Raw genomic sequence first — 140,399 nt, forward strand, 5'->3', positions numbered from 1 at the left:
ATCTCCATGTTCTCCTCTGGACTTTTCCAGCAGCTCCATGTCCTGCTGATGTTGTTCCCCAGGGCTGAGGCAGCTCTGCAGGTGAGGTCTCACCTGAAGGGGCAGAATTTCCCCTCCCCTGGCCCAGCTCAGCATTACCAACACAGGGAGGTCTCTGTGCCATGGGGGGAAACTGCTCCTCCATGTCCTGCAGCAGCTCTGGGTGAACCCCTGCAGCTCCAACCTGCTCTGGTCCCAGGGGAAAACCCTTCCCTGCTCCCAAACCCTTCCTTTGGTGCAGATTGTGGTGTCCAACCCAAACCCCAGGCTGGAGGAACACAACTGGGAGCAGAAGCTGTGCCCAGGCTCGTAGCTACTCCTTTATTATAATTCATGCCGTTACGTCGCTCCTCCTCAGAGTTAGTATGTTAAACATTGGTCAGTAGATATATAATCGATACAAAAATGGTGAAAACACCCCCTCCCCTCACCCAAAAACGTCAGCATGGCACCAGGAAGGAAGAGAAACGAGGTTTGCTGAGCACCAGAGAAGCTGCTGAGGAGCAGGTGGACACAAGAAGATCGGCTGAGGAGCAGGTGGACACAAAAATACAGCTGGGAGAGGAACACAGGGGGCTGTGCTCGGGGGAAAGGGGGCTGTCCCCTCCCTGCCCCACAGGGATGTCCCCAGGGGAACAAAACACGGCTTTGGACGAAGGTTTCCCATCGCTGTGATGAGGAAAGGCCTGAAAATAATCAAAATAATGATGACAGGAATGCTAACAAAAAGGACACACTTTGGAGATTTGAAGTCAGGTCTCTTCCACAGGCTGCCTGTGGAGAAATTGGCCCAGGTTTGGCCACAGGGTGACCTGGAGGAATGCCAAGCCTGCTCTTTTCCCATCACCAGAGGCCTCCTGTGGGCACAGGAGTGGGTGGCACTGGGATTGGCACCCCGAGGCCACAGCCACAGGTGGCCAGGCTGCCTTGGGAGGCAAAGCACCTTTTGGAGGCAAAGCACCTTTGGAAGTCAAGCACCTTTGGAATGAGGCTGCTGCAGGGGCTGGGGCAGTCTCTGGGCAGTGCCTGGCTGTGCCAGGCCATGGGGACACTGGACAGGACACTCCTTGTCCTGCATCCTCCTCTGCTCTGCTCCCTGAGCCTGGCATGGCCTTGTGAAGTGACCATAACCCCGAGCACGCCTCTGTCCCCACCTCAGCTTGTGCTTCAAGGGGTAAAAACTGGTCCTAAAAGTGACAAGGGCATTAAGGACAAATGGGAACACCCCAATCCGGGTAGGTCACCACGAGAGTTTGGACAGCCAACCTCCTCTCCCAGTTAAACTGGTGTCACCGCTCTGCTCACGGGGTGACTGCTCCCTGTCCCCTGCTGCCAGTGCCGAGGTGACAGGCTCCAAACCAAGGGGACAAAATCCCTGCTCCAACCCCACTCCCCATGGCGGCTCCTCTTCATCCACTGCCCAGGAGCCACAAGCCATGCTGGTCACCCTGAACCCTCCTCCCTGTGTCCCCCGGGATCCCGAGGGAAGGGCAGCAGCCCCGGGAACGCTCCAGCCCCATCGGGAGGATGCCCTGGGGACACGGAGCAGGATGAGGCAGGAGCTGGTGAGCAGTGCCACTTCCCTCGGTGGCTCCTGCGGGACCTGGCTCCACTCCGAATAAATAACAACAGCAGAATTTCAAGTAAAGTCCCTGCTCTGCCCAGCTTCCCCCTCTCCCAGCGCTCATCCTGCAGTGGTTTAACTGGGAACCTGCCGTGGTGAAGCTCGGGGGCCAAGGGGGTTTTTGGGGACGGGGTTGGGTGACGCCGGCTCCTGCTGGAAGCACGGCTGGAGTCTGTGGGAGATTCCCAGGGCGGACAGGGAGGGCACAGCTCGGTGGCCCTCCGGCGTAGCTTTGGCCTTCCAGTTTTGCCACGGGGGTCCTGCTGTGTCCCGCTGTGTCCCGCTGTGTCCTAGTGCCCCTGGCAGGTTTTACAGCACATCTGTCGGAAGTAGGTCCGGCTGCAGAACTTGAACTTGAGGACGAGCGGGCAGTAGGCCACCTTGTTCACATCCTTGCACTCTGGAGGGGACATGGAGGAGGGACAGGGTCACACAGGGGTGAGGAGACCCTGGCAGGGTTTTGCCAGCCACAGCTGTGATGAAGAAGCTGCTGAGGACCTCATTTATGGAAACCTCTTTGCCCAGGTACAGCTCCTGCATTTCTCGGGGACATGGGACATCAGGGTGGCCTGGGGCCAGAGGGACCAGGGTCACAGAATGGCCACATTTTCAAGTCAAAGCACTCTGTGTGGTGACTGGAAGGGACCTGAAAGCTTATCCATGGGCAGGGACACCTCCCACCATCCCAGATTGCTCCAGGCCCATCCAACCCAGCCTTGAACCCTTTCAGGGATGAGGTCTCCCCATCCTAGAGCCCAACTCCTGCTGTGCTGGCTCTGACATCCCTGTCCCCAGAGCTGGCAGTACCCCCTGTGTCCCCTCCCCAGGGACCCCTCACCTTCAGGGTTGTCTGTGGGTCCTGACTCGCACTTGGTCTCGCACTGCTGCATGCCAGGGGGCTGCAGGCTCTCCACACACTCCATGGACGGCTGGCCGGTGTGCGCCAAGCACTGGACGGATCTTCTCTGCTGGCCAAGGCCACACTGGGCAGAGCACTGTGGGGACAGCACAGGGGGAGCTGCCGTGGCCACCCCAGCTTTAGGAACACGGTGGGAAGGCACAGATGGGTGTTAGGGGGGAAAAGGGTGCTGGAGGTGGCTGTCCCTTCCCATCCCTTCCTGGCATGACTGAGTTCTGTGGCCCTGCATCCCAAAAAAGCTTGGTTTGATTCTCCAGGCCTCAGAGAGGTTCCCTCCATCCAGCCCTGAATCCTTTCCCAGGCCTCTTGCACCTCGATGTCACCGTGCAGCTCGAGGGGCGTTAAGAGTCATCCTGCTGGGCTCTGGGGAGGACCAGCAGTGGCCAGTAGGGCCAGCCCAGCTCTGCAGCCACTGGGTGACCCCAGCTTCCCATGGTGACCCTTCAACAATTCCTGGGGAGTCCTGCTAGGCCTGGGAGACCCCTAAGGCCAGCTGTGCCCTTGGGCCACCATCACAAATGAGCCAAAAGGGGGCAAAGAGCTCTGCCACAGGGTCCTGCTGTCCCCTGGATGGTTGTGGTGGCTGTCAGGGTCCTGCTGGCTGATAAATCCCCACAGAAGGGCTGTCCCTACCTCTCCCCACTCGCCGGTGACCCAGCGGGGTGGGGGGCAGCGCCGCAGGTTGCACCTCATGCTGGTGGGGGGCTTGGTGGCCTCGTGGCACTGGGCAGTGGGCAGGGTGACGCTGTGGTCGCCGCTCTTGCACAGGACGATGCGGTGGCGGAAGCCAGGCCCACAGCTCGGGGTGCACTGTGGGGACAGGGAATGGTCAGGGCAAGGAGCAAACCCCTCACTGCTCCCACCTGTCCTGAGCTAGAACATTCCCCACATTCCCTCTCTGTGGTTCATCACTGGGGATTGACACTGTCCTCCCACAGAGCAGTGCCCTCAGAGAGGTGAGGGATGTTTTAATCACAGAATTACAGAATATTTTGAGCTGGAAGTGACCCACAGGGATCATCAGTCAGAGCAAAGTTCTCCAGAGCTGACTGCACCCAGTGCTCTGTGCCTGAACTGGAAACACTGGGCAGTGCAGACTGGGGAAGATGGGATGTCAGGAGTGTTAATACAATCCACAGAATCCAAGAATATCCTGAGCTGGAAGGAATCCACAAGGATCATCAGTCCAAGCCCTGGCCCTGCACAGACACCCCAACAATCCCACCCTGGGCATCCCTGGCAGCATTGTCCAAACACTCCTGGAGCTCTGGCAGCCTTGGGGCAGGGACCATTCCCTGGGGAGCCTGGGCAGTGCCCCAGCAGCCTCTGGGGGAAGAACCTTTCCCTGAGATCATCCCAAGCCTGACCCAGCTCCAGCCATTCCCTGGGCTCCTGTCCCTGTCCCAGAGCAGAGCTCAGCCCCTGCCCCTCCGGCTCCCCTCGGGAGGAGCTGCAGCCCCCGAGGAGTCTCCCCTCAGTCTCCTCTGCTCCAGCTGAACAAGCCAAGTGCCCTCAGCCACTCCTCAGACCCTTCCTCTGTGTCCCTCCTTTGGCACTTGCCTCTGACCAGTCCAGGGCCACCCACTCCGGAGGACACGTTTGGTTGTTGCAGGGCTCGAGCATCTTTGGCCGTGGCTGGGGGCAGGAGGCATCATCCAGGGTCTTCTCCTCGCTGGCTGAGATTTTCCTCTTGCAGAAGACGCTGCGGGTCCTGACGCCTTCATTGCAGCTGCGGCTGCACTCGGACCAGTTCCCAATGACCCAGCTGGGGATGGTCACACAGCACAGCTGGGAGGGGCACGCTGGGCTGGGCTTGTCCCTCTCCTCCTGCAGCCACAGCCTCCCCAGGCAGCTCAGGTGGAACCACAGAGCTCCTCCACACCTTCCCTTCCCCTTCAGGAGAGCAGCCAGGGAGTGGCTGGGACAATTCCTGAGGGACTCACGGAATATATGGGACACAGAGCAGAACCCCCCATTCCCCAGCAGAGCTGCTCCAGCCAGGCAGTGCCACCCCTGGGTGCTGTGGTGGGGGCTGTGGGAATGGCAGCCAGGGGGGAATTTCAGGAATTTCACCCTCTCCCAGCCTGCCTTTCCCCAGGTACTCACGCCGGGGCACAGGGCTCGGTGTTGCAGGGTCTCTGCCGCTCGGGCACTTTGGGCTCAGCGCCGCACAGGTGGTTGGGCACGGTGGAACCATCAGAGAGCTTCCTGCACACCACAGACTGGATCTGGCTGCCTGCCCAGGGCAAAGAGAAAGGGAAAGGGAGCAGGGGTTGAGGCTGGAGCAAAGTCAGGCCCCACAGCTCTGCTCCTGTAGGGTGATGTGACACAGCCGCTTGTCCCTGCATGAGGAGCTGAACCTGTTTGTCCATTCATAACCAAGGGCTCCTCTGGAATCTCCAGAAAGCATGGATGGTGTGGAATGATGATGTCAGTGTCTGGATGTAGCACTCTGGGTGACAAGGTGGGGATTGGGCACAGGTTGGACTCGATGGCTCTATAGGGCTTTTCCAGTCTCAACAACCCTGGGATTCTAAAGCTCTCCAGCCAGGGCAGGACATGCCAGAGGATGGAGGATCAAAGCATTCCAGGGATCTCATGCTCAAATAACCCTGTTCTGACCTTGGCCTTGTGACACTTTCTGTGAGGGTGGGGAGGCCCTGGCACAGGGTGCCCAGAGCAGCTGTGGCTGTCTCTGGATCCCTGGCAGTGTCCAAGGCCAGGCTGGACAGGGCTTGGAGCAGCCTGGGATAGTGGAAGGTGTCCCTGCCATGCACTGGATGGGATTCAAGGTCCTTCAGACACAAACCATTCCACAATTCCGTGATATCTCCCCACCTTCCAACCCCTCTCCCACCCACACCTGTGGCCCAGCTGAGGGTGGCACCAAGGCCCTTTGCCCTGGCACTGCCTGCCATGGCTGAGAGCAGGGTGGGGACATGCAGAGACCCCCGAGCTCCTCAGAGCCACGAGGAGGCCCAGACAGAGCACAGGGGGTGTCCCACGTGTTCCCCCAGAGCAGCCCACATCAAACTCACCCCCAGCACAGAGCACGGAGCACTTGGTCCATGGGGTGTAGTGCCAGGAGTACTGGCTGGAGCCATCCCTGCCCACGGGAGCATTGAACTTGTAGCGAATCCCCTGCTGCTCTGTCCTCACCAGCACCTGCAGGAAAGGTCCCCCGAGGCATCAGTGCCACTGAAGTGACCTCCCAGGTGGCATCCCACAGCCTCTCCAACATCCAGGGCAGCTGGACTTGATGCCTTAGGATTTTAGCTTCTATATTTTTCATGAATCTGTAATTTTAGTGTATCACTCGAGGCTCCATACAGGGGGCTAAAGCTACTGTTCTCAGCATTTTTAGACAAAACAATTCCTCTAAGCTTGGAATACAAGCAGACCTTATTGTCTAAGGCTCCAAGATATGTAAAAAACAGTGAATTGGGGGAGCAAATTTGGAGTAATTGACTTCATTACCTGAAGTTGTAGTTGGAAGATTAAAGCTCAATATGCAAATGGACAAAACTTACAAAAGTGTGAAAAACTCGTCACCTGCTGTCCCTTTTGGGTGTAGCCCCTGGGTGGGCTGTGAGTGCCCAAAAGGCACCTGAAGGCCTTCAATAAATATAACTTTTATGCTTTTTATTCTCTTAACTTTGTCTAGCCTCTGTTTTAGGTTTAGATCCTCCCCTCTTCCCTTTGCAGCTCCTCCCAGGACTGGCAGGGCAGCCAGCAGGGCTGACAGTTGTGCACAATCAGAGGAGGAGCTCCCATGCACTTAAGGGTGGAATCATCCAAAGCCTGGCAGGTTATGGAGGGAGATGTGGAAATTAGGGAGGGAGACCTGAGAGTGCCTTGTGGATTAAGCACTGGACTGCTGAGCCAGGCACTGTGGGTTTGTGTTCCACCTGGGGTGACTCTTTCACAGTCTGAGTGCCATGGTCTGGCTGACAAGGGGCTGTTCAGTCACAGGTTGGACTCGAGGATCTCAAAGGCCTTTCCTAACCTAAATAATTCTCTGATTGTGTGAATTGAGCCCAATTTCCCTGTGGTCTCTGCGTCCCTTTACTCCAGTCAGCCACACCAGGGACCGATCAGCTCCAATCCCCATGCAGCCTGGCAAGATCTCTTTAACCCAGACCAGAAGCAGACCAGCAGGGGTATGAAGTTACCAACCATGACAAAGAGGGTGACATTGGTGGGTCCCAAAGCCTCCAGTGACTCAGGCTCCTCGGGGGACCTCCTGTAGTGGAAGGTGGTGCCGGCGATGTCGAAGCGCCGGGGGGGATCGATGGAGAGCTTCCCGTTGATGAAATATTCCCCACTTTCCCCTCGCAGCGCTGCAGGGACAGGGGAGGGAGGTCAGCACTGGCTGGAAGAGCCTGGCGCAATTTCAGCCAGGTGCTTCCCACCTGCCGGGCTCAGAGCATGGCAAGGACAGAGAGAAAACAGCCTCAGCCTCACGTCACAGGGAGGGGACAGGGGGGAGCTGGCTCAGGGTCACCAGCAGGGTGGCACCGTGGTCTGGCTCAGCACTCCCTGTGGGTGCAGGGGGCTGGGCTGGGCTGGGCACACCTGGACAAGCTGTGGCCATGGAGCTAGGCTCGAACCCAGCTGTGCACACTAGGTGGTGGCTGCTGGGGCTGCTGGTGGCCGGGGCCGGGCTGTGGTTGCCCGCGAGAGTCACTAGAGGGGGATCGGACTGCTCGCTCCTTCCCCACCGCCTCCCCACGCTCTCCACCACCAAAACCCCGGGAGCAGCTCCGGGGCAGGGAGGATTCTCCGTGCTGGGGAGGATGGAGGGTTTTCCCTCCCTCTGGGATGCCAGGAGAGATCCCGAAGTGGCAGAGCCGGGAGGCAGCACCCCCAGAGCACAGGAACCCAGCGTGGAAGGACACAAGGAGTCCCCACACACCGGGCAGGAGGGATGTGGGGATCTCTGACCCCAGCAAAGGGAGCTGCCAGGAATTCCAGATGCAGGGATGCTGCCGGGAGAATCCTGCTGCCATCCCAGCTGGCTCTTGCTGCTGGAGGCACCAGGGTGAGCACCCTGCCCTCCCCTGCACTGCTCGGAGGATGGGGAGGGGAAAAAAGGGGAACGAAAGTCCTCCTTGTGAAACTGGGACTGAGCGAGGCTGGAAAATCAAGGCTGAGGAAAATGGGAGCATTTTGAATCCCCAGCCCAACAGGGGTGTCAGGGAGCCCCAGGGAATGGGGGGATGTGGGGTTTGCTCAGGGTTTGATGCTGCTGCAGGACAGAGGCACAGACAGGGACAGACACATGGACAGCCCACACTGCCCTGGGACACACTGCCCTGCTGCCCTCCCCTGCCCCAAATCCCACCTTGGGACCCCCACCCCATTCCCAGCTGCAGTGGGAAGCTCTCCTTGCCAGGCCTTTCCCAGACCCCATGAAACCCCAGGAAATGGCAGAGCCTGGCTGGGATCTCAGCATTCCCAGCCCCAGCTCACCCAGGTAGTTGATGGAGAGGTTCAGCTCCCGGATGTCGATGTGGACAGAACCCTTGGGAATCTGGATCACCTCCTCGTAGCCTGTGGGACAACCAGGGCTGGTGAGTGAAAGTTCAGCCTCCAACCCCAGAGCTGCCCTGGCCTGGATGGGAGTGTGAACAGCCCCTTACCCATGGGGAAATGATGGAAAAAGCATTTCGGGCACCAAAATGGAGTGGGTTTGTGGGCTCTTGGGATAGGACTGGCTGGACTGGGAATGTGCTGGGATCTCCATGGGCATCTCCCATGGGGAGCAGGGAAGGAGTTTGGAGCTCTGTGCCAGAGATCTGGGTGCCAGTGGAGGCTGGGCTGGTGGACAGGACAGATTGGATTCCTCCCAGCCTGCTCCTATCCCTTGGCATATTTCTCTAGGATCCACCCCTGCCTGTCCCACCCATCCCCGGGGCAGGTGAGCTCCAGGAGGGATTTGGGGGTGGCCAGGCCCTTTGTTCCCTACCTCCCTCGGGCAGGGACTGGTTGAAGACACCCTCGATGGTCTCGCAGGAGCTGCCATCCCCTCCACACACACGGCACTTGTCCTCCTTGGAGTCAGAGCCCAGGACACGGTCACAGCCCACGTGCTGCGGGGAGGAGCAGCAGGAATGAGCCATCCCGGTGCCATCTGTCCCTCCCCACACCCGCCCTGCAGCACCCCAGGTCCCCTTGCTGCCCTGGACACCAGAATTTTCTTGAAAGGAACCACAGTACTCGAGATGTCACAGTCCTGCAAGCACAGCTGCAAGCTGCAACCCAGGAAGCACAGATCTAGTGCTCACTGCTGATTTATTACATCACTTTCTGCCTGGTGACTCCCCAGTTTTGTCTGCCAGCAATATTTGTTCTAATAACAATCGATATTTTTTTGCAGGCTTGTTGAAGCATAAATTATCTCTTGCAGAATAAGCACAATGAAGAACTAAATCCAACTCTAGCAGGGAGTGATTTTTCCACAAAGAGAACACGTGGGCTCTGTCAGAAAACACAGCTCTGTAGAGGTGACATCTGCAGTGTCACCTCTGCCACCCCTCTCCTGGGAGTCTCTCTGCAAGGCCCTGAGGGGTGCAGGCAGCAATCCTGGGATAAAGCAGGGCTTGGGATGGCTGTGTGGAGCTGCTGGAGCTGCAGCAGCCCAAGGACAGCCCTGTCCCTGCAGCTCTGTGTCCCTGGGAAGCTCTGGCTCTGTCCCACTGTCACTAGGGGTGGCACATGGGTCACCAGCAGGGCTTTGCTCCCTCTGGTGCAATCCTGCTTTATTCCACAGGGTATCCAATCCCATGGAGACACAAAGATCCCAGAGACACAGGAAGGGAGACAGACAGACACAGAGATATCTGTCTGTCTGTCTGTCTGCCTGCTGGGGGACATTGGCCACTCCCACAGAGCTTTCCTATAATTGAACTTTTCCAGCCTCCCAGATCCCATTGCAAGGGAAATACCAAAGTGCTGGGAGTGCAGAGCTCCATCCTAAGGCAGGGAATGCCTGGAGAGTGGATGAGCACAACCCAGGGTGGGAATGCTCCTGCTGCCATGGGGGAACTGGGAGAGCAGGCAGAGAATTGTGGAATTACAGACTGGTTGGGTTGGAAAGGACCTTAAAGATGAATTTGTTACCTCTCCCCTTGCCATGGCAGAGACACCTTCCACTGTCCCAGGGTGCTCCAAGCCCTGTCCAGCCTGGCCTTGGACACTGCCAGGGATCCAGGGGCACCACAGCTGCTCTGGGAATTCCATTCCAGGGCCTCCCCACCCTCCCAGGGAACAATTCCTTCCCAATATCCCATCTCTCCCTGCCCTCTGGCAGTGGGAAGCCATTCCCATGTCTTGTCCCTCCAGCCCTTGTCCCAAATCCCTCTCCTGGAGCCCCTTTAGGCCCTGGCAGGGGCTCTGAGCTCTCCCTGGATCCTTCTCCTCCCCAGCTGAACACCCCAAACTCCCTTAACCCTCCCCAGCCCATGTCTGTGTGAGCAGTTGGAGGGCAGCGCTGCCCTGCCTGGGGGCCAGTCCTTGTCCCCCCTTTCCTGAGGGTCTGTCCTTGTCCCCCCTTTCCTGAGGGTCTGTCCTTGTCCCCCCTGCCCTGGGGTCTGTCCCTGCCCCTCCCCAGGCTGTCCCAGCACCTTGCACTCGCCGTTGACGCAGATGTCGTGGGAGTCCTGCCTGCACGGTGTCCCATCCACCACGGCCGCCGCCCGCTCCGTGTAGAAGTTGAAGCCCTCGGCCAGGCAGTTGAGGGAACAGGCCTTGACACCCCCTGGGGAAGGAGCACAGGTTCCAGTGGGGCCACCAAGGGGAGAAAAGAGGTGGAAAACCAGGAGGATGCCCCTGGAGCAGGGATCCATACCCCTGAGCTGGACACTGACCCCCAGAGAGACACTGTCCCTTCTGCACAGCCTGGGGAACGTGGGCTGGATGTGATGGGGAAGGAAATAAAGATTTGCTCTCATCTGGGTCACTGCTGGCACTTCACAAGTTGTCAACACTCTTATGCCCACTTTACCAACAGGGAACTTTACCAACTTTACCAACTCAGGAGGCAGCAGCTCCTGAGTGACTTTTCCAAGGTTTTTTTCAGCTGCCAGAGCAGAACAACCAAGTTTTCCACCTCCTGGCTCAGTTAGCAGGTCAGAGAAACCATTTCTTTCTGTGCAAGGCTGGTGGATACAGAAACCTTCACAGCAAAGATGAGAACAGCAGCATGAGGATGAAAGGGAGCAACACTCCAGTTACACATTGCTGCTCTCCAACACCCTTTGCAAAGCATCACCCCAGGAGCAGAGCCTGGATATCTGCATATAATGGCTGGGAGCAGGAGGTGGGCCTGGCAGAGCAGTTCCCTGGCTCCTCCACTGGATTTTCTCAAATCCTAGTGGGGATTGTGGCATTTGCTGCCTTTCCTGAGCATCCCAGGAAGCCCAGGGCACCCTGGCAGAGGTGTCTGAGCTGAGCAGTTCCCTCCTGCAGGCACCACAGCCCTGCTCCCTGTGCCAGAGCTGGGAAACACCTGGGATGGGAGGAACGGGAATGTGCAGAACCTGCAGCTCCATGGAGCACATCAAAGGGGCAGAGGGAAAGGAGGGGAGGGGAGGGGAGAGAGCCCAGCTGTGCCTGGGAGCATCTGGGAGGAGAGAGAGCAAAGGTGGGAGAGGGAGGAACAGGAGGAGACAGGAGAGGGGAATTCAGCAGCTTGGGGGTATTTTCTGGAGCAGGATGCCTGGGCAGGCCCCTGGAGGAGCTCGGGGAGCTGGGAAGCAGCTGCTGAGCAGGGGGAGCTCTGAGAGCAGGGGCTGTGTTTGGGCTGCAGGCACAGAGCTCAGACCCTGGGGGATGAATCCCTGCTGGTTCTCCTCACTGCTCACTTGGGAAAGGCCTTCACATGGGAATTCTGCCCTTCAAAGTCTCATGGTGATGCCTTAGGATTTTAGCTTCTGTATTTTTCATGTATCTGTAATCCTGTAATTCTTTAATGTATAACTCTAGGCTCCATATAGGTCGCTAAGCTGCTGTTCTCTCATTTTTAGACAAAACAATTCCCCTCTAAGCCTGAAACTCAAGGACACCTTACTGTCTCAGGCCCCAAGATTTGTAAAGAGCAGTGAATTGGGGGAGCAAACTTGGAGTAATTGACTTCATTACCTGAAGCTGTAATTGGAGGATTAAGTCTCAATATGCAAATGCACAGAACTTACAAAGTATGAAAAACTCATGACCTGCTGTCCATTTGGGGTGTAGCCCCTGGGTGGGCTGTGAGTGCCCTGAATGCACCTGAAGGCCTTCAATAAATAGAGCTGCTTTTATTCTCTTAACCTTGTCTAGCCTCTGTTTTAGGTAAGCCCCTCCAGGCATCAGTGGAAGAGGAACAGGGAGAGGGAAAGTGAAGGAGGAAGGAGGGACAGAGGAGTGACCCTTTATTGGTACCCATGTCCTGTGACTCCTCCAGTGAGCTGGTTGGGCCACCTGAGCTCTGGAACAGTCCCCATGCTGTCCCTGGGGACAATTCCCAGGCAGGACTCGCCCTTGGCAGCCAGGTGAGCATCTCAGCCACCAGAGGGAAGGACAATGGGATCACTCCTCAGCATCTGTGGGGAACTGGAGTGTCCTTGGCACTCAGCCGGCCCAGAGGTACCCAAGGGGCCTGGGCATCACCTTGTCCTGGTTCAGGTGGCTCCAGGGACAGCTGTGTCCCCAGGACAGCAGCACTGACCACAGCAAGGGGAGCTCTGGAGCACAGAAAGATCCTCTGAAACAGCACAACATTGTTTTGAAATTCCTGGGGATGGGAGAAGAGCAACTTCCATGGAATGAGTAGAACATCTCAGCCTGCCCAGGGAATGTTGCTAAATACAGTTATGGAATCCCAGAATATCCTGAGTTTAAAAAACCCACAGGGATCATCAGTCCAAGCCCTGGCCCTGCACAGACACCCCAACAATCCCACCCTGGGCATCCCTGGCAGCATTGTCCAAACACTCCTGGAGCTCTGGCAGCCTTGGGGCAGGGACCATTCCCTGGGGAGCCTGGGCAGTGCCCCAGCAGCCTCTGGGGGAAGAACCTTTCCCTGAGATCATCCCAAGCCTGACCCAGCTCCAGCCATTCCCTGGGCTCCTGTCCCTGTCCCAGAGAGATGAAAGCCCCAGCCAGGTGTTACCCTGCACATTTTGACCTCCTCCCTTCCCTTGGTTCCTCCTTTGCACGTTTAACAGAGCTATAAAAATTGAATATTTTCAGCTGGCTGCTGCCTGCGAGGATGTTTTGTTCTCCTGCCTGCCGCCTCCCATGGAGGAATGAAGCCTTATTACAATTTCTGACGAGCAATCTCCTGTTTTTCTCCAGCTTCTGCTCCTCCCATCCCTCTCCCAGCCCTGCTCCCCCCGAACTCCGCATCGGCAAAGAGCGAAACGAAGAGCGGAGCGAACAAAGCAAAGTAAACAAACAATTAAAGCCACAATCCACCAGCTATCCGCGGAGTGCTGAGCTCAGCGCTGCTCTCCAGGGCTCCCTGTTCCCATCCCGGGCTCTGGGATCGCTGGGAATCAGCGCCAGGAAAACAGCCCCACACAGCCTGACCTGTCAGGACTTGCTGTCAGGCTCCTTCCTTTCCCAAATCCCGGCAGCATTGGGGGTTCCCTCCTCCAGGCTAGTGGGAGTCTCCCTGTTTTCAGACTGGGGGTGCTGCCCAGAATATTGCCCGAAGGCATGTGGGGTGAAGCACCTGATGGGCAAAAGGCAGCCCTGAGTTACTGCAGCTTTTTGGGAAGCCCAAGGGTGCTGTGCCACGGGGGCTCAGGGTGGGGAGTGGCTCCCGAAGTGGGAACTCATTCCCAAAACCTAGCTGAGGAGCAGATTTCCTGCCAGCTGCAGGGCAGAATGCCCAGGGATGAGGCTGCCAGCACAGAGGGTTCCTGGGGGGCTGCTGGGGCCAGCAGGAGGGAGGGACTGACACCTTCCAGAACACCTGAGCCCTCTGGGCACTGCTGGAAGAGCTCAGGGGGGAATGGTGGAGATGAGGAGCTCAGGAAGGAATGATGGAGTTGAGCTCAGCATGGAATGGTGGAGATGAGGAGCTCAGGAGGGAATGGTGGAGTTGAGGAGTTCAGGAAGGAATGATGGAGATGAGGAACTCAGCATGGAATGGTGGAGATGAGGAGCTCAGGAAGGAATGATGGAGTTGAGCTCAGCATGGAATGGTGGAGACAAGGAGCTTGGGAGGGAATAGTGGAGATGAGGAGCTCAGAAAGGAATGGTGGAGATGAGGAACTCAGCATGGAATGGTGGAGATGAGGAGATCAGGAAGGAATGGTGGAGATGAGAAGCTCAGGAGGGAATGGTGGAGATGAGGAGTTCAGGAAGGAATGATGGAGTTGAGCTCAGCATGGAATGGTGGAGATGAGGAGCTCAGGAGGGAATGGTGGAGATGAGGAGCTCAGGAAGGAATGGTGGAGATGAGGAGTTCAGGAGGGAATGGTGGAGGTGATGTCCAGCCCTCATTGCCACCCCATGTCTGGTGGCCCAGAGGGACAATGTGGGGCCTGGCAGCAGCACATCGGTGACAAGGGCAGGACAAGAGGGGCTGTTCCCTGGCTTGGATCCATGGCATGGACAAGGTGGAGGTGCAAGGGATGTCCCCACCTCCCCCCAGGATGTGCCTCTGACACCCAAATGCCACCAAGGATCACAAAATCCCACAGGGGTGTCAGGATAAAGGTCCTCATGCTGCTGACATCGAGTCACAGAGGGCTTTGGGTGGAAGGGACCTTAGGGACCAACCAGTGCCACCCCAGCCATGGCAGGGACACCTTCCACTGTCCCAGGCTGCTCCAAGCCCTGTCCAACCTGGCCTGGGACACTTCCAGGGATCCAGGGGCAGCACAGCTGCTCTGGGCACCCTTTGACACTGAATAAACCAAACAAAAATGCTGAACAACTCAGCTCCTCGTGACCTGGGGTGAGCAGAGGGAGCTCCTGGATCCCTTCAAACCCCAGCACTGTCAGCACTGCCAGCCTCCTGTGAGGGATTTCAGCAGTTATTTTATGGCAGAGGAAGCTGAAGCAGAGAGAGAGAGAGAGGAAGGGGCTCTTTTTGAAAGGCAAAAATCCATGTCAGGATCAGATGACACCTCGAGGGTGATGTCCAGCTGGCCAGCCAAGCCCTGGGCCATGCCTGGGGAGGAGAGAGGTGTGAGCCAGGGCAGCTCCAGCCTGCAGGGTTTATCTTCCACCTTGGCATCCACTGGGGTCTTTGGGTGACTTCAGAGCCTCCCAGTTTTATTACATTTTCACTGATCCATGCCCTGCAGGCTCAGCACAGCTGCTCCAGCTGCAGGACCCCGCAGGGAGCTGGGCTGTTGACACAGCTGGGAAGGATTTCCCCAGCCCAGTTCATTAACTGCATGGAGGAGATGAGCTCTTCCTCCTCATTATGAAGAGATTTCTGCCCCAGAGCCTCCTGCTGACCCTTCTCCTCGCCAGACCCTTCTGCAGGACACAGGGCTGACCTCGGGAAGAGGGAAGTGCTGCTCTTCAGAGCATCCACAGGATCCTTCCTTCTCCTGCTCAGGAAGCTTTCCCTGCCCTGTTTCCTCCCCACAGGGCACAAAGCATTCCCTTCTCTTGTCCATCTCCTCTCCTCCCTCAGCAGCTGAGGAACCAGGCTGGAGGAAAGGGGCTGAACAGCTCCAGAGCTGCTGGGATTGGTGCTGCCAGAGCAGTGAGGGTGGCACAGGGGGAGGAGAGCCAGGATGGGTCACAGAGCAGATTCCTGAAGGGCTGCACTGCCCTGTGAGGGGAGGCATGATGACTTAGGATTTTAGCTTCTATATTTTTCATGTATCTGTAATCCTGTAATTCTCTAGTATATAACTCTAAACTCCATTCAGGGTGCTAAGCTGCTGTTCTCTCATTTTTAGACAAAACAATTCCTCTCTAAGCTCCAAACTCAAGGACACCTCACTGTCTCAGGCCCCAAAATATGTAAACAGCAGTGAACTGGGGGAGCAAACTTGGAGTAATTGACTTCATTACCTGAAGCTGTAATTGGAGGATTAACCCCCAATATGCAAATGGACAGAACTTACAAAGTATGAAAAACCTGTGACCTGCTGTCCATTTTGGGTGTAGCCCCTGGGTGGGCTGTGAGTGCCCTGAATGCACCCGAAGGCCATCAATAAATAGAACTGCTTTTTATTCTCTTAACCTTGTCTAGCCCCTGTTTTAGGTAAGCCCCTCTGGGCATCAGGCAGCACATCCCAGGAGCACCGAGAGGGAAACCTGTGGGAGCAGAGCTGTGGAAATCCCCACCAGCAGCCCCCCAGCCCTGCACAGAGCAGCCCCGAGCTGTGCCCGAGGCAGGGCTGCCCTGCCCCGTCCCACACTCACCTCCCCGGTAGGTTTTCCAGGTGTAGTACTTCCCTCGGAAGGGCACATTGTCGAACTCGGAGCACTGCAGCTCTCGGAAGTCCTGCGAGCCTGGCGGGCAGTCCTGGGGACACGGGGACACAGGGCCAGCGGCCAGTGAGGGGCTGGGGGAGCCTGGCTGGGCTGCCAGGGGGTAGGGGCTGCACTGGGCACTGCCACCAGCCCCTCGGGGACAGGGACACCAGCCCCCTGGGGACACAGGGACACCAGCCCTGACAATGGGGCACTGCCACCAGCCCCTCGGGGACAGGGCCACCAGCCCTGACACTGCTCCAGGGTGGCCTGAGCGTCCCTCCTGCAAAGCTGGACACAGTTTGAGGACCAGCAGCACAAGGGACACCCCAGAAGCTCTGTCCGAGGTGTGACCCTCGGGAACAATCCCTCAAAACTGAGTGCAAAGCCTGGGGAAGCACCTAGCCCCATCTCCTGTCCTCACCAGGAGGTTAAAGCTCCAATTCCCCAGGCCCAAAGCCTCGCTCAGCATCCCCTCAGCACAGCTTTTTGTGGGACTCTTTGAGGTTTAGCTCTCAGCCCTGGGCAGCAGAGTCTGCTCTCCCCTGGGCAGCCTGGGAGAGGCATTGCTGTCCTGGCCCAGCTGGAAGCCTCTGCTCTCCCCTCCTTTCCCCTCTTATCCTCTGGATCCCCACAGGTCCCTGCAGCCCTCCCGGCCCTGGAGCCAACTCCCAGAGCTGCCTGGCCCTGCCTGGAATTCCCCACTGTGGGATTGCTGCTGGCACAGCCTGCCCTGCCCCTACCCAGCCTCCTCCTCCTCCTCCTCTTCCTCCCGGGGGTCCCATGGCTGTGCAGAACAGCCTGCACTGGGTGGGGAGGGCTCATCCCACCTGGAGAGAGCTTATCCCCATCCAGGGAGAGCTCATCCCATCTGGAGAGAGCTCATCCCACCTGGAGAGAGCTCATCCCACCTGGAGAGAGCTCATCCCATCCAGGGAGGGCTCATCCCCTCTGGAGAGGGCTCATCCCACCTGGAGAGAGCTTATCCTATCCAGGGAGAGCTCATCCCATCCAGAGAGGGCTCATCCCATCCAGAGAGGGCTCATCCCACCAGGAAAGGGCTGATCCCAAAAGCAGAGGGCTCTTACTACTGCCAGAGGACTCATCCCAACCTGGAGAGGGTTCATCCCACTGACAGAGGACTCATCCCAATAGGAGAGGGCTGATCTCACCCAAAAAGGGCTGATCCCAACCAGAGAAGGCTGATCCCACCCAAAAAAAGGACTGATCCCACCCAAAAAAAGGACTGATCCCACCCAAAAAAAGGCTGATCCCAACCTGGAGAGGTCACATCCCACCTGGACAGGGCTGATCCCAAACTCCAGAGGATTCACCCTACCAAGAGAGTACCCATCCCACCAGGAAAAGGCTGATCCCACCCGGACAGGGCCAATTCCCCCTCCTCCATCCCTCTCCTCCCTCCCAGCCCCGCTGCCCCCAGCCCCACTCACGTCGGTGTTGCAGGAGCGATAACGTTTCCTCTCTCCCAGGCAGTACTTCCCTCCGATGGTGGGCCTGCCAGGGAAGGAAGGAGAGGCTGGAACAGCTCCAGGCAGTGTTTGGGGCAGGGATTTGCCCCAGGGAGCTCGGGGTGGTTGCCCCACATGGCTTTTCCCAACCCTGCTCTGCCACAAGGACTGAGCCTGCCTGGCTGGGCGATGGCCAGAGTGTACAGAGGGCAGAGCTGACCCCAAAACCTCCCCTGGAGTGTACAGAGGGCAGAGCTAACCCCAAAACCTCCCTCAGAGTGCACAGAGGGCAGAGCTGACCCTAAAACCTTCCCCTGGAGTGCACAGAGGGCAGAGCTGACCCTAAAACCTCGCCTGGAGTGTACAGAGGGGCAGAGCTGATCCCAAAACCTCCCTCAGAGTGCACAGAGGGCAGAGCTGACCCCAAAACCTCCCCCAGAGTGCACAGTGGGGTTTGGGGTGTGGTGCAGCCCCAACACCAATGCAGAGCACAGAGCTGGGCATTCAAAACCTACCAAACCTTCCAAAAGTCATTACTGGGATGGAAGCAGGCCCAGGTCAGCTGTCAGTGACACAGCAGGTGACATGGAAGGACACAGACAGGGCTGCTGGGGCACTGGGGAAGGTTTTGGGGTCTTTTCATAAGAAAATGTTCCTGCCCCACTGAGAAGGGCCTGAGGGTGCTTTTCCTCCTCTTCTCTTCCTCACTTTCCTCTCCCCAAAGCCATTCTTGGGCATAGGTGGAAGAGGCAGAAATCATTGGATTAGGGAATTGCCTCCTGTCCCCTCAGGGCACTGCCAGCTTATCCCTTCATCCTCTGCTCCTTCATTCCTTGTTAACCCTCAGGCACTGCCAGGGCACCAGGGAGGGAAGTCAGAGGTGGATAAAGCACCTTGCCTCCAGGAGCTGAGTGTGGAGCTGCACAGGCACCTGGAGTGCTGGGGACACCGCAGGGTGACAGGGCCACAGGGACAGGGCCACCACTGGAGCACTGGGGACACTGCAGGGTGACAAGGCCACAGTGACAGGGCCACCACTGGAGTGCTGGGGACACCACAGAGTGACAGGGCCACAGTGACAGGGCCACAGTGACAGGGCCACCGTGACAGGGCCACCATGACAGGGCCACCACTGGAGTGCTGGGGACACCACAGGGTGACAGGGCCACAGGGACAGGGTCACCACTGGAGCACTGGGGACACCACAGAGTGACAGGGCCACCACACACACCCAACACCACAACACCACACCACACACACCAGGCGACAGGGCCACCACTGGAGCGCTGGGGACACCACAGGGTGACAGAGCCACAGTGACAGGGCCACAGTGACAGGGCCACAGTGACAGGGCCACAGTGACAGGGCCACCACTGGAGCATTGGGGACACCATAGGGTGACAGGGCCACAGTGACAGGGCCACCACTGGAGCATTGGGGACACCATAGGCTGACAGGGCCACAGTGACAGGGCCACCACTGGAGCGCTGGGGACACTGCAGGGTGACAGGGCCACAGTGACAGGGCCACCACTGCAGCACTGGGGACACCGCAGGGTGACAGGGCCACCCCCCCGCGTACCTGGGGCTGTCACAGTGGCGCACAGACGAGGACACGCCGCCGCCGCAGGTCCGGCTGCACTCCCCCCACGATGACCAGGAGCCCCAGGCTCCATCCACGCCCTCCGGCCGCGTCCCGAAGGGAACACACTCCCTCTTGTAGCACCACTGTGGGGACACAGGGGGTGATGCTGCAGGGATTTTTGCCTTTTGCCTTTTCTATATTTGTAACATTCCCTCTCCCCCAGCTAGAAAGACCAAAGCCATGGCAGAGCTCCAAGGCCTGGGGGCTACGAGGCTCCTCTCCTGTCCTGCTTCTTCCTGGGAACCAAGGTGGAGAGCAAAATCTCCAAGAGACACTGTTATCAACAAGACCAACTAGTAACAGGGCTGGGAGGCTCCAGAGAAGAGAGGGGACTTGACCTGAGGGGAATCACATCACCACTTCTGCTCTGAATTGGTGCTTTTGATCAATTCTGCTCATTTCGTCCTAAAACCTGCAGGACTGTATTCTGCCCTCCAGGGCTGGGCTTTTGTGGATGTTCTTCCAGAAGTGCCCCTGGAACTGCAAGAAAGATCCACTTTTCTAGGAGCTCCTTGGCTAAAATGATCTTGAGTTTTATTTCCAGGCTGAAAAAGGCAACAGAGGCTTTGTCCCAGAACTTCCACAGGACACCTGGAGTTCACCTGGAGAAGGATCCAGGGAGAGCTCAGAGCCCCTGCCAGGGCCTAAAGGGGCTCCAGGAGAGCTGGAGAGGGACTGGGGATAAGGGATGGAGGGACAGGACACAGGGAATGGCTTCCCACTGCCAGAGGGCAGGGAGAGATGGGATATTGGGAAGGAATTGTTCCCCATGAGGGTGGGGAGAGGCTGGGATGGAATTCCTTCTGGAGCTGTGGCTGCCCCTGGATCCCTGGCAGTGTCCAAGGCCAGGCTGGACAGAGCTTGGAGCACTCTGGGATAGTGGAAGGTGTCCCTGCCATGGCAGGGGTGGCACTGGATGAGCTTTAAGGTCTTTTCCCACCCAAACCGTTCTGGGATTCCTCTCTAAAGAGGTCCTGGGTCCCACACCTCACATCCTATAAAAGCAGAGAGTTCCAGGTGATTTTGGAACAGCAGCTGCTGCCAGGCAGGGCCAGGATCCCTGTGGGACACAGCCACAGCCACTGCCAGCTGCTCCCTGCAGGGACAGAGTGAGTTTTGTGTGTAGTGGGAGCTCAGATTGTGGTTTATCTGTCCAAAATGTGCTGCTCAGCAAAGGGCTTAAATCAAATTTAAATGGTAATATCAGCATTCCTGTGTGTGATCCTTACAGAATCCGCCTGTCCCCGTCCTACTGGGAGACAGCTGCTGATGGCAATTTGCCTCTGCAGTATTTCCCTGGCTCTGGCAGGTGTCCCACAGCCCCTGGAGTCCCCAGCAGTGGGACAGTGCCAGCGCTGCTCTCTGGGCACAGTGCCGGACACAGAGCCTCGGGGGCTGAGATAATCCCAGGAAGGAAGAAATTCCAGTGCTGTGTGCTCCTTCCAGGGGCTGAGAATCCACTCATGGCCTCTCCCAGCTCCTCCCCAGCCAAGCTCTCCGTGGGCAGCTGGGAAAATCTATGGTGGCTTCTTGGGAATCTCAGCTCCTGATCCCTGGGAGCACCAGCACCTCTCCAAGGGGTGATCCCGTGGGGAGGAGATGCTCTGCAGGCACAGCCTGGATGTTCCAGGATATTCCCACAGCCTGGGAACAGCATCCCATGAATCCTGAGGATTGCAACTCCTTCCCTCAAGGCTTTTGGAGAGCCCTGGTTAAACAGAGGTCACCAAGTGGGGGAAAACTAATGTTTAAAAGTGGGAAAAGATGATAAAAAGACATAGATAGGAGGAAAAAATGCCCCTGTGGGTTCTTGGGGTAAGAGAAGTGAAGCCATAACAATCACAGGAGATCCATTAATGACAAAAAGGAGAATCTGGGATGGGAAATAACCAGAGGTTTGGGATGAGGGCACAGCAGAGCTTGGCTCAGCCTTCCCCCACACTGGGTGGCAGAGCACAGGAATTTTCTTTCTCCTTTAATCTTTCCTACTCTAAATACTCTGATTCTTCCCAGTGGAAAGGGAGAAGCCAGGGAAGACCTTGGAGAGCTGCTCCAGCCAGGGTTGAGGTCTGGGGCTCACCCCACGAGCTCCAGCTAGGGATGGTGCAGAAATTTAATATAAAAGTTTATCTTCTTCCACCCAAGGCCATCAAATCACTTCCAAGGAATGAATGGATCCCAAAGGATGAGCACAGGGAGGTCCCTGGGGGTTCCAGCTGAGCCAGAATTCTCACTGGGAACAGCTCCTGTGAATCCTGAGGGCTGTGACTGCTTCACTTCCCTTCCCTCAAGGCTTTGGAAGAGCCCTGGTTAAAAATCAGTCACAAAATGGGGATAAAGGGATAACAAAGTTGGAAAAGCTGGGAAAAAGGACTAGGAGGGAAAAAATGCCATAGACCCTGTGGGTGTGCAGCAGGAGGGATGTGCAGGGAGCTGCCTGCAAAGAATAATGGATTTTTCAAAGCCATCATTTTCCCTACACATCAGCTTGTCCAGCTTCTTAGGGATTTGAAATGTTTCTCAGGAATTATTTCTCTTCTAGTGGAGTGGGGAATGTCCCAGCCCTGATCCTCCATTGGCCCAGTTTGCAAAGGCTCTTTGTTTTAGGGGTGCATTCACTTTATGCTGGGGCAAATGGGCTGGGAATGGAGCAAGAATGGAGCAAGCCAGGCAAAATTCGTGGTCAGGAAAAATCCTGTCCTCCCCTTCCAGCTGAGTGGGAAAAACCAAGGTTCCATCATAGCCAGTTTTTCCTAAGTTCTTCTGAAAGCAAAAATCTGGGAAAACTGGGGGGAGGAAATCCCTTCTCTCAGGCCAGCCAGGAGAACCCAGGAGATCCCAGGAGATCTCAGCAGAACCCAGGAGCCCTGAGGAGAAGGTGTTGATTCAAGGACAAGGCATTGCTTGAGGTCACCTTGGAGGTGACACCAAGAAGGGCCTTGCTGGAGCAGGGAATTCCCATTCCATATTCCATATATTCCACTATATTCCACATTCCAGATTCCACATTCCATATTCCATGTTCCACATTCCATACACCACATTCCACATTCCATATTCCATATTCCATATTCCATATTCCACATTCCATATTCCACATTCCATATTCCATATACCACATTCCATATTCCATATTCCACATTCCACACTCCATATACCACATTCCATATACCACATTCCATATGCCATATACCACATTCCACATTCCACATTCCACATCCCACATTCCATATACCACATTCCATATTCCAGATTCTATACTGATCCCATATTCCAGCCCTGCACAAGCTGAGCTCCAAGCTGGACTTTGGGGTGATTTCTGGCCTCCTTGGCCCATCCCAGCCTCCCTCCAGGCTCTGGGTGCTCCTAACTCAACTCCACGCCCCCAAGGCCAACACTAATCCTGGTTTTTGCAGGAACAGGGATCCAGCCCCTCCCTGCCAGCTCCTCCCCCCTGCCCAGGGCTGCCTTACCCCCTTGTCGATGGTGTTGGTTTGGCAGATGGTGCCCTCGGCTGCAGGGATGCTGTTGGTGATGCAGCGATTGCTTTTGCTCAGACACCACAGCTCGCTGCAGACCTCCTGCAAACAGGGGGATTTGGGGGAGAGAAGGGCAGGGAGGAGGAGAGACAAAGAGACAAAACCCACATTAGGATTTGCTTGCAGCAGGGGCAGCGTCACACCCGGGAGGCACTGGCTGGGTGGGACTTGGGGACACCATGGGGACACCATGAGGGCACCATGGGGACACCGAGTACCTTCAGCATGGTGGGGGAAAAATAGGATCAAAATAGGATCAAAACCTGCCAGCTGTGGTTGATGCCTTAGGATTTTAGCTTCTATATTTTTCATGTATCTGTAATCCTGTGATTCTCTAGTGTATAACTCTAGGTTCCATACAGGGTGCTAAGCTGCTGTTTTCTCATTTTTATACAAAACAGTTCCTCTCTAAGCTCCTAACCTCAAGGACACCTCACTGTCTGAGGCCCCAAGATATGTAAACAGCAGTGAATTAATTGGGGGAGCAAACTTGGAGTAATTGACTTCATTACCTGAAGCTGTAATTGGAGGATTAAAGCTCAATATGCAAATGGACAGAACTTATAAAGTATGAAAAACTCATGACCTGCTGTCCATTTTGGGTGTAGCCCCTGGGTGGGCTGTGAGTGCCCTGAATGCACCTGAAGGCCTTCAATAAATAGAACTGCTTTTATTCTCTTAACTTTGTCTAGCCTCTGGTTTAGGAAAGCCTCTCCAGGCATCCCAGTCACCCCACAGCCACTGACAGCTCTCCCCCTTCCCTGGCTCAGCCCAAGCCCTCCTGAGGCTCCCTGGCTGTGGAGGTTCCCCAGGCTCAAGTGGCAGAGCCAACTCCCAGCCAGCCCATGGCACAGGGGACACCTCGGTGACACCTGAGCCAATCCCACTGTCCTTGTCCCCACCCCTCTTCCCAGGGCTGAGGGATGCTCCCAGGGATGGATCTGTGCAGTGGGGACTGAACTCCTGCCAGGAGCATCCCAAAGCCAGCTGTGTCCAGAGCTGCCTCTGGGAATCTGGAGCTCCCTGGGAGCATTGACAGCACAGCTGGAGATGTCACTGCTCAGTGTGACAACCTGGCTGCTGGCCATCTCCAGCCAGCCTGAGAATCCCAAAGGGAACACTCCTCTGGAAGATTCAGAGCTGTTTTTGGAATAATCCAAATAAATGCAGATCCTTAAGGAGATCCAGAACTGGGCAGCTCTGCTCTCAGTGCAGTTGTGGCCACTGGGTGACACTGAGGACTCCAGACCTCTTTCCAGAATGATTCCTGAACCACAGATCCTGAGGTCCAACCCATCCTGACCTCTCAGAGCTCACAAATATCTTCCTTTGGCTGTTCCAGGAGCCACCCAAAAGTGAAATCAGAAAGCCCTCTGAAGCTGCTGTGTCACTCAATCCCCCAGGTTGGATTTCAATCCCTGCAAACTGCAAAGCAACCCCTAAAATCTCCTTTCCTGAGTTTCCTGCCTGGTCCCCATCCTGCTCCTATTCCTACTGTGGAAAACGTGCTGCTTTTCAGGGAGCAGCTTGCCATGATTTAGGGAAGTGTTAAACAGGTTTACAAGTCAGTGAAGGAAACTGTTCTGAGCTGGTAGAGCAGAGCCTGAGCTGCCATGGCTGCTGCTGCCACCCTCCAGCACACAGCACTGCCACTGCCATGGAATCATGGAATTCTGGCTGGAAAAGCCTTCCAAGACTGTCAAATCCAACCAGCAATCCCACACTGCCAGGCCCTTTCACCATGTCCCCAAATGCCACCTCCAGAGATTTTTTGAACATTTCCAGGGATGCTGACTCTAACACTGCCAGGGGCAGCCCATTCCAATGCCTGGTAATCCTTTCCATGAAGAAATTTTTCCAAATATCCAATCTAAACCCACCCTGGAGCAGCTTGATGCCATTTCCTCTTGTGCTGCCACTTGTCACCTGGGACAAGACTGAGCCCCCTGGCTGTCCCCTCCTGTCAGGAGCTGTGCAGAGCCACAAGGTCCCCCTGAGCCTCCTTTGCTCCAGGCTGAGCTCCTTTCCCAGCTCCCTCAGCTGCTCCTGGTGCTCCAGACCTTTCCCAGCTCCATTCCTTCTCTGGCCACACTCCAGCCTCTCAGTGTCCTTGTCGTGAGGGGTCCAAAACTGTCCCCAGAATCTGGGGGGAGACAATCCCTGCCCTGTTTGTCCTGCTGGCCACACCACTGCTGCCACAAGCCAGGGTGCTCTGGGCATTCTCAGCCACCTGGGCACTCACTGTGCTCCTGCCTGGCACAGCGACCTCCTCCCTGCCCGGGGGCGAGAGTGACCCAGCTCTTGTCACCTTCCCTCAGCCAGGTGACATCCCGATCAGCCCCCCCGGGATGGATCCAGCCTTCCAGCCCGCATTCCTGATGGATCCAGCATTCCATCCCCGAATTCCTGCCCTGGCTGAGCTGGAGGAGTGGCTGACTCAGCGGCTGGGAATCCTCTGGGCTGGGGGGGAAAGGGATGAGCAGGGATTGCTCTGCTGCCCTGCAGTGCCCCAGGGACAGCTGGCAGAGGGAACCCTGCAGGGCTGTGCCAATCGGGGCTGCAAAGGGAATTTGGCTCCTGCTCCTTCCAAGCCTGCCTGCCGCTGAGTTCAAGCAGGGAAAGGAGAGAGCCTTGCCCATCTCCACCCCTTCGGGATGCTCTGGCAAAGCCAGAGTGACCTCTGGGAAGCAGGAGCCCTTCTCTCTGTCACCAAGGGCTTCCTGGGGACTTCCCAGCTCCAATTCCTGGTTGGAAGGGACCTTAAAGATCACCTCATTCCAACCCAGGACAGCTTCAGGTTGCTCCAAGCCTCCTCCAGCCTGGTCTGGAATCAGTGCCTGCTCTCTCCATCCTCATCCTCATCCTCATCCTCATCCTCATCCTCATCCTCATCCTCATCCTCATCCTCATCCTCATCCTCATCCTCATCCTCATCCTCATCCTCATCCTCATCCTCATCTGTCGCTGTTGAGCTGCTAGCAGAGAAGAGGACCCAGTTCTCAGTGTAGCAAGAAAAGGTGTTTATTACTTTGATTTCTATATATATATAGACTTTTCAGAGGTCTCCCAGATTGGTCAGCCAGAACCCTCCCCCTAGGCCTAATTGGCCAGGCCTGAACTGTCCAAATCTCGAGACACTGTTTGAAAAACATCCAGACTTTATCTTTGTTTATAAAACACAGCAAAATGTTCTGACGAGAAAGACCTGTGCTAGCCACACTCATCCTCATTCTCATCCTCGTCCTCATCCTCATCCTCATCCTCATCCTCATCCTCATCCTCATCCTCATCCTCATCTCTCTCCATCCCCATTCCACCCAGGAATCACTCCTCTCCTGGCTCCATCCCTCTGCAGTTCGTTTCCAGGGGCACAGGATGGGTGGCTGACAGCCTGACCAGGATTTACCCACACATAATCAAAGCCTGGCACCCTCTGGGTTTCTCCCAAACCACACCAGGGCCAGAGGGATCACCCCAGGGACATCTTTTGTCATCCTTGTGTGCACAGGAAGCATCTGCCTGGGCTAAAAACTACCTGGCAAATGTGGGAAGTTCCCATTGCCTGCCTCTGGCTCAGCTGGGCAGAGGGACAGACCCTGCTGGGTGGCACTGATGTGGGACACCACAACCAAGTTCTTTGGATCAGACTGCTCCTGCTGCACCTGCCCCACATCCAGCAGGCCCTGTGTCCCTGGGCCATGGTCAAGACATCCCTGGGCTGTGTTGAAGGCACCAACTGTGCCCTTTTCTCAGCAGGATGAGCTGGTGAGGCCCCAGGAGCTGGGTGAGGTTGGACCAGCCTGGCTCACACCAGGGCACTCCCACAGCTGGGATCTGCGCAGAAACCAAACCCTGAGCTGATGGGTTTGCTCCTTCACAGCTTCCCAGAGCATGGACTGGGGTTGGAAAACAACTCCAGGATCACTGAGTGCCACTGTTGACTGATCCGCAAATTTTCAACCAGCCCAGAGCCCTGAGTGTCACATCCAGGCCTTCCTTGGACACCTGCAGGGATGGTGACTCCAAACCTCCCTGGGCAGCTCCTTCCAGTGCCTGACCACCCTTTCCATGGAGAAATGTGTCCCTGCTGCCTGTGCATCCCTCTGCTGGCTCCTGTTTTCCCTAGAGGAACATTAAGGGCTCAGGCAGCCCTTCCTGCAGAGGTTCCCTCACCACTCTGCACTGATCCTTGGCAATATTTGGGATGTTTGGAACAGCAAAACGCCAGGCTTGGATCCAGGAAGACTCTTTTCTCCTGGAACAACCTTTCACAATTTTCTTGGGTTCAAAGAAACTCTTTCCTTTCACTATTTTCCTGGTTTCAAAGACCAGGGGACAGCAGGGAGGTGGCTCAGGTGGGCAGGAACCTCCAGCCCATCCCTCAGCTCAGCTGGTAGAAACACTTTTTGTCTTTGTATGAGTAGCACAAGGAGTTCTTCAAAGGATTATGGAAAATATGGAATCTTAGACTTCTAAGGATTATGGAAAATACGTCCTTGTGCAAAGAGAGAGGAGCCTGCATGCGGGGACCTTGGGGACCAGCCAAGGCATCAGGCAGAGGCAAGAAGCCTTCCCATGGGATCAATCTGACCCAAACTGAGCTGGAACCAACATTTCTGGACAGGACATCCCTTCCTGTGGGGGAAACACAGCACGGAGCTCACCGGGGACACACCTGAGCCCCTGGCCTGGAGCAGGACAGCCATGGGGACAGCAGGGACATCCCCGTGGCCACTCCCTCCCCCTGTCCCCCCTCCTCCCGCCCTGGGAACCGATAGTAAAGCAGGAAGGCTCTCTACCCCGTATTTACACTGGCGGGATTTGACTCCGTACTGGAAGCGGCATTGCTCGTCAGCGTCGTACGCCTGGCCTGGAGCCACCGTGGGGTAGATGAAGTCCTGCTTGGGAGGAGCGTTGTTGAGGCACAGTCCCATCCCGGAGCTGAAAGCAGAGAGGGGAGCAGAGCTCAGGGAGGCTGTGAGAGGGAGCAGCGAGGTGGGGATTAGCAGCTGCTGGCTCTGCTGGGGCTGCTTGGGGACATGAGTTTGGGTTTGCTCTGGGCAGGAGAAAGGGCTCTGGAATGCTTGCTCCAGGATGGGAAGCACATCCTGGTTCCAGGGTAACACTGGAGGTGTTGATCTGAGAGTTCATAGAATCCTGGAATATCCTGAGCTGGGAGGAACCCACAAGGACCATCCTGTCCACTCCCTGGCCCTGCACAGCACCCAACAATCCCCCCCTGGGCATCCCTGACAGCATTGTCCAAACACTCCTGGAGCTCTGGCAGCCTCAGGGCAGGGACCATTCCCTGGGGAGCCTGGGCAGTGCCCCAGCAGCCTCTGGGGGAAGAACCTTTCCCTGAGATCATCCCAAGCCTGACCCAACTCCAGCCACTCCCTGGGCCATTGCCAGCCCCTGGTTGTCCCCATAGCAGAGTGTAGGCAGCTGTGCCCAGCCAGGTGAGCCCAGCCAGGTGTTTCCAGCACCCTCAGGTGGGCACTGGGTGGGCAGAAGGGCTGTTCCCCCTTCCAGCTGTGCAGCCCCAGTGAGAACAGCTGGAGCCCCTGCACTCCAAGCCTGATCTCTGCTTCCAGAGCTTTGTAGGATCATCCAAATCTGGCAAGAAACACCTCTCCCTCCCCTTTCCTCACTGCTCTCCGAGCTCCCCCTAAATCACAGCCCCTGTCATCACCCCCAGCCCCAAATCCTGCCCACACCAGGTCCCAGTGGAGCTCCTGGAGCCTGGGGTGGCCAGCACAGAGCACGAGGAGCTGGGATGAACTCTCCATCCTCCCTCAGCCCTGCCAGCAGCTCGGGGTCAGCAGAGGACAAGGCGGCCTGGCCGTGCAGGGTCACCAGTGTGGGGGACAGGCCTGGCTGTGGCCAAAGCTCAGCTGCCAGATGTGGGATTTGCTGCTGAGCCACGAGGTTTGGCTGAGCCGGGCAGGGCAGAGGGAGATCCTCGGGGAGGAGCCATGGCTGCTCCTCTCGCTGAGTTCCCAAAGCTGAGCTGCTCTGGTGTTCAGAGTCCCTGGGGTTTCCCCTCACCCTGACCCCACACTGGGGCTGCTCCCAGACAGCCCTCCAGTCCTGCCCAGTTCTTCCATCAGGAGGTGCCAATGTCTGGCAAAAAACCTCACCAAAACTGGTCCTGGCTGATTGTTTTGGGATGGAAACCTGGGGCTGCCAGAGCTCTGCATGAGGGTTTGACTCAGGCACAGTGACAGCCTCGAAACTCTGGGATTTAGGACCTTAAAGCATGGAATCATGGAATGGTGTGGGCTGGGAGGGACCTTAAAAATCGTCTTATTCCACCTCCTGCCATGGGCAGGGACACTTTCCACCATCCCAGGCTGCTCCAAGCTCTGTCCAACCTGGCCTGGGACACTGCCAGGGATCCAGGGACAGCCACAGCTCCTCTGGGAATTCCATTCCAGCCCCTCCCCACCCTCACAACAAAGGAATTCCTCCTAATATCCAACCTAAACTGCTCTCCTTTAGTTTGAAACCATCCCCCCTTGTCCTGTCCCTTCTCCTGAATCCTAAAGGTGCTTTGGGAAAAAAGAGAAACAGAATTTTTCCCCTGCTTTGCTCATTCCCACTGAAAACTCTCCTCACTGCCTGGAGGAAGTTCCTGCACCATGGAGACCAAAATCTGCCTCCAGATCCTCCTTCCCCACCACTCCAACCCTTCTCTGCAATTCCTGGCTGGATGTCAGGACAATCCAAAGGCCTCCAGAAGCTCCTGATCTATTTGTGAAGCTTATGGATGTGGGAAACCCTAATAAACTCAAATAAAACACTCCCAGCTGCAACATAAATGGGCTTAGATGTTCAGCAGGCAGGAAAAACAAGGGAAAGTCAAAAGGAAGGAAAGCACACGGCTCTGGGGCCAGGATGAGGTGCTGGGAGATGAGACAGAAGGTGCTGGGGGATTTGGGGGCTTCGTTTGGCTTTTCCCACTCATCTCAAGAGACTGGGGGAGGCTGGAGGGAGGGTGAGGAGAGGTGGAGAGGAGAGGTGGATTCCTTACTCCAGGAAGCTGGTGATGTAATCCCTGCTGCAGGTGGACCACACGAAGGGGTTGGTCTTCATGGTGATGTGAGCTGCCATCAGCTTGGCTGTCTCCTGGCCCCGAGAGCCACAGCTGTTGCCGACGCCGTCGTGGTTCATGCCGAACCTGGAAACCACCAACGGGACCATCAGCTGGGCTTTGGCCCATCTGCCTCATCCCCAGCAGGGATTTCCAGCTCCTTTTGGCAGGAATGACCCAGCAGGAGCTGCTGGGGGCTGTCCTGGTGATGCCTGATGGTTTTTGCCTTTTTTTCCCAAACCCTTTTGTACATTTTTGTACTTTTTTCCTATTCTCTGTATCCTTTATAGACTCTTTGTACCCTTAGCTTACATGCTTGTGATTTTTGTAGTTTGATATTTTAGCTTAGTTTGGGGTCCTGCAAGGCAGAAAGAACAAACATCCACAGTAGGAAGCCAGAGAGCTCTGTGCTATCAAAAACTGGAGGTTTTAACCTTGGTTGAAACCTCCTCTCTGGAATATATTTTATAAACTGGGCTCTAGCCTCCTTTAGGGGGTGGGATTAGAATAGCAAGGCAATTACTCCATTCATTAAGTTTCTAATTGAGGGATTTTAGGTAGATATGCTAATTTGCAAGGTCCACACAATTGTACACACATTATCCAGGGTGTGCATCTCGGCGTGTTCCACCTTTGCAGAGCTGTGCACCTCGGATCCTATTAAACACTGAAATAAAACCCTTTTACCCCTTTCTAGCCATGTCTGTGTCTATTCCCACCAGCTGGAAGGCAACCCTGGGCTGCACTCACGTGTGGCCAATCTCGTGGGCGATGGTGAAGGCAGTGGCCAGGCCGATGTCCTCGTTGATGCTGCAGCTCCTCTCGCGCTCACACATGCCACCCACGGGGGCCAGGCCTGGGAAGGGGACAGAGCTGTCACACGGGGCCACCACAGGGCGTCTGAGGGGACACAGGGGGTGGGGATGATGCCTTAGGATTTTAGCTTCTGTATTTTTCATGTATCTGTAATCCTGTAATTCTCTGGTGTATAACTCTAGGTTCCATACAGGGTGCTAAGCTGCTGTTCTCTCATTTTTAGACAAATCAATTCCTCTCTAAGCTCAAACCTCAAGGACACCTTAGTGTCTGAGGCCCCAAAATATGTAAACAACAGTGAATTAGCTGGGGGGAGCAAACTTGGAGTAATTGACTTCATTACCTGAAGCTGCAATTGGAGAATTAAACTTTGATATGCAAATGGACAAAACTTATAAAATAAGAAAAACTCACGACCTGCTGTCCATTTTGGGTGTAACCCCTGGGAGGGCTGTGAGTGCCCTGAATGCACCTGATGGCCTTCAATAAATAGAACTGCTTTTATTCTCTTAACCTTGTCTAGCCCCTGGTTTGGGTAAGCCAGGCATGCCTGATGTGTGTCACACACTGACACTGAGCACAAGCAGTTCCCTCCCACCTTGGCACTGGGCTTTGGGATGAACTCATGGCTGCTATGGTTGGTCACTCAGCACTGATGACAAATTAATAGTGACAGGCTCAGAAATGCTCAGGAAGGGTCAAAATGCTCTGAATTTCATATCCTAAGTGTGCAGAGTGAGAAGTCCTTGGCACAACATTGGTGCTGATGGTGGATCAGCATTGGATCAGCTGCAGCAGCTCAGGGACATCCAAACCCAGACAGGCACAGCAGAGCCAGGATCCAACCTTGGTTCTGCCTGGTCACCACCAGGAGCGCAGCCTGGCTCCACTGGGGGGACTGGATGATGCCAAAATTCCCCCTGAACTGGGACAGGAAATGCCCTCAGCCCTCTGCCCACCCCAGCAGGACAGGCTGTGCCAGTGGAATGATTGCAGCCATCCCAGCACCTCCAGCCTCAGCTCCCTCCAGGCTGCTCCTCTGCAGTCCCATCAGGGCAGAGATCCCCCAATTTCCCCTCTGCACCACAGTGATTCAGAGCAGAAATCCTTCCCTGCCTGCTCAGTCCAGACCAGGGCAGGACAAATTGAGAGCTGCAGGCAGGGAGAGCTGCAGGGTCTGGGAAAGGAATGGCACAGCTGGGAAGGGGAATGGGAGAGCTGGGAAGGGGAATGGGAGAGCTGGGAAAGGGGAATGGCACAGCTGGGAAGGGGAATGGGAGAGCTGGGAAAGGGGAATGGCACAGCTGGGAAGGGATGGCACAGCTGGAAAGGGGATGGCACAGGTGGGCAAAGGCAATGGAACAGGTAGAAGGGGGAATAGCACAGGTGGAAATGGATGGCACAGCTGGAAAGGGGAATGGCACAGGTGGGAAGGAATGGCACAGCTGGGAAAGGGGAATGGGAGAGCTGGGAAAGGGGAATGGCACAGCTGGGAAGGGATGGCACAGGTGGGAAGGGATGGCAGAACTGGGAAGGGATGGCAGAATTGGAAAGGGGAATGCACAGCTGGGAAAGGGGAATGGCACAGTGGGAAGGAATGGCACAGGTGGAATGAATGGTACATCTGGAAAAGGGGGATGGCACAGCTGGGAAGGAATGGCACAGCTGGAAAGGGGAATGGCAGAGCTGGGAAAGGGGATGGCACAGTGGGAAGGAATGATACAGCTGGAAAGGGGAATGGCACAGCTAGGAAGGGATAGCACAGTGGGAAGGGATGGCACAGTGGGAAGGGATGGCACAGCTGGGAAGGGATGGCACAGCGGGAAGGGATGGCACAGCGGGAAGGGATGGCACAATCCACCCTCACCACACTGCTGAAGCTCTGTGCTGCAGAGAGCTGCTGTCCCAGCTCCACTCACCCAGGGTGCCGCAGGGCTTGTTCTTGTAGATGCAAATGTCATACCTGCAGGGGAGAGAGGGCAGCATTGGGGACACTGCTGAGTTTGGGAGCTGCAATTTCACTGCTGTGTTCACATCCAAACCCCATCCAACCAGCCCATGGAACATTTCTGGGATGGAAAGGACCAGTGGTGACAAACACCTCTGCTCCTGGTTGGACAGCACTCACTGTCCCCAGGCTGAGACTCACTGGGGGTTTTTAGCAATGGGTTCTGATAGGTTGGCTTCTGGGGAAATGTAGTGGTGGAGAGTGACCAGAGAAGGGAACAGAGCTGGGGAAGGGGCTGGAGCACCAGGAGCAGCTGAGGGAGATGGGAAAGGAGCTCAGCCTGGAGAAAAGGAGGCTCAGGGGTACCTTCTGGCTGTGCACAACTCCTGACAGGAGGGGACAGCTGGGGGAGGGTTGGGCTCTGCTCCCAGGGGACAGGGACAGGAGGAGAGGGAACAGCCTCAGGATGTGCCAGGGAAGGTTTATACTGGATATTGGGAAAATTTCATCATGGAAAGGGCTCATGGAATGATAATCCTTTCCTTCATGGATTATCTGGCACAGGCAGTGGTGGAGTCACCACCCTTGAAAGTCTAAAAACATGGCAGATGTGGTTCAGTAGCCATGGGGGATTCAAAGGTTGGTCTTGGTGACCTTGGAGGCCTTTCCAACCTTAACGAATCCATAAATCAGCAGGGACAAGGCTATTCCAGGCTTGGAGCTCTTTTGGGAAGTCCAGCTCTGCTCCCCAGCACTCCTGGGAGGCATCAGGCACAGGGGGAAGAGAACAGAGCCAACCTCAGGGCTGTAAACTGAGGTCTCTTGCAGGAAATTGCACCAATCAAATATAGAAACACAGAATCAGGATGGTTTGGGTTGGAAAGGACTTTAAAAATCATCCCATCCCACACCTGCCATGGCAGGGACACCTCCCACTATCCCAGGCTGCTCCAAGCCCTGTCCAGCCTGGCCTTGGACACTGCCAGGGATGTGGCATATGAAATTCTGATTAAAAACAAATACAAATAAGGAAAACATTTCAGTTTGAAAACACGTTCCATTTCAAACCCTGCTGTGGTTACATGAAAGCACGCAAGTGATTTTTTTTACAGATTTTTTTTGCAGTTCAGTTCTTCCCTGAGAATTTTCCAAACCAACCCAATGCGGGTTGATTCAAGGTGACTCTTCCCTCTGTTCCTGGCCCTGACTGCCAGCCCTTGCATCAAGGAATCCACTGTCTGCACAAGGAAAAGCTCAAACGAGAAGAGGAAAAACCTCTTCCAGATGGAAACGCAGCAGCCCCGAAATGGGAAGCTGTGGCAGCTCCAGATGAGAGCAGTTTGGGTTAGAGAGGGAATATTCTCATTTCTTGGCAGGGAGAAACATTTGAGGTTTGCAAAACGTGGGCTGAAAGGGGGCAGGTGAGATCTGTGTAGGGTGGAGGCAGCTGGGGAAGCAGGGGCAGCTGGGCTGGAGTGAGTTTGGGGTTGCACTGAGAATTGTGACCCCACTGTGTGTTTGGGGACACCCATGGGGTGAGGACTGAGGACTGTGACCCCAGAGTGGCTTTGGGGACATCCATGGCATGGACAGGTCCAGGGATTGTGACCCCAGAGTGGGTTTGGGGACACCCATGGGGTAAGCAGGACCAGGAATTCTGACCCTAGAGCGGGTCTGGGGACACACACTGGGTAAAGAGGATCAGGGATTGTCACCCCAGTTTGGTTTGGGGACATCCACGGAGTGAGGACTGAGAATTCTGACCCCAGATTGGGTTTGGGGACACACACTGAGTAAACAGGATCAGGGATTGTCACCCCATGTGGCCTTGGCGACATCCACAGGGTGAACAGGACCAAAGACTGTGACCCCAGTTTGGGTTTGGGGACACCGGGCAGGACCCTCCGGCACCACTCGCCCCGGTGACCCCACGAGGTCCAGCACACGAGGGGTTAAGCGGCCATCCCGGGATGGCTCCTGTCCCTCTGTCCCCTGGCGCTCCTCTCAAGTGTCCAAACCTCTCCCCCTCGGCAGGAAACCCGCGAGAGCACAACACTTGTTGCTTTGTTTCGAGCTTTAAACGCCTTTCAAGCCTTCGGAGGCTCTGCTGTGACAGGAGAGAAAAAAGCCCGGAGCTCAGCAAGATCTTATCGGGACACCGGGAATTTGTGGGGCCGGATGAGCTGTCCGAGCCCAGCCAGCGGCTCCGGGCTGCCGCCAACATCTGGAGGGAGCACGGGGAGCTCGGAGCTGGCGTTTGCATCCCACCCGAGGCGAGGGAGGGCAGGAAAAAGCTGCAGCCCCCTCGGGAGGGGGGAAATCTGGGCTTGAGGGGATTTTGTCGCTCCTCTGTGGGGTCTCAGCCATGGAACTGGAGCCAGGAGAAGGAAACAGCTCCCACTTGGAGGCTCCTCTCTCCAGCACTTGCATTTCCTGGCTTTCTTCCACTCCACAAGACGGGGTGGGGGGAAAAGGCACTGAAAAATCATGGGTTTGCCTTTGGCCTCTCCCGGGGTGTTTTGCCACCAAACCAGGGATTTGTGGGTGCTGGAGGGACAGTGCTGGACACAGCCAGGACTGCCCAGAGCTCAGCATTCCCTGTCCCCTTCCAGCAGCATCCTGCAGCCTTCCAGCCACTCTGCCATTCCTTCTGGTGTCCCTGTGACTCTCTCTGTGTCCTCCTTCCTTCTGAAAATTCATCCATCCAATGAGAAATCAATCAAATCCATCCATCCATCCATCCATCCATCCATCCATCCATCCATCCTTCTGTGGCCTTCCAGCCACTCTGCCATTCCTTCTGCTGTCCCTGTGATCCTCTCCTCTCCTCTCCTCTCCTCTCCTCTCCTCTCCTCTCCTCTCCTCTCCTCTCCTCTCCTCTCCTCTCCTCTCCTCTCCTCTCCTCTCCTCTCCTCTCCTCTCCTCTCCAGTGTCCCTGTCACCCTCTCTGTGTCCCCCTTCCTCCCAGCTCTCCCTCCCACCCCTCTGCTGCCCCAGACTCGATCACCCTTCAGTTCTGATGGATTTTTTTGTCCCTCCTGCAGCTCTTGGGCTCTGACCCATCACCCAGGCCCCTCTGCTGACCCTCCCTGCCATGGGATCCCTCTGGAATCCTCTTCCCCTCTCAGAGCAGAGGCTGGCAGGGCTCTCCATCCCAGCACGAAGCTCCAGGATGAGCTCCACACCTGCCCAAGGTGACCTTTTGGGGCAGAAACTCCCCGTGGCTGCAAACTGAGCTCCTTGAGAGCTCATCAAAGACTGAGGGAAGGCTGGAGGGTGATAAAAACCGGAGTGGAGGATGACACCAAACTGAACTGCATGGATGGAGGGCCAGGAAGGCTCGGATGAGCCCTTGGATGAGCCTGGGGACAGCTGCCACCCCCGAGGGGACAGTGCTTACCGGGTGATCAGCACGGCCGTGTCGTGGTTGGCGATGCCGTTCTCGGGGATGGCGTTCCCGTTGCCGTTCCTGTTCACGATGGATTTCTGCCACTTGCAGAAGCTGTCCAGCGATTTCCCGGCGTGGTGGTTGATCTCCAGCGTGGGCTGGAATGGGAGCAAAGGGACAGTGTGTTGCCAGGAGAGCTCTGATGGGAAGGATCTGCCGGTTCTGTGCCAGCAGAGCACTGACACAGCTCCACATGCCCCCAATTCCTCATAGGAAAGCAAGAAAAGTGGGACTTTAGGAGGACTGAAGCTGCTTAAACATCTTTAAAATCGCCTCATCATAGAAAAAAAAATCAGATTCACGGAGGTGTCTTCAACCCAGGTGGAGCAGGCAGGCTGCACTGGGAGGAATTCCTGGGAGTGACATCCACGGGGACACAGAGACTCTCCAGGGAAGGGCAGACACAGGAGCTCAGCAAAGCCCAGCTTACCTGATCCTCGGTGAGCAGGATCAGCCGGGTCACCAGGATATTGACTATATTGCCCAGACTCGAGTCCTGGAAAAGTTTGGCAACCTGACCTCCAAGAAACAAGAAAAGAGGAGTCTTAAAAATGAGCTCTGTGGCTCTCTTTTAAGGGAGGAGGGCTGGGGACTGCAGGGAATCGGGCTGGCGTCTGAACACAACGTTTTTGGGAAGCAGGGGTGGGTTTGGGACTTCACACCACCACCTGGGCTGCAGAATCCCCTAAACCACGTTCAGAGCTCGGAGCAGTGGAGCCAAAATCCCGGAGCCCAGGTGGGGGAAACCTCCACTGCTGGCGTTTTGTGGAGCTCCGGGGATGGAGATTTGCTGAGGGAAGGGCACGGCATTCCCGGGAACTGGGGAGGGCACGGAATCCATCGGGAATCGGGAAGGGCTCAGCATCCCCAGGAATCGGGGAGGGCATGGAATCCATCGGGAATTGAGAAGGGCATGGAATGCACCGGGAATCAGGGAGGGCACAGCATCCATCGGGAATCAGGAATGGCACAGCATTCCCAGGAATCAGGAAGGGCTCAGCATCCCCAGGGAATTGGGAAGGGCACAGCATACCCAGGGACTTGGGAAGGGCACAGCATACCCAGGGAATTGGGGAGAGCACGAAATCCATCGGGAATCGGGGAGGGCATGGAATCCATAGGGAATCGGGAAAGGCACAGCATTCCCAGGAATCGGGGAGGGCACAGCATCCTCAGGAATTGGGGAGGGCATGGAATCCCTAGGGAATCAGGGAGGGCACAGCTTCCATCGGGAATCGGGAATGGCATGGCATTCCCAGGGAATTGGGAAGGGCTCAGCATCCCCAGGGAATTGGGAATGACACAGCATCCCCCGGAATCAGGGAGGGCACAGCATTCCCGGGAATTGGGGAGAGCACGGAATCCATCGGGAATCAGGGAGGGCACAGCTTCCATCGGGAATCAGGAATAGCACGGCATTCCCAGGAATCGTGCAGGGCTCAGCATCCCCAGGAATCAGGAAGGGCTCAGCATCCCCAGGGAATGCGCTCCCTGCCGGGCGCTGGAGCAGATGGAACAGCTCTGCGCCGGGATTGTTTGAAAATCTGCCTTTGGAAATGCAAACCGTGGAAAGCGATCCTGCCGACAAAGAGCCCTCCAGAGGGGCTTCCAGAGGGCTGATGGAGAACTTCCAAGCCCATCTCACCTCGCAGGAGGATGCAATTCGGGCTGTCCGTGTCTCCAGCCCTGCAGTGCCCCAAAGCAGAGCCGCAGCTCGGGGATTCCTGCTGGCTCTGCAGAGCCGCTCAGCCCCAGGCATGAGAGCTCCCCGGCCTTATGCTTTCCCATGTGTTTCCCAGCTTGCCCGGCGGCATTTGCAATGCTAATTTGGGAGGGGAAATGCTGCTCGAAGAAAGGCTTTTGTTCCCCAGCCCGGATCCGGCTGGGCACACAGGAGTTCACCTCTGCCGGCTCTGTGCTCCTGCTGCTCCAGAAACAGGATTTCTGACCCCAAAGCCTTGCTCTGAGCCTGGGGAAAACCCACTGCCAGCCTGGAACAGATCCGATTTCCCCATTCCCACCCCGTTCCTTGCAGGAAAATCTCCTTTTCCCCCCCAGACATTCGGGGTGATGTGCAGGAGTTTTCCCCGAGCCCCGAGGTTCATGGTGTGAGTTGTGGAGCAGAAAGGCTTTGCAAAGTGAGGACCTTGCTGCCCTTGGAAAATCCTTGCTCACTTCTGTGACTTTGGCCAGCTAGAAAAGCATTCTGGGAATGACTCAGCTGAACTAGAGGTGAAAAACAAATTACAGAATTGTAAAACAATTATTAGAACCAATCAGTGTTCACACCGTGGGGCTCATTGTTGGTCACACCTGATGCTGTTCCTATCGTGGTCTGTGGTGTTGGTTAAGCACATTTGTTGTGCCTCACAAATATGTAAATTCATAACAAGCTAACAGTTTAAGAACCCTGTTTTTTTGCCATGAAGTGTCTTCCCCATCCCATGGAGGAGAAGGCGTGTTTAACCTCCAGGGGTGGGTGTAACACTTACAATATTCATGATGGCCAGGATGTACTGCTCGATGTCCCTGCGGCCATGGTAGCCAACCATCATCTTGTCAGCCACCACCAGCGTCTCCACGTAGCGCTCGGTGCTCACCGACCTCTTCAGGGGCAGCTGTCCCCGCTGGCTGTGGTTGCCCGAGGGTTTCAGGGGGGAAGGTTTCAGTGTCCTCAGCCACCAGTGCCTCCCCTTCCAGGGCTTCTCGTCTGAGTGTTGGAAACAACAGCACTTTTAACATTTTATTTTATTTCTCCGGTTAGGCTTGGTTTGGCTTTGCCGTGGGGAAAGGAATTTTTTTTTAAAGTTTTTTAGGAGATGTAGCATCGCTCTGGGGAGATGAGCCTAACATAGGAATGGAGGGGGAGTAGCCCAAAAGATAGCCAGAAAGATAGAAGATCATCAATAGAACATCTGTGGCCATCAACAAACATCTGCCCCAGAGCTCTGGCATGGTTGGAGACATCTAGTCCAGAAAAGACTGACAAGGAAAATCAAAGAATGAAGACCTAATTAACATCAGAGGCGAAGAAATTCAGATCCAATAGGAAACTGAATACTGGGGGCTGCTCAACTCTGGACCAATGAACTTTGAAACAACACATCTCTACGAGTTCTAACTGTATAAAGTTTGAGGGAAAATCCTGTAAAAACATGGAATGATTCTGTCTGCACACCCAGGCTGTGTGTGGATGAGATGATTTCTGTGGCACAGCCTGGCCAGAACAACATCCTGGTCAGAAATGAAGTAATGCCTTGACTCTCTAACATTAAAATCAATGTTGGAGGGTTTTTGTTTTTCCCGCAGTTTCAGTGACAGGAGGAGGGAACAGGATGGTTCTGATGCCCCCAGGAAGGAACTCCCAGCTCACAGGGTGAGGGAAGGAAAGGCCATGGAAGGGCTCTTTGTGCACCAGTGTGGACCCAGAAAATGCCCCCAGTGCAGCCCAGGGCTGTCCCTGCTGGCATCTCACCTGTCCTCCTGTCCCCTCCTGTCCCCTCCTGCCCAGCAGATCTCTGCTCATCCCACCACAGCCCCAAACCTGCACAGCCCTGCCCTCACCTCTGCCCCAGGGTGGGTTTAAGAGGCTACACTGCCATAATCTGAAAATAAAACCCTTGCAGACCCTTTCCTCTCTTCTTTTCCTGCCAGGACCTGGATTTGGGACTTGGCTTTTCCACCACAGGAAGGACTACAGTTTCCACAGCAGCAGCAGCTTTGTAGGACTTTGTAGGACTTTGTTGCCCTGAGCCCAGGGATGTCCCCAGCAGGGCCATCAGCTCCAAACCCCCAGGCTGGAGAGCCCACAGGGCAAGGGAGCTGTCTGGGAGACCCCAGCCCTGCTCCTGCCCTGCCAGCAGAACCAGCTGGATCCTCTTCCCTGCTGGATCATCAAACATCCAGCCAGGCTGGGAAAATGGGCAGAGCTCAGGCAGCCCCACAACCTCCTGGAGCTGCTCCAGGGTAGCTCCTGGGGGTGTTCAGGGATCAGGAATGCTGGGCAGGACAGGCTCAGGCCGAGGGGTGAGGGGACAGGGTGGCTTTGCTGGGGCCATTGCACCGCGGTTGTTCCAAACTCCCTTTGGCTCCCACTGCACAGCTCTGCTTTCCAAGGAGCAATTAGGAGAAGGTTCAATTATTCCTGGAAGCTGGGGAATGTGGCACAGAGTCAGCACGAGGGGAGCCTGCTGGAGCTTCACCCAGTGTGGCTTTGGGCTGGGATGGAGCAGGCCAGGGAAGCACGGGGTGGCTCCAGAGGGGCTGGTGGCTCTGGGGACACTCAGAGAGGGTGACAATGCCCTGATGTCCCCAGAAGGTCCCTCCCTTCCAGCTGTGACCCCTCCTCTGCTCAAGTGTCACCTCTGGGGCTGTGGATGGACATCCTGGAGTGACACAAACCTGCAGGGGCAGCTAGGGCCAGCTCTGCCCTGCAGCCACCAAGTGAGCCATAAAAACCATGAGCCATAAACTGCTGCAGGGGTGACACCTCCCCTTGGCCTCACAGAGCCTCCCCAACCCCAGGGAGTGACCTCACACATTCTGGGGAGATGGAGAAACTCTGCTCACAGGGCCAGGGATTTGGGGCAGACTCTGGGACAGTTGGGTGGGAAGGACAAGGACCACGAGGGCACCAGGACAGACCTTGTGGGTCCTTTTGGAGGGCAAAACCCTGTAGGTGCAGAAATGGGGTTGATGTGCACTCACCCCTCTCCCTAAACACCCCCAGAGCCCCCTGGGACAGAGCAAACCCCACATCCCTCCCTCCAAGGCACTTTTCCACCCAAACTCCAGCTGAGTTATCCTAACACAGCCATGACCTGCAGTGACCAAACCCCAAAGCCAAGACTGTGCTGGGCACACGTGAGCTGTGATTTCCCAACACCCTGTCAATTGGCCAGATCTGGGAGGATTCTTCTGAAGAAAAATAAGAAGGTTTTTTTTCATCTCTTCTATTCCACGTTCTATTTACAAATTGTAAAAAGTGAGGAGGAGAGGATGGGAACTTCCCAAAGCCCAGAAATGGGTAAAAGCAAACAGCAAAAGCCTGAATTCAGGAGATAAATTAGATTCTTTGCCACATGGAGAACAAAAAAATAATCCCCCAGGATCTTCCCAGCCTGTTTAGGGTGGCATTGAGGAGGGAATAGCAGGATCACCTACCCAGCACTCCGCAGGCTGCATCCATGTGAGGGTACTGCAGGGAGGAGCGCTTGTACACGACGTGGGGGCTGCCCTTGCCCTCTCCCCCCATGCTCACATTGGCCCCAGGGCTCAGGGGCTCGATGAAATATTCCTCCTCATCCGCCACGATCACCCCGTGCTGCAGGAGGGAACAGAGGGGAGGATAACAGAGAGCTGGGGAGGGGAAAAGGTTCCTTCTCACCCCGAGGGTTTTGCTGGTTAAACCCCAAATTTCTGGGGGCTGACAAAAGCTCTGGGGGATGTGGAGGAATCCTGCGTGAGCTCTGAACTGAAGGAAGCTGCAGAGCAGGGGAAACCCAGCCAGATGGTGGGGGATGCCTTGGGACATCTGTGCTCACTAAAGGCCTCTGGAAATCAGAGCCTTGCCGTGCTGAGTTATGAATGAGTTGTTTCCTATTCCACCCACTCGGGCTCAGCAGGATCCCTGTGGGATATCAAACACAGCAGCACCACTCAGCTCGGAGCTTGGCCTCCTGTGCTCCTAAACCTCCCCAAAAAAACCTTCCCAAGCAGCCTGGAGCTGCAGAGAGGGGTAAATACTCAGCAGCTTTGAGAACAGCCCAAATGTTTAAAACCTGGAGGCTGAGGAAGCAGAGACACAACCAGCAGAGCCCCAGGAGCCTGAATGGGGCATCCCAGCCCCTTGTGCCCCTCAGATCGGCCACTTCAGGCTGAACATCTGGGGTTTTGCTCCCTTTGTTTCAGTTTTTTTCCTTTGAATGAATCTCAGCTGTGAGCTCTGTACTCTCAGAGCAGACCCAGCTGTGAGGCAGTGACAGCCAGGAGGAGCAGAGCCTGGTGGGATGATCCCCAAACCCACAAGGTCCCTCCTCTCCACCCTCACAGCAGCTTTCCCCCTACCTGAAAGGTCTGAGCAACCCAAAAATTTCTCAGACCCCACCACAAATTGAGTTTCCATCCCTGTAACAACTCCTGGCACCGAATCCCCCCAAGAAATGTGGTGTGAACATCACCTGGCATGGCTCAAACATGATCCTAAAAGTCCAAGAGTCACCAGTCCTGGCTGTCACCCCTCCCTGTGTGACAGCACTGCTCTGGGTGCAGAGACAGCCCTGCCCTGCCACCAGTGCTGTCCCTGGGATGTGACAGCATTTTCCTGAGCTGCCAGGATAAGAGCTCTGCTCTGCCAGGCTGGGGAGCAGGGGATTCCGTCGCTGTAGAACATCCCGAGGCCCTTGCATGCAAGTGATCCCTGATGATTTTTGCCTTTTCTTTTATATATCTTTATATACACTTTTATACCCTTTTCCTATTCTCTGTTCCCTTTATACACTCTTTGTACCCTTAGCCTACATGCTTGTGATTTTTGTAGTTTGATATTCTAGCTTGGTTTTGGGGTCCTGCAAGGCAGAAAGACCAAACATTCACAGTAGGAAGCCAGAGAGCTCAGTACAATCTCAAAACTCAAGGTTGAAACCAAGGTTGAGGCCTTCTGTCTGGAACATATTTTGTAAATTGGGCTCTAGCCTCATTTAGAGGGGGGGATAATTAGAATAGGGGGACAATTGTTTCATTTATTAAGTTTCTGAGTGGCGGATTTTAGGTAGATATGCTAATTTGCAAGGTCCATACAATTGCATACACATTATCCAGGGTGTGCATCTCAGTGTGTTCCACCTTTGAAGAGCTGTGCACCTCCTATTAAAATACCAAAATAAAACCCTTTCACCCCTTTTTAACTGTCTCTGCATCGTATTTCCACCAGCTGAAAGGCAGCAGAAGTACCACCCAGAGCAGCCTCCCTGCCGGGTGTCACTGGCAGAGAAGAGCCTCTCCGGGGTCACTCTGTCCCTGTCCCTGTCCCCTCCCAGCCCGGGGCTCAATCGGGGCAGTGTGTGCAGCCAATCCCAGCCCCACTGCCGGGGGATTTCCTCCTGCTCTGCTGCTCTTGGCTCAGCTCCACCTTTCCCCACACAAGCGAGGTACTGTGAGGTGACCCTGGCTGGGAGAGGCGGCTGGCAGTGCTGCCGGTTAGGGGATGGGGAAGGAGCTCACCCAGCCCAGGCAGAGAAAATCCTGCCCCAAATCCAGCTGGAAAAGGGGAATTCTCACTCCAAGCTCTGCAGAGGAACCCTCCAGCAGCGAGGAGGATGTCACAGGGGCTGGTAATTGTCCCATGGCTGACCCCGAGGCCTGAGCTAGGAGGGACGTGACGCAGGGCTGGTGAAGGGGTGGTGAGAGGTCCTGGGAGAGATGCCTGTGGTTTGTGGGGGAGCTGGACTGGACATCCTGTGGGTGATTCAGCCAGGTCAGCTGCAGAGCTGCACTGTCAGCTCATAATGCACTGGGAAAAGGCACATCCACAGCCTGGGCTTGGCTCTCCTGGCTCCAGAGGGGACAGCAGGGTCACCTGGACATCCCTCCAGCTCTGCTCATGCTGGGCTCAGGGGCTTCCCAGGGGAAAGCTGCCCTGGATCCCTGGCAGTGTCCAAGGCCAGGCTGGACAGGGCTTGGAGCAGCCTGGGACAGTGGAAGGTGTCCCTGCAATGGCAGAGGTGGCTCTGGATGAGCTTTAAGGTCCTTAAAACCATTCTGGGATTCTCTGATGAAGACCTGGCCTTTCAGCTGCTCCTTTGACACAAAGAGGGACAAGAATGGCATTTCTGTCCTCACTGGGTTCTCCTGGCTGTGATTTTTTGATGGTAGCACATGGATCTCTTGGGATGAAACACAGGGATTGCAGCTCCTGGCCAGGCTGAGGCAAAGCTGCCCAGGCTGCTCCCTGGAGGCTTCCAGGGCCCTTCTGACAGCTCAGAACTCAGAATATTCTGGAAAATGGACCCAAGTCACCCTTTGCTGCAGACAAAGGCCACTTGCTGGGATTGGGGCTGTCCTGTGCAGGATCAGGGTGGGTTTTGATATCCTTGCAGGTCCTTTCCAGCTCAGGATATTCTGTGATTTTGGGAACAGGGTGACTTTCCCAGGTGAACCTGAAGCCCAGCAGGGTGTGGGGAATGCATGGGGTGAGCTCTGTTCCCTGCCTGCCCTTGGGCCAGGGGGACAGAGCCTGTGGCTGGGAAGAGGAACCCCTGGGAATGTGTCCTGATATTGGGAAGAGGAGTCCCTGTGAGTGTGTGTGGATTGGCATCCATAGCTGATGTGCTGCAAGGGGACAGTTTGGGTGTTCAAAACCAAAGTGGTTCAAACCCAAACCTTGCAGGCCCAGGAATTCCTGAGGGATGTGGGAGTTTGATGCCTGAGGATTTTGCCTTTTCTTTGTATATACCCTTTATTACATTTTTTATGCCTTTTATATATCCTCTGTATCCTCTATACTTAACCTACATGCTTGTAATTTCTGTAGTCTGATATTCTAGCTTAGTTTTAGAGTTCTGCAGGGCAAAAAGACCAAACATCCACAGGAGGAAGCCAGAGATCTCTATGCTATCAAAAACTTGAGGTTTCAAACTTGGTTGAAAGCTTCTCTCTGAAACATGTTTTGTAAACTGGGCTCTAGCCTCATCTGGAGAAAAATTCTTTAAAATAAGGGGACATTACTTCATTTATTAAGTTTCTTAGTGGGAAATTCTAAACAAATATGCTAATTTGCAAAGTCCATAACAATTGTATACACATTATACAGAATGTGCATCCCAGCATGTTCCACCTTTGAAGAGCTGTGCACCTAAAATCCTATTAAAATACCGAAGTAAAACCCTTTTATCCCTTTAACCTCATAATTCTAAGGCCAGCTGAAAGGCAACAGCATCACCTGGGCAAAGCTGGGTCAGGGCAGTGTCCCCTCAGAGGAACCTTCATTTGGGGACACTCTTCTGTCCCCATCTGTCCCCTCCAAAGTGCAGGGATGGCTCGAGGGGATCAGCTGCTCCTGATCACCCAGAGCTCTGCAAAACACCTCCCATGGCAAGTCCAGCCTCCTCTCTACCAGCTAAAAGCATCCCAGACTCCTCCTACCCAAATTCCTGACCCCAAAGATCTCCTCCCCCATCCCTGCTGTGTCCATCACCCTGCAGGGCACAAGGACAGAGTTCAGGCAGAGGAGAGGCTGCTGGATGACCCTCTGTCCCTCTCTGGGCCTGGCTGCAGTTTCCTCCAGACAGCTCTTGGTGCTTCTCCAGAGCCAAACACAGCCTGGGGATGGAATTCTCCCAGTTCCAAGCACTGCCTGCCCTGTGGATCAGCATCCCAGATTCCTCTGGAGCCAGCAGCACCCAGCTCACCCTTTGTGAGCACCACGGAATTCTCTGGGGCTGCAGCACAGTTCCCATGCCTGAACAAAGGAGTTTGTGCAGTGCTGGCTGTGAGCTGGAAGCTTCAGACTCTGTGATCTAATGAGTCAGATTCTCGTTCCTGTTAATAACCCACAGCACTGTTCTGGCAGGCTCACCCAGCAGTAAATCAAACGGGAATTCATTCCCGTTTGGAAGCTTTTCCACGCTGCCAGAATGCTGCAGAAATATGGAGCAGAAATATGAACCTGGCCTGGAGAGCCTTTGTCCATCTTTCCAAGGGAGCCAGCAGCCCTGGGATTCACTCCTGGGGTCTGTTTGCTCCATCCCTCCATCTGGCAGCTCAGGAAATGTGCTGAGCGAGCCAGAAAGATCAGAAAATCACAAAAAAAATAGGGATGGGAGTCCTCAGTCTATTCCCAGGGCTGGGAGAGCTAATGAATCATACCTGGAGGGGTTTTGAGAGGCTTTGGTCTGGTTTGTTCTTAAAGATCTCCCAAGATCTCCCTCTCTCCAAGCAGAGCTCAGCTGTTCTTATACTCATGTCCACCACTAAGATTCCTTGCTGATATTTAGGACCAGGATGTTCAGTTTGAGCTGTCAGGGCTTGGAAAATCAACCATTCCCACCCTCCTTTCCTCAGCCCTGCTGGTTTTGAGGAAATACCACCACCTTGCCCCCTCTGGATGTTCCCTTTTTCATATTGAAACACTGATTATTTCATCTTTTTTCCCTCAGAAGTGACATTTTTTTAGCTCCTGAAACGTGGACAGAAGGGATGCATCTGCAGTTGGAAGGATCAGGATGCACTTCTGACATTCCAGCAGTGCTGGGGAATCTCTGCCCTCCTGCACTTCTTCCTCACAGGTGCACACAAAACATTTTTTGCTGTTGCTGTTGGAAGAGCTCAGTGAGAGCCAGGTCTGGATTATCCCATTCCAATGAAAATCAACAGGAAAATGCCCAGGAACTGGACTAGAGGTGAAACAGGGATCAGAACCCCCATGGATGGGATGAGGGATGTGTCTGTCTGCACCCTCTGATGATTGTGACCAAATATTCCCACTCACCACCAATCCCAAACTTATCCCACCCCATGGGATAAGAATCTTATCTGCACACAAAACTGCACACACTGGGAAATAATAAATGAGTCTGCAAGAGCTCATTTGGCAGATTCTTTGACCACTGACTGGAACTAATGGGTTCAGTGTTGGAATTACTCAGCAAGGGCTCCCTCCTAAAAGGTTTCAAGGTATAGCCAAGGAGCACTGGCCTTGCCTCAAAATTAATTGTAGAAACGTGAAAGTAAACATATCTCTTACTCAAGGGAACTGGAAAGACACTGGGGTGAGGCCTAAGGACATTGCAGGCAATGCTTTCTAGTTTGCAAAGAAGGCCTCCAAAATTCCTTTGGATTGTGTGTGTGAATGTGGTACTTTTTGAAAGCTGAAATTCTTGGTTTTCTATCCACAAAAATGAGATTTCTAGTTGAACAGGAAGGTGTTCACTTCATCTTACCCCAATCCCAAACTCATCCCACCCGCTGGAGGCTCCGAGAAGCATCTCCAGCTGCCAGCCCCACCCCTGGCCAGCCCAGCCCACACTCACCAGCCCATTGCAGTTGCTGATGGCCACCTTGGAGCTCAGGTACTGATCCTGCAGGTGCCCCGCGTAGTGACAATCCTCGTGGAAGTCGTGCTGCCAGTCCATTCCGTCCCTCTTCCAGTACTCCACCGTGAAGTGCTCGGCCAGCAGGTTGGAGTGCAGCGTCAGGTTGAGCAGGAACTGCGTGTGGTGGGCAGAGACTTTGTAGAAGACCTGCTGCTCCGAGGGCTCGTAGGGCAGCGAGCGCCGCGGGCGAGGCTTCAGCTGCCGGCGCATGTCGAAGGTCAGGAAGTCGCCGTTCTGGTCCACTTGGATGGGGAAGGCGATCTCATAGTGATCCAGGCTGGAGAGGAATTCCTCTGCGGAGGGAAAGGCACATGTGGGAATGACAGTGTTGGAAAATATGGCAGTTTAAAGATTTTGTGTAACTTTAGTCAAAGGGTTGTGTTTGTCTTTATGCTGGGAAAAGGAATTTTGGGTTTCTTTCCAGGGCATTGTTCTACCAGGTGAGGTCTGGTGGACTCAGCATATCAGCAGACTGGGAGGAACCCAAAGATAAAGGCAATCAGCAGAACATCAGCAGACAGCAGTGGCTATCTAAACCCCCAGAGCACCTCCAGCAGGGGTGAAGATATCTGGTCTGGAAAGAACTGATAGGAAAATTGGAGAATGAAAAATCTAATTAACATCAGAGGTGAGGAGATTCAGATCCAATTGGAAACTGAATCCTGGGGGTTTGCTCAACTCTGGACAATGAACACTGACCCAATACTTTCCTATGTATTTTTACTGTATAAAATATCTGAAGACTTGAGTAAAATCATGTATCATGGAATTATTTTCTCTGCACAGCCAGGCTATGTGTGGATGAGATGATTTCTGTGGCACATCCTGGCCAGATAATAAAGTAATGCCTTGACTCTCTAACATTGAAAACCTTGTTAGAGGGTTTTTGTTTTCCTGCAGTTTTGGTGACAACAGCCTGGAAAGAGAGCTGAACACCCAGCAAGGTCAGCCCGAGTGTGGCTGCAGCTGGTGCAGGTCAGGGTCCTGCCACAGTGTTCCAAAAATTTGGATCCCAAGGCTCTGCAGGATCCTTGGGATATTCCCCAGATGCTGCAGAACCTTGGGATATTCTCCAAACCTTGGGTTCCTTGGGATATTCCCCAAACCCTGCAGCTTGCAGAACCTTGGGATAGCAGTTTTTGGAATACAACTTTTTCCTCTGCAGGGGATGGAGAGAAACAGCCTGGCCCAAAGGGAGCCATTCAGGACACCCTGATAGCAGCTCTGGGCCTGGAATATCCCAAATCCCTCCATCCCCAGTGGGCAGAGGGAGTGCAGGTTTTGCAGAGTCCAGCTCTGGGCTTTGAAGGGTTATTTGAACCTGGATCCTTCCAGGAGCAGACCCAGCCATGAGGTCTCTTCAAAAGGAGGCAGAAGGAGCCTCAGGAGAAAAGTGTCCCTGTGGGTTCCTCAGGACATCTCCAGGGACCTGCTGACTTTGAGGACACAAAAGCAGCACCACCCCAACCTCCCCAGCCAGAGCTGCAGGGGCTGCAGGGACACAGAGTCCTTGAAATGCCAATCCTGATGTCAAAATAAGAGAGAGGGTGACCAGAATTCCCCCAGCTGTGCTGAAAACGAGGAAGACAAGAAGTCAGACAGCCCAATTCCCCAGCCAGGGCTCTGTCTGTGACCCCATCCTGCCTTCCCAGCTGCCTGGGCTGGTTTTTAGCAGCTCCTCTGGGGGCCCTGGCGCTGTGAGGCTGTGAGGTGTCACCCTTGTGCTGTGACAAGGTCACTGTCCCCAGCCCCTCTGCCCGCACTCACAGCACTCCTGGCTGTCACACAAATTGGACCCCTGTGGCAGAAATTCCTGCTTTTTAAAGGAAAATGTCCCAGATTGGATCTGAGCAGAGGCCTGGCTGTGTCTGACAGCCTCAGCCCCACGGGCTGCAGCAGAAAATGGGAAATATCCACATGCAGGACAGGACAGCTCCTCCTCACTGAGTGTTCTCCTGAACCCCTGCAGGGTTTGAGCCTCCTGAGCCCTCCTGGGAGAGGATTTTCCCTCTGGAAAAGCCTCCCAGTGCTTTCTGCATCCTATCTGTCATTGTTTCCTGAGCAAACAGGAGGGGCCAGGCTGCTGCAGGGTGGCTGAGATTTGCCTGGCTTCACATCCCCCTCAAAGCCTTCCCAGCCATCAGAAACTTGGATCCAAACTGCACTCTTACCACAGGGCAGCTCTGCAAAGTCTCCTGTTGCTCCAAGTGTGTTTTCCAGAGTGGTTTCCTTGGCAACCAGGACTGGGACAGTCCTTCCACCCTCTGGGATTAGGGATGAGCTCCCACCTTTCCCAGCCATAAGCACTTCTGGCACCTCTGCCTTACCAGAATTAATGATGAGGGTTTTTAACTTCCCATGTTCCAGCTTTGCCTGCATCCCAGCACCTCCCTGTGATGGGCCAGGCAAACAAGGGTGACTTTTTGCACTTAAGGAATGACTTCAGGCTTGGAAAAATTTGCTGTCGGAAGTGTTTTGTTTTCCTTTTCCCTCCTTGCAGTCCATGTGGGCTTGGAAAAGAGTGAATCAGAAGGTGGTTTGTGCTTGCTGTGGCTACAGAAGGCCTGGGATTGCAGGCTGGAGGCTCTGATGCTGACCTGACAGCTCTTCCAGGGGGAAAAAAGTGTCCAGAGCCTGAGAAGCTGGGGGTGGTGTAGGGTTGGACACTGCAGCTCCTCAGGGATGTCACTCTGGAAAGTGAGGGACAAAGAGAGTCCAAGAACAGTGCCCTGCACTGCATGAATGGGCTGGGAAGTGATGCTTTGGAGTGGGAATGCCACAAACGGAAAAAATAATCATAGAATAGAATCCTGGAATGGTTTGGGTTGGAAGGGATCAAAGCTAATTCCATGCCACCCCTTTCATGTTCAGGGACACCTTCTACTGTCCCAGGCTGCTCCAAGCCCTGTCCAGCCTGGTCTTGGACACTGCCAGGGATCCAGGGGCAGCCACAGCTGCTCTGGGAATTCCATCCCAGCTCCTCCCCACCCTTACAGGGAACAATTCCTTCCCAACATCTCATCTCAATCTAACATTCCCAAATCCAGTGTCACACGTGTGACAGTTCTGCTGCCAGCCCTGTGTCCTGTGGACAGCAAAGGGAGACTTTCAGCACAGAACAGAGGTCACTGTCCTCACTCAGTGCCACTGCTGCCTCCTTCCTCTGCCCTCAAAGTGGAAAATATCAGTTCAGGCTCGAAGAGATTCAGCAATCTCATTCCCCAACTCTGTGTAACCTTCCCAACATCACACACACCCCCCAATTCCCTCATTTCCCTGCCTTGCTCCTGCTCCCCAAATCCCAACCCTCCATCCTGTGCCCTCTGCCCCTCAGGCACCTCCCAGTCCATGAATAGCTCCTGCAGATAAGCTCTGGTGTTCCCAGAGCCCTGGCAGGCTGCTGGGGAAGGGAGGCTATAAAAAGCCTTTTCTCCAGGAAAACCTGCTGGTGGCTGGGCAGGACCCTGGGGGAGCACAAGGACAGAGCAAAGGGGGAAAGCTGGGATGGAGGAGGGATGGGGAATGAGGAGAGGCACCTCGATGGTCCCATTTCTGGGGGAAATGGAGCAGGGATGGCACAGGAAGGGAAAGAGCCCAGAGGGGCAGAGCGAAAAGGAGAGAGAGAGAGAGAAGGGGAAATGGAGGAGGGAGGATTCTGTTCCCCTCCTGAGGTGCTTCAAGCATGGACAGGAAGCAGATGTTGGTGGTGTCACCCAAGGGGAGCCCCAGCTGCAGCCCAGCCACGATTCCCAAGGGATGGCTGTGGAAGAGGCTCTGGAATGGCCTGGCTCAGGGTGCCCTAGCCCTGGGGCAGCCCTGCTGCATCCTGCCATTGATTACCTGTGAGCTGGGAACAGGTAATGGTCTGTAAAATGGAAATATCTGCTCTGTCCCCAGAGTCAAACCAAGGTCCTGGCAGGAATTCCCTTTGGATTAAAACCCATCCAGCACTGGGAGCATGTGCTGAATCCTTGGTCAGAATCCCAGAATAGTTTGGGTTAGAAAGGACCCTAAAGCTCATGTTGTTCCCTCCCACTATCCCAGGCTGCTCCAAGCCCCATCCAGCCTGGCCTTGGACACTCCCAGGGATCCAGGGATTAGCCACAGCTGCTCTGGAAAAGTTGTTCCAATGATTCCAGCTGTTCCCTGAGCTGTTCCAAGCTGCACCCCGAGTGTCCAGGTTACAGCTGAACCTCTCTGCTGCCCTGCAGAGCCCTTCAGTGCCAGGCTGCTGCTCCCCACAAGGATAATTAGAGCTCAGGAGTGACACTCTAATCTTTCTCCTGCACAAACCAAACACCCTGATCTGGAGTGGGGTGAGAATTCTGCTCCAGAGCTGACAGGAGGGATTAGGGATCTGTCTCTGGGTGACAACACTTCCCTGCACTCTCCAGCTGCTCCAGGAGATAACAGCACCTCACCCTCTCCAAAGGGTGCTGAGGGGATTAGGAGCTCAGCAGCCTGGGGAAGTGCTGGGGGACAGCAGCAGCCTGTGCCAAAAATTGGGATCTGCCAGCAAGAGGAGCCCCTGGGGCAGCAGGGACTGGGCAGGGACAGGGACTGGAGAGGGGAAAATGCCTCCTTTCCCTGGAGGTGATGGAAAACCCCATCCAGGGGAGCAGGAGGAGCTGAGCAGGAGCAGAGCTGGAGGTGTGTCTGCCTGCTCCCCCTGTACCTCCCCAGGCCAGCATTATGGGTTTCTGCCAGCAGCAGCAGGTGAATCCAGCTCCCCTCCCCACGGGTGGATCCAGCAAGGGTGCATCCAGTTCCTCTCCCCATGGATGGATCCATCCAGCTCCCTTTCCCATGGGTGAATCCATCTGCCCTCCCCACGGCTGGACCCAGCTCCCCATCCCATCCCATCCCATCCCATCCCATCCCATCCCATCCCATCCCATCCCACCCCACCCCATCCCATCGCATCCCATCCCATCCCATCCCATCCCATCCCACCCCACCCCTACCTTGTGACTGGAAGGAGTAGCCCGGGAAGGTGGCCGCGGCCAGGCCGAGGGTGACAGTCCAGGTGAGGAGCCTCCAAGCTGTGGCCATGGTCAGCGCCGCCGGTGCCGGAGCAGGGAGATCTGTGCCAGCTGGGAGGGCGCTGTCCCCACATGTCTCTCCCTCGGCCACCCCTTATGTCCAGAGAGGAGTCCCGGGTCGCTCCGCAGGCATCCTCGGCCGCTCCCTGCTCTCCGCAGGCCGGTGGGCAGCGGGTGGGCAGTGCCAGGCCAGGCCAGCGCAGCGCGGTCAGCACGGGCTCATCCCGAGCTCCGGCATCGCCCCTGCGGGGAGAGGTGGGCATGAGAGAAGGGATGGAGGAGAAGGAGGCGAGGAGAGCAGGGGAATGAGGAAAGCGGGATCCTGGAGAAGGCGGGAGTAGGATGGAGGGAGAGAAAAAGAGGAGGAAAGGATGGGAAGTGATTGAGGACTGATGAACCCCAACAGCTCCTGCGCTCCCCGGGGCTCCCCGGCTGGGGTGGATCCGGTAACTGCGGGAAGGAGCTCAGGATCAGTGGGAATCCTTTGTCCTGTGGCAACACCCTCGAGGAATTGCAACCCCAAGAGTGCCCGGGGTTAGCTGATCCCTTAACGGAGAGCAGGAAATAACAGCGTTAGCAGCGGGGTGGTGAGCAGCAGCCTAGAAATCCTCCCCAGGGTTTCCCTGGATTTCAAACCCGCTCCAAGGACTGTCACTGCACCGAGGGAACAGCACTTGCTCCCAGGGTGTACTGGCTGAACCCAAAAAAGTGATGGAAAACAAAGGACCCATTCAGGGACCTCACTGCTCAGCCCCATCCACAAACTGGATCCTGAGATTCCAATCACATTTCTTCTTTAAAACGCTTTGCTAATTGCTCCGGGGAAAGATTCCTGGCTTGCAGGGAATTTCCACTCAGCCTGAGGCGATTACACCAAATTCACCTCGTGCTGGGGACTTGCAAAAGCCTGTGGGGTTTTGTTCCTATCCAGCCACTCCATGAGGAATGGGATGAGTGCAGCACATCCCTCACCTCCCGGAGAATCCCAAATATCCCAGCAGTGATATCCCAGCAGAGCGAACACAAACCTTCCCGCAGAGGTGGCAGATAAAGATCTGCAGCAGTGGTGCAAATCCCAATTGCGGGAGCAGGGCTGGGAGGGGGCAGGATGAACTCCTGGGAAAGGCAGGATGAGCTCCCTGGAAAGGCAGGATGAGCTCCCTGGGAAAGGCAGGATGTGCTTCCCAGGAAAAGCAGGATCAGCTTCCCGGGAAAGGCAGGATGAGCTCCTTGGAAAGGCAGGATGAGCTCCCTGGAAAGGCAGGATGAGCTTCCCAGGAAAAGCAGGATGAGCTCCCTGGGAAAGCAGGATGAACTCCCAGGAAAGGCAGGATGAGCTCCCAGGAAAAACAAGATGGGCTGCCTGGGAAAGGCAGGATGAACTCCCGGGAATGGCAGGATGAGCTCCTTGGAAAGGCAGGATGAGCTCCCTGGGAAAGGCAGGATGTGCTTCCCAGGAAAAGCAGGATCAGCTTCCCGGGAAAGGCAGGATGAACTCCCTGGAAAGGCAGGATGAAGTCCCTGAAAAAGCAGGATGAGCTCCCAGGAAAAGCAGGATGAGCTCCCTGGAAAGGCAGGATGAAGTCCTTGGAAAGGCAGGATGAGCTCCCGAGCCTGGGCAGAGCTGGGGATGGCAGGAAGGTGCTCTTTGCAAAGGTGTCAGCAGCCAGGCCTGTGTGTGATCCTCATCCCAGTAAGGAAACACTTGGAATAACATCCTTAACCCCTGCCTTGCTCTGCTCGGGGCTGGGCAGAGCTCAGGGAGGGGATTTGGGTCCTCCTGGGATCTGCTGTGCTTCCTTTGTGTCTTTATGGGAATCTGAGTCCCTGAAAGTGAATTTCTGCTCCTGTTTTCCAACTTCACTGTGCCATTGATGGTGTTTGTGCTGCAGTGGATTGAAGTGGCATCCACCCAGGCCAGAGGTGGCTCAGGGGAGGTACAAGGAGAAATCCAGGAGATCATTCCTGCCCCAAAATTATCATGGAAATCACAGAATGGTTTGGATTGGGAGGGACCTTAAAGCTTAGCTCATTCCACAAAGTCAAGGACACCTTCCACCATCCCAGGCTGCTCCAAGCTCTGTCCAACCTGGCCTTGGACACCTCCAGGGATCCAGGGGCAGCCACAGCTGCTCTGGGAATTCCATTCCAGGGCCTCCCCACCCTCACAGGAAAGGATTTCTTCCTAAAATCTCATCAAAATCTCCCCTCCTTCAGCTTAAAGCCATTAATCTAAATTAATGGTTTTTTTTCCCTACTAAGCAGACATGGTGGGAGATGAAACAAACAGCTTTAAATCATGACTTGGCATTTCATACTTTGAATATTAAGATTTTTAACTGCTTATTTACAGTTTAAAATGGCCAAAGATCCCTGATGAGGCCTCAGCCTGGATTCCCCAGTCCCACCTGGGGTGTCTTTCAGGTTTTCCTGTGGAAATCTCAGACATAACACGATGGTGACCCCAGAACTGTGCATCCTGTGAGTGGCCATAAGAATCAACTGCCTGAGGGAGCAAAACTCTCACCTTGGGCTGCTTCTCTTCCCTGGACAAGCTGGGAGCAAAGCCCTGGCCTAAGGCAGCATTTTTCAGCATCTCCTAAAGCTGGAGATTGCAGCTTTTCTCTCCTATCCAGGCTCCAAGATCCATGGAGCTCAGCTCAAGTGTATTTTCTCCTGGGCTTCCCACTCCTGATTTTCCTTGTTTTCCAGCTGGTGAACCCTTTTCCTCCAGGTCCCTGACTCTCCACGATCCTCAGCAGTGTCCCTGTGTCCCCTGTGCCCTCCTCCTGCTGTCCCCTCCCAGTGCTCCCAGTGCTCCCAGTGCTCCCAGTGCTCCCAGGGCTGGAGGATGTCAGTGGCAGGCCTGGCAAGGGATGCACTGCAAGTTATTTCCTCCCACCGGGGCAAGCTGGAAGCAGAAATCTGTGTTTGTATTTATTTCTAAAGAAAAACCAACCAACCAACCAAAAAACCCCCAAACCAAGGAAACAAACAAGAAAAAACAACACCACCCAAAAAATCCCCCAAAATCAAAACAAAAACAAATAAAAAACCCCCAAATAAAAACCAAAACAAAACAAAAATAGCCAAACCAAACCAAACCAAAAACCCCAAAACAACAAAAAAACCGAACAAAAACCTCAAAAAATCAAAACCAACCAAAAAACCCCCAATCAAAATAAAAACAACAAAAAACCAACCAACCAAAAAAAACCACCCAAAAAGACAAAAAGCCAAACCAAACCAAACAAAAAAAATAGGAAAAAGGCCAAAAGGACACCTGAGCTGTCAGTTTGCAGCAGTCGCTGCTCAGCATCCCCCGGAGCAGCGGCAGGGCAGGGCGGCAGCCGCCGGCGCCAGGAGCGCGCAGCCTTGACCTTGGGGAGCGCCGGGAGCAGCGGCAGGCAGGAATTCCAGCTGCAGCCCTGCTGGGGGAAGGGCCCGGCAGCGATTCCTCCTCCCCGCGGGCAGCAGGGAAAACACGGCCTTTGCCCGGCGCTGCTGCATTGCCTGAGCCCGAGCTTCTGCCCGCTTCTGCAGCACCGCACCGCGCGTCTGCTCCGCGGCTGGGGCAGCACGAGCATCCCCAAAATCCCCCAAATCCCCACCATCCTGACCATCCCGAGGATCCCGAGCATCCCGAAAATCCCCACCATCCTGACCATCCCATCCCGAAAATCCCCACCATCCTGACCATCCCGAGCATTCTGACCATCCTGAAAATCCCCAGCATTCTGACCATCCCGAGGATCCCGAGCATCCTGACCATCCTCACCATCCTGACCATCCCGAGCATCCCAAAAATTCCCACCATCCTGACCATCCCATCCCGAAAATCCCCACCATCCCGACCATCCTGACCACCCCGAAAATCCCCAGCATCCTGACCATCCCGAGGATCCCGAAAATCCTGAGCATCCCGAGGATCCTGAAAATCCCCACCATCCTGACCATCCCGCAAATCTCCACCATCCTGACCATCTCCACCATCCCAAGGATCCTGAAAATCCCGAGCATCCTGACCATCTCCACCATCCCGACCATCCTGATTATCCCCACCATCCTGACCATCCCCACCATCCTGACCATCCTGACCATCCCCACCATCCTGACCATCCCGAAAATCCCGACCATCCTGACCATCTCCACCGCCCCAAAGATCCCGAAAATCCCGAGCATCCCGAGGATCCCGAGGATCCCGGACCCCCCCGGGGAGCTCGGGGACACGCGGTGACCTCTCCGGTCCCGTGCCTCCCTCGCTCGGGCCGCTTCCGATCCTCTCCTTGCCGAGGAATTCGCTGTCCTTGGCAGCCTCGGCTGGGCTGCCGCTGCCGCCTCCCCGCGCCAAGGTGGCTTTAAAGGGAACCCGGGCGACACAGGGGACAAAGCCAGCGGGTCACCTCTGCCCGCCCCACAACCACCCGGGGAGGAAGGAGAAGGGGAGGGAGTTGAAACTGCCGCTGGAATGAAGCGAGGAGAGGAGAGCAGAGCAGAGCAGAGCAGAGCGAGCAGGCGGATGACAACTGTTGCTCACTGCAGGCTCGGGCTGCAGACAGAATTCCCTGAAAGTTCGGCTGCTTGGCCGGCCGGCGGCAGGGGCAGCGCTAGGGGAAGGTAATAGGAAGCAGATGGGCGCCGCTCGGGGCCAAGAGGAAGGTTCAAGGTGCCTCCTAGTGCAGGGAAGGAGAATTTGACTGCTTTTAAAGATGCAGGGCCCGGCGGCTTCCAGGTTTCTCATCCAATTTTTGCAAATCATGAGCTCAGGTGTCCTTTTCCCTTTTTTCCCCCTTTTTTCTTTTTTTAATTTTTTTTATTTTTTTGAGAGAGAGAAATAAATACAAACACACATTTCTGCTTCCAGCTTGCCCCGGGGGGAGGAAATACTTGCAGTGCACCCCCTGCCAGGCCTGCCACTGACATCCTCCAGGCATGGGAGCACTGGGAGGGGACAGCAGGACCAGTGGGAGCTCTGGAGAGTAGTGAGAAGCACTGGGAATACTGAGAAACCAGTAGGAAAGCAGTGGGAAAATAGTGGGAAAGCAGTGGGAGCAACATCCCACAGCCACAGCACTCCAACAGCATTTCTGGGCTGGGTTATTCAAAGGAATGAAAGCCTCAAGGTTACTTTTTCTCATGTAAAATGGGGAATTTACATCACCCCTGTAACCACACTGGGGCTCCTGGAGTTATTGGGGTGTCACATCCCACAGCTTGGTCCTCTTTAGCCCCAGGTCACCCTCCCAAGGGGCTGAGCACCACTGCAGCCCCACAGCAGAGCTGTCCTGGGCAGCCCCACAAACCTCACCAGAGGGATTTCTGCTCCTCCAGCTGCTTCAGCCTGGGAGTTGTTCCACCACCTCAAGGTTTATCTTTGGGGTGAAGAGCTGTGGGCAGTGGGTTAACTCCACAGGCCTCATTTTCTGTAGGAACCAAGTTCAATGCAGCAGGAACTGCAGGAACTGGGACTGGTGGCTCAGGGCTGTGCCTGGCAGCAGCAGCAGGTTGCTCAGGTTTCCCACATGAATCCCCTGCTGCCCTCTTCCCTATTGCTGGGCTCCCAGCTGCCCTCCAGGACACACAATGACCCCTCAGTGCCTGCAGCTCCTGGATGCTGATCCCAAAGTGTTCTGACAAAACAGTTTCCTTGTCACCTGCTGTTGCTGCTTCACGGTTTTGGCTGTAAACCCTCAGCTGGAATCTGCCTTCACCCTTTCAGTGCAGAAATTTTTCCTAATAGCCAATCTGAACCTCTCCTGGGGCAGCTTGAGGCTGTGTCCTCTTGTCCCATTCCTTGTTCCCTGGGAGAAGGGATCAGCCCCCACCTGGCTGCCCCTCCTGCCAGGGAGTTATGCAGAGCCAGAACATTCCCCATGACCCTCCTTTTCAGGGCTGAGCCATTTCCCAGCTCCCTCAGCTGCTCCTGGGGCTCCAGAATCAGAGAATCATAGATTTGTGCATAGAACCACAGAATATCCTGAGCTGGAAGGGACCCACAGGGATCATCAGTCCAGCCCCTGGCCCTGCACAGACACCCCAACAGTCCCACCCTGGGCATCCCTGGCAGCATTGTCCAAACACTCCTGGAGCTCTGGCAGCCTTGGGGCAGGGACCATTCCCTGGGGAGCCTGGGCAGTGCCCCAGCAGCCTCTGGGGGAAGAACCTTTCCCTGAGATCATCCCAAGCCTGACCCAGCTCCAGCCATTCCCTGGGCTCCTGTCCCTGTCCCAGAGCAGAGCTCAGCCCCTGTCCCTCCGGCTCCCCTCGGGAGGAGCTGCAGCCCCCGAGGAGTCTCCCCTCAGTCTCCTCTGCTCCAGCTGAACAAGCCAAGTGCCCTCAGCCACTCCTCAGACCCTTCCCCAGCTCTGTGTCCCTCCTTTGGACACTCTCTAACAGCTTTAGATCCTTCTGATCTTGTGGTGCCCAAAGTGCCCCCAGCTCTCCAGGTGAGGCTGCCCCAGTGCAGAGCAGAGCAGGACAATCCCTCCCTGGCCTGGCCAGCAATGTTCAAACCTTTCTCATCCTCTCTCTATCCCTCCTCCTCCTCACCCTCACCCTGCACACCCCAGGCCATGGCAGGGGCAGCTCTCTCCCAGTTTGTGATGCATTTCTCTCCCCGTTTGTGATGCATTTCTGGGTTTGCTGCTGGCTGGGGGGGTCTCACCCACTGCACTCCCCGGGGCAGTGGGTGTTCCATGCATGCTCAGCCACCACCCAGCTCCAGCTCCAGCTCCCAGCAGGTCCCTGCATGTTCCCGAGGATGGAATAAACAGCTCTGCTCCCCCCACCAGGCTGCTCCTCCTGCGCCACAGGCTGAGCACGTGGGGGATGCAAAGCTGTCCCAGAGACCTCCCTGGCTTCCAGCAGAACGTCCTGATATTCCCGACAAAATATTTGGCTGGGCTGCCAAGTGGAAAACATGCTGAGCTGCAGATGGCAGAATCTTCCTGCAGTCATCTTGCCAGCATGACAGGACTTCCACTGGGAGTCATTTCTCAGCTCCAGGCCAGCACTAAGGGGTTAAACCCAAAAAATCAGCATTTTTGCTGCCAGGAGTGTCCACAAACTGTGAGAAAGGGGTTAAAGTCACAGGTCTGCAGAACACAAAACAAGAGCTTGAGCCATAATCTGCTTTGCTGCTCCAAGCTTGGCCTCTCTGGGGCCACGGCGAGCAAGGAATTAGAAACATGGAGTTATCCCTGCTCCCAGAACACTGCAGCCTCCAGCCCTGGGATGGTTCCACAGCCACCCTTTGGATGCCCTGCCACCCCTCTGCTCACTCCTGACACCAATGCCACCTGGAGCAATGCCAAGGGCTCTGCCTGTCCCTTCCTCGCTGCCACCCTCGGGGCTGGCAGGGCCCCAGGACACTCAGGGAAGATTGGACACCCTGGAAGGGAGATTCACCTCACCCCAAGAGCTGTTCTTGCAGACCCTGGAGACTGTGGATCCAATTTAGGGCTTCCCAGGAGGGGAGATGCCGTTTTCACACCGTTAAAATCAGATCCACCCCATCCAAAGGCAACGTGGGAAATGCAGAGTGTGACCCCGAGAGGTGCCAGCCTGGGTGCCAGGGGCACACCCTGCCTGCCTCTGGACCACCAGCTCCCTACTGCAGGCTCTCCCTGCTGTGCTCTGGCCGGGCACACCCTGCATCCCTTTGTACAGCAGCTTCGCAGGGCTTTGGGCTCGCTCCAGCACTGTGTGGGAGGAGGGGATTTTTTTTTCAAAAACACGAGAATTGTTTTACAGTCAAATCTATTCAGTGCGAGCTCAGTGAGGAAAGGGCTGAATTCCCCCCTCGCTCCTCTCCAAAAGCTTCGATTTCGCCAGCAAAGGGGCAAAAGAAGCTCGTGCCAAAGGCAGGGCATGTGAGAGGAGAGCTGGGAGCAGCGACCTCGCTCTGACACCGCCTGCTCGGCTCTCTGGAAATCCTATCCCCGTGTTACATAAGGATCTGGCCCTATCTGGAACGCCGGGGTCACTGCACTTCTCCAAGTGTGGTAAAATGCTCGGAGGTCCTCAGCAGGAAAGCAGGAGGGAAGTGCCAGCTCGGATCCTCCTCGGCACGGGGAGCTGAGGCTGGGCAGGGCTGAGCCCTGCTGCAGCTGCCGGAGCAGAGCCCCAGTTCCAGCCGGACGGAAGGTGGGCACCGAGATTCCCAGCGCTCCCAGGCCTGGATTCCTTCTGCTTTAAGGAGAGGACTCCACCAAGCAGGTCCATCTCAGACGGGACTTATGCAATAGTTTGGAGCTGCTCCATGTGACCCAGACTGGCTGGCGCTCTGCCACTGCTCTCCGCGCTGCCTCCAGCCAGGCACTGAGCGGGGATTAGAGAGACCGGCGGTCATTAACGGGTGTCGGTCATTAACGGGGTGTCGGTCATTAACGGGGTGCCGGTCATTAACTGAGGGTGCCATCACTAACAGAGTGCCAGTCATTAATGAAGTGCCAGTCATTAACGGAGTGCCCGTCATTAACGGGGTGTCAGTCATTAACAGAGTGCCCATCGTTAATGGAGTGCCCATCAACAATGGGGTGCCTGTCATTAACGGAGTGTCCATCATTAACGGGGTGTCAGTCATTAACAGAGTGCCCATCATTAACGGAGTGCCCATCATTAACGGAGTGCCCATCATTAACAGGGTGCCAGTCGTTAACTGAGGGTGCCATCACTACCAGACTGCCCATCATTAACGGAGTGTCCGTCATTAACAGAGTGCCAGTCATTAACAGAGTGCATCCCCCACCACAGAGGGACCTGCCAGTGACACACGTGTTCCATGAGTGAAGCGACACACGTGTCACCCACGTGCACCCAGAGCATGGCCGCAGCCATTTGTGTGTCTGGGGATGGGGATACATGGGGTCTGTATGTGGATTAATGCTGTTTGCTCATGGATACACATGATCTGTACATGGATCCATGATATCTGCACATGGATGGATCCATGTTATCTGTACATGGATACATGCTATTTGCATGTGGATAACATGTTATCTTAATGGGGAGACATGTTATCTCCACATGGACCCAAGTTATCTGCACATGGATAACATGTCATCTGCACATGGATAACATGTTATCTGCACATGGATACACACTATTTGCATGGGGATACACATTATCTGCATGGAGATAGACATTATCTGGACATGGATACAGGTTATCTGCACATGGATAACATGTTATCTGTACATGGATAACACATTATCCATGATAATTATCCATTATCGTGGATAACATATTATCCATCATGCACATGGATACAAGTTATCTGCACATGGATAACATGTTATCTGCACGCAGATACACATTATCATCATGGGAATACAGGGATGGCAGAACAAGATACCTGCACATGGATAACACATTAGCCACATGGGCTACATGCTATCTGAACATGGATACACATTATCTGCACCTGGACACATGCTATCTGCATGTTGATAACACGTTATCTGCATGTGGACACACGCAGTAGCTGTGGGCACATCTGATGCCCACAGCCCCTGAGCTGCCTTTCCATTCCTGTGGATATTCTAGACACAAGTTTTTATACCCAGCATCTCTGTGGCTGCCTCTGCCTCCAGGAAATGCTGCTCTGTGGGGTTCAGCACAGCCAGAAGGGAATCCAGAGCTCCTGGGCCTCTGCACAGGCTGCTCTCCCTGTGCTCCTGCTGCTCCTCCCAGGGTTCTGCTGCCCCTGGGATGCCAGGAAAGTATCCCGGGCTCTGGGAAAGGCTGGAGTGGGCAGGGAAGCAGACACAGACCCAGCCATCTCCATCCCGGCAGGGCTGCCTCCTGTCTGCATCCCAGCAGGGCTGGCTCCATTTCCATCTCCATCTCCATCATCTCCATCTCCATCTCCATCTCCATCTCCATCTCCATCTCCATCTCCATCTCCATCTCATCTCCATCTATCTCCATCTCCATGCTGGCAGGGCTGGATCCCACAGCTGCCCCCCAGCAGTCCCAATGCTCACACAACCCAGCCCTGCATGGTGCTGAGCCCTGTCCTTACCAAAAGACAAACTCCCTCCTGTGCCAACCCCGAGCTCTGCTCACCTGTGTCACCACCCTGGTGCTCTCCAGCTGGAGCTGCTCTGTGCTGGGAGTCCCAGCTGAGGCAGGAGTGTGGTTTGTGCAGTTACAGCTCACAAAGGGCTGTCACAGCTCTCACACACCAAGTGTCACACACAAAATTTGGCTCTTCATCAGCCAGGCTGTAGGGCAGAGCCCAATCACAGAATGGTTTGGGTTGGAAGAGACCTTAAAGCTCATCCAATTCCATCCCCTGCCATGGGCAGTGACACCTTCCACTATCCCAGATTGCTCCAAGCCCTGTCCAGCCTGGCCTTGGACACTGCCAGGGATCCAGGGGCAGCCACAGCTGCTCTGGGCACCCTGTGCCAGGGCCTCCCCACCCTCACATGTCTGGCTGTCAGGCTGGATGTGCTACAGGGGAGGGCACAGCCACACCACAACCCTTGTCCCCACCTGCCATACCTTGCACACCCACAGCCCTGCACAGCCTCGAGCTGCAGCTGCAAAGATGGGAGAACACTGCTGAGCTTCCCAAGGAAAGCCTCAGAGGTGACTGCTGCTCCCCAGCAGGGCTGTGAGGAGCACTGTGGGACCTGCAGGGAGCTCAGGGCTCAGCAGCTCCTTGTGCCACCACCATGGCACAGCCTCACCCAGCACTGCCCCAGCAATGGCCCAGCCCTGGCCAGGGGGAGGATCCACAGCACAGCCCAGCTCCAGCTCCCTTTGGGCTGGTTTGGTCCTGCCAGGCTGAATTAAGGATTCAGGGAGGTTGGAAGGGACTTGAGGAGGTCTCAGTCCCATCTCACTCTCAGAACTGAGCTACCTCTGATGTTAGATCAGGACAATGCAGCCCAGGCTGTGCACAGCAGTGGCTCAGAGGAAATGCAGAGAGCTGTGCAGTGGGAGCCTAAGGCAGCAAAGCCAGTTTGGAGCTCCCTGTCCTCCCAGGAAACCAGAACCAGTCAGCAAAGTGACATCGTGGTGACCCAGAGAATGTTCCTTCTGCAGCAGGACAAACCAAGGAGTGATTTGGGGACAATCAACCAACCATTCAGTGCAAGACCTTGAGATCACCCCCAGGCAAAGGCCCCGGGGTCCCCTTTGTGCAGGGCAGGGAGGGACACTGACAGCAGCACCCACAGCCCCCGGGACAGCTCACCCCACACCAGGAGAGCCCTGCGGGGACAGGGATGCATCCTGTGGGATGAAGTCTTGAGGAACACTCTGGCTGTGAAATCCCTCCAGCCCTTGGAGACCTGCAGTTCATGTCCAGGCTCCTTGGGAGCTCTGGGAGATCTGCTGGGCAGAATTTTTGGGCCCTTTTCCCCTCCATGCATGTTCTTCACTCAGGGGAAGGTGCTCCAGATGGTGTGGGCCAGACAGAGCTCCTCCCTCCATGGCCAGGGAATGAAGAATCCCTGATCCTGACAGGACTGAACTCATCCTTTGCACTTTCATTTTGGTCAAAGCCACTTCCCACCGAGGTCACAAATCCCACAGGAGGAGGCCAGGATTTCATCTGCCAGTGTAGCTCAGTTGGGACCAACTTTTGGGAGTGGTTGAGTTCAGAAAGATTTGCAGGACTGCACAGGAATAGATTAATTATAACTCATTTTTCCTTTAAAATTAAACTACTGTGGAAGGGTAGGAAACACAATATTGGTAACAGTGGGTTGGGTGATAAACAGAAGGGAAGGTGTGGATGTCCTATCCCTGGAAGTGTCCAAAGCCAGGCTGGACAGGGTTTGGAGCACCCTGGGATAGTGGAAGGTGTCCCTGCCCATGGGAGAGGGTGGGATTGGATGGGCTTTAAGGTCCTTCCAACCCAAACCATTCAACTATTCCATGAAAGGCACTGAGAAGTCAGACATGGAATATCCCAAGTGTTTCCCAGCCTGGAAGGATGCAGGAGGTCAGAGAGGAGCAGCAGTGGAGCAGCTGGATGGAGACCCAACACTTCACACCTGCACTGATGTTGCTCCACTGAGGTCAGATGGAGCTAAAATATTCCGGCAGAATTTCCCAGTGGAGAATCTCCCAATCCTTCCGTTGGCTGCAGACTCCATTGAAGGCCCTCACAGTGACCAAGGCAGGAAAATTGGCTTGGATGGTGTCCCTGTAAAGCTCCTCCAGTGCTGGAACACCAGGCTGTATCCAGGCTGGTGGTTTTCCACGTGTCTCACTCCCCAGTCAGCGCAGGAGATCCAACCTGCTCCCAGATTCCCGGGAAATGTTTGTAACTCCTCACCCTGCAAATATTTCCTGCAGTGCTGGGGTCAAGCAAAGACCTCTCTGCCTTGAGTGTCCAGCACATCTCAGCTGACATCCCCCAGGGAATTGTTGCTGAAAACACGATGAGTTTGGTCCCAGTTCTGTTCGCTTTAGGCTCACTTTGTGTTAACTGGAGATGGAGGCAGGACAGGACGTGACAAACACATCCTGCGGTGCTCCCGGCTTAGGAGGAATTAATTGCTGGAAACTTGGCAAGAAAAGTGGGGTTTGGAGTCGGGGGGTTTCAGATAAGCTGGAGATAAAGGTTTGCATGGAATCATCCATGATAGGCCTGAGGCAACCTGTGCTCCGTGGAGCTGCTCCTTTGGGAAGCAGAGCCCAGGCAGCCCCTGGGCCAGGATTCCATGGAATGATAAGCACGGTGCCTCCTCCCCAGGAGTCTCTGGGTGGCCTGGAGCCATGGGTGATAAGAGAGCCTCTCGTGTTACAGGTTTGAGGAGCAGACACTGTTTATGTTGAGCGGCACCACCTTCCTCCCCTCGGGGCTCCTCTTCAGCCTCTCCGCAGCTCCTCGGAGCCTCGCCGTGCCAAAGGAAACAGCGCAGCCCCCCAGCCTTATCGGGCAGAGCTGATTTGCAGGAGATGACAGCACCTCTCCCATTCCACCCCAGGGCCAGCCGCTCGGGGAATGCGGCTGGAGCCTCCCCAAGAGGTTTTTGGGGTGGCGGGAGGAGGAGGGAGGCACAGGGTGCTACCCTGGGGCAAAGGAGGAGAAGCGGGAGGCTGAGGATGGAGCAACCGGAGCACTCAGCACGTTCCATATATGGAGAAACTCCGGGAACAACCTCCCAAGGACTGGAGAAGCCTCAGTGATGGAGGAATTGCAGACAGGCCAGGCCGGGCTGTTCCCAGCGCTGGGAATCACCTGCGTGTCCCACAGAGCATTTCCCTTCCACCCCGGGCAGTGAGGGAGAGCAGAAGGGAACAAAGACCCCAAACCCTGTCCCTGCCATGCCCAGCCATGCCCTCCATCCCAGCCTGGCACTGCCAAGGAGAACAGGGCTGAGCACAGCCAGGAGCAGAGCTCATCTCCAGCACCAGGGATGTGGGCAGCAGGAAAACAAACTGAGGTTTGCATCTCGGCCGAAAAAAGTCCCCAAAAATGGGCCTCGGTGTGCAGTGGGAGGTTTTGCTGCAGAGGTTACCTGCCCCCAGTGCAGCTCACGCTTCCCTCTCGGTCGATTCTTCCCCTCTGGAAGATACTTGCCAAGGATATTTTATAAACTCCTTGCTATTTATAGCCCAGCTCCTTCAGCTCTAATGAGATAATCTTCTGGCATCTCACCATCACTAATATTTACTTTGATGTTTAAAATAACATCTTCGGAGGGATTGATTTTTTTTTTTCCTTAAAAAAAAATCACCCCTTTAAAACCTAATCAAAGGAAGAAAGGAGCAGAGCGGCGGGGCTGAGCTCCTGGGGATGCACAGAGTCAGTGACACTGCAGCTTTTGCAGGGCAGACTCTTTATAATCCTCTGAGCACATCAGCAGGGAGAGAGGCATTGGCAGCTCCTGAAGATGGAGAGAGAGACAGGGCGAGAGGGAGAGGGAGCGCGGGCTGTGTTTATTCTCAGGAATGAAGGAACGCTTCATTCTGCAGCAGTAATTGAGAGCTTGGCCCCGGGCGGCTCGGCGGAGGAGAAGTGGGGATTTGGAGCAGCAAACATTCGATCCCCGGGTTAATGCAATTAAAAAAGTGCAGCCGAGAGGGGCTGGGGGAGGCGAGGGAGGCAGAGCACGGGATCGCTGCTGCTGCTGCCTGCAGCCACTTTGAAACACAAGCCTGCGTTTTTATGGAAACTCTGAATGTTGGAGAAGGGTGAACATGGTTTTCATTCTCATAAATGTTTTTCCAGCGTGCAAGGCTCTCCGGGCTCATTCCTTCTCCAGGGAGACGGTTCTGATTTCAAAGAACATTCGCGTTCCCTCCACCCCAGACCACCCCACTCCAACCTCAAAGAATCTCTGGAAAAAATATTTTAAATCATTTTACCTTTTCGAGTGTTTCCCCTTCTTTCTTCTTTTTCCCCCCCTTTTAATTCCTTCAGCTTCTCTCTCTCTCTCTCTCTCTTTTTTTTTCCTCTTCTTTTTCCCAGCAGCAGCCAAAAGCTCCTCTCTCCCTCTCAGCCCTGCGCGTGTCAGAAAGTTTCCAGGCTGAGGGTTTGTGTCGCCTTCCTCAAGAACCTTCTTCTGTCAGACCCAGGCAGAGCTGGAGCTGGAGGCTTTGCTAAAAAGTCTCCTTTCAGGAAGTGAGCAGTAATAAGAGAGCGGCTCGGAGGCAGCACATGGATAGGGGCTGCTCAGAGAGGAAAAAGAAAAAAAAAAAAAAAAGAGAAAGAAAGAAAGAAAAAAGAAAGAAAGAAGAAGAAGAAGAAAAAAAAAGCTTTGCTCAGGAATTTTGCCAGGATTAGCCAAAAAAAGGAAGAAAAAAAAAAAAAGAAAAAAAAAAAAGAAAGAAAAAAATAAAAATCCCCAAACCCACAAGGCTGGAAAAGTCCCGCCCTGGCTGCTGACATCAGTGCAGAAGGCAGGTCTTGCCTGAAACACTATAAAACTAATCAGCCTTTCTGTGGAGGAGCGGGGAGGGAGCTGGGCAGCCCTGGAGGCGATGCCGGCAGCTCCTCGGGGCAGAAAACATCCCAGGAAAAGCCCTAAAGCAGAGAGGCCGCGCTGATAGTGGCAGACAAAGCAGATAAAGCAAGCCAGGATCGGGTTTGGGTTGGTTTTTTCCCCCCCAACAACAGACAACACCCCCATCCTTCATTTCAACCGGAGCTTTCAAAAACCCTTTCAAAACCCCAGGCAGTGTGTGAGGAAATGGCCTGAGAGGCAGCCGAGCTCCCAGCAATGGCAGCGACCGGCTTGGAATCGAAAAAAAGCCTCAAGAATTGGCCAAAGTTTCGAGAAGTTCTTTCCCTCCGCAGTTACATCATTCTCGCCCCGCTGGCTCCGCCGCTTCCCAAACAGCTCTGCCGTCCTGCTGCCACCGTGGAATGTCCCACGGAGCACAATCCATCCCCGGAGCAAAGAACAAACCCTGCAAATCGCCGAACGCTGCTGCTGCTGCCCAACAACCCTCTGCAGGACACCTCCCAGCATCAGCCAGGAGAAAAGGCAGCTGCTCAGCTCCTCCTGCCCTCCTGGGGTGGGTTTGGGGCTCCAAAGGTTGGGAGCCCTGCTGGGGAGAGAGTTACCTGGCAGTGCTGCCAGTGGTGGGGAAAGGAGCTTTTCCAGGCTGCCCTGCTTTGCCCTGGGAAGAGAGAGGAGTCCTGGGGAAGGAAGAGGGGCTGAGCCCTCTGCGGGGACACAGCGACCCCAAAACCACCCTGCAGTGCCTTTTCTGCCAGGAGGGTTTGAGTGAAGAGTTAAGGGGTGAAAAGTTGCCAGGGGAGATGTACTATACAGATAAATAAATGAATAAATTTTAAAAAATAGATACGTTAAAGGAAGATCCCTGAGTACATATATATATATACACATATATATATAAAAGCAAGCTCCCTGAACACAAACACACACACACACATGTATATATATAAAGGTAAGCTCCCTGAACATACATGTGTATTTTAAATATATATATATATTTATTTTATATAAAAGCTCCCGGAATAAAGCTCCCTGAATACACACACATATGTAAACATATATATATTAAAGTAAGGTCCCTGAATATATATACATATATATATACACAGATATAGAGATATATAGATAGATAGATAGATATAGATATATATATTAAAGGAAGTTCCCTGAACACACACACATATATATATAAATATATATATTAAAGTAAGCACTTAGAGCATAGATATATATATACATTTATTTTTTAAAATATATCTCTATATATATTAAAGCAAGCTCCCTGAACACACATATATATATTTAAAAATATATCTATTAAAGCCAGCTCCCTGAACCTGAGCCCCCAGGAGAGGATTACAAGGGGGTTCTGGGACAGGGAGAGAGGATTTGTATCCCTGGGAAGTGCGGTTTGGATGCCAAGAGTGCAGTTCAGGCCCTGCAGCTCCGTGTCCTGCCGTGACCCTCGGAGGCACATCCAGTGCCAAAGCCACAGGATGCAGCCCTGGAGCTCTTGGCCACCAGCCCTGGTGCCACCCAGGCTGACCCAGCACTGCTCTGCAGCCACCAGACCATGAGATGGGAATGGAGAGAGACAAAAACCCCAAAGGCCTGGCCAGCCCTGTGTCCTGATGCGATGCTGGCCTGAAAAAAAAATAAAGGGATGAAGGAAAAAGCGAGACGCTGTGGTACTTTTTGTGCTGTATCATCCTAAATCCTCTGCTATCAGCAAAGCAGGATGGACCTGAGCAGGAGCTGTGCCAGCCAGAATTCATTTTCTGCCATGAGTTTTTAAAACTCTTTTCGAAGCTCCTGGAGTGGAGCAGCAGCAGCAGGAGATGCCCAGGAAGGACCTCCTGAGCCCCCCAGTATTTTGTGCTGCCTGGAAGGTTCACTCATCCAAATGACCCTGAAAAACCAGGGAAAACATCCATTTTTTGGGTGGCAGATCACAGCCCCAGCCTCTCTCCATCCCGACTGGGCAGGGTTGGCTCTGCACTGGAAAATGGAGTTCAAAGGCACTGGGATGGCTGGGCTGCATTCTGGGCCAGTTCCCTGGCTGGGTGGACAGAGTGGTTTCCTTCCTCCCCAGGCCACGCTGGCCATTGTCTGAGCCCCCAGAGCACACCCAGAAAAGAGCAGCTGAACAAAGAGTTTGGGGTTTAATGAATGGTGCTGCTGCTGGCCAGGGAACAGCGCAATGCTGCAATGTGGCTGAGTGCCATCCAGGGCTGCTCTGTCTGCTGGGGCTGCTCTCAAACACACTCTGTGTGCATGGAGGGGCAAATTCCCAGCTTTCCTTCCCCAGCGAGCAGCTCCATGCTGCCAGACTCTTTCCCTTCCCAGGAATATTTGTTTTTCCATGATTTTCAGGGTCTCCAGTCCCTCCTGGGTGGTGAACACAGAGTTAAAGACTCCTGATTTGCAAGGCTAATTCCCCTAGGCCTGTACCCCAACCCAGGACCCCCAGATTTGTACCAGACCAGCTCCAAAACCAGGCTTTGCTCCAGCCTTGACCTGTCCTGGAAGGGGGGATGGAGCTGCTGAACCCTCACAAGCCAAAGCCTCCATCCCCTGCACAAATCCTGGGAAATGAGGAATGGCAAAGTGAACAGAGGCTCACAGCAAAGAGGAGAAGGTGATAAAAAACATAGAGAATAGAAGATTTCAGTTCCACTGAAGTTGCTCCAAAGTTTATTTTCTGGATGACTTTAGTATCGCCTGAAAATCTGCCTGAAAAAAGAGTTTCACAGGCAACCCACGAGCCCTAAATTTCACCTCTAACATCACCCAGCTGCTTCCTCTCCCTGGGATGAGGAGATGAGGCTGAGTTTCCAGGAGATCTTTGAAATCCTCGCTGTTGGGGGGATGGAGAGCAGCCCGGTGACACTGCACCCTCCTGTGGCTGCACGGGATGCTGGAAACCTGCCGGGATGCTGGAAACCCCACCGGGATCATGGAAACCCCGCCGGGATGATGGACTGGACCCCAGGGAAGCACAAATTCCGACACTTCCAGGCCAACTTGGCACTTCCCGGTGGTGCTGGATGATTCCCAACGCAGCCAACCGGCACGACAGCAAAGCCAGAGCTCATTTGAGGGCTTGAAAAGGCTGTGGATTTTGTCCTGGTTGCCATTAGGACACACAGGGAACGCTGCTGAGGCCTGATGGGGTAATTTTGCAGCAGGATTTTGTACATAAAATGAAATATTCTCCCTCCCTCGCTATGTCTGAACTGCAGGGCCTGGGCAGAGTTCCCAGCTCTGGCTCCACATCACAGCCTGGCCCCAAGTCCATGTTGGGACAAGCTCCTTGGCCACGGACTCACCCTTTTTATGGCTGTTCAGCACCCAACACAACAAAGCTCCATTCAGCCCTTCAGCTACTGCAGCAATAAACAAAGCGCTGGGCTTTGTTTGGAGCCCAGGGGCTGCAGGTTGGGAACCTGCGAGAGGAACGAGCTGGAAACAGTGGGGTTTGTTTTTCCACCGGGGCACAGACATGTCAGCTAATTGCCCAACAGTAAAGATCGGCTTAATTAGTCCCAGGTGTTAAATAAAATAGGGTTGGTGTTTCCCAAACTTGTAACTCCGGCTTGAAGGAGCCACAGGCTTGGAGAGCAGAGCCATCCAGGAGTGATTATCGAGATCGTTGTGCCTGATGCTGGTGTTTTGTGGGGATTTTGGGGCAAAGGACAAATATTCAGGTGGGTTTTGCCGAGGGCACTGCAAGGGGGGGGATGTTGGGGTGCTGCATTTCCACCTCAGGATCTCACCTTGTCTTTGGAAAAAGCTTTGTTGTGGATTTCTGGGTGAACATGAAGAGCTCCATGGGAAAACGTTAAAAAAGGCTCCAGGAGGATTTGGTGATGACATTCCATGGGGCTGAGGGATGCTCAGGGATACCTTGAGTTCTGCCTATCCAACCTTATTTCCAAATTCTTTTACTCCCCTCAGTCCTGAACATCCTTAAGCTCATCCTGCTGGGATCAGGGCCTTATTCCCAACTTCTACAGCAGCATTTTCTGCCAGCAAAAGCAAGAAACTTCAGGATTGCCTGTCTGTCTCCTTGGATTCCTCCTCTTTGCATTCAGCAGGAATTAGTCATGGATGGGGCTTGGAGCATCCTGATCCAGAGGGAGGTGTCCCTGCCCATGGAAAGAGGTTGGAACAAGATGAGCTTTAAGGTTCCTTTCCAAAGGATTCCATGATCCTGTGATGCCACAGCCTTTCTCCAAGGCTGATCCTAGACCTCATATCCATCTTTTCCAGGATAGGTGGCAGTGAGCTGGGGGTGACACATGGAGATTTTTGCTTCTGGAAAGGGAGACCTGGTCCTGAGGAGCTGCTGGAAACCCTGCAAAGCATAAACGCCCTTTGGTGGCACTGGAGATGGAAGATCCCCAGCCCAGCTGACAGTGGTGGGACAGGAGATGGAAAGTCCCCAGCCCAGCAGTCAATGGTGGCACTGGAACTGGAAGATCCCCAGAGTCAGCTGACAATGGTGGCACTGGAGATGGATGGTCACCATTGCCAGCTGACAGTTGTGGGACTAGAATTGGAAGGTCCCCAGCCCTGCTGTCAATGGTGGCACTGGAACTGGAAGATCCCCAATGCCAGCTGGCAATGATGGCACTGGAATTGGATGGTTCCCAGCCCAGCTGACAATGGTGGCACTGCAGTTAGTTGGTCCCCAGCCCAGTTGTCAGTGGTGGCACTGGAGATGGAAGGTCTCCAGCTCAGCTGACAATGGTGGCACTGGAATGGGATGATTCCCAATGCCAGCTGACAGTGGTGGCACTGGGTATGGAAGGTCTCCAGCCCACTTGTCAGTGGTGGCACTGGAATGGGATGGTTCCCAGTGGTGAGTGGTGGGACTGGAGCTGGATGGAGTTGGATGGTTCCCAGCCCAGCTAATAGTGGTGACACTGGAACGGGATGGTTCCCAGCCCAGGTGACAATGGTGGCACTGGAGCTGGAAGGTCCCCAGCCCAGCTGACGAAGTTCTGGCCTCTCTGGCCCCACCAGGAGCTGATCAGAACCAGGGCAGGACAACCAGGCCATGAGAGGCTTCTTGGGCTGCTGAGCCTGCCCTGGTCTGTCACAAACCACAGCTCCCCAGCAGCCCTTCCCAGAGGGCCTTTCTCAGCAGCTCCTGGCTTGGATGTGGGAAATCCAAAGAAATTCAGCTTCCCTAACCCCTCTGTGACTTCCAAGAGGCACAGCCTGGAATGACAGTGGCTCTGACAGGAGGGGACAGCCAGGGTGGGTCAGGCTGTGCTCCCAAGGGATAGGAGGAGAAGGAACAGCCTCAGGCTGGGCCAGGGGAGGTTTAGGTCGGACATCAGAAGCAATTTCCTCATGGAAAGGGTGGTCAGGCATTGGCAGGGGCTGCCCAGGAAGGTTTGGAGTCACCATCCCTGCAGGTGTCCAAGGAAGGTCTGGCTGTGGCACTCAGAGCTCTGGGCTGGGGACAAGGTGGGGAATCAGGCACAGCTTGGCCTCAATGATCTCAGAGGTCTTTTCCAACCCAGTGAACTCTGTGATCCTGTGGCAAAGCCACTCCTGCCCAGAGATTCCCCTTCCCACCACCATCTGCTCCATGGGAACCACTCAGGAGGAGAACTTTGCTCTCCAAGCAACATCTCCCCCTGGTACATCCATTTCAATAACACCAGCTCCTCACCACCTCCCTCTGGTCCGTTCTCTCCACAGCAGACCCCTGCCCTGGCACCGAGAAGATCTCAGAGCTCTTTCACTCTTCAAAGCTGCACAGCTTTTGTTTGCTCTCCTTTCCTTTCCTGTGCAACAAGGAAATAAGGTCACGTTTCAGAGAAACCCGGCGAGCGGTGGTTTGCGAATGCCAGAACGGGCCTGCTCCCCTCTTCTTTCCCAAAACCAGCACATCCCTCACTCAACAGAGATTATTTCCCCTCTTTTTTCCTCTCCTCCTCCCCAGCTGCTGGGAGGAAGCCCCAAAGCTGTTGTGCTCCTCCGCAGAGCAGGTAAGAGGCACTTTTTGTTCGCTTTTGGGTTCTTGGGTGGCGGTGGCGTCATGGCTGCTTTGTCCCCTGCCTGGTGCCTTTCTGCAGCACTGAGGGCTTTAGAGGGGAAGATTCTGCGAAATGTTGGTGTTAAGACTCCAGATGAATTCCTCACCAGACCTTTGTTTTCCTACTGATCACCCCACTGGAGAAAAACGGGATTGAGTTGGGGGCATCACTTTTTTTTTGGAGCTGAGGGGGTTTAGACATCAGAAGGTGATGAAACGATGCCTCATGGTCCAACACTCCTGGCTAGCCATTCCTTTCCCTTTGCCTCTGGACATGGCATCAAAACTCTGGAAGTTTCTCTTTAAATTTCCTGGGAGCCTCAGTGGCACTGTGGGAAGATTGAGGATCTCGGTGGCAATGTGGGTAGATTGAGGATCCTGGCACCTGCTGGACAATGCTCCAAACACTCCAGAAATTCTGAGATTTGCTGCTGGCCAACATAGCAACAAGTAGACTGAAATCCAGAGGCAAAGTCACAGTTATTTCCTTGGATTTCTTTGGCATCTCCTCTGTTGCTGCTCGGTGAAAACAAGCACAGCTCCAAGTCCCACTGATCCAAACACAGTCAGGGTGTTATGGAACAAACTGGGACAAAGGAAAGTTGGGTTTGAACCTAAAATACCTTTTCTAATGGATAAATCTGTTAGGTTTGGAATAAACTCCACAGGGACACCAGGGAAACACATCCCAGGGAAGAACTGGAGAAGGGCTCAGGCTCCTCACTGGCAGGGGGATGAACAAACAGATCTGTGGGGCTTTGCTTTCTGATTTATTTATGATTCTGCTGTTTCCAGTCTCTCATCCTCCTTTTTCCTCTTGGGAAGAGGGACCCAAGCCTCTGGAAAGTTTGCTTATGCTGAATTTCCTACAGAAAATAGGATTTCCTAAAGAAATGTGGATGATGCTCGATTTAGAATTCAAATATATAAATATATAATTTTAAAAGTTAATTCCCTCTAAGATTTTAAGAAAGAGGCTTTCCTGGAAACTCTCAGATAACCAGGACGATGCCATAGTCCCTCTGTAAAGCACCCAGCTCCACAAAAAGTGGAAATCCTGGGAATGTCCAGGTTCCATCCATGATCTAAACCGACTCAACCAGGCACACCAAAATTGGCTTGAGCAGCAAAGCTCGGGAAGGACAGAGATGTGTCAGTTAAGCTGAGCTTTTGCTCACCCAAACCACGAGCAGGTGGGACTGGAGGCACAAAAATTGAGAGACTGAAAGCAAAGGGTGGCCTTGAAAGGATTTTTTCACCTCTGATAACATTTCAGGTTGAGTTCTGTGGCTGGGAAGAGAAAGGAGCAGGGAGCAGCTCTTTGTGGGGCAAAGCAGGAAGTTCTGGGGGGTTGGAAATGCTCAGAAGTACAAATTATTGTCAGCAGATCATTGAAAGCCTCCCAGAACTTGTTTAGTGCTTGATTTCCTGGGAATCTCTGGGGACTCATAGGGAGAATCAGGTGGTTACAGCAAATGGATGGGTTGGGAATTAAAGTCATGGGATCCCAGAATGGTTTGGGTTGGAAGGACCTTAAAGCTCATCCAGTGCCACCCCTGCCATGGCAGGGACACCTTCCACTGTCCCAGAGTGCTCCAAGCCCTGTCCAGCTTGGCGTTGGACACTGCCAGGGATCCAGGGGCACCACAGCTGCTCTGGGCACCCTGTGCCAGGGCCTCAGCACCCTCACAGGGAGGAATTCCTTCCCAATATCCCATCTCTCCCTGCCCTCTGGCAGTGGGAAGCCATTCCCTGTGTCCTGTCCCTCCATCCCTTGTCCCAAGTCCCTCTCCAGCTCTCCTGAAGCTCCTTTAGGCCCTGGCAGGAGCTCTGAGGTCTCCCTGGATCCTTCTCTTCTCCAGGTGAACACCCCCAAAGTTTGATGCTTGGATAATATAATATAGGCTTTAAGTACCTAGACCTTGAGTATAGACACTGATATATAACATAACATAGCATAAAACATAAAACATAACATAACATAACATAACATAACATAACATAACATAACATATAATATGTGCTCTAAGTCTAACACTTGCTTAGTCCTTCATGCAGGAAAATTCATTTTTAAACACAATTTTGGTCACTGAATGGGCTGATTTAGCCTCATAGTATCGCAGAGGTGTCAGGGAAGGCTCTGCTGGGCATGGGGTGGAATGGAATGGGCAGAGCAGAGAGAGCCCAGAGCATGGGACAGGTCCCTGGGGGCCAAGGGGACCATGGGCAGCTCCCACCAACTCCACAGGGAGCCAGGAAACAAATTCCAGCCTCAGTGAGGGAGGCAGGAAGGATAAAACCTGAACCAGCCTTAAATAACTCCATTTTCCTGCATCCCACCCAAACCATTGGAACAAAACCCTTATAATTAACAATAAACACAATGCTCTGGGCAGGTCTGACCATTTATTTTTCTCTGGAAAACAGAGATCCCAAGCTGCCTGTGAGGGGAGCATTTCCACACTCGGGGAATGTGGGAGCAAATTCCCAGTGCTCCTCCCAGGTCACTGCTGAGGATCTCCTGCAGGAGCAGAGCTGATATCCAACCCTTTCACTTCCCACTTTTCTTAATTTTCCTCTTCAGAATTTCCCCTTCAGGAGTTTCCTCTGTCCTCCCCATCATCATGCAGAGTCTGAATTTCCATTTTATCCCCATAAAACAGATTGATAAAGGAATGAGCTCTCTCTGCTCTGCAATAATGTTCCAAGCACTGCTCAGGCAGAGTTTGCTCTCCACCTCCCTGGAGATCCCTCCAGACCCTCACCCACCACCAGGGCATCCCCAGGTGGGATTCGGGATGCTCAGCTGGATCCTGCAGGATTCCTTTCATTGTGCCAGGTTAGATTTCAGCCTTAAATTTACCTTTCCTCTTTTAAAACCCCACCCAGAGCATCTGATGCTCAAGAAACTTTGCTGCTCTGAAACTTTCTGCTTCAATTCCTCACTTTCTGACCCTCCAGCTGGAAGATTCCATCGCTCTGGTTCTTCTCCACAGAGCTGGGAAGGAGTTTCCTGGGATGTCAAACATTCCCTGGGCAATCCAGGAGTCATCCCCCACTTCCCTGGAAGCAGCAAGTGCCAAAGGGGAAATGTGGGGACTTCAATTGCCAGCCAAATGGGGCATTTCCAGCAGGATAGATGAACAAAAACCACACAGGATAAATGTTGAAGGAGTTGAAACTTAATGCAGGACTTGTCACCTTTGGAGACACCCACAGGTCTTTTTATTCTCTTATTTTATTCTCTTTATTCTTGTGTTTTATTCTTTTTATTCTGAATTTATTATTATTTTATTCTTTTATTTTATTATGTTTCTTATTTCTATTATTTTATTCTCTTTATTATTTTTTATTATTTTATTTTATTCTCTTTATTTTGAATTTATTATTATTTTATTCTTTTACTTTATTCTCTTTATTCTGAATGAGCCCAAAGGACATGGGAAATCAGCCACTTCACCCTCCTGGGTGCCCCTGAAGGGATGAGGCAACACAAAATTCTCACAAGGAGTTCATAACTCAAACAGATTTAGGGCTCTGGCACAAGAAATGCAGTGAAATCATCTCCATTTCCTCTCAGGGATGCCCAGGGTGGGATTGTTGGGGTGTCTGTGCAGAGCCAGGGCTGGACTGATGATCCCTGTGGGTTCCTTCCAGCTCAGGATATCCTGGGATGCTCAGAAAATCCTCTATTGCAAGAGTTAAATCCCAAAGCAGAGCCTGGAGCCTCCCAGTTCATCCACCTGGAGCTTCAGGAAGGGCTTGGAGTGGATGGATGGATGGATGGATGGATGGATGGATGGATGGACACTCTGGATCCTGCTGGGGCTGCTGGGCAGGGCTGGGCAGCACTGGATGAGCTGCAAAACCACAAAGCAAAGTCACTAAGCAGCAAAATCCCAATTTCTGATGATTTTCTGGGGTTATTTTACCCCCCAGCCGCACCAGGAGTGCTCCAGCACCTGCAGAAAAGGAGTGAAGCCTCAAACCTTCTTTTGGGATGATTTCACCAAACCCAGTCGCTCTCTCCCAGCACCTCTGAGGTGTTTCTGCCTGGCAGGAAGGAGCTGGGCAGAAAGGACAGGAAGGGACAAATCTGGAGGAGATCCCAGTGTGTCTCAGTCACTGACCCCAATCCTGAGCTCAGATCCCACAGAAAGTCCTTCTGCCTCCAGCACAGCCACTTTTTGCCCAGCTTCCCTCTTATTTTGGCCAAAAAGAGCAGGGGCTGAGGATTTTAAAGCCTTAAAGTCTCCTACAAAACCAACTGATCTGTGCCTCTGAAAATCTGAATAATCACTCAGCCAGAGCCTCTGAGGTAAATCACTTGTGAGAGGTTGGGCCAGGGAAGAACAAATGATTCAGGTTTTTGGCTGTCCTGTTCTTCACCTCACTGAAAACCTCCCAGTGTTGGTCTCTGCAGGAGATTTTACCCTTATAAAGCAGATTTAACCCTTATAAAGCAGATTTAACCCTTATAAAACAGATTTAACCCTTACAACCTGATTTTGGAAGGATGCAGACAGCACTGAGCACCCTGCAGCAGATCACACCCCAATCTGTCGTTGAGATCTGCAGGGCAAGTGGAAAGTGCTGAGTTTTTCAGTGAAAATCATGACTTTTTTCCTGTCAGATGTTGGTGCAGATCCAGTAGATGACTTGTGACCACATCCAAGCCTGCTTTGCCCCTCAGTTTTTATCTGAGCTTCTGATCTTTCATGCCCAGAGCTCCGAAGGCAGAGGTGGGAGCAGCCAGCATAAATCAAATATCACAACCAGAGCTTTGTTTGATTCATGCAGCCCTGGGGAGGAGTGGGAGACTCTGCAAATCTCTATAAAGCAGTGGAAAAGCATCTCCCAGTTTCTGATTCAGATGGTCAAGGTGTTCCAAGATGCTGTCATTGCCACATCAAGGGTGGAGGAGCCAAATTTGGCACAGACTCCAGAGCTGTGGCTGAGCTGGGAAAAAATCCAGCAAGTGCTGCCCCAAGGAACATCCCTGGGATGCAGAGGCAGACAGGAGTCTGGGGAAAAGCCCTGCAGCCTCAGCAGAATGGGGCAAGGGGCGCCAGTGAGGCCTTAGCTGGACTTACCTGAAACAGAGGCCAGACAAGGTCAGGAGAATAAAAAGCAGACAAATTTATTAAAGGCCTTCAGGTACATTTAGGGCAGACAGAGCCCACTTGTGAGGCTACACCCAAAATGGACACTGAGTCATGAGATCTCCACATTTTGTAAGTTCTGTTCATCAACTTATGGAGCCCCAATTCTCCAATTACCCCTTCAGGTGATGATGTCAACACCCCAAGCTTGCTCCCCCCAGTTCACTGTTTTTTACATAATTTGGGGCTCTGAGGCAGCAAAAGTATCTTTGGATTTCCACTCAGAGGAATTGTTTTGGCTAAAAGGTGCTGGGAGCAGAGGTTTTTAGCATTTTATATGAAGCCTAAAACGACACACCAAAGCTACAGGTGTATGAAAAATAGAAGCTAAAAATTCCTAAGGCATCACCAGAGGAATGAGCAGAACGTTCAGGGGTGCTCAGTGCTGTCTGCACCTCCCCAAAATCGAGTGACAGAGGTTAAATGGCTCCAGGCCCTTCTGGGAGCTCAGCTGAGCCTCAGCAGGGCAGGACAGGCCCTGAATTCCCTGGGATTTGGGAAGGATTTCCACCCTGACTCTGCTGGAACAGCTGAATTAAAGTCTATTTGCAAATGGTTGTTGCTGTCCCTAGGAAGTGGCTGTGGGGGAAATAAGAATTCTTCTTTCAGTGCCCCAAAACACAGCCAGGAACATCCTCCACAGCCCAGAGGGATCTCCAGCATCAATCCCCATTCCTTGGGCCAAACTGCTCACCCTGGAAATTTGTGCTGCTGGCTTCTCGTTGTGCCCCAGGAGCAGCACAAGGTGAAGAACCCAAAGGTTTTTTGTGGGGCAGCATTAAGGCTCTTCTCCTCCTTTAGCATCCCTTCCAAGGGGGAAATGCTGATTTTTGCTGAGGGATGTTCAGCTGCAAGGTCACCTCAGGGATATTTTTCCTGGGTGGAAAGGTGAAGGGAGAGGTGCATTTTGCCCACATGAGAATGTTGCCTTTCAGCTGGTAGAAATTTGATGCAGACACAGTTAAAAAGGGTTTTACTTTGGTATTTTAATAGGAGGTGCACAGCTCCTCAAAGGTGGAACACACTGAGATGCACCACCACTGTACATCTCATACACAATTTTATGGACCTTCCAAATTAGCAGAGTTGTCTAAAATCCCCCAACGAGAAACTTAATAAATGAAGTCATGCTATCCCTATTCTAATCACACCCCTTAAAGGAGCCTAGTGCCCAGTTTATAAAATATGTTCCAGAGAGAAGGTTTCAACTAAGGTTGAAACCTCAAATTTTGAGATATTATTGAGCTCTCTGGCCTCCTACTGTGGATGTTTGGTCTTTCTGACTTGCAGAACTACAAAACTAAGCTAAAATATCAGAATACAAAAATTTCAATCATGTAGGCTAAGGGTACAAAGAGTGTATAAAGGGTATAGAAAATATAAAAAAGGGTATAAAAATGTATAGAAGGGTATATAAAAAGAAAAGGCAAACAAATAATCAGGCAGAAAGCACAGTCTGAGCATGGGCAGTTATTGATTAATGCCACCTCCCCTTGAGAGCACAGGAAGGACAAACACCAGGAACCCACCAGACCATGCAGAATGAGCTATTTTTTCACCTCGGTGCTGATCACTGAGCCACGTTAGAAAAATGTGCCAGGGAATATTTACTGCTGTGCAAGGGGAGGGTTTCACTCTGCTTTCACACAAAAACACCACCAAAAATGGCACCAGCAGGAGCAAAATCCTTCTGGGTTCAGTGTTTTCCACTTTTCCCCAGAACTCTGACAGAACTGGAAATCACACTGGCCCCAGAAAGAATCAGAAAGTCGGATTTTCCTTAATTTGACTGCAGAAATTTGATGTGGGAAAGTCCTGTGAGCTCATCCTGGGCTCTCCCTGCCCCAGTGCCTGGCAGTGGCACTTCCCCTCTCCCCCTGTCCCACATCCTGATGAATCTTCTTCTCTGGAAATGTTTTGATACCCAGACACTTTCCAGTGATGAATTCCTTCTGCTTTATCCCTGTGTCATCTCACTGGCACTACCAAACCGGTTTTTCCTCTCTGAAGTGTTCAGATGCTTCTCCTTTGCTCTCAGATGTTCTCCCATCACTCATGGTCAACAGTTAAAGTTTGTCTCCATCCCCCAGGGCTGTGCTCATTAATCACCTCAGCCAGGCCCTTCATCTCTTTGCCTGCTCTCTCCAGAACTTGTCACGTTTCCAACACTTTGAGGCTCAAATCTCCCCTTGAAATAACTCATTCCAACCTCCCCAACGTGCTGGGATCATAGGACAGAGCCCTGGGGCTGTCATTTATTTCAGTTTTTAATTTTTAAACCACAGGGAATGTTTAGGTCTGGTCTGTGTAGACTGAAACTCCTCTTGGTGTGTCTGAGGAGCAGTGAGAGCACCCAGGGCTCCTCCAGCCCTTCCCCACCTGGCAGCAGCTTTCACCCTCTGCACCCACAGGAATATCCCAGATATAAAAGTGAACCCAGCCCAGGAATATTCTGACCATAAAAATGACCCCAACAGGTTCATTTGGTCACTCTGGGAGCTGCTGGTGGTCCCTTCAGCTGGGCTTTCCAAGATGGTGTGACTCTGGGACTCCCAGCCCCTGCCACAGCAAGCACAGAGAAGCTGCCTTGGTGTCCCAGCCAACTCCAGAGCTGGATATTTATCTATTTATACATTTTAATACATATTTATCTATTTATCCATTTCAAATCTGCCCAAAGCCCCTCCAGCAGGGCTGCAGGAGGTTCTCTCCCTCTTCCAGGCACTCCTGGAGCACAGGAGCTGCCATGCCTCACTGGAAGGGGAGGATGAAGCAGCTCCAACATCTGCTGCAGATGTTCAGAGAGCCAGGGCAGGCTGGGGAGCTGTGTTTGGGATGGATAACAGGAGAAATTCCTTCCTCAGAGGGTGCTGAGACCCTGGCACAGGGTGCCCAGAGCAGCTGTGGCTGCCCCTGGATCCCTGGCAGTGTCCAAGGCCAGGCTGGACAGGGCTTGGAGCCACCTGGGGCAGTGAAAGGTGTGGAGGTGGATTTGGATGAGCTTTAAGGTCCTTCCTAACCCAAACCATCTCTGATTCCCCAGTCCAACCCTCCTCCTCTCCAGGAGGGACTGGCAAAACTGTGGGGTGACTCCAGAGGACCTTGAACCAGAATAAATGTAGAAAGTGCCAAATCTGCACAGAGGTATTTTCCAGAGTGGGAATGCCTAAAAAATCCACTTTGGGAAGTAAAGAATCCCTTAAAAATCCACTTTGGGAAGCAGGCAGGGAGAAGGGAGGTGAGTTTGGACAGAACCATTCATGCCTGGCTGCATCCACCACCCCAAAGCAGAGCAGAGCCTGTGCTCAGCAGGGAGATGTCACTCAGGTGGACACAACAACCATTTCCTCTCAGAACTAAATTAAGGCAGAATCACTGAGGGACGGAAACCTGTGTGTGCTGCTAACCTCCCACGTGTATTGCCTTTATTTTTAAACAGCAGGGGCAAGGCAAGAACTGTTCAAGCAGCAAAGCCACTGTCACTGTGGCTGGAAATGGAGGAGCAGGGCAGGTCCAGAAGGGCCTGGGGCTCAGAGCAGCTCAGAACCTGCTCAGCACCTCCCAAACCAGTGCAGGGCAGGATGAACTCATTCCCAGTGCTCTCAAAGCCTTCTGTGTCACCTTTTCTACACCCTGCTCTGGGCTGTGCTACTCGGAGGAGTAAGGGAGGAGTAAAGCAGCCAAGGAATGGGCTCAGCAATGAGCTGCTCATCAATCCCTCACTGAAATCTGATTTAATCTTCCTGCAGTCTGACAAATCCCCAAACCCTCTGCACTGGCAGCAGTCAATCTCCAGGCCTCTGATGTTGGGTATAAGTTGTTATTTCAGCAAAAGGTCCTGCAGGGAGGCCATGGAGAAGCAAAGAAACAAAACCAGAGCCCTTCTCCTCCAGCTTGTGCATAAACTGCTGCAGTTTGCTCTCCTTGGTTCCTGCTTGACCCCAAAGCCAGAGAATCTGCTGGATTTCTGACTCCTCTCCAGTTTGGTGGCAGGGATGAGCTCTGTGCTCCCCCAGCCTCAGGACAAAGCCCTGGCAGCATTTGAGAGGCAAAGCTGAGTTATCAGAGCAGGAGAGCCCAGGGGATGGCAGGCAGGAAATGGGGGTTGTGTTTAACTCTGAGCCTCAGCCTTCATTAAAAACTGTTCAGGATCAATGGCTCTGGAGCCAGGAGAGTTTCCAGTGGCTCCACAAAAGCTCAGCAGAGCATTTTCCACAGCCAGCAGAGGAGCACAGGCTGCCTGAGGACAGCACAGGGACTTGGCTTCACACAGAAATGTCCCAGCAGTGCCACCCTGGGCCCAGTGCCCTCCACCCCACAGGGAAGCTGCTCCTCTGGGACACTTGGCTTGGGAGAAGATGTTTTTACAAACCACTTCCAGGGGCAGCTCCCAGAGCTTCTGTTCCTGCTCTAACCCAGCTTCTGAAGCCTCTGGCAAAGCTTTTCTCTGTGCAGGACACTGGAATTGAGATACTTGTGCCTGTCTGCACCTCTGGATGTTCCTGAAATATTGGTGTCAGCTGGAGTTGGGACAAAGAACCACATTCAGTTCAATCTCCTGTCCCTGTCATTGCAGAATTTTAGGAAAAATATTATTATTTAGGGAAAATATTGTTCTTTACATTCTGATTTACCAGAGGCTGCCAGTCTTGTCCCTGGGATAAGGAAATGTCCAGGGATCTTTTCAGAGGAGATAAGGAACTGATATCCTTTTCTTAAGGAAAGGGCTAAGAATTTTGGCTCAACTCCTCCAAGTGGTGGCACAACTGGAGTCACCTCTGTGGCCCAAAGTCACCCAGGAACAGGAGAACAGAGACCCACGTGGCTGGATGTGCCTTCCCACCCACATTCCCACTCCCAGAAAACCCAGTTTTAGTACCCCAGGTACCCCACAGACACGAGCAGAAGGACACAGGAACAGTTTGTCCCAATCCCAAAGGAGTCACCCAGCACCTGCACCCTCCAGAGAGCTCTTGGCACTGTGTCCCCACCGTGCTGTGGCTGCTCTCTGCCTGGGTGACCTCCTCTGGGGGCTGTGACCCCACAGGAATTGCTCTCCCAGCCTCTGTGGGGAGGCACCTGAGAGCAGCTGCAGGGAAAAGCCACAGGAAGCAGGGGACCACTGCAAAACTGCTTTCTGGGAAGCAAAAAACTGCTTTCTGGGGAGCAAAAAACTGCTTTCTGGGGAGCAAAAAACTGCTTTCTGGGGAGCAAAAAAATGCTTTCTGGGAAGGGAAAATTGCATTTTGGGGACCAAAAAACTGCTTTCTGGCTGTGCCAGCCATTGCAGAAACCCAGGCTGAAGTGAGGAGGCACACAGCTGTCCCCAGTGCAGGTGGCCATGTCCCCTCAGCCTCCTCCCCTCTCCTGCTCCCGGGGCAAATCGGTTCTGCTCATTAGCAAATAACCCTGAGAGAAACAATCCCCAGCAGGATCTGAGCGAGCTCAGGCCCTTGGTGCCATCTGAGGGCACCAAATTTTCCTTTTTTTTTTTTGATTTTCCATGCTCTGCTGCACCTTTTGGGAAGCAGGAGCATCCTCAGCCAGGGCAGGGTCTGAGTGGCTGGAGAAGGAGGAGGATCTGAGAGGTTGGGGCAGAGGTGACATGAGGCAGAGGTGACACAAGGCAGAGGTGACACGAGGCAGAGGTGACACGAGGCAGAGGTGACAGTGCCAGGAAGGGCTCTGTGAGCACTGTCACCCCTCCAGTGTCCACCTCAAGTCCCACTTGTGGGAATAAATGTTTGGCAGAGCTGAGAGCACCCAGGGCAGCCTGTGCAGCTCAGATCCCAGCTGGGAGGGGACAGCAAACCTGTCCCTCCTCACTGGGTCAGCACTGGTGGGGCTGAATCAAGGGATTGCTGAGGGTGGAAAGGACCTTCAATGTAATTTAATCCAACTGTAAACCCAGCACTGGGAAAGCCACCACTAACCCTGTCCCCAGGTGCCACAGCTTTTAAATCCTTCTAGGTCTGGTGACTCCACCCTGCCCTGGGCAGCTCTGCCAGGGCTTTATAACCCTGGCATGTCCAGTCTAAGCCTCCCCTGGCACAGCTCGAGGCTGTTTCCTCTTGTCCCACTATTTTACCTGGGAGCCATGACTGCTCTAGAGGGGAGAAGATCCCCCTGAGCCTCCTTTTCTCCCAGACCAAGGCTTCTTGAGCAGAGCCATCCCCTCTCCTTTGGATCTCCACTCACACTGGGCTGGGGAGGCACAAGGAAAGGGTTTGGAAGGGGGAAGAGGAGACAGAGCTCCCCAGGAGCAGCTTTTCCTGGTGCTGCCACTGCCAGGAGCCTTCACACTCCACAGGAGCACCAGATCCCTCCATGGACCTTGCAAGTGTTGTGGAATTGGACATTTTTGCTTCTGAAGGACTGGGGATTGTCTCTGGGGCTCCCAGATTTCACTTCAGAGGGGGAGGAGAACATCAGGAAGGATTTCCTCATGGAAAGGGATGTCAAGCACTGGAATGAGCTGCCCTGGGAGGTGGTGGAACACCCTGGAGGTGTTCAAGAAGCACCTAGATGTGGGTTCAGGTGACAGGATCAAAGGTTGGACTCGACCTTGGAGGTCTTTTCCAATCCTGGCAATTTTTCATGGAGCATTTTTGCCTCTGGCAGCGCTGGGGCACCGAGCTTGGCTCAAAGCCAGCAAGAGCAGCCTTTGGTGAGAATCAGAGAGGTTTTCCTGCAGATTTACTGTAAACTCAACCATTTTGGGGCAGCTGTGAGTCAGTGAGGCTCCCTGAGCAGGAGAGCAGATCGTTATCTGTGTTTGTGAGCACAAACACCAACAGGCTCAGCTCGCAGAAACTCCAACTCCCACACAGCTCGGGTGTTCATCAAGAGCTCAGCAGCTCAGGTTTAATGAGCAGCCAGCAGCGAGGGCAGGACAGCAGCTCCAGGAATGGGAGTGCTCCTGAATCTTGGGAAGAGCTGTGTGGAGTGCATAAATAATTCAATATTCGTAGTTAGAAGAATGCAGCCAGGTCAAGGGAAAATGAGGTTTTTTAGGCTTTTCCTTAGTTCAAAGGAATATTCCAGTGAATCAAAGTTATTTCAAGATAAATCAAAATTATTGCAAGTTTTCTGTTATTTAAGATTTAAAAAAAAACCCCAACCCCAGGAATCCTCCAGGAATCAGCTCCTCAGTTCATCCTCTTGCACAGCCCCAGCCACTCCTGGGATGAATGGTTTGGGAAAAAAATGGACACTGCAGGTGTTTTCCAGCCTTTCTTCTCTTCAACCATAAATCAGGAACAAGAGACTGGAATGCAGGGGAGGGATGGGGGACAGGCAGAGGTTCCCTGGCCATGCCCATCCCCATCCCCTCTGGGCAAACAGCACTGGAATAAAGTGCATTTAGTACAGCATTAATGTAGGTGGGTCCAGGCAAGGCACCATGAGAAGCAGCTTTGTGACATCAGGAGGGGACAAGGAGGCAGCAGGGGCCAGGACAGGGCTGGTGCCCCACAGCCATCCCCTGTCTCCACCTGGGGTCGTGCTGCAGGATGGAAAACCCAAAAGTGGGCTGACATTCCCTGTCCATCAGGAGTGACCCCAGAGCAATCCCAAAGCCAGGCTGACATTCTCTGGCCATCAGAAATGACCCCAGAGCAATCCCAAAACTGGGCTGACATTCCCTGTCCATCAGGAATGACCCAGAACAATCCCAAAACTGGGTTGACATCCCCTGGCCATCAGGAATGACCCCAGAGCAATCCCAAAGCCAGGCAGTGCTCTCAGGGATTATTTGTGGTGTGTGGGATTAATGCTGCCAGGACAAGGAGACAGAAATGTGGTCCTCACAGGATGCTGAACCTGCCCAGTGCTTCCTCTAGTTTCACCAGTATAACCTTCAGGAACTGGCCTAGGTTTGCACCAAGTGCTGTTCTGGGAAATTATTAAATTTGACCAATAAAAACTTGATCTATAAAGATTTGGTCTATCAGATTTGATTATAAAAATCTGATCTGAGTAAAAACAAGTGGCCAGCTATAAATAGCTCCGATTGAGCAAGCTCTCCAGGGCTTCCTGCCTGCCTTTGCTGTGTCTTGGGGCACACAGGCCCCACTGATTTCGCGTGGGAGTTGTTTGTTGGGTGCATTGTCACATGATGACACCAACTTGCCATCACCAGAGGCATCACTTGCCATCATCCTCTGGTGGTCATCACCAGAGGAGGCCTGGGCTTCCAGCCCTGCTCCCTGTGCCCAACCCAAACCCAAGGGAGCACCCAGCACCTTCAGCCCAAGGGACACTGATGAAGCTGGAAAGAGCAGGTCCTGTTAATTGAAATTAATCATGGTGGAGGGTCCCTTGCACAGGTTCTTTGGGGTATTGGTCAGTGAAATTGGTTTTTATTTTTGGCTGCGTTTGATAGTGTGAGAGAACAAAGCTGGAAAATGTTTGTGCAGCTCTGTTGAGGTTGTTCAGAGTTGCTCAGGTCCAGCCAGAGGAGGTGCCAAGGAACAGAGCTGGAGTTTGGAAGAGGACTTAGAGGAGATCCTGGGCTGCTGTGTGGGCAGTGAAACCAGCCAGGACAGCAGGACAAACACTGAAAAACAGAGCTTTGGAGGGATTATAAATCTTCCTGTTCAAATCTGTTCTCAGACTTCAGGGGGTGTTTTTATAACCATGACAGGGGGTGACTTTCTCTCATGTCTGGGGGCTGGGAAGGTTTTTCTCAGCAGAGTAATTTCCTGCCAGGGTTCATCTATGGCAGCAAGGCATGGTCTGACCCAACCTCTGAGCCCTGGGCTCTCTCTCCTACCTCTGTGAGAGTTTCTTCACTCCCAACTCAGTGTTTGGAGTGAAAAACAGCCTGTTTGTGACAGAAAACCTGTGTGGGCAGCTGGAAATTCTGTCAGGGCTCGGATGTCATCAGTGACTCCTGCCCTCTCATTTTCACCTGGCTGAACACTGACAAAGGTGTTCCATGTGCTGTGATGCTCTGGACTTTCCCAGGCTGGGATTCAGCAGGTTTGGGTGCAAATCTCACGGCTGTTGATCCCAGTGGAAATCAGCAACTCTCAGAGGAGGTCATTGACCTCCCCCTGCCCACTCAGCCCTTCCTGTTCCCCTGACTCATGAACCTGATTGCAGCTAAACCCAACCCTAGCTCCTCACTTCCTGCAGCCCAATTTCCTGCCATCCCCCAGGACCAGCCTGAGGCTGGGCAGCCCTGGCAGGATCTGCTCTCAGGAGCTGAGCTTGGGGCAGCAGCTCTGGAAACATCTGGGCTTTGTTTCCTGGAGGCATCACAGCCTTAGGATGCTTTGCTTTGGTCCCAAATGACCCCAGTTTGGTTTTGAGCCTCAAGGTGTTCCCATCCACCTCCATGTCTTGGAATTGCAGCTCTGCCAAGACCCTCTTGGCTCCGTTTGATGAATTTGGTGACAGGCCTTCTCAATTTGGGTGATTTGAGCTGTGCCTGGGACGGTTTCTGCTGGTCCCTCACCCCAGCTGGGAGCTACGAACACTTCCTGTTGTGGTTTCCTGCCCTGGCTGAGACGCCTCCTCTCTGCTCTCCCTTCCTGTTCTCATCAGGGCCATTTTGGGGCTTCAGGGGGACAACAAATTGGCAGAGAAGGCTGTGGTTGCCATCAATCCAACTCTGGTTGCCATCAGTCCAGCTCTGGTTGCCATCAATGCAGCTCTGGTTGCCATAAATGCAGCTCTGGTTGCCATAAATGCAGCTCCTTGCAGGGCTGAGCAGGGCAGGCTGCACACAGCAGGATGGTTCCTCCCAAGCCCTGTCCAACAGAGAGATCCAGCCCAGCCCTTCCCAGCTCTGGTGATCCCAAGGGGGGGAAGGAGCCCTGGGCAAGAGGATGAAGTGAGGAGCTGATTCCTGGGGCTTGGGCACGTATTTGGGGCTTTTAAAAAATCTTCAATAACAGAAAGCTTGCAATAATTTTGATTTAACTTGCAATGTTTCTTAGTTCAAAGGAAAAACCTGAAAAACTTCACTTTGCCTTGACCTGGCTGCATTCTTCTAACTGTCCTGAATTAATGTTTAACTGTTATTTATGCACTCCATGGCAGCTCTTCCCAGATTTCCCTTGGAGCACTCAGGCTGGGGGAGCCAAGGCAGTGCTGACCACCAGCCCAGGCTCAGCTCTGGTCACTGCCTGGGAGGAGAGACCACAGCAAGGGGCTCAGCCCTTGGGGAAGAGATTTCTCCCACCATGTCCAGAAATAAGAGTCAAACTGGGGAGAATCAGGGCAAATACCCAGCGTGCTGCCCCAAAATGTGGTGGTTTCTTGACTCTGTACATCAGCGAGGTGTTTGCAGGAGGCACAGAGGGAGAAAATCTCTCTGATTTTTTTGGGATCATCATCTGCGTGGGAGAAACCCCAAAGTTCAGGCTGCAGGGAACAAATGAGACCCTTTGGGTATGAGAATGTTTCCATTGATTACAGCAAATTGGGCTCAGTCAACACCCTCTGGGTGGGATTTCAGATGATTCAAGATAGAGATACAAACCTGTAGAGAGACAAGCCCAGAGCTCTGCGGCGCAAGGGGCTCTGCAGGGACTCTGTTCATGAAGTGCCCTCCCTGCCAATGGGATCAGAGCATCAGGAACCAGCCCGAGCCAGGTATTGTGGGGAAAAAATTCCATAGATTGTTTAAAAAACAATTCAAGGAAGGTTTCTTCTCGTTCCCGCTGACTGATGGTCGATGTCTGCCCAGAAGCGCTTGGGTTTCTCTTTCGCTGTGCTTGGCGCAATTGTTTATCTAAATGTTGTTTTAGACATTTCATAGCCACCTCGTGTTTTAATCTTAATGCATTTATGGTTTTGGCCTTCTAGACCTCCATGGCAAAACTCATTTATTCAGAGAGGGCAAAGAATTTCCTTTGATTGTGAACAGGGCTGGAGAGAAAATGGTAGGAAGTCCAGGCGAAAAACATCAGGATGGATGTAAGGAGCACATTTTTAATGTCGAAGGTAATTAGCCACTGGAGGAATTCAGTGTAGGATTTGAGGAATTCTCTATTGCTTGGGATCTTTAAATCAAGATCAGAGGGATTCTCTGTGGCTTGGAATCTTTAAATCAAGATCAGGTGGGTTTTTATTTACGCTTTCCAGCTCCAGTGAACAGGGCTGGAGAGAAAATGGTAGGAAGTCAAGGCCAAAAACATCTGGATAGATGTAAGGAGCACATTTTTAATTGTGAGGTAATTAACCACTGGAGGAATTCACTAGGATTTGGGGAATTCTCTATTGCTTGCAATCTTTAAAACAAGATGGGATGGATTCTCTATTGATTGGAATCCTTAAATCAAGATGGGATGGATTCTCTATTGATTGGAATCCTTAGATCAATATCAGGTGGATTCTCTGTTGCTTGGGATCTTTAAACCAAGATGGGATGGATTCTCCATTGCCTGGGATCTTTAAATCAAGATCAGGTGGGTTTTTATTGACACCTTCCAGCTCAGGGGGAGCTGTGAGATGTTGTGAGTTTGAAACGACCCCACAGAGAGACAGCAGGAGAACCTCTAGATGGGGAAGTCTGAATCCCAACCAAACCATTCTGTGAAACGATGCTTCGGCGATGAATTTCCCCTTCCAGGCTGAGCCCCAGCAGCGTGTGAGCCATCCTGGGATGATGCCTTAGGATTTTAGCTTCCATATTCTTCATGTATTTGTAATCCTGTGATTCTTTAGTGTATAACTCTAGGCTCCATATAGGGTGCTAAGCTGCTGTTCTCTGCATTTTTAGACAAAAAAATTCCTCTCTAAGGCTGAAACTCAAGGACACCTCACTGTCTCAGAGCCCCAAGATATGTAAACAGCAGTGAATTAATTGGGGGAGCAAACTTGGAGTAATTGACTTCATTAGCTGAAGTTGTAACTGGAGGATTAAACCTCGATATGCAAATGGACAGAACTTATAAAGTATGAAAAACTCATGACCTGCTGTCCATTTTGGGTGTAGCTCCTGGGTGGGCTGTGATTGCCCTAAATGCACCTGAAGGCCTTCAATAAATAGAACTGCTTTTATTCTCTTAACTTTGTCTATCCTCTGTTTTAGGTAAGCCCATCAAGTCGAGCGCCAGGAAATGCCGGACGCCGCCGCCCACCTGCCCTTCTACTACGGCAGCATTGCTCGCTCCGAGGCCGAGGAGCACCTGAAGCTGGCGGGGATGGCCGATGGGCTGTTCCTGCTGCGGCAGTGCCTGCGCAGCCTGGGGGGCTACGTGTTGTCCATGGTGTGCAACCTGCAGTTCTACCACTACCCCATCGAGCGCCAGCTCAACGGCACCTACGCCATCCTGGGCGGCAAGGCGCACTGCGGCCCCGAGGAGCTCTGCGAGTTTTACTCCAAGGATGCCGATGGGCTCTGCTGCCCTCTGCGCAAGCCCTGCAATCGCCCCAGCGGGGTGGAGCCCCAGCCGGGTGTGTTTGACAGCATGAGGGACAACATGGTGCGGGAATACGTGCGGCAGACCTGGAAACTGGAGGTACTGGGTGGTCCCGAGTGTGGGTGGGTGGTGCTGTTGAGCTGCTAGCAGAGAAAGAACCCTGCTTCTCAGTGTGGCAAGAAAAAAGAGCTTTATTATTTTGATTTCAGTTTCTATAGGCTTTTCAGAGGTCACCCAGATTGGTCAGCAAGAAACCTCCCCCTAGGCCTGACTGGGCAGGCCTGAACTGTCCAAATCTCGAGACACTGTTTCAACAACATCCAAACTTTATCTTTGTTTATAAAACACAGGAGAAAGTTCTCATGGAAAAACCTGTGCTAACCACAGGTGGGAAGCTGTGACTCCATGGTGCTGTCATGCCCCTCTTGCAGTGGTGCCTGGAACAGGCTACCTGAAAACAGAGGCCAGAACAATTAGGTGTATAAAAACCAGACAAATTTATTCAAGGCCTTCAAGGTACACTCGGGCAAGCAAAGTCTCCCTCGTGGACAACACCCAAAATGGACTCTGGGTCACGAGCTCTTCACATTTTATAAGTTCTGTCCTATTAGCATGTTGGTCCCTAATTCTCCAATCACACCTTCAGGCGATGATACTGACTGCCCCAGGCCCTGCTTCCCCCTTTCCACCATTGTTTAAATATTTCAGGCCCTAGGGTAACAAATGTGTCCTTGAATCTCTATCCAGAGAGCTTTGTTTTGGTTAAATGTGTTGGGAACAGAGGTTTTCAGCATTCTGTAAGAGCACAGAACTACACCAAGTTACAGATACATGAAGAGAAAAAAAAAACCCCAAAGTTATTAGGCATCAGCAGCACAGCAGATCAAGCTCCCTTTCCTTACGAAAAGGATATCAGTTCCTTATTTCCTCTGAAAAGATCCCTGGACATTTATTTGTCCCGGGTATTTATTTATCTATCCCAGGCCTGGCAGCCCCTGGTAAATCAGAATGAAAAGAACAGCATTTTCCCTAAAGAATAATATTTTTTTCCTAAAATTCTGCAATGACAGGCACAGGAAATTGAACTGAATGTGGTTCTTTGTCCCAACTCCAGCTGACACCAATATTTCAGGAATATCCAGAGGGGCAGACAGACACAAGTATCCCAATTCCAGTGTCCTTGGAGGGTGCTGGCATTAACAGAGGTCTGAGTTCTGCTCCTTCCCAGTTTCTTCTCCACAAACTGGTCTGAACATCTTCCCAAGCCTTCAGAGCTCTCCTTGGAACAGCTGGAGCTCACTGTGCAAGCCTTGCCCCAAGTGTTCTCTCCAGCCCATGGGATGTTCCCTGCCTTAGACCAGAGCTCTGATCCCAAACCCCAACAAACTCATCCCAAACCCCAATAAACCCAATGCCAAACCTCAACAAACACATCCCCAAACCTTAACAAGCCCATCCCAGAACTAAACAAACCCATCCCAAACCCCCAACAAACCCATCCCAAACCCCAACAAACCCGACACCAAACATCAACAAACCCATCCCAAACCCTAATAAACCCATCCCAGAACTAAACCAACTCATCCCAAACTCAACAAGCCATCACAAGACCCAGTGACTCATCCCAAAACCCAACAAACCCATCCCAAACACCAACAGACCCATCCCAAACCCCAACAAACCAATCCCAAACTAAACCAACCTATCCCAAACCCCAGCAAACCCATCCCAAACTAAACCAACTCATCCCAAACCCCAACAGACCCATCCCAGAACTAAACCAACTCATTCCAAACCCCAACAAACCCCTCCCAGAACTAAACCAACTCATCCCAAACCCCAGCAAAGCCATCCCAGAACTAAACCAACTCATCCCAAACCCCAGCAAAGCCATCCCAGAACTAAACCAACTCATCCCAAACCCCAACAAACCCATCCCAACACCTAACCACAGAGCTCCAGAGGCACACAAAGACATGATCCCCATGCCATGGAGGTGTCCCTGGCACAGCTGGTGGCAGATTCTCCATGGCAGATCCATCCCAATCCTGGGATTGGCACAGTTGGCCAGAGCATGGTGTTGATGATGCCAAGGTCCTGGGTTCCATCGCCATATGGGTGCTTCATTTAAGAATTGGGCTCAACAATCCTGGTGGGTTCCTTCCAACTTGGGACATTCCGTGATTTCTGGGAATATCTCTCCATGTCAGGTGTCTGTGCCTCCAATGAAACCAGACTTAGACTTTTGCTCAGGTCTTTGGCACTCTTTGGAGTGGAATTTTTGCCTCTGTGGAGGATTTTTTTTGCCAGTGAAGGTTTTACCCATGAGCCCGAGGCAGGGGGTGCTGGCTCAGGTCTGTGTTTGATTTAAATGTAAAATATAGCCCCAAACAGCTTCCTGCATTTTATTACAGACTGGAATATCTATAATACATGCATAAATCAGAACTCTAAATGGTCCCACTGGCAGCCAAGGAATTAATTTCTCTCTGCCCACTGCCACCTTTGCTCCTCAGACACTTCCAAGAGTCATTTTGTTACTTCATTGGAAGGAGCTGCCCAGGGAGGATTGGAGTCCTCATCCCTGGAGGTGTCCAAGGAACTCCTGGACGTGGGACTAAGGGCTGGTGACAAGGTGGGGATCAGGCACAGGTTGGACTTGATGACCTTGGAGGTCTTTTCCAGCCTAAATCATTCTGGGATTCTATATTTTGGTTTAAGTCCTCAGAGAAATATGGCTCAGGCATTCTCCTGACGGAGCCTTTCTACAAAATCTCTCTAAGTTTGGTCTATTTACACCAAATGTGTTTGACAAAATGAGGTGTTTTGTAGGGTTTCCCCATGAATGAAGTCTTCTATGGGGTTTCCCAATGAACAAAGTGTTCTACAGGGTTTCTTCATGAATGAGGTGTTCTGTAGGGTTTCCCCATGAATGAGGTGTTCTGTAGGGTTTCTATAGCTGAATGAGCTATTCTGTATTAAAATGAGATATTTAGGACCAGAACTCTCTCCCAGAACTGGGGATTCCGTAGGGTTTTCCCCCGGTGCAGATCTGTGGCCACCAGCAGATAACACAAAGGACATCGCCACCTCCTGGCAAAGGGACAGTAACGGTTTAACACCGGAGTGAGCCCGGGGGAAGGAATTCAGGGTCTCCCCCAGGATTTCCAGAGTGCACTGACCTTGCCATATCGTGCTATCTGTGGGTGGTGAGCAGCCAGAAGGGCAGAAGAACCAGAAAGGTTCTACTCTGAAGAAAATCATGGAGTTATGGAATATCCTGAGCTGGAAGGACCCACAAGGACCATCCTGTCCCACTGCTGTCCAAGCCCTGCCCAGACACCCAACAATCCCACCCTGGGCATCCCTGGCAGCATTGTCCAAACACTCCTGGAGCTCTGGCAGCCTTGGGGCAGGGACCATTCCCTGGGGAGCCTGGGCAGTGCCCCAGCAGCCTCTGGGGGAAGAACCTTTCCCTGAGATCATCCCAACCCTGACCCAGCTCCAGCCATTCCCTGGGCTCCTGTCCCTGTCCCAGAGCAGAGCTCAGCCCCTGCCCCTCCGGCTCCCCTCGGGAGGAGCTGCAGCCCCCGAGGAGTCTCCCCTCAGTCTCCTCTGCTCCAGCTGAACAAGCCAAGTGCCCTCAGCCACTCCTCAGACCCTTCCCCAGCTCTATGTCCCTCCCTTGGACACTCTCTAACAGCTTTAGATCCTTCTGATCTTGTGGTGCCCAAAGTGCCCCCAGCTCTCAAGGTGAGGCTGCCCCAGTGCAGAGCAGAGCAGGACAATCCCTCCCTGGCCTGGTGCCCCCAGGACACAGTGACCCTTTGGGCTGCCAGCACTCACTGGGGACTCAGATCCAACTTGCCACCAACCAGGAGCACAAGGCTGAATGACACCCCACAAGCCCAACATTAAGATTCCCCACGTGAATGTGGTGCCTTTCCTCTTCCCTCACCTAAGTCAGTTGACTTCAGCTGAATTTAAGAGATTGGGTCAATTTAAATAAGCCAGGAATTCTGCTCTGCAGCAGAAGACAATTCAACCACTCTTAGGTTTCAATTAATTATGAGATTTTCCAAGTTTCCTGTGTCTTCTGCCCCAAATGAGAAGTGCAGAGGATGGAAGGAGGTCTCTTTTCCCCTCTTTCCCAGGGGGATGCCCTGGAACAGGCCATCATCAGCCAGGCCCCCCAGGTGGAGAAGCTGGTGGCCACCACAGCCCACGAGAAGATGCCCTGGTACCATGGCAACATCAGCCGCGAGGAGGCAGAACGGAGGCTCTACTCGGGGGCACAGCCTGATGGGAAATTCCTGTGAGTATCCAAACCCCTGGCACACACTGGGATCCCTGGATTGTGACCATTTTCCCACCTCCACTGCCCTGCTGTGAATGGTTTCACATGAGGTTTAGCTGAATGTGCTCAGAGTGGTTACAGATCTTTCCAAGATGGGCTGAGCTTCAAACCTGTTCTTGTCCAGTGTCTGCCCTCTCTGAAGAGCCAATTTTGAGTTTTATTTGTTCCTCATATTGAAATCTCCTCGTGAAGTGTGGCTGCTGAGGGCTGTGAGGGCCCTGAGGACGATGAGGGGTAGAAAGTTCAGAGGGAGAAGCGATTAAACACTGACACCTTGGCAATGTAAGGTTCAGGAAACACAGGAGAAAGCTTTGCCCTGCATCTCTGCCCAGGTGAGACAGCCTTAATTGAATTTAATTATCTCCTTGATGAGTTGGGGAAAGAGAGAATTAGCTGGAGACCAGATCCTCAGGAGCTAGAGTGATAGGATGAGGGGAATGGGTTTAAACTGAGAGTAGGTTTAGATGGGATATCAGGAAAAAATTCTTCCCTGTGAGGGTGGTGAGGCCCTGGAATGGATTTCCCAGAGCAGCTGTGGCTGCCCCTGGATCCCTGGAAGTGTCCAAAACCAGGCTGGACAGGGCTTGGAGCAGCTTGGGATGGTGGAAGGAACTGGAACTGGGTGATCATTAAGGTCTTTTCCAACCCAAACCATTTGGGGATTCTGTGGTTCTGTGAGAAGGGCAGAACACTGCAGGTGAAGGGTTCCTCCTCAGCCTCTTCTGAGGAAGGTGACAATTCCTATGAAATCAGCATTAGACTTTTGCTCAGATCTTTCTGAATCTTTGGAGTGGAGTTTTGGCTTGTGTGGGGCTTTTTGCCTTAATGGAGGATTTTATTGCCTGAGGCAGCAGGCAGTGGATCAGATCAGTAATTTAAATTCATGAACAGCTCCAGCTCTTGCATTTGATTTTGGACTGGAATATCTATAATTCATGCATTTGATGCAGGGACACCTTTCTGTGAGCCCAGCCACCACTGACACCGTGACAGTCCTCAGAGTAACACCAAGAGCTGCTTTTAATAATTTATTCCTAATTTTCCCTCCTGCCAGGCTGAGAGAAAAGAAGGAGAATCGTTCCTACGCCCTGTCCCTCGTCTATGGCAAGACTGTGTATCACTACCGGGTGGACCACGATAAATCTGGGAAATATTCCATCCCTGAGGGGACCAAATTTGACACCCTCTGGCAGGTACTGAGCTGGGTGTCCTCAGAAATGAAGGCATCTTTTCCATACCAAATCCCCCAAAATCCTCGGGATAATAAACTTCCCTGACATCATCTTTTTAGTGTCAGCGAATCAGGAATTATTTTATTCCTGCCCAGGGTTTATATGTGGGGCTGGCAAAATTCCAGCCTCCACACAGACCCTGATCCAAAACTTTGTCACCTATTTGTATGTTTATATTTATATATTTATACATTTATATTTATATATTTAAACTTATTTATAAAAACAAAGAAATTAATGTTCCAGACCCTGATCCACAACTTTGTCACGTATTTGCATGTTTATATTTATATATTTATATTTATACATTTCTAGTTATATATTCAAACTTATTTATAAAAACAAAGAAATTAATGTTCCTTGGTTCTAAGTGACATCATAAGACTGAAGTTGTAGTTTGGATCCCTGTTAATAATTCATAATCATCACCAATAATCCTCATGGGTCCCAGCACGGTTTCCAGCTCAGAATATTCTGTGATTCTGTGCTAATTCTCTTTCATTAATTGCTATTCTATCCTCTACTGGTTATTAATTTCTCTCTTCTTGTGCTAATTAGTCCATATTTTTAATCTTTTTAGTCTTTTTTTCTTTCAGTAGGGATTTTCCGACGCCTGAACTGAATCTTTTTTAGTCTCTTCTTTATCTTCTGGTTTCTGCAAAGTGGCCTTGTGGTCCATAAATTCTGCATTCCAGATGTCCAGCCTTAATCCATCTTCCTCTCGCAGGCTTTGTTCATTGGAGCATATCAGAGCCAGTTTATCAAAACTTGAAATTCCAGCAATTTTCCCAAGCTGTGCTCCTACAAAAGTAGCTCATGGCAAATTTGCTCCTTGCTGGCTGAGAGTAATTGAAGAATAACCCACAATTTGTAATTAATCTCTAGATTGGTTGGGATTAATTAATCAAAACAATTTGTTTAAAATTAAAATATTTATTAAAATCATCCAGGGAGTGGATGCTGGAGCTTCCTCCTGGCAGGGCTGTCTGAGGGATGGCAACTCCATTTTGCTGAATTTTCTGAATTCCCAGAGCTGTTTTCCTGCAGAATTTTATTGCAAACAAAGATTTTGGGGCGTTTTTATGGTGACAGAACCATGCCAGGCTCCTGATTGCAGCTGAAATCAGAGCCAGGCAGGAGGGGAAGGGCAAAGCTCGTGTCCCTGGGGTTGGGTGCTGAAATGAGTCCCCAGCCTGAGTCAGTTCTGGATCCAGTGGTGCTGCCATGAAAAACAGCCTGGGATCCGCAGGAAAAAACCCTGGAGCTCCTCTGGGACAGGATAAGGTTTCTCTCAGGGTTTATCCCACATTTCAGGACCTAAAACCCTCCCTGGCTGGGACAATAACACTGCACAGAGAATGCCCTGCTTATGCTGGTGATTCTGTCTTTCTTTGGGCCTTATCGAATTTCCCAAGTTCTTCCCAGCTCTGGCAGATATCCAGGGATGCAATCACACCCTGGGACATCCCTGAGTGCACAAACAGAGCACAGAAACAGTCCAGTCCCTGCCTGCCATAAATCTGAGAGGAATCATTGCCCTAAGCCACAAAAATTGCCTTCAATAGTAAAAAAAAAAAAAGAATTCTCCTCACAATAATCTCTTTTTCCTCCCAGCTGGTGGAGTACTTAAAACTCAAACCAGATGGGCTGATTTTCTACCTGAAGGAAGCCTGCCCCAACCCCAACATGCCAGGTGAGCTAACACCTCCCAGTGCCACCCCAAACGCCCCAAATTCCCCTTCCTGTGCCCAGCCTTGGTGGATCAGTCTCCCGTGGTGTCACTGTCACCTCCAGGCCTGGCCTGAGGTGGCCCAAAGGCAGGAGCAGATGGGAATCAGTGAACAGATGGATTTGGAGCATTCCTGCTTTTTAGCCAGCAGGAAAATCCATGTCCTGGAAGGCTGAGCCCTGCTGGGTCTCTAAACACCCAAAGCCCTGGGGCACTTTGTGCTGGCCCAGTGTCACAATGTCACCTCAGAGCTCCAGGACCCACGGGGTGTGCCAGTGGTGGCACTTTCCCTCAGAAAACTTGGGAATAACAGCCACATCCAGACACGTTTCCACACCTGTTTTTTAGGCTAAAGCTGTGGAAACTTTCCTTTGGGGTGGAGGGGATGGGATCAGATCCACAGGGTACTTCAGGGACTGATGCTCTGACCCTGCTTGGGGCAAACCCTTGATAATGAACTCTTCCTAACAAACTCTTGATAACAAACTCCTGATAATAATTCCTCTCTCCTGATTCGCAGCCTCTGCAGCACCAGCTCCACCCACCCACCCCTCCGTGAGCGTAAGTTTGGGGCAGACTCTGTTTTATTGGGATCTCAGTGGGTTTCATGTTGCTGCATTCCAAGCTTGGCTGCTCAAACCCTCCTCTCCAAACCCTGCTTTTGTCTAAAAGCTCGGGAACTGCGCTGGATATGGAGCCCAGCTGGGATGTTGTTCCCTTTCCAGCTCGGATGGGATGGGAATGGCTGAGCACAGCTGCTGGAAGAGCTCAGAAGGGTTTCCATTCATCCTGAGCCCCTTGCCCCATGTGGGTCTGTCCTTGGGGAGCTCCATCCCTGTCCCCCTGGCCAGGCAGGAGTGAAGAGCCGTGCTGGGATTCTGGGAATGCTCAGCTCTGCTGTTCCTGCTGGCCCCTGGCCAGGGCTTTGTGCTCACTGTGCTCCAGGGAATGGCTGTGCTGGCACTGAGAGCTGAGCTGTGCTGGAACCAGGGGGTGTGGGATCCCAGGGGGGCTGAGGGAGGTCTGGGCACTCAGGGCACTTTCACAACCCACAAGGGCCTCGAGGCTGCTGGGGCACTGCCCAGGCTCCCCAGGGAATGGTCCCTGCCCCAAGGCTGCCAGAGCTCCAGGAGGGTTTGGACAATGCTGCCAGGGATGCCCAGGGGGGGATTGTTGGGGCAGGGGTTGGACTGGATGATCCTTGTGAGTCCTTCCAGCTCTGGATATTCTGGGATTCTGTAACTGCCATTCCAAGCTGTGCTGGACGACTATGCCACCCTGTCACTCTCTCTTCAGGGGACAGTGGCTTCACAGTGTCACACCTGGGCCACTCTCGATGTGCTGGCTGAGAGCTGAGCTGCCCCCAGGGTTCCCCTCCTGGCTCACAGCAAACTGTGGAGACCTGGCTGGGATGGGGAAAGCAGAGGGGACAGAGCCCTCATCACCTCACTGCACAGCCCCGGGAGGAGGATGCTGTGCCCAGGATAACCTGGATCCCCCCGGGGCTCAATCCCTGCCCTGGGGGAGCTGCAGCCAGGGCTGGAACAGGAATGTTGGCTCCAGACCCCTCCAGTCCCAGCCCACCTCAGGGCCTTTCAGAAGAATCACCAGCAGGGCTGTGTCAGAGCACGGAGTCACAGGGTGGCACAGTCACCCAGCACAGCTTGGAGAGCCAGAGTCACAGAACCCCAGAATATCCTGAGTCTCTCTTGTCCCTTTCACTCCATTTCCAACTGAAGCACTTTCTCCTTACCCACTTTATCCCCATTTCTTTTCCAGAGGAACCTGGGCCCCCTCAATGCAGATGGATACACCCCAGAGCCTGTAGGTGAGCACCTCCAGAGCCCTCTGCTCCTCCCAGGGACAGGACTGGGGATGGCCCAGGAGCTCGGGGGTTCCCTGGAGCTCTGCCACAAAGCCCCTTTCTTACAAAAGCACCCAGACATTTTGGGGTCCTGAGCCAACACCTGGCTCCCAGGAAGCCAAGCCCTGTCCCACTCCTTGTTTTACCCAGGAATTAAGCCCTGTCCTATCTCCATTTTCCACTAATCAGTGTATTCAGCTGAATTTCAGTAGGGTAAAGCCCTTCTCAGGGCTGATATGTAGAGTGGGAAAGCTCAGACCCCTCCAGGATGGGTGGAATGGGAATGCTCAGACCCCTGTCCCCATCCTGGCTCCTTCAGCAGCCAGAACTGGGAGAAGCCATGGGTTGTGAAAGGAAGGGAGATGCCCAGCAGGGAGGAGAAATGCTGGAGCTGAAGGTGAAGTGGCCAAAAGAGCAGAGAAACCCTTCCCAGTCCAAGATGGAGAGCAGGATGGGGAAGGGCAGGTTTGTAACCAACTGTTCCTCTCGGGAAGGGGCAGGAAAATCCCGCCTGCTGCCCATGGACACCAGTGTCTACGAGAGCCCCTACAGTGACCCCGAGGAACTGAAGGACAAGAAACTTTTCCTCAAGAGGGACCACCTGATGATCGATGAGGTGGAGCTGGGAGCAGGAAACTTCGGCTGTGTCAAGAAGGGAGTTTACAAAATGAGGAAGTGAGTGAGGGCGCTGGGGAAGGGGGAGGAGAGGGAGCCAGCATGGGCTCCAGGTGTCCCCAGCTGTCCTGTTTGTCACTAGATGGGCCCCAAGGTGACAGTGGGGTGGATGAGAGATGCTCTGGAAGGTCAGGGATGATGGATGTGGTGGTGGAGTCACCACCCCTGGATGTGTTCAAAAAATGAGCAGATTTGGGATGGGGTTTGGTGGGGATGGTGGTGTTTGGGCAAGGATTGGACTTAATGATCTTGAAGGTCTTTTTCAAACTTAACAATTCCATGATATTATGATACAATGCTGTGATTCCATGGCTTTCCATGGATTTTCACTGACAGCTGCATTGCCCTGGGTATGTAACCTGCACCAGGTTCTGCCTCACCTTGTAGGGTTTCCCAGCTGCCACTTCCAAAGGGATTTGCTGGGCTCAGAGAAACAACTCTGTACTCCTGAGGTCACCTCAGTCCAAAGCAGTGACACTGTAGAGTTGTACCACCCTTGGGTCTCTGAGCCTATAAGGATGGTACCTTACCTGTGCCTCAGTTTCCTGAAAAAGTGGCACTGTTGGCCCAGATCTCAGTGAGGGAGGGGAGGCATCTCCAAATCCAGGGATGGCAACTTCTCACCTACACTTTAAGGGGTGAGGTGACCTCTCAATTTGTGATGGTTGATGGGCTTACCTAAAACAGAGGCTAGACAAGGTTAAGAGAATAAAAAGCAGTTATATTTATTGAAGGCCATCAGGTGCATTCAGGGCACTCACAGCCCACCCAGGAGCTACACCCAAAATGGATAGCAGGTCATGAGTTTTTCATACTTTATAAGTTCTGTCCATTTGCATATTGAGGTTTAATCCTCCAATTACAGCTTCAGGTAATGAAGTCAATTACTTCAAGTTTGCTCCCCCAGTTAATTCACTGTTGTTTACATGTCTTGGGGCCTGAGACACTAAGGTGTCCTTGAGTTTGGAGCTTAGAGAGGAATTGTTTTGTCTAAAAATGAGAGAACAGCAGCTTAGCACCCTATATGGAGCCTAGAGAGTTATACACTAGAGAATTACAGGATTACAGATACATGAAAAATACAGAACCTAAAATCCTAAGGCATCACTTGGACACCAGAATGGTGCAGAGCTCTGGGATTCCCATTCCTGGCTGTGATCCCTGAATCCAGCCATGCTCAGCCCATCCCACAGCTGTCCCTCTGTGCAGGAAGCAGATCGACGTGGCCATCAAGGTGCTGAAGAGCAACAACGAGCGGACGGTGAAGGACGAGATGATGAAGGAAGCGCAGATCATGCACCAGCTGGACAATCCCTACATCGTGCGCATGATCGGGGTGTGCGAGGCCGAGTCGCTGATGCTCGTGATGGAGATGGCTTCTGGAGGGCCTCTCAACAGGTTCTTGGCTTCCAAGAAGTGAGTGGTGAACGAAATGGGGCTGATTTGCTGTATTTCTCCCCAAAATCTGCTTCAAAAGCCCACCCTTGTGTCGCTGTTGAGCCGCTAGCAGAGAAGAAATCCCGGATTCTCAGCATGGCATAGAAAAGAGTGCTTTATTATTTTGATTTCAACTTATATAGACTTTTCAGAGGTCACCCAGATTGGTCAGTCAGAAACCTCCCCCTAGGCCTGATTGGCCAGGCCTGAACTGTCCAAATCTCGAGACACTGTTTTAACAACATCCAAACTTTATCTTTGTTTATAAAACACAGGAGAAAGTTCTCATGGGAAAGACCTGTGCTAGCCACACCCTTGTAGGTGCAGAAAAGCTGAAAAGAGCAGAAATAGAAATCTTTTTGTGTGAGGGATCAGGGCTGATGCTTCTGGAGTAGAGTTTTCCATGTTCATTCTCCCTGGCAGCTGGAAAATCAGAGATAACCATGGCAGGTCCTTCATTACTGCATTCTCCTTTCACCTCCCCCAGGGACGAGATCACCACGAGCAACATTGTGGAGCTGATGCACCAGGTGGCCATGGGGATGAAGTACCTGGAGGAGAAGAACTTCGTGCACAGGGACCTGGCGGCCAGGAACGTCCTGCTGGTGAACCAGCACTACGCCAAGATCAGTGACTTCGGCCTCTCCAAGGCTCTGGGGGCTGATGACAGCTACTACAAGGTGAGACAGCCAAGGGGCTGGAGCCCCTGGTTGGGGGCTGAGACCACCAGAGACTTGAGGGTCTGATCTCCTCATGGACCCCTCTGCACAGCACCACCAAGCTCTGCCTCACTGCTGGGACATCAAAAGGGGTTTTGCAGAGCTCTGGTGACAAGGAGGCTGCAGAGGCAGCCAGGGGGATGAGAGGAGCCAGGGTTAATCTTCCCAGCAGGGCACAGCTGAGGGAGAGACCTTACCTGGAATTGTGTGTCCCCAGCTCTGGGGTCCCCAGCACAAGAGAGACATGGACCTGTGGGCATGAGCCCAGACAAGGCCACTGAATTGTCCCCAAGGCTGGAGCTCCTCTGCTCTGGAGCCAGTCTGGGAGAGCTGGGGGTGTTCACCTGGAGAAGAGAAGCTCCAGGGAGACCTCAGAGCCCCTGCCAGGGCCTAAAGGAGCCCCAGGAGAGCTGGAGAGGCACTGGGGACAAGGGATGGAGGGACAGGACACAGGGAATGGTTTCCCACTGCCAGAGGGCAGGGATGGATGGGATGAGGAACAGAATTGTTCCCCATGAGAGTGGTGAGGCCCTGGAATGGAACTCCCAGAGCAGCTGTGGCTGCCCCTGGATCCCTGGCAGTGTCCAAGGCCAGGTTGGACAGGGCTTGGAGCAATCTGGGATAGTGGAAAATGTCCCTGGCCATGGCAGGGGTGGAATGGGATGAACTTTAAGGTTCCTTCCTACCCAAACCATTCCATGATTCCATGGTTTAATAGAGCCCTGGGCAGGGGCAGGAGGAGGGTGGCACCATGGGCATGCAGCACAGCAGGGCCTGGCCTGGGCTTTGGAGCTCCCATTCCAGGTGATTTTTCCAGCAATGGGAGATCTGACACAAAGCTGGAGCAGAGTTCAGGTGCAGCTCCCAGTGCTCTGTGCCTCAGGCTGGCAATGTCCCTCCTGCAGGCCAGGACAGCAGGGAAGTGGCCCCTGAAGTGGTATGCCCCCGAGTGCATCAACTTCCACAAGTTCTCCAGCAAGAGCGACGTCTGGAGCTATGGTGTGACCATGTGGGAGGCCTTCAGCTACGGGCAGAAACCCTACAAGGTGAGGCAGAGCCCTACAAGGTGAGGCAGAGCCCTACAAGGTGAGGCAGAGCCCTACAAGGTGAGGCAGAGCAGGCCCTGTCACTGATGGATGTCACAGCCACAACGGATAAAATGAAACTGCAGTTCCTATTCCCTGAGTGGGTGTTCCCACTGGGTGTTCCCACTGTTGGACACGTGGGAAAGGAGCCAGGCCCGTTTTGGGAAAGGTACAAATGAGGTTGGATCCTGGAGCTTTGCATTCATTTAGGGGAGAAGAAGCAGCAAACAAACGGAATTAATTTGGGTTTGAATCAAAGCTGAGCTCATTTCTGATCCTTCTTCTCTTTGGTTCTTCTGCTCACCTGAAAGCTGAAAAATCACTTCTCATCAACTGGTGGGGTTATGCTTGGGTGGGGTGAGGTGGGGTCTGGAGGGTGGGAGGGATGGGATCTCCAGGATGGGAGGGATGGGGTCTGGAGCTTGGGCGGGGTGGGGTGGGCAGGCAGAGTTGGCAGGATAGGAAGGATGGGGTGAATAGGGTGAGTGGGATGAGGTCTGCTGGGTGGAAGGATGGGGTGCAGGATGGGCAGGATGGAGTGTGGAGGCAGGGTGGGATGAGATCTGGAGACATGGTGGGATGGGGTCTGCAGGGTGGGTGGGATGGAATTGGCAAGGTGGGAGGGATGGGGTCTGTGGGATGGGACCTGCAAGGTGGGATGAGGTCTGTGGGTTGGGCTGTGTGGGATGGGATCTGCAGGGTAGGTGGGTTGAGCTCTGCAGGGTGGCTGGATGGGGTCTGTGGGTTGGGGTCTGCAGGGTGGCTGGATGGGGTCTGTGGGTTGGGGTCTGCAGGGTGGCTGGATGGGGTCTGTGGGTTGGGGTCTGCAGGGTGGTCTGGCCACAGCGTGGGACACCAGTTGTGGGTGCTGGGGTTGGAACAGTGACTCTGTGAGGTATGTGGAACCAAAGCTCCACCCCAGGCCCAGCTCTAAGCTGTCTCCTCTAACCCTGCTGCCCGCTCTGACCCCATTAATCCTTTGCTTGCTCCCACCCCAGAAAATGAAGGGCCCCGAGGTGATCAGCTTCATCGAGCAGGGCAAGCGCATGGACTGTCCCCAGGAGTGCCCAGCTGAGATGTACAGCCTGATGCAGCAGTGCTGGACTTACAAGTGAGGCTCAGCTCAGCTCCTCCCTGGGAGTCACCAAATCCCACAATGGGGTTGGAAATTTGGGTTGGAAAGGACCTTAAAGCCCATGCAGTCCAACCCCCTGCCATGAGCAGGGACATCTTCCCCACACTGTGTGCATGGTGACAACACAGAGCAAACGCTGTCTCCTGCTGTTGTTCGTGATGATTCCCCAGTCCAAGATGGATTTTTATGATCAGATCCCCCCCACTTGCCAGTGCCAGTCCTGGAGGATCCCCAAGTCTCAGTGTCTTTGACCTCTCTGATGCCTGGAGGGGCTTACCTAAAACAGAGGCCAAAGTTAAGAGAATAAAAAGCAGTTATATTTATTGAAGGCCTTCAGGTGCATTTAGGGCACTCACAGCCCACCCAGGGGCTACACCCAAAATGGACAGCAGGGCACTAATTTTTCTTACTTTATAAGTTCTGTCCATTTGCATATTGAGCTTTAATCCTCCAATTACAGCTTCAGCTAATGAAGTCAATTACTCCAAGTTTGCTCCCCCAATTCACTGCTGTTTACATATCTTGGGGCCTCAGACAGTGAGGTGTCCTTGGGTTTGGAGCTTAGAGAGGAATTGTTTTGTCTAAAAAAGAGAACAGCAGCTTAGCACCCTGTATGGAGTTTAGAGTTATACACTAAAGAATCACAGGATTACAGATACATGAAAAATAGAGAACCTAAAATCCTAAAGCATCATCTCCACCCCAGAAAAGTCTCAGCTGCCCCCTGAGCCCTGGCACAGCTGGGCTGCTGCTCTCCCCCAGGCTCTCTGTGTCCTCTCATTGCACCAGTGCTGTCCTCTCCAATGATGATTTGTTCCTTCCTGCCCTTGCAGGTGGGAAGAACGTCCAGGATTCGCGGCTGTGGAAAACATCATTCGCTCCTACTACTACAGCATCGCTGCCAAGCCCGAGAACGGGCCAGGGCCAGGGGACAAGGCCAAAGCAGCCCTTCCTTGAGATTTCTGCTCTTCTCCTCCACCCAAACCTGTCCTGCACGGGGCCTGGAAAGGCTCTTTGTGAAGTTTTGCTTTAATCTCTCAAATGCCGGTTCTGTTCCTCGAGCAGCTGCAGGACTGAGGACATGGGGGACAGTGGTGTCCCCACAGCCAGGGACCTCCCAGCACCTCCAGCCTGACCCAGCCCAGGAGCACAGAGAGTGCCAGAGCTCCTTCCCACCCAATTCCAAAGCTGTTCCAGGATCTCAGAGCTTTGTGCCTCCCAGGCTCACCAAGGATGAATTGTGTTGGCTCCAGAAAATCTGGATTTTTCCTAACCAACAATCCTATCCCAGGAAACCACCAAGTGCATGTTTCTGGTGGGGTTTGCATAGGGTGGGACACAGGACAGGGAGGCACTGAGTCCCTTTCCCATTGGATTAGGGCAAGGAGCAGCTGGTTTGCTGCTGGGATGGGGAGGAGCAGTGGGACAGCACTGGTCCCACTGGTTTGTCCCCTGCAGCCCTGGCCAGCACAGGGCAGGTGTCACCCAGCCCTCAAGGTGCCTCCCAAACAATTCCAGGACCGATCCAGCTCCTGGATCCCACCTGGCCCCTCTGTGCTGGTGAAATGTTGTTTTTCAAGCTTGAAACTATAAATAAACTATTCCATGTTTCTACCATCCCATGGCTTGGATCATTGAACTTGGAGAAATGCTGGCAACTGCTCCAGGCTCGGCGCCAAAACCCCCAAATCCCTCAGGAGAACAGAACCCTCCAACGCCGTGTTTTCAGCGTCAGAAAATTGCTTTATTCCCAGCTCAGGGTGTGGATGGGGCTGACAAACTCCCAGCCTCCACACAGCCCCCAATCCAAAACTTCCTCACCTTTTTGGACATTTTTAGCAGACAAAGCAGTGAATGTTCATTGCAGCATATCGAGGTTACCTTAACAAAATTTACAGTTTCAGTCATTTTTCCAGGCTGTGTTCTCACAAAAGTTGCTTTGCTAAGTGCTAAGAGTAATTTAAGAATAGCACATTGTCTATAATTAATATATTGCTGATGATTAGTTAACTAAAACAATTAAAACCATTAACTAAAGCTTATTTTAAGAGTTCTATCATTTCCAACAGGTTGACGAGAAATTAAATGTAATTTCCCTCTACTTTAGGCCAGGATTTCCCTCCTTGATGCTCTCCTTGCACAGCCCAGCCACCTTTGAGCTGGTTTTGCTGCAGAGCTGGAGGGTTTCGAAGGTTTTCTTGCAAACAAATTGCTCAGCTGGATGTGCAGTGGATCCCAGTGCAGGGGGTCACTCTGTGCTGCAGAGAGCAGAGGCTGTGAAGGCTGGGGGAGCAGAGGAAGGAGGAGGTGGGAGATGCAGTGAGCACCAGAATTTATCTCTCACCATCTCCTGGCAGTGAAAGCCACAGAGCAGCTCCCCCAGCACCTTGGCCTGGGTAAAGCAAACAGGGCCAGTGCTCGGCCTAATGCCTCAGTGAGAGGCAGATTGGGGCTGAAAATGAGGGGTTTTTTTTCAGGAATTAACTTTATTAACATCTGAATTAACCTCTGTCCCAGCAGTCACAGGGCCAGGTTTGATAAAATCCAAGTGTTCCTTTCCTCGCTTGGATTAAAGCCTCCAGTGACACCAACTCTTCATGTGGCATTTTCTCCCTCAGTCCCATTAGTCCTGAATGTGCAACTCTGGATATATTTTCCCTCCCAGCAGAGAGGAAAACAGGTACCAGAGGAGAAATTGCCTTGTTCCTGTTGGTTCAGTCACCTAGGGCAGAGATAGGAAAAAAATTCTCCTCTCTGTCATGTTTTCCTCCCAGAGAAAGCAGCTCTTTAGCTGGAAAAAAGAAGTTTAATATGTTTTCTACTTGAAAGCTACTGCCAAAACATTTTGTTTAGACTTTGCTTTCAAAACAAATCCATTTTCTGGTTTGAAATGGTTTCTTGCAATAAATTTTCAGTTAACTGGAGGCTGCTTTTTTTTTTTTTTTCCAAACAGGGAAGAAAAGCACCAGAGAAGTATTCCCAGAGAAACTTCTGGTTTTGTTGCAGATGATTTTGAGTGTATGGATCCACACCCTGACAGACAGGACATAAATCCCTTGGGAGAAACCCAAGGGAAAGGGTTGATTCTGCCTGGACTGGATGGTTTGGGTTGGAAGCTGCCTGTTCCCAGACCATTGGAAAACATCAGGAGATGCTGGAAGGGGAAAAAAGGAGTGAGACAAACAGGACCTGAGGTCACAGGGCTCTGTCAGTCCTTGTGATTCCTGCTTTTGGGATGTGTCAGATCCTTTTTCAGGGTCTAACAGTCACCCCTGAGGGGAATTTTGTTGGAATTCAGGCCCTGGGCATCCCCACTGCCATTCCAGAAGGGGATCAACCCCTCAGTGGGAACATCTCCAGGTCCCACAGGGCCTGCAGCTCCTCTCCCCCACCCACAGCAGGGATTTATCCAGTCTGCCTCTCTCCTCACTCCCTGCTGGACCTTCAGCCCTTTCCCTGCCTGATCCCAGGGATCTGGGCTTGGAGAAGAGCTCTGGCACTGACAAAAGCAGCAGATGTGGAGGGCACAGCCTTGGAGCTCTGTGGCTGCTGCTGCTCTCCCAGAAACTTCCCCAAATCCTCTCTTTCCTTCCTCCCCTCATTCCTGCACTCATCTCCCTCTGGTTTACCCAAATCTTTCTGGTCCTTCTGATTTTTTCACTCTCCAAATTGCAAGGGAAGGGATGGATTTCACCTTCTGAGCACCTACAGGTATAACGTGACCAAGTGCTGATGCCCATCTGATCATCACTGTGACACCTCAGCATATCCCCCACCCTGATCTAGCTCATCCCAGCCTATCTTATCACCAGGACCTCTATTTTATCATCAACACACCTATCTTATCACCAGGACCTCTATTTTATCATCAACACACCTATCTTATCACCAGGACTCCTATCTTATCACCAGGACCCCCAACTTATCACCAGAAATTCAATGAAAATCATTAAAATCCACATTCAACACGTAATTTTCACTTACAGCAACAAAAACAAAAGAACAACTAAACGAAACAGAAAGAAAAGAGCAAAAAAAGTTCCCTAAATCAAATCCACAAATAACATTATGACACAAGACAAAAAAGACAAATTGCACAAAATCCACCCCTGTCATCCACCCTGACACACCTGGGTATCAGTTGCACACAACACAAGGACAAAGTAACATTTCCATCCCTCTCAGGTTTTGTCCCAGCAGAAAAATGGGACTAAACCAGCTCAGGGCTCACTGGCCTCTCCTTAAGACCCCTGAGGAATTCACTGAATCCATGGAAAAGGAGATTTTTCCAAGCTATTTTCCCTTCTCCCACTGGGCTGTTGCCTCCCTGGGCGGCAGGGAAATGTCTGCCAAACATGAAGGCCCAGAATGCTTTGGGCCTGCCGAAAATACACCTCAATATCTTACATTTCTTCATGAAATTCAGGTGAATCGCTGATCCTACACTGTCTTCTCCTGAATATCATAGAGAAATGTGAGATTCTGAGGTGTATTTTTGGCAGGCCCAAAGCATTCTGGGCCTTCATGGTTGGCAGACATTTCCCTGCCAGTCAGGGATGGGCCAGCCCAGTGGGAGAAGGGAAAATAGCCTGGAATAACTTGGAAAATATCCTTCAGAAATCCTTCAGGTGGATTTTTTTTTTCTGGTCAACAACAGAAACCTTGGAAAATAAGAGAGCTGCTGGTCCTGGACTTGCTGATCCTTATGGATTCCTTCCAGGCTGGTGACACCATTGGAGAGTAGGAAATCCATCCTCCCTCATCTCTTCCAACTTCCAGCAATCCCATGAGGGGACAGGAGCACCTGTGGGGTGGGGACAGGCCCTGGGACACTGCTGGCAGGTCCTGCAGTGAGCCAGGAGGGGCAGAGAGCATCAATGACACCCGTGGCACAAAGAGAGGCCTTTTTTGTCCCTAACTGCCACCAACCAGCACAGGCAGTGGCAGTGGTTTCAGATCCTCTGGGCTGGTTCTTGTGGCCATCACTGCTGAGCTTTGGCCACTGGGAGATATGCCCAGGGGACAGTGCCTGGTGTCCCCATGTGGGAGATGTGCCCAGGGGACAGTGCTGGTGTCCCCATGTGTGAGATGTGCCATGGGGACAGTGCCTGGTGTCCCCACAGCCTCTTCAAGGCCTCTGCTCTGCTGAGGTGGCACTTTTGGTCTAACCTGGAGGATTTGTGAGTACCCAGGAATGTGGCTCTTGATCTGAGGTCCCCTTGGGTCCCATCCTCCTTCTCTCTGCACTTCTGGGCTCTCTTTCCTGTCACCTCCAACTGTCTCTCCTGTCACCTCCAACTGTCCCTCCTGTGACCTCCAGCCTTGCCTTGCCCTCTGTGACACAGTGAAGGATCCTCACACAAAGCAGAGAAATAATTGGGTGTCAACAGGCAAAGAACTCCTTCAGTAAATACATTTTGCTATTAAATTAATTAATTAAATTGATCTGTGAAGTCGTTGCTAAAGGAATTGCTTCTGTTTGCTCTCCTGGCTCATCCCTGAGCTGGGCAATGCTGTGTGGGCAGGGGGCTGAGCTGGCAGGTTTGAGGGCCCAGCTGAGTGCCTGGCCAAGCTTTTGCTTTATTTCCACTGAAAGTTCTGACGGAATAAAAACCTTCCCCCGGAACCCTTTGGTGGGGCCTCATCAGCGTTTTCAGGTGGAAAACTCAACTCTTCTGTTGGAAAATTCCCATCCAGAGCAAGTCATTTATTCCTGGGGTTGGGGAGTGGGTGTAGGGCACAGTCCTGGCAGCTGCCACATCCTTTGGTGACAGAAATGGGGATGTGGTGGAGCAGCTCCTTCCCCACATCTACAAAATCCAGGTGTCACATCATCCTGGGCAGGATTTTGGCCATGTGAGAGGGAATTTTGGGAATTAGGCTGGAATGACAATCAGTCAACAGCCTGAAATGAATAAAAAATCCCATTCAGGTGTGGAGAAGGAGCTGAGGTGGGGGTTGATATCTTCTGATCTTCTCCCAGGGAACAAAGGACAGTAGGAGAGGAAATGGCCTCAAGCTGCTCCAGGGGAGGCTTAGATTGGATATTAGGTGGAATTTCTTCATGGAAAGGGTGGTCAGGCATTGGAAGGAGCTGCCCAGAGCAGTGGTGGAGTCACCATCCCTGGAAGTGCACAAAAATCCCATGAATGTGGCACCTGGAGACACAGATCAGTGGTGGCCATGGTGGTGTTGGGCTGATGGCTGGACTTGATGATCTCAAAGGGTTTTTCCAACCTTAATTCCATGATTTTGTGTGGAGATCCATCCCTGCCTCTGATTTATCCCTCTCCCTTTCTTGCTCCCAGAGCTGTGATTCCAGAAATACATACTTTCCCATAATCCAATTCCCATAATCATTTGGGAATTGGCCTCATTGTTGCGCAGCAATGCCCCAATGTAAAATAAATATTCACTAAATTTGCAGGTTTTAACCCATGTTGTTCTACTGCAGCAAATCTCATGTAAAATCAGTTTTATTTTCTTTTAAGCAGCACCTTCAGACACACCTTCAGGAAGGAAATGAAGGTGGCTGTGGTAAAAATAGAAGGGAATGACAAAAATAAGAGAATCATGAAAATAAGGGAATCAGAGAAATAAGGGAATCACGAAAATAAGGGAATGACAAAAATAAAGGAATCACAAAAATAAGGGAATCACAGAAATAAGAGAAACCCAAAATCTACTGTCTTGCTCCAGCTGTTTAAATAAAAAAAAAATTACTGGTAGATATTAATCCGTTTTAAAAAGCAAAATAAAAATACTGATTGGAAAAAAAATACTTGCCGTGATGAATAAAAGATAAAACATCTCCTCCAACCAGTGGAAAAGGGAAAAGTAGTTTCTTTTATGTGTTTTTGCTTCAACAAAGAAGAGAAAAAAGGGATGGAAAAAGTGTTTGATGGACCACAAAGGGGTTAAAAACAGCCACAGGGAGGCAGATACCAAATCCTACCAGCAGATCCTCAAATTCAGCACCCATTTTCCCTAATGTGAAGCAGCAAAGAGGAAAAAATACTGTGCAGGAGGCTGAGAGCTGCTATTTAGGGCAGCCTGTTTAACACCCCAGAGCTGTTCTGGCACAGAGAAAATCCCAAGTGAGCCGACACTGGGAGGAGCTGCAAAGACACAGCAGAGGTGGGGAAGAGGCAGAGAAGCTGAGAGTGAGAGCAGAAATAATGACATGGGCTGAGATACTGAAAGTGGGACAAAAGGAGGGATTTTGGGGGGAGAATATAAAAATCTACTCACAGACAGCAGGGAATTGAGCAAAGGGCAGTGGAGGCTTGGCACAGGGAATATTTCAGAGGATATTCCAAGTGTAAACTACAGGAATCATGTTTTAAAGGGGAAATTAAATTTCATTTTCACTTAATCTAATCTCTGTTATGTCTGCTATTTTAACTTCAGACATGAACCAAAATCTTTTCCCTGGGTTTTCTTAATTCACTTTTCTAAATCAAGGATTTGATTAAAGTTTCCCCTAATCAAGAATTCCTGTTTTTTTCACTGATTTAGGGATGTTTGACCTTGCTTCTCTGGCCATTCCCCTGAAATGGGTCTCATTTCCTTCCACATCCAAGCTGTTTTGCCCTCAGGGATCAGAGCCCAGGAGAGGATGGAGAAATCCAGCTGGAGAGGATGGAAATGGGAACTCACACTCCTAACACAGTTGTGCTTCTGTCCCTGAGACAAAGATGGATCAAGATGCCTCCAGAAAGTCCCAGGAAAACCAAAGTAAGGGAAAATCAGATTCATAGGCAGAGTTAAATTGAAGAGGGAATGAAGTGATGGGAATTTGTGGAGGTCATTCTTCCCAGCAAGTCAGTGGAAGGAGGATGTCAGTGTTCCCTTTGAACATTTTCCAAGGGACAATGTGAGTTAGGGCAGATTTAATCCTCAATTTCCCTTCTGGGATTTTGGGTTGGAGCCTTCAAACTGGGGTATAACATCCCTGGGGCACCTGGGAGTTGTCAGGTGTGTCCTGGTGTGTCCAGGAAAGGTTTAGTGTGTCCAAAGCCCCCCAGGGCTGTGTGTCCTGGGCCTCTGCTGGCACTGCTCTGACACAAGGTGTTATTATGGAATCCTGGAATGGTTTGGGTGGGAAGGACCTTAAAGTTCATCCTACTCCACCCCTGCCATGGCAGAGACACCTTCCACTATCCCAGGCTGCTCCAAGCCTTGTCCAGCCTGGCCTTGGACACTGCCAGGGATCCAGGGGCAGCCACAGCTGCTCTGGGAAATCCATTCTAGGGCCTTCCCACCATCACAGGGAGGAATTCCTTTCCAATATCCCATCTAAATCTCCCCTCTTTTAGTTCAAAGCCATTCCCCCTGTCCTGTCACTCCCAGGTGCTCAGGGAAGTCCACCCCAGGGTCTCCCCACCCTCACAGTGTTTGTGTCCTTCCTGCAGCATTCCTGTCTCCCCAAATCCACCCCATCCCCCCTGGCCAAGGGGACTCTTTGGGAGTGCTGTGGGTGGGAAGAACCCAGTGAAAATCCCTCTGCTCCCAAAGTGCTGCTTGGCAGCCACATGCATCTTGTGCTGCCCCATTGCCTCCCCAGGGTGGAATGGAATCCTCCTCCAGTGAGTAACCAAGGAGTAAAGTGCTGACCCAGCCCAGCCCAGCCCTGAGGTGACACCGCAGATGTCCCAGTGGTTCAATGCCAGGAGCTGCTGCCAACCCTCACACAATGGCTCAGCCGTGACAGGAGGGAGCAGGGAGCTTTCCAGCCCTTCAGGCCACAGTTCCCCAGGGGTGAGTCCTGCCAAAATCCTGGGACTGTGCAGGACAGCAAATCCATCCCAACTGCAAACCCCTCCAGGAGCAGAGGAGTGAGAGCCCAGCTCAGTGCTGGGTCATCCCAAATCCACATCCCAATCCCAAACCTTCTCCAGCTGTGTGAACATTGAAGGTCCCTCTCCAGCTGTGGCTGAGTTTCCTTTTCTCCCACAGCAGCAACTTCCAGAGCTTTCTCCTTCAGGATGGGTTTTGCTCCATTTGGGATGAAATGTCCTGAAAGCCCTGCAGGAATTGGCAGGAGGGGCTGAGGAGCTGCAGACAGGCCTATTCTTTTGAGCTCTGAGGGCAGCTCTGCCCTAAAAATGCTGTTGTGGTGCTTCCTACTCCCTCCCAACACACAAAAAAATCCTTCTGAACTGAGAGAAATGTTATAATAAAGATCAAAATGATGCAGCCACGCTGAGCTGGACTTGAGGTGGTGGCAGAGCTGTGATTTTCGGGGGGTTCAGGGCAAGGGGGTGCAGAAGCCCAGAGGGAGGAAGGCTGTGGTGGCTCCTGCAGGCACTGGGGGAGCTGAAGGTTTGAAGATGAGGTTCAGAGGCAAAATGTCAGCAGGAAAGGTGAGACCTGACCCCAAAAACAGAGTGTCCTCAGCCCTGCCTTGAGTTAGGAGGTGAAACAGAACAGGAGCACATGGCTGGAGCTCTAAAAATCCTCTTTTTAGGGGGGTGGGAGATGTTCCTGCAGAGAAAAGCCTGGTGGTGCCACGACTTTGTGGAGCTGGTTGTGAATCCTCAGCTCCTGGCAATGATTTTTTAAAAAATTTAGTTTTTTTTTTATTAAAGCTTTCCCTAATCACAAATTCCCAGATTTTTTCACTGATTTAGGGATTTTTGCTTCTCTGGCCATTCCCCTGAGATGAGTCTCATTTCCTTCCACATCCAACCTGTTTTACCCTCAAGGATCACAACTTTGTGAGGCTGCTGTGAATCCTCAGCTCCTGGCGATGATTTTGCCAGCAGAAAACAGAAAAAGGCTTTTGGTTTTGGAGAATTTTTCTTTGCAGCCTTCGGAGGGTTTCTTCAAACAACATGGCTGGAAAGTAAAGAGTATTTGGGGGATTTTTGGCTGCAAAGTTTTGATTGTCCAAGCTGGAAACCACTGGGGAGAGGGAGAACAACTGAGGGTGGCTCCCAAACTGCTGTTATGAAATTCAGTTTGAATTGAAACTTCATGGTTGCTGTGGAAAATTCTCCTTGGTGAAAATTCACATTTCTGTGGAAAACCTGGTTTGAACAAAGCATTTCACAGGGATCTTTTCATGACAGACTGCCCAGGGATGAAATGACCTGATCCCTGAAAATCTGAAATGCAGGAAATCTCTTTTTACAGCTGGATGTGATGGGCTCATCCCTGTTCCCTGCACTTCCTTAAAATCACTGTATTTCCTTAAAACTGCTTTTTATTCCTCTTTTCAGAACAATCCATTATAAATGCTATATTTCATCTCCAACTTCTGGAGCCAGCAAGGTTCTTTATGTCAGAATCTCATTCCTTCACAGATAAAAATGATTGCTGGCAAAACTGGCATTTTGTGAAGGAAAATTTCTATCTTGCCAGACAAAAAAAAAATCACATGATAGCATTCTACTCTATTCTATTCTATAAAATTGTATTTTATATGACATTATATCATAATAAAATAATAAATAATATTGTATATAATATCAAATTACCAATAAAAAGATGAAAGGATGTGTTTTTTCTTCTCAAAACAAAAATCTAAAGTAGATCAGAACCTTACAAAAGTCTCTTTTTCTCCATTCACTAGAAAGGGAACCTTACAGGATCTTTCCATATAGAGAATCCCTTCAGGAGGAGATGTCTAAAGCTCCATCAGAAGTCTCCTGATTCCCACTTTTGGGAGCAATAAGAGAGAAGAGTGACCTCTACAGCCCAGGCCTGATTCCCTGGGAAGGAAGATTCTCTCTCTGCCTTGCTCACACTCATCCTACCAGAACCAGTGAAAAATAATTGGAGTGGAGTGGAATGGGATGGAATGGGATGGGATAGGATAGGATAGGATAGGATAGGATAGGATAGGATAGAATAGAATTAGAATAGAATCGAATCTGCTGACACCCACTGCTGTGAATGAAACTGGAATCTCTGGAGAGATTTGGATCTGATATTGGGAAGGAATTGTTGGCTGTGAGGGTGGGGAGGCCCTGGAATAGAATTCCCAGAGAAGCTGTGCTGCCCCTGGATCCCTGGCAGTGTCCAAGGCCAGGCTGGACAGGGCTTGGAGCAGCCTGGGATAGTGGAAGGTGTCTCAAGGTGTCCCTGCCATGGCAGAGGTGGCACTGGATTATCCTCAAGGCTCCTCCAAACCCAAACCATTCCATGGTTTCTGTGAATAAAACCTCCCCCTGCAACTGGGATGGTTCAAACCCACAGGTCTGACACCTCTGGTAACCCTTCCAGCCCTGCATTCCAGCAGGATGGAAAAGCACAAAGGAGATGCTGGTGCAGCAAGGAACAATCTGCCATCAAATAATGATCAGCCTCATCTGACTGATCATGGAATCATGGAATGGTTTGGGCTGGAAGAGGCCTTAAATCCCATCCTGTGCCACCCCTGGATACCTTCCACTAGCCCAGGTTGTTTTTCTGACTTAATTGGCTTTCCAAAGGGACGTTGTTTAAAAAAAAAAAACACCCAGAAATTACATGAAAATACTGAGATCTAAATTGTTTTGAGTTTTTGTAGAATCACAGAATCATGGAATTATTTGGGTTGGTAGGGACCTTAAAGTTCATCTCATTCCAAGGTTGCTCCAAACCCTGTCCAGCCTGGCTTTGGTCATTTGAGGGATCCAGGGGCAGCCACAGCTGCTCAGGACCAGAAGCAGATCCAGCCTGTGCCTCAAACTTGATTGGAATCACTTCATTCAGTGGGGCTGCAGTTAGCCCAGGCTTTGCTTTGATTTGTCCACAATGGAACATCTGGGAACATCAGCCCTGAACATCCCTGTTTGTTTGTGCCACTCTGTGCTGCCAACCTTGTCTAACATGAGATTGAAACGGAGATTAAAATTGAGATTTAAATTGGGATTTCAATTGAGATTTCAGCTGAGATTTCAGTTGGGATTTATTATGTTTTTATGGCTGCATCCATCCAGCCCTCCTCCTCTTCCTCCCCATGTCCCACCCCAAGGGAGTCCCGTGCCACCCCTCAGGTGCCGCTGTCACCTCGCTGAGACTCCTCGCTCTCTCCTGGGTGACTCCACACCTTCGCCAGCCCTTTGAAGCTCAAATTCAGCCCCAAATCCTCCCCCTCGCCGCCTCTGGGCTGCAGATGTTGCCGGCGAGCTCGAGAGCAGAGCTGCCGCTGCAGGAGCCACCTGCCCCCCCGTGTCACCGCATGTCACCGCCTCTTACGTAATCGCGACATCGCTGCAGCTTCCCCGGGGCTGCGAGTGCAGAGAAAAAAAAAAAAAAGTGAAAAAGAGAAACAAACAACAACAAAAAAAAAAGCCTAAAAAGGAGCCAAGGCCATGTCCGGGGGCGCAGGGCTGTCCCAGGGGCGGGAGGTGAGGGACACTTGGGGACACCTGGGGACACTTGGGGACGCGGTCCTCCGTCGCCCTGCCCGGGGGGCTCCTGCAGGAGCTGGGGGATCGCAGGGCTGCTGTCCCAAACTCGAGGTAAGTCCTGCCCAGGTGGTGCTGGGGAATCCATGGAATTGGGGCTTTGCCAGGTGTTGCGGGCAAAGGGGGCAAAGCAGAAAACCACTGCTGGGCTCTCCTGGGACGGGGCTGGCGCGGGGCAGGAAAACTGCTGCCTTTTCAATTTTTTCCTTTTTTCGCCCCTATTTATCTTCTTCTTTCCTTTTAAATCGTTTTCTATCCCCACCCCTTCTTTTTAATTTCATATTTTAAATTTTTTTAAAATTTTTTTTCTTCTTTTCTTCTTTTCTTTCTTTCTCTCTCTCTTTCTCTCTCTCTTTCTCTCCTTTTCCTTCCTTCTTCCTTCTTTCTTTTTCTTATTTTTTTCTCTTTTACTTTTTTTCCTTTTCCCTCTTCCTTTTCCCTCTCTCCCACCTCTGTTTATCATCTCTTTGCCCTCCGTGCTTCCCCCAGCTGCCCCTGAATTTCTCTGTCTCTAAACCCAGCACTCTTCCTTCCCACTGACACCTGAAAAAGCACAAATATTCGCTGTTTTGCCAGTATCTTCCTCCCTAATTCCTTCTCCCATCCTTACACGGAGGGATCTGAAGGTTTATATTTGTGGGTTTTGTTGTATTATTCCTCTTTATTTCCCTCGTTGCTGAGGTTGGACATTTTTGCTGCCTCAGTTTTCCACTGTGCTGGTTTTAGCAGCCAGTGTTGCTTTGTATTCAGGAAAATTTGAGAGTAAATAATTATTCTGTTGATAAAAAGCCTGTGAAAATGACATTTATTTGGTCGAAAAAAGTCATTGCTAGGCATCAACCCACCGGTTGGAACCTCCAGTTCCACAGGTGACAAAAGCTCTTGGTTGTAGCAGAGAGAATAAAATACTTTAAAAAAAATTAAATACGAATTTTTTTGGCACTCTAAATTTGAGTTTTGCTGTTCTGTGTCTTCTGAGTGGCAAAATTTTTTAGGGAAAGTCAAAGATTTGTTGGGAAAAGGGAAATAAGCTCCTAAGTGTCCTGTGTGCCAATTATCCCGTATTAGAACTCTGCTCATAATAATTATTGCAATAATTAATTGTAGAGTCACTTCCATGCCAGCCTGAGTGGAAGAACCTGCAGCTAGGGGGAAGAAAATATTAATTTCACCAATTTCTGACACTTCTGGTTGCCAAATTTACCAGGTTTCACTTTAAAAACACCACCTTTAAAATTCAGGCATCTTTAAAGTGCCCCAGAGCTTCAGTTCTCTTATAAAGAGACTCTAAACCATCAATTATTTTAAGAAAATATTCCAATCCCAACTTGAATTCCTCTGCAGTTTGCCTTTAAAAGTTAAATTCAAATGATGTTGAGTTAGAAAATCAAACGTGAAGAACTTTTGGTTTTGTTTTGTTTTGTTTTGTTTGCAGGGTTGGCTTGTTGGGCTTGTTTTCTGCCCATCTTGTTTTTAAGGTCCCACATTTTTCTTTATAAAAGCTTAGACTCCTACATAATGAGGCACCTTTAGCTCACACAGGCTTCCAGAAAAACTGCAGATTTGGGGAAAATTTTATTAAACTCCAGGATTTTTTTTCCTGAGCAGTTGTAAAGCATCTCAGAAGCAATGACCCCAAGCCTCAGCCTTGCTTTTGGGGTTTCTGCTCTGATTTTTCCTTAACCAGAAATCTCCAGAACACAGCCCAGTTCTGCTGTTCAGCCTTTCTCACTGTAATTAATTAATCAATTCAGGTTAATTAATTAATCCAGGTGGAATGTCCCCTGAATTTTGATTTTTTGGGAACTGGGGACTCATCCCATCTCCTGGGGGTCCCTTGGACCTAAAAGATGCGGTGGGTGAAATTTTTTTAGTAAATAACCTGCTCTGGGTCTGTGAAAATCGGTGTCAGGCCACAGCTCCCTCCTTTTCCAAAACTGTGCAATAATTCAGATTAATTAATAGCAGAAAGTCAGGTAAGGTGTCATTAATAGCGGAAAGGCAGGTGGGGTGTAATTAATAATAGAAAGTCAGGTAAGGTGCAGTTAAGAGCAGAATTTGGCTTTGTGTCTTGAGAAGGAAAAGTATCTTTATTTTCTTGTGGAGTCAACAAACTCCTCCTGCCTGTGCCTTGTGAATGTTTCCTGTGGTTGTTCATATTGCAATAATTGGAATATTGCAAAGATTGGGATAATCAGGGATGGAAGACAGAATTCACTGGGTTTTGCTGTTTTCTGTCATGGTCTGGCTGCTGATTTCTGCTGTTTGGGCACAAACCTGGAAGGAGCTTCAGTGGAGAAGCTCCAGATTTGCCTCGAGCGCAGTTTCAGCCAAACCCCAACTCCTAATTTCGAGTTTAATTTACTAATCTTCACTGAACTTACCCAGCATTTTGAGGCTGATAAAGCCCTGATAAGCACCCTGCTGCCTTGGGCACAGAGAGCCAAGATTTGGGGTTGAAACGAGCAGTTTCAGCTCCTGTGGGCTGCCAGCAGCTCTGTGTGTTACAGAAACTCAGCAGCACCGACCGTGCCTGAAAAATCTTCAGATGTTTCATTGATTTCCTGTGATGGCAGAGTGAAAGGGAAACCTCAGAGAGAAAATCTTGGTATTAGCAATTAATGAGTGAGAGATGTAATCAGGCTGGGCTGGGAGTGCCTTGGGCACGTGAGTTTGAGCAGAGGAGGCATGGAAACGTTCAGCATGGGCTGGTGGTGATGATTTGGGTCCTTTAAAAAGGAAAAAAAGGATGTTTTTGGAGAACTTCAGGTCCTATGACTGGATTTCTGTGAAAGAACCCAAGGTTGGGAGTGTTCCTGCTGGAAAATTATCATAAAATCACAGAATCTCAGAGTGGTTTGGGTTGGAAGGACCTTAAAGATCATGCAGTGTCACCCCAGCCATGGCAGGGACACCTTCCACCATCCCAGGCTGCTCCAAGCCCTGTCCAACCTGGCCTTGGGGATCCAAGGACAGTTTGTAACCATAAGGTGACAATGACAAAGGTGCCACGTGCAGGTATTTGTGCTCCTTGATCTGCTCTGCTCCTAGCCTGTGGAATATTCTGCACATCTCAGTGGGAACGGTCTGGAGCAGTGAGGGGAGTTTTATTTAGATCCTGCAAAAACTGTTGTAAATGGGAGACTCCAGCCCTGGGTTCTGGAAGAGTTTGTGCTGAATTAGGCCCAGGAAAAGACTGGGAGAGCTGGACTTGCTTTAAGTTTGTCTGCTTAAAGCTAAATAATTTCTTCGGGCTGGAGTCTGGCTGGGTTTGCAAAATCCCATGGGATCCACTGCCTGTGTGTCTCTGGGGCTCAGGGGTAAGGTCAGGGCCTGGTTCAGTTGGGTAAATCAGGAATGATTTGCAGTTGCTGCTGTGAGGAACCAGACAAGGAGCAGGAGAATGGGGATCCTGGAAGTTTCACTGGCCCTACAAAATACTTTGGGGTGGGTGTTGTGAAACAGATCTGTGAAAAGATGAAGGAAGGAATTGGGAATATCAAATACAGGAGAAAGCTCTTTCCTGAGGGGTGTTTGCTGAAGGATGGATTTGGAAAATGAAGGGAAGTCCTTGTTTTTCTAAGGATTTGTTCTGCTTTTCCTCTAGAATTGTTGTCACAGACTTGGTGACAGTGGCGCCTTTGCAGCTCTTGCAGAGCCAGGGGTTTTGTCATTTAGAAAATGATAAAAAAATGACCAAAATGACAGAGTTCCACTCTGTTTTTAAAACAGGGATTTCATGTGCCCTCAAGACCTTCTGACCACTGATGGCTGCACCTCCAAAGGGGCAGAAATACGTTCAGTTATTTCCTGGTGGGTCTTGACTTCTGAATTGGAGTTCTTGGGAATCCCAAGACAGAAACCTCTGTCTCGTAAACACCAACGGGAGCTCTCGCTTGAGCCAGCATTTCTGGCCTTGTCCCTGAAAAACCTCTCAGGCTCTGCCTGATTTTAAAGCTAAGCTGAGGCCTGCTGGATCTCAGAGCTGCAATGACGTCCTGTGGGGAGGAAGGGACTTACCTGAGGCTCGCGGCCGCCTCTCACTTCTTCCTCCCGCGGAGGCATCGCCGTCACCTGTGGGGTAACCTTCAGATAATGATGAGCTTTATCTCTGCCCATCGATCTCCCCTTTTTAAAAAAACCCTATTGTGACAGCACTTTTGGTCACATTCAGTATGAAGCAGATGGAATTTTCCATCCCTCTGGGTAGGCAGAGAGGGGAGGAGGGCGGAAGCCAAGGCTGCACTTGTTGCGTCGCTCGTGGGCATCCAGCGGCTCCTCCAAGGGTCTCTGCAGCTCCTGGCCTCCTTCCCTTCTCCTTCTATCATCTGAGCCAAGATCCAGGGGCTGGACAAGCTTTCCTGCAGTGCCACCAAGGTAAATGCAGCCACACTCTGCAGGTTCCTGCCTGCAGCCCCAGAGTGGGCGCAGGAAACATCCCCAGGAATTGCCAGGTTCATCCCTGCCCTCGGCGCTGCTGAGCGGCTCAGGGGCTTTGTGTGTTCTTTCCTTTATTAGAAATGGTATTAGCAATAAGATTACAAATGATATTATCATTATATTATAAATTATCAATGACATTATAAATGGCACAGATCTGATATGGGCTGCTCCTGGAACCTGTGAGGCCTGGAAGCCTCCAGGATGGGCTGGTGGCGATGATTTGAGTCATTCAAAAAGGAAAAAAGGGATGTTTTTGGAGAACTTCATGTCCTATGACTGGATTTCTGCGAAAGAACTCAAGGTTGGGAGTGTTCCCGCTGGAAAATGATCATAAAATCACAGAATCTCAGCGTGGTTTGGGTTGGAAGGGACATTAAAGATCATGCAGTGCCACCCCTGAGCACTGTGACTGTCCCTGAGTGTGATGTCAGTGAGGAGCAGCGTCAGGAGCTCTTGGCCACACTGCGTTTGTTGGCGTTGATCAGCTCAGGGGAATTCCAGCCTCTCTCAGCGTCCTTTGATGTGAATGAAAGAGCTCAGGTATCTCGAGGGATTGGCCAGGGGAAGGAGAATAATTTGGTTATTCATGTTCTATGTTCCTGGAGCAGGGTCTGAGAAAGAGATGCTGAAACTGAAGGAACAACTAAAGATGTTTGTAAAATGCTCTGGAGTGTTCAGGTTGTTTTTCTGACTTAATTGGCTTTCCAAGGAGAGGATGTTTAAAAAAAAAAAGTAGAAATTATATGAAAATATCAAGATCTAAATTGTTTTGAATTTTTGTAGAATCGTAGAATCATAGAATGGTTTGGGTTGAAAGGGACCTTAAAGCTCATCTCACTCCCAGGTTGCTCCAAGCCCTGTCCAGCCTGGCCTTGGACACTGCCAGGGATCCAGGGGCAGCCACAGCTTCTCTGGGCAACCTGTGCCAGGGCCTGCACACCCTCACAAGGAACAATTCCTTCCCAATATCCCATCTAACCCTGCCCTTGGGCAGTTTGAAGCCATTCCCCCTTGTTCTGTCACTCCGACCCTTGGAAATATTCCTTCTCCATCCTTCTTGGAGCTCCTTCAGGCACTGCAAGGCCACAGTTTGGTCACCCCAGAGCTTCTCTTCTCCAGGCTGAACAATCCCAATTCCCTCAGCCTTTCCTCCCAGCAGAGCTGCTCCATCCCTCTGACCATCCTGGTTCCTTCTCTGACTCTCTCCAGCAGCTCCAGCTCCTTCCTATCCTAAGGACTCCAGAGCTGATTTCAGTTTTCAGCTGAAATACACAAATCTCTGATTGAGAATTCAGCTAAACTGCCCCAGAGTCAACCCTTTCCACCCAAACTGTGAAATTAGGCAGGGGAAGGAAAAGGATTTTTTAAAAAGTCCTTTCCCAGAGGAAAAAGAAAAAGCTGTTTTTATGAAGTATTGAGCCAGGCTGGGACAGGTCAGATTTCTTGGGTGCAGAGGCAACTGGGATGGAGCAAACGCTGTGAAAACGTCATTATTTTCTGATTCTGTGACTATTCAGCAGCTCCCACTGAGGCATTTGCAGCCCGAGAAATGCAAAACTCGGCCACTTGCAAAGGCCCAGCAGCACTGAAGGGTTTGCAGTGTTTTGCAGCACATTTCCATCATTCTGGTCTGTCACAGACCTGCAGGCAAATTCAGAGGTCAGCTTGTTCCAACCTGAGCAATGCCTGAGCTGCTTTTGAGGCTTTTCCCCCGAGCAGAGCAGCCCTGGGGCTGTGGGGGATTGAGGAAGGAGCACTGACACCCCGAGCTCTGCTTTGGTAACTCAGGCTGGGTTCCCCTGCTTTGAACTCTCCTACCTCAAGACCAAAAAAGACAAAATTCATTCTGCCAAGCTTCCAACAAACCACCTGGTGTGATTAGGCTGTGGAGACAGTGATTTCATAGCTCAGAGCGTAAAATTTTGGCACAGAAGGAAGTTCATTGTGCCCTTCTGACCTGGAATCTGTAGAGGAAAAGGTGATTTTGGGGAGTTCAACATCCATGGTTGTGATAGTAATAGGAGTAGCAATTAATAGTAATTTTAATTCACTCCAGAGAATCCTTCTGGGCTGTTGGAATCTGAATTTCAAACAAATGACTGCGAAGCTTCAGCAGAGACCAGATTGTAGAAAAGCTGAAGGTGAAAATTTTGGAAATTGAAGGCCCTGCAATCCATCACCAGAGCTGCAGCAATATTTAGTGCTCGGAGCCAGCTAGCATTCGGTGTTTTCAAAATAGACACGCAGCAAACTGGGGCTTTGGCACAGCAGGGCTGCTTCTGAGCTCGTTTTGGTCTGAGTGTGAGTTCAAAGCTTTCATCCCTGCAGCAGAGGCTGCCACAGGTCATTGGGTTCTGCTGTTTGCTCCTCCAGTGCCTCCTTTCATCAGCAGACCACGTTATTTCCCACTGAGACACCAGAAGTGAGTAATAGCTGTTCCTCAACAGCTCCTGTTAACCACCGCGCAGTGTGAATGTCAAATACTCAGGAATATGAGTAATTAGAGTGAAGCCCTTTTATCTCCAACAGGCTGGGAGGTTTAGAGAGCACCCCAAGACACCACCAAACCACAGGATTCATTTTTTTTTTTCTTATTGCTCAGGTGAAGGAGCAGCAGCAAAATCAAAAGTTGTTTGCTGCTGGCAGTGTTTGTACAGCACAGCATCCCTGGGAGGAGTTTTCAGAGGTTTCTGATGTAAATCAGCACCTGGGCCTCCTTTGATCAGTGGAAGTTCTCATATCAGTGAAAAATATCGGAGTTATCTCATTTTATCAGAGCCAATTCTCAATAACTCCTGTGGGTTTGTTGGTGATGTGCTGGAGTGGCTTGAGATAAAGAGCTGAGCTCTGATTTGGTTTAGGATGAGATAATTTAGGAGAAAAAAATTAAGCAGCTCTCAAGTTCCTTTATATCGGTGTGAAATGAGGGCTGCTTGGCTCAAACTCTGTGTGGTTTAAACTCCGAATTCCAAATTCTGATCCCAGTTGAATGAATTCCAGTGATGTTCCTGTGGATTGGCTCTTATATATCCAGGTGCTGAACCAAGTATGATCAGGAAACTGGGAATGAGAGTTTGACCCAAAGATTGTCTGTAGGGCAGTGAATTTCACAATGGAATTATGTGTTTTATGGAAAGTTTTCTTCCCTTTGCTTGTTTAAAATCAACCGTTTTCACTTAAAAGCAAAGAACAGAAATCTCCAACACAGGGAAGCTCTGCCAAGTCACTTTGTGCCCTTTTATTTTACATTGATTGCCCTGTTTAATTAAAATATGTGTAGATTTATGCTTGGATTTTCATTTTTGTAGTTTTAGTGATGACTGCTCCTCTCAGCTGTGCTTCTAAATGTGACTTCAAACACCAAATTTTTATTGTTTGTTGTAGATATAAATTCACTATATAAATAGGGGGAGTAAACAGGTGTGAAGATTTAAAACTTTGCAACTTAAGGAAGCCACAGTGAGAGGCAGCACAATTTAGAGTTACACATTAAAAATGGAGGAAATTGAGAATAATAAAACACAGATATTTGTAATAGCATAGGGATTGAGTTTTTTATTTAATCCACTTTATCCTCCCTTCTAATCCCAAGACAAGGCCATGACTGTGGTTCAGTTGTGCATCAATAACCACTTGCTGCTGGACAAGGTCTGATCTTTGTCCATTTTTTCATGACTCCATTATCCTGAGGCAATGAATTCCAAATTTTAGTGGTGTTATATGAAGATTCCCTTTGCTTCTTTGAAATCCACTCCCTGAAAATCCCAATTCACCTCCTTTACTCCTCAGAAATAACAAGTCAAAATTTCTCTTTGGGGAAACCGCTCTGGCTGCCCCTTGCAAGATTTATTTTAATTTCACAGTGAAGAAAAGGAATGCTCTGAGGGCTCAGGGCTTGCCTTGGGCTCGGAGCAGAGGGAGATGGAGCAGCTGATTTCGGGGTGGTTTGTCGTGAATCAGTTCCGCTGAGATCTCGAGCTTTTCCTGGAGGGTTTTGCACACTCTGTTGGAAAGTCCAACTCCTCACAGCCCCCCTGATCTGTGCCTTGGGGGGAGATAAGGGCAAGGAGGGGAGATAGGGCTGAAATCTCTGAAGCTGAGCCCTGCCAGGGCCTTCGTTTGGTGGGAGGCAAAGTTTTTACCAGCAATGAGGATCTTTTGAGCAGAGCCCTGGGTACAGCACATCCTCACCCTCACACATTAAACCAGGTCAGTGCACATTTAACCCTTCCCAGCTGATCAGAGGCATTGTGGAGGTGATAAGGATGGGGTTTCACTGCTTATCTTCATGGATTTAACGATATTTTCTATAAAAACCCTGCCTTGCTTTTGGCCTGCTCGGCGGTAAAGCTCAAAGGCTGCTCTCTGCACATCTCTGCTCTCTGCACATCTTCCTAGGGATGCTCTGTCTGAGCAGAACCAGCAGATTTAGTGCAAAAAAGAGGTGACAAACGAACAAACAGCGTCATTTTACAATGTTTTAATGCTTTCTCTTCTGTTCAGGATGCAGATAATACAAAACACAGCCAATAATACCAAGGCAAGGCTGAGTAAAATAAAAGTTTTATACTCCCAGCTGCAGAAACAACAGAACACCTTAGAAACTCAAGGTTGCATAATTCCCCTGACCCAAGGGCTCCGAAGCCCCTGCTGATATTAATGTTTCCATGGCCCCCGTGGGGACAGGTTTGGTGTCAGTTTGTGTTCTCTGCGGTCCCCCAGAGCCCTGAGACAGCTGTGTGGGCTCAGGTGTGACTTTGTGGCTGCAGATAAAAATAACAGGTAGGGCTGAGCCTCTGCAGCCCAAACCGTGATGCATTCACACTCTGGCCCTGCTCAGCCTTCATCCCTTGACCTTAAAAGGCCAATTCTTGCCTCGGATGAGAGCTTCCCCTGCCTCCTTCCAGGCTTTCTGCTCCTCCGAGGAACTGGGAATGTTTGATTCCTGCCTTTTCTCCTGGATTCCACCCTCTCTTCCCAGGATTTCACTTCCATTTCCCTCAAGTGTTGAGTTCTGGAGGAAATTCTCACCTTGGCACCATCACTTGGAGTGTTGTGATATAAATAGGGTGACCTGTTGATCTCTGGCTTATTCAAAAAACAACTCTCATCACCTCCTAACCTGAAGATTTTAGACAAATTTTGCAACTTAGGGAAGCCTTAGTGACAGGTAGCAAAATTTAGTGTCACACATTAAAAATGGAGGAAATTGAGAATAATAAAATACAGATATTTGTGATAGTACAGGGATTGAATTTTTTATTTAATCCACTTTATCCTCTCTTCCAATCCCAAGGTAAGGCCATGACTGTGGTTCAGTTGTGCATCAATAACCACTTGCTGCTGGAGGGTGAGGAGTTGGATTAAAGTGAGAAAGGTTCAACAACAGGAGTTTTCAGGGAGGTTTATTGCTCAGGTTCTGTCTCACAAATGCCTGTTTTGGGTCCCTTTTACCCCCCATGCTTCCCAGCCTGATTGAACGGTGAATATTGGGAAGAGTAATCCCAAAACTCCCCATAAGATCTCCATAGGGGCACTGGGAGCAAGAGAAGGACAGGGAGAGACTAAGGAGTTTACTCAGTGCAAAAGCCACCTGTTGATGTCTGACTCATTCAAAAAACAACTCTTGTCACCTCCCAACCCGAAACATTCCTGCTAAGTGATTAAGCCCTGCAAAAACTGCATTTCCGCCTCTTGACACCGTGAGAAACCGCAAATCCACTCACTGAAATTCTCCTTTTGATGCTTTGATGTCAGCAGTAATTTTGATCGAAAGCTGAGGGAATTACCCTGAAATTATTCATGCTAAAGGGCATTCTTTGTTTTGGTCTTTAGTTACCCTTTGTGTATTTGGGGTCTCAGGGACTTGTGGGTAAATGAATAAAAATGCATTAATAAAAATGCATTAAATACATTAAATAAATGTATTTAATTACAAAATCCCATTGGTTTGTGCAGAGAGGATTTGTCCTGATTTCAACCAGAACCAAACTCTGGTCACACTGGGTAAATTGGGAGAGTGAAGAGGTGGCGATTGGTGTGGTTTGCAGTTGTGAGTTGTGCAGAGGTCACTGGGGTGATGACAACCTGCCAGTACTGAAGGGTTCTAAATGTGCATCCATCAATATTTCATTTACTAGCAGTAGAACATTGAATCAAAGGCCTTGAGCAGCATTTTCAGGCTCATTTCTGCTGTGCAATATTTGTATAACTCTGTCTGTGTGTTACAGAGCTCATTTATTCCATCCTCATGTTGTTTGATCCTCAAAATCCTCCAGAGATCTTTCCTGCCTCATTTGTTGGGTGCTTGGGATGCCTTAAAAAGGGATAGGATTTTCTGAAGGAGATTCAAATGGACAGAAGGCAGGGTTAGATGGAATTTTGGGAAGGAATTGTTCCCTGCAAGGGTGGGGAAGCCCTGGAATGGAATTCCCAGAGCAGCTGTTGCTGCCCCTGGATCCCTGGCAGTATCCAAGGCCAGGCTGGACAGGGCTTGGAGCAGCCTGAGATACTGGAAGGTGTCCCTGCCATGGCAGGGGTGGCACTGGATGAGCTTTAAGGTCCTTCCAACCCAAACTATTCCATGAGAGCAAAGTTGTTTTGTTACTCTTCTTCAGCTCCTCCCCAAAGTCCGTGACTGAGGTAAATCAGTTCCTCTCCCTGCGCCTTCCTTATCTCCCAAACAGACCTAATGACTCTGACTTCCTTTGCAAGGCAACTTGAGATAAGTGGGAGATCACAACTAATTCTTATTATCTAGATTGAAGTTACTCAGATAAAGTCTGACTGTTCACAGAGTGGGCAAAACGTGTGGGGTGGAACTCTGCTCAGTCATGCACGATTTCAGACATCCTGGGTTGGACTTTGCAGAGAGGTTGGTGAGATGTGATTGATTGATTGATTGATGTGCTGACACATCAGAACCTGGATATTTTGAAAATGTGGCTCCAAAACAACGGGAATAAACAGGAGAAGCTGTCCTGTGTGTAACAGAAAGAAAACAACCCCATTCCAATATTAATTACCAACCCCATCAGTGGTAACAGCTCTGTGCTCTCATTCCAGCAGAATTCCCCACCATGGAGAACTTCCTGGCCCCTCGGAGTGAGCTGGTGCTACCTCAGGGCCGAGCCCAGCTGCTCCTGGGCAAGGCGGGCGGGCATTCCCGTCGGAAGCGGGAGTTCATGCCGGACCACAAGAAGGACACCACGTACTGGGAGAAGCGGCGCAAGAACAACGAGGCGGCCAAGCGCTCGCGGGAGAAGCGGCGCCTCAACGACGTGGCCATGGAGAGCCAGCTGGCCGCGCTGAGCCGTGAGAACGCCGTGCTGCGAGCCGAGCTGCTCTCCCTCAAGCTGCGCTTCGGCCTCCTCGGCCCAGAGCACAGCCCCATCCAGGGCCACCCCCTCGGGCTCTACTTCAGGGGGCACCGGGCAGCCTCACCCCTGCTGGCCATGGAGCCCTTGGCTGGTGACTCCTGCTGCCCTGCCCGGAAGAGCTTCGTGCCCAAGGTGCTGGAAATGGCTGATTTTCCCTGCAAAACCTTCGGCCCTGCCGCAAACATCCTCGGCTGTGACTCCAAACCCATTCCCATGGACACACCTGGCCCCCAGCAGCCTAAAAGATTTGATGCCTCCTTCAGCCCCAAAACATTCGATGCCTCCTTCAGCCCCAGAAGGTTCGATGCCTCCTTCAGCCCCACAGTTTGCTCTCCATTCCTCAGCTACCCCTGCCCAGACAAACACCCTTTCCCCTGGCCTTGGCTGGGCAGTGCCTGTTTCCTGTGTCCATCCCCTGGCACTGCTGAGGCCTGCAAGGAGAGCAGCACAGTGGTGTCGGATGAAGATGATGAGCAGCAAGTGCCCAAAACCTCTCCTGAGCCCCCCTGCAGCCTGGCCTGCCCCTCGGAGGAGCAGCTGAAGGGCCGCAGCTTTGCTGCCCTCCCGCACAAGCTCCGGATCAAGAGCAAAACCTTGGGCAGTCTGGAGGAGGTTGGGCTGGATTCCCACTGAGGAGCACAGGAATGGCTGCCCTGGGGCCAGAGGGAGACTTTCCAAGGACTTGAAGGGTTTGGAAGGATGGGGTGGGAGGGAAATATCTTTTTTTCCAAAGATGGATATGATTTCCCCTGCTCTGTTGAAATGCCAGGGGAATTTCTGGGGCTGCACTGATGCTTAAAACAGGACTTGCTAAAACAGAAGGCTAGACAAAGTTAGGAGAATAAAAATCAGATTAATTTATTGAAGGCCTTCAGGTACATTTAGGGCACACAAAGCCTGTTTGAGAGGCTGCACACAAAATGGATGACAAGTCACAAGTTCTTCACATTTTATAAGTTCTATTATCATATTGGGCCTCAATTCTCCAATTACCCCTTCAGGTGATGATGTCAACCACCCCAAGCCTGCTCCCCCCAATTCACTGTTGTTCACATATTTTGGGGCTCTGAGGCAGCGAAATGCCCTTGGATTTTCCAACTGAGCAATCGTTTTGTCTAAAACGCTGGGAACAGAGGTTTTTAGCACTTTATACGCAACCTAGAGCTACACACCAAAACTACAGATACATGAAAAATAGAGGCTAAAAATTCTTAAGGCATCATTGTCACTACAGCGCAAGTGCAGCCAGCGAGGACCCTGCGAGGACCTGGTGGCCCTGCTGAGACAGTGAGGTGACACTGGAGGTGTGAAGGGGCAGGAAGAGGCCGAGACATGTGCGGGGATGTTCCCTCACAACATGACACCACAGCTCCTGGGGGATCAGCCACTGTAAGGACCTTTGCTTCATCATCACCTTCATCCTCACCAATGTGCCTCGAGTGGAATTCCCTGGCATGGGAAAGTGTTGATGGAACCAGTTTCAGACTCCTCAGCTGTCTGGGGAAAATGAAAACGGGTTGTGACTCTGTGGGGATTTACACTGGCATGAAATGAGAGCAGGACAATTCCACTTTATTCCCATTTCATCCAAATTTATCTCCAGAGAAGTTGAACTCTTTCTCTGTGACCACACATGCTGTGGTCCACAAGATCATTTCATTTATCTTGGCAACAGTTATTATGAAAGCCTATCTTTTTTAATTATTATTGAAATGCAAATATTTTAGTTTTGCTTTTCTTTTTAAAAAGGCATTTTCAAACCCAGTCTTTGTGTATTTGGGAGCTCTTTATCAAACAGGCCCAAGCTGCACGTGGTGTTTGTGTTCCTGTATCTGCTGGGACATCTCCCTGTCCCTTCTGCCTTCTCTGCTTTTCCTTTGGGAAGGCCTCAGGGAGAGCAGCCTCTGCAAGGCTCTGGAGCCTCCTTGGAGCTGCTCCTCAGTTTCCAAGCCAAAGAGAATCCTCAGGGATGTATTCCAGGTATAGCTGTCACTCCCTCTCCTCAGATCTTCCCTCTTTTCCCAAGGACAGGAGGCTCCTGCAGTTCTGATGTTGCTGTGTCTCTCAGCCCCAAACATTTTTGGTCATGTTGAACAAAACCACCCCAATCTGATGACTCCATGGGCCTCATGTGATGGAAGAAGATCTCAAAGTGAAAAAGCAGCTTCAAGCTGTTCTGCCCCAGCCACACATTTTCAGTCCCAAACAGAAGAGCTGCAGAGCCTGTCCATCCCTGCTGAGAACCAGACTTGACACTGGGAGCTCAAAATCCCAGCTCAGATTCCTGGGAATCTCCACCTCTCCAGCTCCTGTTCCTTTGTCTGTCTGTCCCTCTGCCCCTCAGGTGAGACCCCAGCCCTGTGCCCAGCTCAGGAAGGACCTGGAGCTGCTGGAGAGAGTCCAGAGGAGGCCCCAAGGGGATCAGAGGGATGGAGCGACTCTGCTGGGAGCAAAGGCTGGGAGAGCTGGGAATGTCCAGCCTGGAGAGGAGAAGCTCTGGGGTGACCTCACTGGGGCCTTGCAGGGAACCCACAAGAAAGATGGACAGACAATTCCCAAGGACAATGGGGAATGGCTTCCCACTGCCAGAGGGCAGGGTTAGATGGGATATTGGGAAGGAATTCCACTCTATTAGGGTGGGGAGGCCCTGGGACAGGTTGCCCAGAGAAGCTGTGGCTGCCCCTGGATCCTGGCAGTGTCCAAGGCCAGGTTGCAGCCTGGGATGGTGGAAGATGTCTCTGCCCATGGCAGAGACATGGATGGACTTCCATGTTCTTCCAACCCAAACCATTCCATGATTGTATGACAATTTCAGGCTCTGGAGAAGAAGGACAATTGCCAAGAAGTGTTTTTCTAGAAATCATTCTATAGCTGATAAAGGAATGCAGCAATGGTAGGACTGTGTTGAAGAACAACCCACAGTGCCTGGCACAGGATGGAACAATCCCTCAAATTCATTTGGGAAAGAAGGTCCTGAGTGGGAGCTGTACAAAGGGTCTGAGCTGGGGATGTACCAACATGTGCCCAATAAATCTGTTTGCAGAAGCTGCAGAAGTGTCTTGGTTTGACTGTTGGGACTGGATCTGCCTCTTTCCTCCTCAGGAACAGCCAGAATGAGAAATCCATCCCCTGGGAACCATCAGCGAGCTGTGCAGAGCTGTGGGCACACACCTTCCCCATTCCCTGTCCATAAATGCATTTTCCCCCTGTCTGTGCCTCTGTCCCCACAGCAGGACCCCAATTCCCCACCACAGACCCCCCAGCAGTGCAGCATGGAGCTCTCTCCCAGCTCACCATTGTTTCTAGGGTCACCCCACAAGGATCAGCCCCAACTGGCCCTGTCCCAGTTCTGGGATCAGAGCAGAGGAACAGCCTCAGCTTCCTGGCACAGCTGCCCAGGCATGAGGGGATTTCTTCTGTACCCCCGAATGAGGGGAAACCGGAGCTGCAGCCACCGCTCAGGTGTGAAACTCGAGGCAGTGATGCTCTGGAGATTCAAAGAAACCACATGTGGTTCCATTTCCTGTCCCATTCCCACTGTCCCCTCTGCCCCCCACAGCCGCCAGGGACAGCCCAGGGCAGGGAGGTGGCACAGAAACGATTTCACTGAAAGAAATTCCTGCTGTTCCCAATCCCTGTGGGATCAGCTTTGCTCCCGCTGGTCTGGGCTGGGCTGGCTCTGTGTGCCTGCAAAGATTTTGGGGTGCAGTGAGAGGGTGGGAATGAGCTCAGCTTCATCTGTAGGATGGGTTTGGGGTTCACAGGGAAGGGGTGAGCCCCAGGACCTGCTGTCCTTCCTAATTCTGCTTTCCCTCCCAATCCTAATCCTGCTGTCCCTCCTAACTCTCCTGTCCCTCCTAACTCTCCTGGTCCCTCCTAATGCTGTTGCTGCAGCCCACGAGAGATTTAACCCTAAAGGTGCCCAAAGGTTATTTTTGTGGGGTGGCTGAGGATGCTGAAGAAATGAGTAGCATTTCCTGTTTGCTGTGTCCCTGCCCTTGCACAAACCAAACCTGGGGAGACAAACATGGCTTGGAGTGGGGCTGGTGGTGCTGGGACCTGCAGGGTGCCTGTGGAGGGAGAGGGAGGGTGGGACAGCAGCAGGACAAGCAGCAGGAGATGGGGACAGGGTGTGCAGTGAGCCAGCCCTGGCCCCTCACCTCATATCCTCTCCCAGACCTTCACCTCTATCTCTCCTGCTCCAGGCTTTGCTTTCCTCCCCTCCAGGGTCACTCACCTGGAGGAGATGTAGGTGGAGATGGTCTTTCCTTTCATTTCCCCTTTCCCTTTCCCTTTTCCTTTTCCTTTCCCTTTCCCTTGCCCTTGCCCTTGCCCTTGCCCTTGCCCTTGCCCTTGCCCTTGCCCTTGCCCTTGCCCTTGCCCTTCCCTTTCCTGCTTTATCCCCAGAGAATTTCCTGCATGGGGAATCTCCACCAGCCCTATCCATCATCCCAAATTCCATATTTAATAACACCTTCAGGAAAGAACTGCTGTTGTACCAATTGTGAGGCTTGGCTGGAAAGCAGCTGAGCTGCTCCTGCTGCTGCTCAGGCTTAGTTAATTCTTTAATTAGTCTTTGTTTTGAAGTGATCTCAGGCAGTTTTCAAGCTGATTAATTAGTGGGCTGAGTGTTATGGAATAAAAAATCCTCTGTGTGGCCTAAGAGGGGGAGACAAGGAAGTTATTCCCTGCTTGTTCCTCTTTGGAAAATTATTCCACTCCATTTTAATCTGGATTTTTTCACCAAGACGGGAAGGTTTTGCCTTTGAGCTGGCAGGAGGCACCTGAGAGGCACATCTGAATATACATCAGAGGAGAATCTGAGCAGAGGAAAATTGCTCAGAGCTTTCCACACCTCAGAAGGGAAAAGGGAAAGTGGGCAGAGGCTTTGCAGAAGCTGCAGGAAGGATTTTTTTGTGCAGCTCACGACCACGGGGGGAAAAAAGCACGGAGGGGATTTCAGGAAGGATGAATCCGCCAGAAGGAGTTGGAGACCGAGCTGGGAGGGTGGGTGATGCTGCTGCTGCTCTCCCTGAGGTTTGCTGGATGGAGCCAAAGCCTCACCCAAATGCTTCTCCATCCCTGAGCCTCAGAAAAGGAAATTTCTCTGTTGCCAAAGCCAGTAAACCCCAAAAAACCCAACAAATCCCAGCCAATTCAGGCACTGTGTGTCACATGCTCTGTGTCACTCACCCTGCCTTCAGAGCATGAGCTCATGCTGACCTTTCACTCAGGCCCAGACTGAATCATTGCCGGGGCAGGAAAAGGCAGCAGTGACTTCTGGAAAGAGGTTCTGCCTCCAGTGTGCCCTGCTCATACCCTGGGGAGCCCCTGGGAGGGTCATGCTGATTCAAAAATCGGGTTTAAAGTTAGTTTGGGTTCTATTTCTAGCATTAGACAATAATTAGGAGGGGAAATTACAAATCATGCAGCACGAGCAGCATTAATCATGTGGAAAGGAGCTCCCTGCACTGCATCCCCAGTGCCACAGGAGAGCAGGCACTGCATGGGCAGCTCAGCCTCAGATCCAGCTGAATTTCCCTGTTCCCATCCTGCAGGATTCTTTCCATTTAATCTCTCATCTATCCCAGAAGGTTAGTGCTAGAGAAGTGGGTTTGTATTTTTGTGGAAAAGAAAATAATCCTCATATCCTTGGCTGGCGTTTTCACCCTGAAATCCCAGGTGAGTTTGGCAGGGTCAGGCCTGACCTGCAGCTCAGGTGGGGCTGTTTGGGATCCCCTGGAGGGAAAAGGGTGGGATTCTTCCCAAATCCCAGCTCAGGTGGAGCTGTTTGGGATCCCTGGAGGACACAGAGTTGGGATTCTTCCCAAATCCCAGTCAGGGGGTTACAGTGGGAAGGAGCTGTCTGGGCAGCAGTGGGGAGGAGGTGCAGCATCACTCCTGAGCTCACAGTGATGCTCTGGGCTGAGTTCCAGCCTCTGGGCTCGGGTTTAGGTTGGGTGTTGTTGTTTCCTACCCAGAGATCGTGCAGGGTTTGCCTGAGAGCTGACCTCAGGCACCATTGCTGCTCCTTATCTCCTGCTGGCCTTATCAGAGCTGCTCCTCTCGTGCTGAGCCTGCCCTGCTGGGCTGCCCCATCCCTTCCTTATCTTTAATCCAGGTGCCTCCTCCCCACCCTCCCCGGGTGCAAAACCCCCGTTTTTCACATCTACAAACTGGTCCCAATTCTCTCCCTGCCTCAGTCACCCCGGGGCTGTTCAGGAGCCATCTGGGCAAAGTTGGAGGAGTGCTTGGAAAAACTGGATTTCAGAGGGTATTTGAAGGTATTTGGAGGGGATTTTGGGGGTAGTGGGTGTTGTCTGTGAAATACAACCTGAGATTTTCAGCCCCACCTCTATCCCTGCTGAGGATCATCACCTCAGGAACTGCTGGGTGCACAGGAAATGGCACAGGGTGATGTTTCAGTGCCTGATGGACTTCCAGGACTGGAGATGTCAATTACCACAGAATTCTTGGCCTGAATTGCTCCAATGGGGTTTTCAGGATGATAAACCCCAAAATGTCTGTGAGGTCCATCCGTCCTTCCACAGCAAGGCCAGGAATGGCCTGGGGACACCCAGTGACCACCTGTAGTGACCCTCAGCCTCCTGTGGCACCTCAGCTCAGCTCCATCCTTTGGCTTGCAAAAGGACAAAGCAGATTTTGCAATTTGATGCAAAACCCTGGGAGTTGCTGCCTGAATTCCTGATTCCCCAAATATCCCTGTCCATGTGCAGTAATGCACAGCAAGGTGTTGGGATGAAGGGATTACTTGGGATATTTGGGGTGCAGGGCACTCAGATTTACGGAGCTGCCTTCCAGCTTCAATCTTTTCCTTATGAGATCTTTCAAATTGCTGTCCCTGTGCAGAAAACAAAGAGAAACAGAAAGATTTCTCCAGGAGCCTGTGAAGATGCAGCTGCAATGTGTGACCACACTGAGTTATTCATCCCAGGCCAGGTTTGTGGGCTCAGTTCTCCTGAAGACCACAAGCTCTCATTTCTCACAGCTTTACTCAGACCTGGGGAGTGTTAAAACATCACAGGGAGCTGGGAAAGTCTGGCAACTTCCTGACCTCAGAACTGTTCAAGGAGGTGAAATGAGCTGGCCTAGTTCTGATTTTTATTCTTTTCAGGTATTAAAAATCTTTGCAGTTGGGGTGTGTTTGGGCTGGGTGAGGACTAAAATGTGAACCAAATCTATCTGGAATCCCAAATGTCACTTTTGTGGGTCAAATCCTCCCCAGTCTCCCCAGAATTCTTAGTTTGCTCTGTTTAAACCTGGAAATTTTCTGCTCTTCCTGCTGGTTTATCCCTCTCTTTGCACGGCCCCAGAGCTCCAGGGCTGGCTCCACATCTGGTGCACAGCTGGAAGGGTCACAAAGGTGTGGGGGACAATTCTGGATGTCTGAGGGTTGGATCTGGATGATCTTTCCGACCTTTCTGTGTCCAAGTGCTGCTCTGGCCCAACAAATCCCAGGTTTTGGGGTGTCCAGCTGGATTTTCCACACCCCAGGAGAGAGGAAAGTGCTGCCCAGCAAGAGCAGAAGATTTTTCCTTGCCGATGAAGCAGTGGGGTTGTGGCAAGAGGTGTGAGGAGTTTGTGGTGTCCCTGAGCAGCAGAGACTCACTCCCCATGTCCCCCAGAAAGCCCCACAGAGGAGGCTCTGCTGGTCGGAAATTCAAACTCCAGGTTTGTCCGTTCCCATGTTTGGGACACCCTGAGCCTCCTGCTCTGCCACCTCTCTTTGGTCTCCCCGAATATTTTCTGGTGACACAAAATTGCTGCTTTGGCTGCCGGAGGTTCCCCTCCTCTGGAAGAGATCAGAGGGAAAAAAATCAAGGCTTTGATTGATCCCCCCGGATTTCCTCGGGAATGCAGCCACAGGATGTCAGTGCAGCCATCCAGATGTGGCCTCCTGCTCACCCCCAGCTCCAGATGTGCTGCCTCTGCTCTCGTTGCTCCCCAGCTGAAGAGCAGGAAAATCCTTCCCGGGCATTTTTCCTGCTCCTCAGCAATTACAGCTGCTCAGGGAATTCCTTTTTCCTCCCTGGCAGGTGAAAGAAGCATGGGCTGATCCTGCTTTTCTTATTGTCAGCACTTCCCTCCCTCCCTCCACCCCACAGAATGTCAAAAGGTTTTAATTTTAATTTGTTTCTGCGACCAAAATGAAAGGGGAGAGGAGGAATCTCTTTGTTGCAAATTGCTTGAAAAAAAAATTGGTGGTTTTTTGGTTTTTTGGTTTTTTTTTTATTCAGGATAAAATAACCTTCCTAGGAAATGTTTGGAGATACCTGACACGATTTTATTAATTCCCTAATTCCCACTGTGTCCTTGGAGCAAATGGAAATGCATCCCTGGGAGACACAGCTGAGGGGAACCATCACCCCCTGTCTGACCTGGTCCCACTAATTAGACAAAATAAGAAAGTTTTAATACAACCCAGGCAATTTTCCTCACTGTTTCAGCATTTTCCTGTGGCAATAATGACCTTCCTGAATTCTTCAGTGTTTGAGAGGAGTGGGGAAAAAAAAAAGCTTTAAAATTCGGAGAAAAAGAGAGAAACACAAACTCCAGAAGGGAACAGAAACACTGTCACATTATTTATGCCACACCTCGAAGAAACAGAGGCAAAATACTCCTTTTTGTTGAGCACCACTGTGAAATCAAAAATTTCAAAAATCAAAAGTGTGGGAGAGAAGTGGGGAATTTGTGTTTGAGCCCCGAAATTGTGAACAACTTCCCAGGAGCAGAAGAACAGCCCCAGAGTCATGATGGCCTCACATTTGTCACACGTGGATTCATCGTGGCAGCAGCACAACCACAGGGTTTGCAGCTCCTGGCTGTGGGCACAAGGACTCTGCCTGCCAAACTGGGCAGAACTGGGCCGATTTCAGTGAAAAGGTGTTGTTTTCTGGGTGGCTGGAGGATGCTGGTGGTGCTCAGAGGATGTTTGTTGAGTGTGGCTGCGCTGGGGAGGGACTGAGGTGGGACCTGTCAGCACCTCACTGACCACATCCCCACAGCCTGGACGTCACGTGGGAGATGGGGATTCGCCTCCTGTAAACACTCTGGAGGTTGGTTTGAATTTATTAAATGTTATTATTTGTTATTCTTTAATTTCTGGCTCTCTATCCGAGCCCAGGTGCCACTTGCAGCTCTTTGCTGCCAAAGTTCAGAAGCTCAGCTGGGTTTGGGGGGAAAATATTGATGCTCTGCCTTCCTTGGAGATATGAAATGAGGCAGTGTGAGATTGATTTAATTTCTAATAATCTTTTTGACCCAAATCATGAAGAACAAGGGAATTGCTCCATTGGGTGGGACAGGGGAGGACTTTGGGGACATCTGGGGACAAGTGCTGAGAGCTGAGCCTCTCCCAGCAGCTTCCTCTCCTCATTTTCTGAGGCACTTGGCCCTAAAGCAGCAGCTGAGAACTCTCAGTGAGTCAGGCACTTCCATCAGAAAAAAACCTTATTTTTGGTCTTGATGCCTTTGAAGCAGAGGCTGCAACTTCAGCATTAAAAGGCAATTTGATAAATAAATCCTCTTATTCCAAATAAACAGGGATCTGGATGTGCAGAGAGCAGGAATGGGAGGATGAGGAGCAGCACAGAGATTCCTCCCTGCCCAGGGGGATTTCCACAGCTCCCTCCCCACCCCTGGTTCTCCCTCAGCAAACAGGGATTGATGTGAGCAAGAAGTTACACAATTCCCATCCATATCCCAGGGATCCTCCGGGTCTTTACCTTCCCAAGGTCTCCATTCTCCCTCTCCCATTCCAGGCTCTGGCCAGGAGCTGCTGGATGCAGGAGGAGCCTCAGCCTCATCCACTTCTCCTTAAATTGCAGCAGGTTGGGTCAGGATGAACAAAGGTACACTCATTTCCCCCAAGAAGCTCTGAGGGGGTGGAAAATTGGGGCAGAGGCTCCCAGTAGCCACCCCTCACTGGTGCTGGAGCCTGACTGGGAGGAGCTGGGACAGCCTGGGGGTCTCAGGGTTCTCCAGAGCTGACCCCACCCAGTGCTCAGCGCCTGAACTGGAAACACTGGGAAGATGGGATGTCAGGAGTGTTAAAACAATCCACAGAATCCCAGAATATCCTGAGCTGGAAGAAATCCACAGGGATCATTGATCCAAGCCCTGGCCCTGCACAGACACCCCAACAATCCCACCCTGGGCATCCCTGGCAGCATTGGCCAAACACTCCTGGAGCTCTGGCAGCCTTGGGGCAGGGACCATTCCCTGGGGAGCCTGGGCAGTGCCCCAGCAGCCTCTGGGGGAAGAACCTTTCCCTGAGATCATCCCAACCCTGACCCAGCTCCAGCCATTCCCTGGGCTCCTGTCCCTGTCCCACAGAGCTCAGAGCTGCTCCTGGCCTGCTCCCCCTGGCTCCAGCTCCAACCATTTCTCCTGAATTGGCCCAAGAATGACGAGGAATGAGGCCAATGTCCAAATTCTGGGTGCCACAGGGAGATTTCGCTACTGGAAAAGCCCATGGAAGCACTGGGATGGGGTGTGGGTAGAGCAGCTCCTGGCACACGACAGCCACGGGCTCTGGATGGGGAAATTCATGGGATTTTGGCAAGTGGGAAGGAGGGGGAGGAAAAAACGACGTGAGTGAAAGGCTGCACTGAAAGGTTAACACTTTGCCCCGGGAGAGGTGAATGTCTGTCTCTGAAATAGCATCTGCTGACGCTGGTGTCTCACAGCTCTTTGCTTTGAATTTTTCTCAAAAGACCAATTCTGTCCTTTTTTTTCCACTGCCTTCACTCACAGCCCTGCTGAGGAGGGAGCCTGATGTGCATCATTGTGAGATCTCCGCTCGTCACCACCTTCCCGGTGTGGTAACATCAATTCACACCTCCCACACGCTGCCTTTCTCTAATACAGCAACAGCAACCTGGCACGGAGAGCAAGGTTACAGCAGAAAAAGACTTTCCGCAGAATTACCTCCATGTTTTGAGTAACCTCAAAAATCACACCATCACTTTCTTCCCGCTCCTTTCCAGCCCTGTGGGATGAGGGGGTTTTGCATCCCATGAAAACACACCCAGCTGCTGTGAGGGAGGAGTGAGGGGTGAGTCCCCTGTGCCCTGCAGGCTCTGAGCCCGAGAGGGGCTGGAGGGGACTTGGTTATAGTTTATTTGCTTTTTGTCACCAAAAGGGGCTCAGAGTGACCCGGGAGCTGCTGTCAGCTCGGAGCCAGACTGATCCCTTAAGCACAAAATGCTGCTGTCCCTGATGGCAACCTGAGCACCAGCCCCTGGCACCCTGCTGGGCTGTGCCAATGTCCCCAGATCCTGGCACTCTGCTGGGCTTGATGCCT

General features: G+C 52.1%; 3 protein-coding genes across 7 annotated transcripts; 2 read left to right on the forward strand and 1 right to left on the reverse strand.

The window, feature by feature from the left end:
- Positions 1–335: 335 nt before the first annotated feature.
- ADAMTS10 (ADAM metallopeptidase with thrombospondin type 1 motif 10) lies at positions 336–66,818 on the reverse strand. Of its 4 annotated transcripts, none has more exons than XM_085040577.1 (25): positions 66,437–66,818; positions 52,025–52,345; positions 46,998–47,353; positions 41,134–41,293; positions 38,463–38,680; positions 36,401–36,484; positions 35,923–36,068; positions 32,494–32,537; positions 30,509–30,614; positions 29,699–29,845; positions 27,465–27,606; positions 22,600–22,707; positions 19,064–19,209; positions 17,465–17,528; positions 15,963–16,065; positions 10,208–10,341; positions 8,551–8,674; positions 8,055–8,135; positions 6,759–6,922; positions 5,621–5,747; positions 4,689–4,818; positions 4,143–4,347; positions 3,216–3,392; positions 2,502–2,658; positions 336–2,063 (listed from the first exon to the last, which is right to left on the reverse strand). In XM_085040577.1, the coding sequence occupies exons 2-25, from the start codon at positions 52,110–52,112 to the stop codon at positions 1,954–1,956; spliced, it is 3,321 nt and encodes a 1,106-aa protein (XP_084896703.1). In that variant the 5' UTR covers positions 52,113–52,345; positions 66,437–66,818; the 3' UTR covers positions 336–1,953. The 4 variants fall into 4 exon arrangements, with proteins under 4 accessions (XP_084896703.1, XP_084896704.1, XP_084896705.1 ...); XM_085040578.1 differs by lacking the exon at positions 66,437–66,818 and adding an exon at positions 55,386–55,901; XM_085040579.1 differs by lacking the exon at positions 66,437–66,818 and adding an exon at positions 54,630–55,069.
- A 21,934-nt stretch (positions 66,819–88,752) lies between these two features.
- On the forward strand, positions 88,753–106,470 carry ZAP70 (zeta chain of T cell receptor associated protein kinase 70). Its single transcript, XM_085040237.1, has 13 exons — positions 88,753–88,848; positions 90,290–90,719; positions 94,775–94,935; positions 96,032–96,170; positions 97,824–97,902; positions 98,459–98,499; positions 99,718–99,766; positions 100,297–100,477; positions 101,687–101,893; positions 102,402–102,594; positions 103,539–103,679; positions 104,717–104,829; positions 105,687–106,470. The coding sequence occupies exons 2-13, from the start codon at positions 90,318–90,320 to the stop codon at positions 105,808–105,810; spliced, it is 1,830 nt and encodes a 609-aa protein (XP_084896363.1). The 5' UTR covers positions 88,753–88,848; positions 90,290–90,317; the 3' UTR covers positions 105,811–106,470.
- Positions 106,471–117,152: 10,682 nt separating this feature from the next.
- Positions 117,153–132,118, forward strand: NFILZ (NFIL3 like basic leucine zipper). 2 transcript variants are annotated; one of them, XM_085040485.1, is made up of 2 exons: positions 117,153–117,305; positions 128,760–132,118. In XM_085040485.1, the coding sequence occupies exon 2, from the start codon at positions 128,774–128,776 to the stop codon at positions 129,704–129,706; it is 933 nt and encodes a 310-aa protein (XP_084896611.1). In that variant the 5' UTR covers positions 117,153–117,305; positions 128,760–128,773; the 3' UTR covers positions 129,707–132,118. The 2 variants fall into 2 exon arrangements, with proteins under 2 accessions (XP_084896611.1, XP_084896610.1); XM_085040484.1 differs by having other exon boundaries at positions 128,763–132,118.
- The last annotated feature ends 8,281 nt before the right edge of the window (positions 132,119–140,399 follow it).

The sequence above is a fragment of the Lichenostomus cassidix genome, chromosome 28 (assembly GCF_008360975.1).
Source record: "Lichenostomus cassidix isolate B80296 chromosome 28, HeHo_3.0, whole genome shotgun sequence".
In the NCBI taxonomy this organism is placed as follows: domain Eukaryota; kingdom Metazoa; phylum Chordata; class Aves; order Passeriformes; family Meliphagidae; genus Lichenostomus; species Lichenostomus cassidix.

Coding starts and splice junctions, on each gene's coding strand:
- ADAMTS10 (XM_085040577.1), bottom strand. CDS start 52,112: ATGGCCACAGCTTGGAGGCTCCTCACCTGGACTGTCACCCTCGGCCTG. Junction 6,923..8,054: donor CCTCTCCATCAACTACCTGG/GTGAGCTGGGGC, acceptor CTGTCCCTGCAG/CGCTGCGAGGGGAAAGTGGG. Junction 2,064..2,501: donor ACCCACAGACAACCCTGAAG/GTGAGGGGTCCC, acceptor TGTCCCCTCCAG/AGTGCAAGGATGTGAACAAG.
- ZAP70 (XM_085040237.1), top strand. CDS start 90,318: ATGCCGGACGCCGCCGCCCACCTGCCCTTCTACTACGGCAGCATTGCT. Junction 90,720..94,774: donor GGCAGACCTGGAAACTGGAG/GTACTGGGTGGT, acceptor CCTCTTTCCCAG/GGGGATGCCCTGGAACAGGC. Junction 102,595..103,538: donor CTGATGACAGCTACTACAAG/GTGAGACAGCCA, acceptor TCCCTCCTGCAG/GCCAGGACAGCAGGGAAGTG.
- NFILZ (XM_085040485.1), top strand. CDS start 128,774: ATGGAGAACTTCCTGGCCCCTCGGAGTGAGCTGGTGCTACCTCAGGGC.